Below are 144,179 nucleotides of genomic sequence, written 5' to 3'. Positions count from 1 at the left end.
TGACTTCTATGCAAAGCCAACCCTACTGTTAATACTGAATCATATATGACTCCATAAGCCCAATGGATACCTATTAGTTGTGTTTCCACCATTTCATTTTTTTATTTGTTTCACAAGAATTAGCCATATTGATCATAATCAAAAACCTTTAATCCTTTGAGAGAGCCCTCTCAGGTTGGGGAGGCTAAACCTCAGCCTAAAGTAGGTTTGAAACAGTTACTTGAAGTCTTCCTAGTCTGCAGCCTTCTAGGGCCTGATTTTGAGATAACATTTTGGTGCATCTGCCGAGAGTCTGAAGATTATTCATTCCCGAAATCAAGAGACTGAACTTCTGAAGGTAGCAGGAGCTCAGAAGATTTTTCGAGGCTGCAATCTACCTTGGTGACTCCATATATTTTCAAAGTTTAAAAGGTGGCTTGGAGAGGGAGATATACATGGAGCAATCCTGACCTAGATCCACCTACTCATGTGGACAATCCAAACACCATTTCAAGGAGCAGACAAAGATTTACTGAAACACCGGGTACTCCATCTTTTTCAAAATCTTTGCTCTCTGAATTTTCAAGAAGTCCTGAGGACAAAATTGTTGATGATAAGATTCATGAGGTGTTGTTGAGGTCCGAAAACGAAGAAGAACTTATTGGAATTATTTTAGATTTACAAAAAAGAGGTATTGATACTTCGTCCTTAGTGTCACAAAAAGATAAGGAGGAATTTTGGGAGGTTCTTACTTCTGAATTGTTGTTAGAAGAGGAAGATTTAAATAAACACAAAGAGCTTGATCCTTTTGAAGTCTTACTCAAATCTAAAACTGGTCTACCCCTTCCAAATTGGAGTACATTTATCAGTGGTTTGCAAAGTCCACATAGTCATTTTTGTATCAGCACTTTATCCTCTGCCTCTGCTAGTCCTAGTAGCTCTCAGACACTAGGAAATCCACCTCATATCAGTTATAGTTCCTCTGTGCCTACAGTACCTGTCATCACTACTCCTCCATTAATTATGGTCGTACCTGCTAGGTATGCTCCACTAGCCCTCCCTATTGTTTTACATGACCTTCCCAGCAAATATGCTGCTAGAATTCCAACATGGGGTGGGAACGAAGATATCACAGCATAAGAACATGTAGACAGATTCAATGATTTTGTTGACAGAGAGGAAGTTGATGATAAGGATTTGAAGCTAAGATTGTTTGCACAAACCTTCATTGGAGAGGTTAGGAAATGGTTTAAGGCTCTTGCAGCTGGAAGCATTTATAGTTGGGCATAGTTTGAAGATAGTTTTCTAAGGAAATGGGGAAATAGAACTAACCTTGTCCAAGCTCTTACTGAATACAACAATCTTAGAAGAGCTCCTGATGAAACCATCCAAAACTTCTCCAAGAGGTTTAATAAAATATACAATTCCATCCCAGTTCATTTGAAACCTCCTGGGGCCTTTGCACAACTGAGGTATGTCGAAGCATTTGATTCTGACTTTTCTCTGTTACTCAGAGAAAGGGATTCTGCTACTCTTGCTGACATGCAAAACGATGCAATTAAAGTGGAAGTAAACATGATTGCTGCTAAGAAATCAAAGATGGCAAAAGCTAAACTGAAAGAAGAAGAGAAACCTTCCACTTCAGCTCCAGAAGATAAGTTTGAATCAATGATGAAGACCATGGAAAAACCGATGGAATTGGTTGGCTCTTGGGAATACCTCGTTCCTCTAGCGCAGCAGGAACCTAAATTTAGGAATACTCAGTTCAGAAGACCTCAAAATCAGCAAAGGCCAAGAGAAAATAGAAATCAATAGCCAGATCTTCCAGTAAGACCTCCTTTCCAGCAAAATTTGGTGGATGAAGAAGATGAACCTGAAATTCCAGAGGAGTCCATCCATTGTCTTGATGAATAAGTGTCAGGGATTTTCTCGACTAAGGAAGAACATGATGAGTCCAGTATGACCAAACCAGGAGAAGAGCCTTCAGACTATTTAAAGGGCTATCAGCATGCTATCTTTGAGATGCAAAAGCAGTACAATCTCAGGAATAGAAACGTGCCCATTACAACAAGCAAAGCACATCCCAAGAAGGATGTCTGAAATTTTGTTGAAGATAAGAAGGGAAACTCAAAGGTTGTTGAAGGTAAAGATGATTCTCCACCTGGAAAAAAGGATATTCAAGCTCCATCCCCTACTAAAGAAATTGAGAAGACTGTTTTTGTTTTTAACCTTGAGAATGAGATTGCAAAAATCAAGATATCAGTCCCCTTTAGTGAAATCCTCAAGGTAGACAAATACAGAAGTAAGATTGTTGAAATGCTCAATTCACAACCAGGAGTAGTTGATATCTTAAATGTACAAGAAGATAATCCTATTATTTACTTGGGTCCAAGACTTGAAGATGAATAGAATGAAGAGTTTCCCCCTTTCTACATAAGCATTAGCATTCATGATATGACTTTACATAATGCTATGTTAGATTCAGGGGCATATCATAATATTATGCCCAAGGTGATCATGGAAATATTGGGATTAGAGGTAACTAGACCATATAAGGATTTATTTTCCTTTGATTCAAAAAGAGTTTAATGCATTGGTTTGATTAAATATGTTGTTGTGGGTCTCACACAAATTCCAGCGAAAACAATTGTCATGGACATTGTTGTGGCTGACATTCCACCTAAGTTTGGGATGATTCTTTCAAGATCATGGGCAGCAAAAATCAAGGGCACAATGCAAATGGACCTTACCTAAGCTACTATCCCTGGTTTTGGTGAGAAAAGGAGGCTGTATCGGGAGACCAGAATGGCTTATATGGTAAGCAGCAAAGATAAACCTCAAAACTTTCCCATTTATTTATTTGACACTGGTCTCAGATCAGCCATCCTTTTCAATGAGTCAGCTGGAGAAGAATCAGAGGATAAGCTTTCAGGAAACCAGTGCCAAGGAGATCAGCAAGAAGATGAAAATGAGACAATAGGTTGGTGGTCATTATATTTTGATGGATCAGCAGGAAGAGAGGGGGCAGGAGCTGGGATTTGGATCACAAGTCCTGATAAAGAAAGTAATTTTCTCTCCTACAAACTAAATTTTGATTGCACTAACAATATGGCCGAGTATGAATCTCTGATTTTGGGCTTAGAAGCTTTGTTAAAGTTGAAGGCTAGAAACATTGTTTTTTGTGGAGATTCTGAATTGATAATAAAACAAGTGGAAGGTGCTTATCAAACCAAGGATGTAAGGATGAGGGCATATAGAAACTTAGTGATGGATATGTTGGAAAAGTTTCAGGCTCATACTTTTAGTATCAAAACCAGAGACCAAAACTCTATTGCAGATTCTCTTGCTGTCTCTGCCAATCTTTTTATTATTACTATGCACTCTTCTGAAAAGTATTAGGTGGAGGTTCGTCACTGACCAGTTATACTAGATAACATCACTAATTGGCAGGTCTTTGAGGATGATCAGCAGGTAAAGAATTTCATTGAGTTAAAGGAAGAATTTGTGAGAACTCAAATGGATCAGCAAACATGTTTGTGGAATCAAAGGAAAAGTTTGAAGTCTTACAATTAAAAAACAATTTAATTCCAAAAGCTCTCATTCCCCTCGAGAAATTGTTCAATCAAAACGATGTATTCAAAGCACCAAAATTAGGAGATTCAATTGTACCTAAGATGGTCAAGATTTCGAAATTTCTTCCAGCTGATATGAAGACTAAATATGTTGAGATGATGAAAAGGTTCATTGATGTTTTTGCATGGAGCTATGCTGACTTGAAACAATATGATTCCTCAGTTATACATCATACCATTCCTATTAAGGAGAATGAAAAACCTTTCAAGCAAAGTTAAGAAGAATTAATCCTCTTCTTATGCCATTGATTGAAAAGGAAGTGAAAAAACTTCTTGATGCTAAGATTATTGTTCCAATCAAATTCTCAAATTGACTTGCTAATTTGGTCCCAGTTAGGAAAAAGAATGGAGAGATCAGGATTTGTATAGACTTCAGAAATCTGAATAAAGCTTCATTGAAAGATAATTATCCTCTTCCCAAGATGGATCTGATTCTGCAAAACATTGTTGGTTCACAAAGGATGTCTATGCTTGATGGTTTCTCAGGGTACAATCAGATTCTTGTTCATCCAGATGATCAAGAGAAAACAGCCTTCACAATGCCATGGGGAATATTCATGTACGCCAAGATGCCTTTTGGTAACATGAATGCAGGAGCCACTTTCCAGGGAGCAATGGATATTGCTTTTGCTGAAGAAAAGGATAAATCAGTGGTGGTTTATCTTGATGACATCACAGTTTTTTCAAAGAGAGAAGAAGATCATTTGAAGCACCTTGAAAGAGTTTTGTTGAAATGTAGAAGGTTTGGTATTTCTCTTAATCCAACCAAAAGTATTTTTTCTTTAACCTCTGGCAAACTTCTTGGTCATATCATTTCTGAAGAAGGAATTAGGATTGATCCTAATAGAGTTAGTGCAATTCAAAAGTTAGATCTACCAAGAAGTAGGAAAGAGATTCAATCCTTCCTTGGAAAAGTTAACTTTGTTAGACGATTCATTCCTAACTTTGCTGAAGTTGTCAAGAGTATAACAAAGATGTTGAAAAAGGGAGTGGACTTTAAGTGGACAGCTGAAGCAAAGAAATCTTTTGAGGAGATCAAGAAGGCACTCACACAAGCACCAGTACTTATCAGCCCAGATTTTACCAAGGAATTCCTTATTTTTACATTTGCTTCTGAGGATACAATTGCTGGAGTTCTGCTGCAAAAGGGAAGTCAAGGTACTGAACAACCTATTTCTTTCTTTAGCAAGACATTAGCAAATGCTAAACTGAAGTATAATATCCTAGAGAAGCAAGCTTATGCCTTGGTGAAAGCAATAAAGGATTTCAGAATCTATGTTTTGCATTCTCACATTGTTGCCTATGTTCCAAACGTTGTTATAAAGGATATTCTAACACAGGCTGATCCGGATGGAAAAAGGGGCAAGTGGATAGAAAAATTGTTAGAGTATGACATTGAGATTAAACCCACGAAGTTGGTAAAGGGTCAAGGCTTAGCCAAGCTACTAACACAATCAAATTTGGACTATATTGATATTAACTTGAGTACAGAGATCTCAGAAATTTCTGAAAATGAAGAGGAGTTGGTCCACATAAATGAAAAATTATTGGTTTCAGAATGGTGCAAGGACGTAGCATTTGTTTTGTAGCATAATAAAGCCCCTGCTAATCTTTCAAAATCCAAAGCCCAATTTTTCAAGCTGAAATATTTAAAATACTTTGTGTATGACCAAAATTTCTTTTGGAAAGATGCAAAACGGATATTATTAAATTGTCTCCTTGAAGAAGAAGCTAATAAAGTAATTGATGAATTCCATAAGGGAGATTGTGGAGGACATCACTATTGGAAATCTACTGCAAACAAGATCTTGAGGGCTGGATATTTTTGGCCAACTATGTTTAGAGATATATATAAAAAGGTAGCTACATGTCATGAATGTCAAGTGTTTGAAGGAAAGAGGAAGCTTGTTCCATTGCCTTTGGTTCCTATATATGTTGAAGCGCCCTTCCAACAATGGGGATTGGATTTTATAGGGGAAATTCATCCTCCTTCATCAGGTCAGCATCGATGGATTCTCACAGCCACTGATTACTTTACCAAATGGATAGAAGCGGTCCCAACAAGGCAAGCAAATGATTCAGTGATTATCTCTTTCTTAGAAAATAATATATTATCAAGATTTGGTTGCCCAATGAATATAACTAACAATGCTCAAGATTTTAAGTCCAAGAAGATGATTAGTTTTTGCCATCAGTATCACCTTTCTCTTGGACACTCTACTGCTTGTTATCCGCAAGGAAATGGCCTTGCCGAATCATCAAACAAAAGCCTTGTGAGGATCATCAAGAAGCTGCTGCAGGAAAATAAGAAAGCTTGGAATTTGAAATTGAAATATGCTTTGTCGGCAGTTCGGATTTGTACAAATAGATCCATTGGAACATCGCCATATGAGTTAGTATACGGTGTTGAAGCCATATTTCCAACATCTCTTGGAGTACCTGTAATGAAGTTGATTCAAGGATTAGAGGAGGAACCAAATGTTGTACAAAGAAGGGTCAATCAGCTGATAGCCTTATAGGAGAAAAGAAATGAGGTGTATGACAGTCATCAACAAATTCAGAACAGAATCAAGAGAACAGTTGATAAGAAGATCAAAGAAGTTACTTTTCAGATCCATGACAGAGTGTTGAAATGGGAAGCTAGAATTGAAGAAAAAGGTAAGCACGGTAAATTCGAAAATTTGTGGAAAGGCCCATATCAAATTTCTGCTTTTCATGGAAACAACACTTACATTTTGCAAGAAATTGATGGAAAACCATATGCTGGAGGACTTGTCAATGGTAGGTTCCTAAAGCATTATTATTGATCAAAATCCTACCAGTTTCTCACAACATTGTATATACCCATTTTATCAGTTTTTTTTTTTGTTGCAAATAATGACAAGCTGAACAGAAAGCTTAAGCCCGAGGTGAAGGCCCAAGAAGATGGAAAAAGATGCTCATCAAGCAAATCTATGTTTGTCATAAAATGGATAAAGCACTGGACCTGCGAGTTCTTAGTGTACTACAGGAGCACACTATCCCAAGTGGAGCCACTGTTATCACTTAAGAATTCTAATGCCCAAATTTCTCACATTAGTTTGATGGTAAAGGTCGGTGCTAGTCTAAGTTTGATTTTTGTTTGCCTTAGAGTCTGAGTCTTAGGAGTCTTGATGGTATACTTAAATAAAGATCAATTATGCATTCTCACTCATCACCGGTCTCATAACCATGTGTCAGCTTTGTTCAAAGGTCACTATGTGCCACAAAGCTCTTTAGGTGATTGCATAGTGCATAAATCATTTTGAAGTGTTTTCGCAGCGCATAAATCCTTTTTAGCAGTTTCGTAGTGCAACATGTTTTAGGTGATTTCGTAGCGGATAATTCAGATTTTACACTGGCTGCGCTACGAAATCGGAGATTTGTGCAATCCATAGGAAATCTTTCCTAATTGTCAAATCTGTCAAGTTCAGTTATGGTTGCATCATTCACTGTCAGCTTATACACTCCACATATAATGTCCAACCGCTTATCTCCATCATTACAGCTGTTAGGTACCTTGGTACGCTCGGATTGCAAGTTCCAAGAAAAGCCAGGTATTCATAGTCTTAATTATGATTGTATTCGTTGCATGAGGGACAAGTCTACAAGTTTTCAATTTGAATGCATTGTTATCAAGCGAGGTAGTTATCAAGCGAGGCAGAGATTGAAGTTTGAGTAGCACTAGTATTTCAAACCTTCATTACGCTAAAGTCTCATGGAGGGATCGGCAGAAAGAAAAGACCACAGATCAGGCAGATGTTTGAGAAACGAACCTGAAGGTGTAGACATTATCTTGAAAAACAAAGAAGTTGAGCATGCATTCAAGCAGGTTGGATGTTGGAATTTTTGTGAGAAACTCTAGGGAGGTCATGCACAAATCACCAAGGAATTTGCTTCGAATTTCACAGGGCTGAATTCAAAGGTTGGGATGCTCGAATTGCAAGTCTCACCAGAGGTAATATCCACAGTTACTGAGATTCCAAGGGGACAAGAAACTTGGTTTAAGAATTTCAAATTTGATATGACCCCCTGCAAAGAGTTTCTGAAGCCGGAGTACATTGACTCAGATTTAAACAAGTCTGTGCCTAGAAATTATGTCAAGGACTCATATGCCAATTTGCTTACCTATATACAGAGGTACCTTACCTGTGAAGGGAGATATAATAAGGTGTATTCATATCATTTCAATCTTCTGCTACATTTTACAGGAAAGATATCCCTTGATTTACCTTTTTACTTATTTCGTAGCTTAAGAAAAATGTGTGATAAGGTGCAACTAAGGAAAGAAGCTTGTGAGACCTCATTGTTTCACCACAGTTTAATTAAGTTGATCATTTTGCATGAACTCCAGAGAGTAGGAAGGGACTGGCCCACATTCATATCCATGTCTGGTTTCAAGAACGAGACCGGTCTCAGTCCTCAAGTTGCAAAAGATCTTCCAACAACAACTGGTCATCAAGCAGAAACAAGATCCAGGAGGTTTGCAAAGTTGAAGGCTAGGAAACAAGTAAGGGAATGCACCAAGCCACTGACTATCCAGGATACACCCCAGCAGTCCCTTAAAGAGAAAACTTAGGTCAAAGAAGGTGCACATGAATCAAACACAGGTGGAGGAGTCCAAAGAAGAAGGACTAGGAGCCAGGTAGCTAAAGAAAAAGGCAAGTCAATGATTATTGAGGAAAGCCCTGTTTCAAAGGGAGACTTGAATGACTTACTGCAAGCCATTGATATTGAAGAATCTCCCCTAGTTCAAGCAGATTTGATAGAGTCAGGAAAAGACAAGGCTAAGAGAGTCAAAGCCTCGAAAAAACTCAAGTTTGATGATTAGGCTAATCAAATTGTTTTTAAGCCAAGAAGACCCATAACGAGGAATTTTAAACAAATACAGGAGGTACTGCCAAGAGCAAATGAAACAGGGGAGGTAACACAGCCTCATGAAAGAAAATATAAAGGCAAAGCAATTACCCTTCAAGAAGAAGATAGTGGGGAAGAGTTGAAAAGGAGGTTGGAATTGGCAAACTTTGAAATTATTAGACTGAAGAAAGCCTCCAAGAAATTTGCAATCAAGGAGGCTTATTTTAACCAAATGCAAGCTCGGTGGGAGGATAAAACATTTCAAATACCCGAGGTGGTTGATTGTAATGTTCAATTCCGTAGCTGGACTGTCCCTACAATAAAGGAAGCACAATTCATCAGAAAGGTCAATGCAAACCTGAGAGCTGGGATCAAAGTCATGAAGAAACAAATTGAAGACTTAAAGATACAGTTATGCCAGCAGAAAGAATCCCCTTAAGGGATTCACACATCAAGTAAGGTTATGTTTCAAATTTTGATGGTTTTCCTTGTTATAATCTTTCTTGAAGAATCATACATTTCCACTCAGTTTTGAAAATCTTTGGAGCAATTAAAAAGGATGTTTAAATATCAAGAGGCTCAAAATAGAAAAAAATTTGGGTTGAAACTGTGTTTTTGGAATTACACAGCAGTTTCGTAGCGCACTATGAAACTGCTGAAGATGATGACTAATGCACAGCAGTTTCATAGCGTGCTACGAAATTGCTGAAGCTACATAATTTAAACTCATTCAACTGATTTTGAGAGACCGAGGGAAAATTTTTGAAAAAGGAATATCTTCAAAGGATCATCTAAAGGTATCAACTTTCAACAAGGTCAAGACAGGTGGAGGAAACATATATTCGAATCCAACTCTAAACTTTTTGTTATAAAGTGATCACATTTACTACAGTCCATGATATGTTAGACAGCTTGGAGGAGCTTTTGTCTTCACACATGGAAAAGGTTGACAGCACATCAAGAATGTGGCATTCTGATATATTTTGTATAATCAAAGATGAAGGGCATGGTTCATTGGATGCGAATATCTTTGAGGAAAACCAGAGGCAGATAAACAGGGGCAGTTTCCTACTTTTCAGTGGCAATGGAGAATATGTGACATTGAGGACCAGTATGGAGCTTTGAACATCCACCACAGCCAAACTAAAAAAGACCACTTGTCAAAGAACGAGAATGATTGTAATTAAGGCTATTATTAGCATGATATGGAGTTAGACTCCTATTTGCCTTAGATCTCTAAAAAGTCTAGTTAGCAGTTTGTTACATTTAATAGGTAGTTAAAATTTGAATAGGTGTCATAAGAAGTAGAATTCGAGTTCCCCTCATGTTGGAGGAGGAATCTCAGCTTTGTAAAAGAATTCTATATATAGGAGAAAGAGCAATGTACCAGGGGTTGGAAATTTATGGAAAAAAGCTCTGATATTTGGCTTATGTAAAGACTCTGTTTTTTGGTAATACAGTACTGGCTTATGCTTCTCAAGAATCATAAAGAGTTCAATGTAATGAGTTTCTTTTGTTGTCTTTTCATGTTATCTACAGTTTTATGAGTATGTGATTACTTAGAAATTATTAACAAGTGCTCTAATTTCCTTCATATACTCGTAAACTACCTTCTATATGTTTGGTATGTTGAAATCTGAATGCCTTGACTTCTATGTAAAGCCAACCCTACTGTTAATACTGAATCATATATGGCTCCATAAGCCCAATGGATACTTGTTAGTTGTGTTTCCACCATTTCATTTTTTTATTTGTTTCACAAGAATTATCCATCTTGATCATAATCAAAAACCTTTAATCCTTTGAGATAGCCCTCTCAGGTTGGGGAGGCTAAACCTCAGCCTAAAGTAGGTTTGAAACAGTTACTTGAAGTCTTCCTAGTCTGCAGCCTTCCAGAGCTTGATTTTGAGATAACAGACCCTAATGGTGTTATTGCTACTGAAGAAATTATCAAGAAGAAAAACTTGGACTTTGCAGCTTTGAGGAAACGGCTCAAGCTGCTAGCTACAGAAGATCCAATGACCAAGGACATTGTAGAAGATGAAGCTCAGGGAATAGGCATGATGAAACTAATTATTGACCAAAACATATAGATTAGGCAGATGGAAGCAGAGTTGGAAAAGTTGATAAAGGAGAAGGAAGATAGCTTGAAGATGGCCATTATTCCCTTGGATGTTGTACCTCTTTCTCAACTACCAGCCACGGGAACAACTACTGCACCTACTACTTCTACTCAAACTCCTAGTGCTGAACAGGTCACACATACATTGTAAAATATGTCTTTGCAATCAAAGGAAATTGAGACCTTACATGGAAAACTCAAAGATTTGGAAGCCCAAAAGGCCAAAGTTGAAGCTGATCGGGCTGTCGAACTGGACAAATCTCAGAGACTTTTGGAAAAGTTGCCACAGGTAGAGAGAGACACATCTATTGGCCAGACCTTGGCTCAAGCCAAGGAAACAATTTGGATGAACATACTTGACTCAATGAATGAGATTTGGCCTTCTATTCAAATTATATTTGAATAGAAAGAGTTAATAGAGAAGGCCAATGAGACCATTGTGCAAGGAAGGGAAAAGCTAGGAGAAATGCCAACTCAATCTGCCAATATTATCACGTTCTTAAATTCAAAATCCAGATATGAGTTGGAGGAAGTGGGTGTCAGTGACAGAACTGTCACCGTTATGGAAGTCAAGAAAGTATTGACTAAGAGAAATTTTATTCACCAGTTGGAGGAAAGGTGTAAAACCTTAGAGTTGCAGGTGAACAGATTTACAAACATGATTGAAGCCTTATGTAGAAGGGACTTCCTGGTATCTATGTCATCAATGACGAGCTGATCACTGAGGAGGACTACATCCAGAATATGAAAGAGGTAGCCAAAAGCAACATCAAGTTCATTGAAATCAAAGGGAGTATGGCAGCAAAGGCTTTTCTGGAGGCCATGTCAAATGACTTCCATGTGCAGAATGAGGTAAAACACATTTTTACCGTGAAACCAACTTTTGCTAGGTATACGGAGGTAGATGAAATCTACTATAGGGTGACAAAGTTAACATTGCCAGATGAAAAGAGATGGGAAGAGTTACTTGATTTACTGGACTAAGCAGTAACTCAGGAGTAGTAAAATATTTTGCCTTCACAGCAGCCAATGCAAGATTCAGTTCAACATCGCATTCTCTTTAGGATGACTTGGAAACGAAAACCACCCAAACAGGACCACCACTTTCCTCAATAGCCTATGTGGCCTATTCTTTTGCTAAGATTAGATTATATTAGTTTGTAATTAGGCTCGTAATACACTGTCGGTTTGACAACGATTTTGTAAAGCATTATTGTGATTTTTATCATAAATACTTCACTGTTTGAAGTATTAGTGTTGATTTCTGAATGTAATTTTTGCTGCATATTGTAATTTTGAAGTACTAAAGCATCAATAATACAGGGAATTTTTACAAGATTCATGTGGTGTCTTGAATGGTGATGTGTTTCTTGTATTTATCTGTTTAAACATTGTTATTTCTTTCCTCAGTTTTTCTAAATCTGAATAAATCAACAAAAACTGTAATAGATATGATTCGTTATCTAGGGCACCATATTTTGGTTGTTGTTAATTTTAATGGTTTCCACTGAAGTCAAATCTAGGAATTCTTAATTGCTCCTAGATTTCTACTAAACCTTACACTTTTGCTATTCCACAATTCATTTAAATTATGAAAAGATCCATTTACTGCAACCTAGCTTGCCCTGTGAAAATTCCTTTAAAAATTGATGAACAAAATCTCGCTTTAATGTAATGACTCCATAGCCCAATGGAATTATAGCACTCAAATCAACCAAACCAATCAAATAAACACAAACAAGTACAATCATAGCTAGCCTAAAACTTACACTCAAAAAAAGATAAATTAAATAGAGAGATCCCTCTTGGAAGCTGGCAAGGCTAGATCCCATCTTCCAAAGTGGTGTTGATGTTGTCCAATGTGTTTACTCCCTCAACCTAAAAAATACAGAACGACAACATAGTGGCAACCATATTGGGGAAGAATATATTTTAATCCAAAACATTATTATTCCCTGGCTTTAAATCAATATTTCAATAAGCAACTGTTGTATCATTATGAAATACATGATCTAAGGTTGTTATTTTGTATATATTTATTGTATCATTGATTTTGATTTTAATTTTTTGTGTGATGATTTTTCATAGCCCTATCTCCCAAAAGGATTTATACTAGATCTCACCCTGATCCCAAACCTGCTGAAATTATAGATAACTTTGAGAAACTAGTGAGAAAGAAAAGCTTTACCGAGAGTCAAGGTAGTAATAGTGCTCTATCTAGATTCAATTCTCTCCCTGAGAATATTCCTTTGTCAAGGTCTAATTCTCTCCCAGAGAAATTTGAAACTTTACAAGAGATAGAATTTGATTTTCCCTTCCAGCAAAGTTTGTTTAGATCAAAGTATGAGGCTTTTTTAGATCAAACTATCATAGATAAATCCATACTACAACCATATATGCCCCAAGCCCAACTCCTTGAAATAGATCCTGATTTTGAATCTTTGCAACAATTTGACAAACTTCAAAGTCTAGTTTCAGTGTTGGACCAAGCTATTGAAGAAGCCTTTGTTCAGCAGTATGTTGAATTTTCTGCTTTAACAACCGCAGTAGCCTCTTTGTCTAGTCCATCCTCCCAGTAAATTCATCTACAACCTCCCAATCCTACTCATTCCATAGTATCAACCTCCTCACCTTTGGTTTCCCAAACTGTTGTGCCTACTATCCCTATAGTTATCAAAACTACACCTACATTAGGTCCATCTTCAAGTCAATCTTCCAGAATAGTTATGGCAGGGAGGTATGCACCTTTGGTGTTTCCAGCCAAACTAAATGCTATGCCTGGAGATTATCAATAAAAAATTGTGACCTTTGATAACATTGGTTCTTATACCGCTCAACAGCATATGAATGATGTGTTTGACCTCCAAGAAGTAGATGAAGTTGATGTTAAAATGTGATTGTTTGCCCAAATTTTAGGAGGTGATGTCAAGAAATGGTTTAGGGGTTTACCTACATTAAGTATAGCCAACCTTGATTCTTTCCATAAAACTTTCTTAGCTAGATGGGAGATTAAGAAGAATCCAATTCAACTCCTAAATGAATATAAAATACTGAAAATAAAACCAAATGAAAGTGTGGAAGAATATTGTGAACAATTTAATATCATTTACAAAGCCATTCCACAAGACATCATGCCCTCCCTTGGTCTAGCTCTGATTTATTTTCTAGATGGTTTCGATGTAGGTATGGAATATCAACTTAAAGAGAGAGACTCGACAACTTTGGAAGAAATGCAAGAAAATGCCATTAAATTTGAAGCTAACATCTTGGCCAAAAAAGCCAAACTGAAGTCTGAACACAGAGTTACCATAAAAGAACCTTCTACTTCTGTTATTGATCATAAGATTGATAACTTAGTTAGAGTAGTGAATCAAATGATGCAAAGAGTAAACATTAATGACCAAAATCAACCCAGAGAAAACCAAAATGTCCCTCAGACTAGAAACCAAAACTTTAGAAGGAATGTTCCCCAAATTAAACAAAGAGAACAAAAGGGTTGAGACCAGTGGGTTCATCCTCCTTTTCAGGAAAATTACACAGATGATGAGGGGAATATTATGGAAGATTTGGATGATAATCAAATAAATTTGCTGGGGATAAATGATGATGAAACAATTTTCCTCACTCAAGAGGAGCAGGAACGTTTTCTCATAGCCCGACTGAATTGGATTCTGAAGAGTCGGATGAATACAAACAAGGGTTTGCAAATGCGATCATGGAAGTCCATAGGTAGTAAAACCTTAGAAACAAAAAGAATATATACACTCCCAATGCCAAAATCTTAGAACAAACTACTAAGAAGTCATCTGAAAATGAACATAGGAAAACCACAAATAGTCTTCCTAAGAAAACTGTGGATAATTATGGTAAGAAAAAGGTAGAAATCCCTGTCAAAAATGTTGCTAACAATGTTTCTAAAACTACTCAAATAAATGTCCCAACCACCAGTCAACAAAAAGAGCCTATCACAAAACAAATTACAGAGCAAGCTGAACTTCCTAACTTAAGTAAGAATCAAACATCTTTCAATATTGAGAATGAACTGGAAAAATTAAAAATCCCTATTCCTCTCACAGATTTAATGAACAAAAACATGTACAGACCACAAGTAATGAAAGCCTTAAACATTGGAGAAAGCAATGACTCTGTAAATTTGAATTATGACATCCTGAACTCTTATTTGGGCCAGAAGTTGAAGGAAAACCACAAGAAGGAGGAGTCCATCCATTCTATATTAGTTTGAATATTCATGATAAAATTCTCCATAATGTTATTCTAGATTCAGGTGCATCCCATAATTTAATGCCTAAAGCCGTGATGGATAAATTAGGACTTGACATTACTATACCCTACAAAGACTTATACTCCTTTGATTCTAGCAAAGTTTGAGGCCTAGGTCTTATCAAAGGCCTATGTGTTACTTTAGCCCAAATCCATGCTAAAAGTATAGTGATGGATATAGTGGTTGAAAACATTCCCCCTAAGTATAGCATGCTTTTGTCATGCTCATGGGGAGAAAAATTACAAGGAACCCTACAAATGGACATGAACTTTGCTACCATAGCAGTTTTTGGGCAGCAAAGGAGATTGTATAGGGAAACTTTAATGAAATTTATGGCGAGAACTCAAGACAGACCTCAAAATTATCCACTTTATTCTATTAATTCGGATTTAGATTCATTTATTCTTTGCAATGATGGGGCTATCGACAACCAGGTAATCACTGATGAGAATGAGGTTTCTAAAACAGACCTAACCCAAACTCAAATAACACAAATCAAAACTCCTCCTAACCTCTTTGGAACATGGGTTTTGAAGGCTCTTGCAGCAAGGATGGTGCTGGAGCAGGAATTTGGGTGGTTAAAACAGGAAATAATCATTCTAAGGGTCGACACACATATAGGCTTAATTTTCAATGCACTAATAGCATAGTAGAGTATGAAGCCCTCATTCTAGGTTTGCAATTGTTAAAAAGGTTAGGTGCTAAGATAATTTCTATTCAAGGGGATGCCGAATTAATTTTTAAACATATTAAAGGAGAATATTCGGCCAAACATCCTAGGATGAGAGCATACATAAACATTGTGCTAGACTTCCTAGAAAGTTTCCTTGAATATGACCTTTCTGCAATTCCTAGAAAACAAAACATCATTCCAAATAATCTGGCTTTTTCAGCTAGCTCTTGCAAAATGCCTTATCCAATTCAAGAATATGTACTGGAGGTGAAACACAGAACAACTGTACCTGATAACGTAAGATATTGGCAGGTATTTGGAAATGGTAAGCAAATTGAGAGTTTCCTACAATCCAAATATGAATTTCAAGATGATAGTATTGATTTGGAATCTAAAGAAGATAGTCAAATTGTTGAACATTCTGATCCAAAAAGGCAACTAGATAATTTAGATGTAAATACTCCCTTAGATAAAGTTGTAAATAAACCAAAATTTCTTGAAATTGACCCAGAAAAAGAAGAGTTTGAAACACTCCATCTTAAAGATAATATTTTTCCTATGGTTCTAGCTCCATTAGAAGAACTATTTGATTTCAATGATGTGGCTAAAAAGCCTAAGATTGAGCCCTCAGGAACAATAGTTGAAGATTGTAATTTAGGTACTGAAAAAGACCCAAAGATCATAAAACTATCTAAATCAATCCCAGTAGCTGAAAAAATAAATAAATAAATAAATAAACATATGACACTGAAATCATACAAGATAAAATTCCAACTAAGGAAGATTAGAAACATATGAAGACGTTAAAACATATGACACTGAAATCATAGAAGATAAAATTCCAACTAAGGAAGATTAGAAACCTTTTAAACAAAAACTTCGTAGAATAAATCTGGTTTTGATGCCTTTAATTGAGAAAGAAATCAAAAGGATGTGTGATTCCAAAATCATAGTTTCTCTTAGGTACTCTAAGTGGGTTTCCAACATTGTACCAACTAGGAAGAAAACAGGTGAAATAATATTGTGTATTGATTTCAGAAACCTTAACAAAGTTTCCCTAAAAGACAACTATCCCTTACCTAAAATGGATCATATTTTGCAAAAGGTAGTTGGATCTTCTAGGATTTCCTTATTAGATCGATTATCAAGTTATAATCAGGTCTTAGTTCATCCAGAGGATTAGGAAAAAATGACCTTTACTACTCCTTGGGGTTGTTGGGTTGTGTTATATTCTTTCCACGTAGTTAACATGGGGTTTTAGGGGCACAAGTAACCCTACTTTATGGGGTCTGGGGCAGCGCCCCGAAAAATTTTGGTTTTGGACCGTATGTTAGGTTGGGTGGACCCACCTATGGTTTTTTGCATGATTTTCGCACAAGTTTTTTGGACGCGATGGTTTTTGGTCCATGGTATTGGATGCTTCGGCATGTATAAATATGTATTATAACATTGAAAGGAACATAATGAAAAATCACACTGGTAGTCCCAGTTTTGGGATCCAGGGGAAATCTCTGTGTATATGTGTTTTATGTGTTCTGCTCTCGCATTATTTATTTTCTGTGTTTTAGAATTCATATGTAGGTAATTTCTGTACGGGGTTAAAACCTACATCTGGTATCAGAGCAGATTTGGCTTCAAGGGGACGCCTTTGTTACTGAGGGGTTTCGCTCGGGCCTTTGGTAGATCCTGTTCAGTTGGAGATCTGCGAGATCAATTCTAGTGGTGAAAGAAGATGGCGTGTAGTGGAAAGATAGAGATTGAGAAATTTAATGATCAGAGTTTTGAGATGTGGAAACTCAAGATGGAGGATCTGTTGGTGGATAAAAATCAGTGGATCATGGTAGATCCGGGTACTAAACCAACGGGAGTGTCCGATGAAGAATGGAAGAAGTTGGATCGGAAGGCAAAGAGCACAATACGATTGTGTGTCTCAGATTCATTATAGTTAAATGTATCAGGGGAAGCTACGGTGAAGGCTTTGTGGGACAAGTTAGGGACTTTGTACCAATCTAAGTCTCTGGTGAATAAAATGTTCCTGTGGAAAAAGTTGTATAACCAGAGGATGAAATATGTAGACTCGGTGACAGAGCATCTGAATGCTTTTAATACTGTGGTACGTCAGTTAGCATCTGTTGATATTAACATTTCAGATGAAGATAAGTGCATTAGTTTGTTTTGTTCTCTACCAGATTCGTGGGATAGTCTAGTTATTGCAATAGGTAGCAATGCAACTGCCTTGCAGTTTGATGAAATAGTCTTAGCCTTGCTAATGGAGGAGATGAGACAGAAAAATATGGAGAGCCAAAATGGTGATGCCTTGTTTGTACGAGGACGGTCCCAGAAAAGAAACAAAAATAAGTCATCGAGTGAGAGATATAAATCTAGAGGGAGATCTAAATCTCCAGGAAAATCTGTAAAGGTGGTGTGCTGGAAATGCGGAAAGGAAGGCCACTTCAAAAGGAACTGTAAATCTAAAGCTCCTGACAAAGGAAAGGGATCTAATGAAGCTCCTTCTGCAGAGGCGCAAAACACCTCAGATGAAGGTGGGGATGTGTACTTGGCTTCTTCAAGTACACATGTAGATCATGATGCATGGTTGATTGACTCAGGTGCATCCTTTCACTTCACTCCCCATAAAGAGTGGTTCTACGAGTATGAGAAATATGATGGTGGTGATGTCTTCTTGGGGGATGACAGGAAGGCTAGAATCATTGGTCATGGAAAAGTAAAGTTGAAGTTGCAAGGTGGAAGGGTTAGAACGCTTCCAGGTGTTCTACATATTCCTGCATTAGCCAAAAATCTTATTTATGTAAGCAAGTTGGATGATGCAGGTGTAAAAACAATGTTCGAGAAGGATACCTGCAAAATGGTTCGGGGAGCACTAGAATTGATGCAAGGACTTCGGATTGGAACTTTGTATAAGCTGCAAGGTACCATTGTTATTGATGGGTGCAATAGTTCTATGGTTCCTAAAAGTGGAGCAGAAAATCTAGTGGTCTCTGGAGAGAATACCGTGTTGTGGCATCAAAGGCTTGGACATATTGGAGAGAAGTGCCTTCGAATACTTCATGGTAAAGTTATGGTAGAAGGTATGAGTAATAGCTCTCTGGATTTTGATTTCTGTGAAAATTGGGTATATGGGAAACAGAATCGGGTGAGTTTCCCCTCTGGTGGTAAGAGGGCGAAACATATATTAGAGCTTGTGCATAGTGATGTGTTTGGACCTGCGAAGGTTCCATCACTGGGTAAGTCTATGTATTATGTATCATTTATAGATGACTTCTCAAGGAATACATGGATATATTTCCTTAAGAAGAAATCTGAAGTCTTCGACAGGTTTAAAGAATTTAAGGCTCTAGTGGAAAACGAGACAGAGAAGAAGATAAAGGTGCTGAGGACAGATAATGCTGGAGAGTTTTGCAGTAAGGAATTTGAAGAATTCTACAAGAAGTGTGGTATAGCATGGCAGAAGACTACTCCATATACACCTCAGAAAAATGGAGTTGCAGAAAGAATGAACAAAACGTTGATGGAAAGGGCAAGAAGCATGCTCAGTGCTGCCAGGTTAGGACAAGGATTCTGGGCAAAGGCAGTGGATACTGCATGTTACCAGGTCAATAGGTCACCTTCATCAGCGTTGGAGGATAAGACTCCACAAGACGTATGGACTGGTAAGAAACCCTCTCTTTCACATCTGAGGGTATTTGGATGTGATGCATATGTACATGTTCCAAAGGAGAAACGAACCAAGTTGGATAGTAAATCTGAAAAGTGCATCTTTATTGGGTATAAGGATGGTTTAAATGGTTATAAGCTTTGGAACCCAGTCACACAGAAGGTTGTGTACAGCCGAGATGTGGTGTTCAGAGAGGTAAAAGATGTTATTAAACATGAAATCCAACCAAAGGAACTTGAGAAGATAAAGTTTGAGCTAAAGGAGGAAGAATCAGACTTTACAGCAGAGGAGGAATCAGAAGATGAAGAGCCGCAAACTCTGGCTATGAGAAGATCAGTTCGAGAAAGAAGGCAGCCAGAAAGGTATATTCCATCTTCTTTTTGTTCAAATTTTTCTTTGTCTGTTACTAATGATGATCCGAGAACTATGAAGGAAGCAGTGGATTCAGAGGATGGAAAACTCTGGAAAGAGGCCATGGTTGATGAAATGGCATCTTTGCACAAAAATAAGGCTTGGGATCTAGTCGAGTTTTCGGCTAGAAGGAAACCCATTGGTAGCAAATGGGTGTTCAAAAAGAAGACAAATGCAAAAGGAAAAGTGGAGAAATACAAAGCTCGGTTGGTAGCAAAAGGTTATTCCCAGGTGCCGGGAATTGATTTTGGTGATATTTTTTCTCCTGTTGCCAAGGTAACTTCTATTAGATTACTTTTATCTGTTGCTGCTACTTTTTATTTTGAGGTAGAATAGATGGATGTGAAGACAACATTTCTTCACGGGGATATGGAAGAGGACATCTACATGAAGCAACCTGAAGGCTTTGCGGTGAAGGGTAAGAAAGAATTGGTATGTAAGTTAAAGAAGTCTCTATATGGGTTAAAACACTCACCAAGGATGTGGTATCAGAAATTCGATACATTTATACAAGGACTTGGCTTCACCAGAAGCAAAGCAGATCACTGTGTGTCTTTTAAATTAATTGGTGACCGTGTTATTTATCTAGTCTTGCATGTGGATGATATGTTGTTGGTTGGAAATGACAAAGAAGTTATCCAGGATTTGAAGACCCAATTGTCCTCCAAATTCGACATGAAAGATATTGGTGCTGCAAACTATATTTTGGGCATGGAAATTAAAAGAGATTGGGCAAAGAGGAAGCTCTGGTTAAACCAGAGGAAGTATATCGAGACAATATTGTAGAGGTTTAATATGCAGGATAGTAAACCGGTGAATGTTCCTATTCTTGTAGGTGTGAGGTTATCTGCTAAACAGTGTCCCAAGACACAAGAAGAGGAATAGGACATGTCCCATGTTCCATATGCAAGTGTAGTCGGTAGCCTGATGTATGCAATGGTCTATACTAGACCAGATAATGCACATGCAGTGGGAGTATTGAGCAGGTTTATGTCAAAACTAGGGAAGGAGCACTGGACAGTAGTGAAGCGGGTTTTCAGGTATTTGTGTGGCACTAGTGATTATGGTTTGTGCTACCAAGGAAGACCAGGATTGGACAAAGTGTTGAATATTCATGGCTTTGTTGATGTGGACTGGGATGGAGATTTGGATCAGAGAAGATCTACAAGTGGGTATGTGTTTAACCTATTTGGAGGTGCAGTCAGTTGGATGAGTAAGAAACAATCTGTAGTGGCACTGTCAACTACAGAGGCAGAATACATGGCAGCCACTCATGCAAGCAAGGAAGTAGTTTAGTTGCAGAGATTGTGTTCAAGTATGGGGTTAGTACAGGAAGCTATAAGGATAAACTGTGACAGCCAAAGTGCAATTTTCTTGGCAAAGAACCCCGCATATCATTCAAAGACAAAGCACATTGATGTTCAGTATCACTTGTGAGGGATATGATAGAAGACAGAAAGGTGTTGCTTGTAAAGGTGGACACTTTGAAGAATACTACAGATTCATTGACAAAATCTGTGAGCTCTGAGAAGTTCTCTTGGTGTAGAGAGACAATGGGCATTTTAGGGTTGGAAAAATGACTAAGCTCTCTTGTGGCCCCCTATGGAAAGAAAACAACAAGTGGGAGAATGTTGGGTTGTGTTATATTCTTTCCACGTAGTTAACAGGGGGTTTGAGGGGCACAAGTAATCCTACTTTATGGGGTACGGGGCAACGCCCCGGAAAATTTTGGTTTTGGACCCTATGTTAGGTTGGGCGGACCCACCTATGGTTTTGTGCATGATTTTCGCACATGTTTTTTGGACGCAATGATTTTTGGTCCATGGTATTGGATGCGATGGTTTTCGGTCCATGGTATTGGATGCTTCGGCATGTATAAATATGTATTATAACATTGAAAGGAACATAATGAAAAATCAAGCTGGTAGTCTCGGTTTTGGGATCCAGGGGGAAATCTCTGTGTATATGTGTTTTATGTCTTCTGCTCTCGCATTATTTATTTTCTGTGTTTTAGAATTCATATGCAGGTAATTTCTGTATGGGGTTAAAACCTACAGGGATACCTTCATGTATGTGAAGATTCCTTTGGATTAATGAATGTTGGAGCCACATTTCAGAGAGAAATGGATATTTTTTTTGTTGATGAAATTGGTAGATTTATTGTGATCTATCTAGATGACATAATTGTATATTCTAAATCTGATGAAGAACATCTCATGCACCTTTGGGGAGTTTTTGAAAAGTTTAGAAAGTTTGGGATCTCATTAAATCCTAAGAAAACATTGTTTGGTCTTGAAGAAGGAAAACTTCTTGGTCACATTATATCTAAGGAAGGTATTAGAATTGATCCTAAAAGGATTGAAGCTATTCTAAAAATAAATCATCCAAGAAATATTAAAGAGATTCAGTCATTTATTGGGAGAATAAACTTCATGAGAAGATTTATCCCTAACCCTGCAGAACTTCTTAGAAATATCACAAACATGCTAAAATGAGACTCTGAAATCAAGTGGAACATCAAAGGTAGGCAATCGTTTGACTAGGTTAAACAAGCCTTAACAAAAGCACCAATCCTTATTAGTCCTGATTTTACTAAATATTTTATAATTTTTTCCTTTTCTTCTGAACATACTATTGCAGTTGTCCTTTTGCAGAAAAACACTGATGGATATGAACAACCCATTGCTTTCTTTAGCAAAGCTTTAAGGGATGTTGCACTCAAGTACAACATAATGGAAAAACAGGCTTTTGCACTGATAAAAGCAATTAAATATTTTAGAGTATATATTCTTCATTCCCATATAATTTCTTATGTACCTAATGTTGTTGTTAAAGATATTTTGACACAGAATGGACCAGATGGAAAAAGAGGCAAATGGATTGCCATCATTCTAGAATATGACATGGAAATCAAGCCAACCAAGCTCATCAAAGGACAAGGATTAGCCAAATTGATGGCTGAATCTAATTTTAATGCTTTAGATATTAACTTTGTAGATGAATTGGATGATCAAGAGGAACAGGTGACTCCACAACTAGATGAGGCTTTCATGACCTCACCCTGGTATGCAGACCTTATTTATGTTTTATTTAATTTAAATGCTCCTCCTGGTCTAACAAAAACAAAGGCTAGATTTCTGAAACTAAAAGCAGTTAGATTTTGCATCTTAGAAAATGTTTTATATTGGAAAGATGCTAGTGGTCTTCTACTAAAGTGTCTTTTGAGTGATGATGCAGAAAGAATAATGCAGGAATTCCATGAAGGTGACTGTGGTGGCCATCTCTATTGGAAAACCACTGCTAATAAGATCCTTAGAGTTGGTTTTTACTAGCCTACACTTTTTCCATATGTCCATAAAAAGGTAACCTCTTGTCACAAGTGTCAAATCTTTGAGGGAAAAAGAAAACTTTTTCCTTTACCTTTGAAGCCCATATCTGTTGAAAGCCCTTTCCAACAGTGGGGATTGGATTTCATTAGAGAAATCCATCCTCCATCCTCTACTCAACATAAATGGATCCTTACTGCTACTGACTACTTTGCCAAATGGCTTGAGGCCATTCCTTCTAGACTAGCCACAAATGCTGTGATTACCAAATTCTTAGAAACCAACATCCTGTCTAGATTTGGATGCCCAATAAAACTTATTACAAACAATGTTGCAACCTTTTGGTCTAATAAAATGATAGATTTCTGAAATAAATACCATATTACTTTGGGTCATTCAACTACTTATTACCCACAAGGTAATGGGTTGGCTAAATATTCAAACAAAAGTCTGGGGAATATTATCAAGAAATTATTAGCAAATAACAAGAAGTCATGGCACAACAAGCTTATAAATTCACTTTGGGATGAAAGGCTCACTCCAAAGAAATCATTTGGCATGTCACCATACCAATTGTTTTATGGAATGGATTTTGTTTTTCCATCCTCTTTGGGAGTCCCAGTCATGAAGTTAATTCAGGAATTGCAGGTCGAGCCCAATGATATTCAAAGGAGGATTGATCAAAATATCCAGTTGCAACAATCCAGAGAAGAAGTTTATAACAAGGCTCAAGTCATTCATGAGAATATTAAAAAAAAAATTGACAGAAGGACAAAGGTAGATGATTTCACCATTGGTGACAAAGTTTTAAAGTGGGATTAAAGAAGAGAGGATAAAGGGAAGCATGGAAAGTTTGATAACCTATGGATGGGTCCTTATGTCATTTATGCTTTCAGAGGAAATAATGCATTCTTTATCAGAAATTTAGATGGCATAGAATTACCTGGTGGACCTATCAATGGCAGGATGCTCAAACATTATTTTTCTGAGCACTAGAGATTTTCTTACCATTTATCATTGTATATATCATTGTCTTTATTTTGTGGATTGGGTAACCTATTAGCAAAAGTTGAAACCCTCAGAGAAGGCCCTGAACTTCTATTGATGAGTTACCATAAAATAATGTAACAAAGAAATCAGAGGTGGATATTGCTGAAATAACAACTCAAGGCTATTGATCATATGTTCTTTGCACCTCAAAGGGAGAGTGCCATTCCCATCTGGAGCCATTGTTACGTTCCTATAATTTATAGGATCTAAAGGTAATTGGATGATGTATCTCAGGGACCTTATTTTGTAAATAAGTGTTATCTTCCAATGATTTCCAAATAAAAAAGAAAAATAGAATAAAAAGATTAAAAGAGGGTATAAAGAAGAAGAATGAAGAGAAAAGATAAAAATATTGAAAAAAGAGAAAAGATTAAACTGCACCAAAAGAAAGAAAATAAAAAAGAGAATAATATTGAAAGTGTTGCAAGTCTAAAGGCCACTACTCATACATGGTTTTTGGTTCATTTATGTGAAATAAAGTTGTGTGCAGCTTGCCCAAAATTCCACAATCACTTGCTTTACTTTAGGCATACTGCTTAATCATGATTAGACTTCTTTAAATTTCTGTAAATTAGATGGAGAATAAAGGTTTATCCAATATTTTAAACTGGGTAAATCATTAGTTAGGTAGAAAATGACATTGACCCAACTGTTTAATCTAGGTCAATAGGAGAAATAAGGGATATGTCAGATAGTTTTTCTTTCTACATAAAACAAAATGAAAATGGGTTTGCTAGTCTAAATGCACCCTAGAGATTAAAATAAAAAATGCTAGTCTAGCTAAGGGTAGGTAGATTAGATGGTTTTCTTAAACATCAACACGCATAAATTTTATCCTACGTTTGAGGATAGGGAAAAAGGGCAGAAGTGCAAGCTATGCATTATGTATTTTGAAATGTTTATTATTTCCCCTTTATCCTAATTTTAAAGGATAATTATATGTGCGGGGATAAAGTATTTCATTTCCTTATTTTTCCCCTTTATCCTAAGTTTGAAAAGAAAATAATACAAGTGCAAGCGGACAAATCATTTTGTCGTTTGTGGTTAAACCTCCCTCGCCTTCGACACCTTGGGATCCGGTCCCCTGCTCCATCTACGTCCATTGTCCTTTTTAGTCCCCCCTTTGCATTCTCCTTTTACCGCGGGGGGCGGGAGGGGGGGGTCTAAAAGGCGGTTTCTTCTATCGGGCCCTACTCCCTACGTGGCGCGTCATGGTGATTTCACACCCCCCTATTGATACGGCTTACTGCCCATCACCCCCTCTAGAAACTGCCTATCCTACATCCATTCCCGCCTCGCCTCCACCACTCCTCCTCCACCACTCTCTGCTTGCCACCTGTCTGAACCGTTGCTCTAATTAAATTCCTTCCCGCTTAATACTCGTTTCTCATTTAATTTTCCGGGGTAACCATTCAGTAACGACCCCACGCCATTTCCAATGGGACATTGCCTCTACATTTAAATAAATCCCAAGCCCGTTATGCTCAATATTTACTTCTTATTGCTTATGGTATTCATTATTTCCTGCAGCGACCTCCGCTAGAGCTTCTTTGCCACTAGCATCCCGACAGTCGCTGACCTCCCTATTCTTTTTCACCTGACAAACTATCTTTTCTGAACCTGGTAAGCCTCCTTTGTCTATTCATTTTGTTCATAAATTGCCACAGCCATGCCTCCTAAGGCTGAGACCCAGGACCGAGCCATTAACCTGTTAATTCCACCTTCTGTAGACCTGGATCACACACCATTGGCAGAAAGGGATTACTAGATAACCGAAACACTCTGTGAATGTGATTTCATTGAGTTATAATGTTGGTTAGAGGATAAACACACTGATAAAACTAATGAGATAGGACTCTGGGAGTTAAAACTCCCCCACTATATCTTTCCTTTGACATTACAAGCCCCATAATTCACTAGAAGATGCCAAGCTTCCTATGTCCCTGCCCAAAGAGCTATAATTGCACCTACAGGTGAAATCCTTTTCACCATCACCTCCAAATCTATTGACCAAATGATGCTGGCCCCTTTTGTGGAAAATGTTGCCCCTTTCTCCCTAGAAGCCCTCACCCAGCTTTATCAAAAGCTGGATTTTCCCACCAGAGATAGGATTTTTGAGATTTTCCTTCCAGAGAATGCCCAATTTTCCCAAAAGAATCCTCCTTATCCTTCTTCCATTTTCCCTGATCAGGCCAAGTAAACTATTTCTATCCTTTCTCAGATTCTAGGCTACCATTCTTATCAGTGGCTGGATGAGCCTATTTTAGGATTCCTTTCAACATTTTCCACAGACAACAAGCCCTCTACTATTTTCAATTTCAGTCAATTCTTGGCTGACAATATCCATAAGCAGTGTTAGCCTCACTCTCTTAAAAATCAATAATAAATCCAATTATTAAATTAAATAAATAAAATCATGAGAATTCCTCAAACTAATGAGTCTAATTTAAATGAGATGTTCTCTCCAACTACCTCTCCTAAATTAGTGTGTAAGTTGAGAAATTGTCTCAACCAAGTGAGTCTAAGATAGACACACTATCTTAAGACAACTTACTCATATATTTAAATGTATTATTACATTTTTTGAATAATGTTAATTACATGAGCATGAGAGACCACATGATGGCTCTCTACCTTTTCCGCCAGTTTAAATTTTATGTGTTAATTTGTTGTGCACATGGTTATATGGCTTTGTGATTCTTCTTCATGTGGTATCAGAGCCTTTTTCCTGTGACACACCTCCACCAGCAAATAAGTCTATTTCGCTAGTATCTATCAATTCTGGCATCTCAACAGAAACAGGCTTCGATGTGTTTTTGTCATTCAGCTTTTCTGTCACTATGGTGTTGTCATTAACTGTTGTGCTACCTCCAAGAAGACCCAATACACGGTTTTCCTTCTCTCTTAATGATGTTTGGGGTGCTTCAGTGCAATTAACAATTGCATCTTTATTTTCATGGAAAAATGCCCCCACTGTTTCAAAGAGTGTATTTTCTCTTTTCCTTAAGACTGATTCAAGGATGCACATAGCTTACCTGCCATACATGTGACTAGATTTTCACGTTAAGAGCTTGAATCAAAGAGGTAGAATCCAATTTTGAGGCCATTGCGAGGAATTTTTGAATAGTTTCACGGCTGGGTTGAAGGCGCACTCTGCCAGCTACTGTTATAGTGTCTAAAAGTCTCTCTTCTCTACCATTTCCTCTTGTTTGATTGGACCCAGAACTGTTATTGCTTACATTAGAAGTAAGAACCGTATAATCTTGATTTCATGGTAACTCTCGATGTTCAGAAGCTGAAAATTGTGGCTCTGCCCATGGTTCCTCCCTTTGATGCCTGGTAAAAGTATCTCTTTCTAATGTAAGAGATTTTCTTAGGCTAGGTCCTTTGTAACTTCCAGCTGAATTGTTTTGTCCATCTAAATAACCACTTGATTGTCCACCAATCATGCTCAGGCCTTGTTTAATAGATGCACTTCCAAATCCAACAACTTCACTGAGAAAAGACTTTTTGTCATGCAATGGCATTTCAAAATTAGTATTGCCAAACCCTTTTATTCTTTTGTTGATATCCTCTGCAGTTGTTTGCTTCTCATCTAAAGCAAATATAGTTGTAACTACTTCATGGGCAGTATCACGGACTGCTTTATTGAAAGAATTGCCTCTAAGGGCATCTGGTTCACCTCTGTAATGAAATAGTTGGCGTATAGCTCATGAGTGTCGCTGCATTTCTCTTTTGAATTCTACTCCAGCTTTTGCTACCAAGTACTTAATTAATCTCAAAGCCTTTTGCTTGACTCGTGGGCTTTTATGATCCAGGCATTTAAAGATAAATTTAGACATTTCCCTCGCGATTCCAATGGGGCTGGATCGAATCGTGTCGCATACTCTTGCACTCAATTGCAGGGGATGTACTGCGTTTGAACTAACTTAAACAGAAGCAACCAGTTTCAGGAGAGAAAAACGTATCAGATCTTAGAGATGGCAGCATCAACTTCAAAAATGGCTACTACAAATCAATAGAATATTGGACCTTTTCACTACTTCTGCGTGGGTTCTTGTTGAGCCACCTTAAAGCCTTGAGCACCAATGTATAGCCAGTGTGGAGAAGGATCTGATGCATTGAAAACACATTCAGTGTGAAACGACTTGCGTTGGAGGACTTGCCCATGGAAGACCTCCTTGTGTTGCTAAATTAAATGGTGTGTAAATCAAATGATGTTTACATGGATAAAAGTAAAGTTTACAGGATTCCAACTAAAAAGGATTGATGCACTTCCTTCAAGGTATTCTTAAAGTGATACTTAATGCACATTTTTTAAAGACATAAGTTTTTGAAAATATATTTTATTACTTTTCATAAAAGTAATAAAATATCTTATATTTCTTGGTGACTTGTAAAAGTGCTTTTGGAAATTTCTATTTCAAACATAAAAGGCTATATTTTTTTTTGTATTTGGAGTGATAAGGTGAAAGTATTTTGAAATTTGGAGCGATAAGGTGTGACTAATAAATATTTGGAGTGATAAGGTTGTAACTTGTGGTTTAAAAGGTTCCTTTTATTTATGAAGACAAGTTTCTTCAAGGGGCTATGAGCTTGGCATTCTCATTGTTGGAGAAATTTCATTCATGATGTTGAGAAGGTGAAGGTTGATGTACTCCCATATTTAAATAAAAACATATCTTTTTGTGGTGATCATGTCCTAGATCCGCCCGAAATTGAATAAGGGGATCTTCGGTACACCGTGTGCAATGAATATGCTTGCATGATTTGAGTTGAATTTGTAAAACACTCTCTTTATTATGCTTAAACCAAACAACTACATGCACATAAGAAAGTTTACATATACAAGTCATCGGTCAAGCTCCTGAAATCAAAGCTCCCATAATCAATTAAGTTCATAAGGACAAAGCATCACATCATCGACTTGATAAAAGTAATATTCTGCAACAACATTTCACAACAGCTAATTCACACCATCAAGTTAAGGATGCTACAAAATCAAGCACTTCAAGCCTAATGACATCAACATCATCAACACTTTTTGTATCACTTGCAGATAAACTTTTTTTTGAATTGTACGGGTGCATTTTCAGTTGTAACCGACACCCTCATTTGATTTGTTACAGTGCATACATTCAGTCAAGTCAGTTGTCATTTGAAAATTTATCATTTGGGTGCATTTTTGACAGTGTTCGACACCCATCATTTTTTTAGCACGTTCAGTGCATCACTAAGTGAAATAATCACACAAGAGTTCAAGACAACAAGTATTTCAAGTAAGTACAATCAAGCAAGTGAGCGTGTTCATAACAACAACCAAGCAAGTGAGCGTGTCAAAATCAAATCTACAACAAACGAGCTAGTATGAAGTTGATTGAAGCATTCACAAAGTGTCAGTAATCAACCAATAAAGTTCAACCAAGCCATCTAGCAAGCAATCATCATCAAACGAGTTCTGAAAATCCAACAAGTATTGAAAGCAAGCAAGTGTGCTTTCAACCAATCAATTGTTAAAACAAGTTCAAGCGAGCGTGAAACAATCAACCAAACAACAAGCGAGCCTGCGTAAAGTTCATTAAAGCATTCATAATGTTTCATTCAAGCAAAGCGATCATCATCAATCGAGTGTACAATCAACAGTTCAAGCAAGTGTTTAAAAGCATCAGCAATCAACAACCAGTACAAGCGAGTGTGTCATTTCAGTGATCGACTCAAGTGAGAAATTTTTTCAAGTACGTCTTCTATGACAAGTGAGCCTAACTTCAAAGTAATCAAGGAAACATGGCGAGACACATTCAGTTCTCCCAAATTATTAACAATTTCATGTTATCATCAGCAAGTGACATGGTGCACATCAGCAAAACCACTCTTGCTGACACTCAAGTGCATATTCAACATGCACATGAAATGATTGAGTTCCTTCAACTGGAGTCGCAACTACAGAGAAATGAGTTGCAAGAGAAGCGTGTTGCTTCCAAGTCTTTGACCAATCCAGAGACAGCTGATCATTCGACTTCATTCATCCAACCAACTTCAAGTGTTGAAGTTGTTCCAATTCAACTTTCTTCCAAACCCATCATCAAGCCATGGGAAGAAATTCAAAGTAATCGAAATCGACGCGGCTTAGAATATGTCAAAGATGACACCAAATTGCATATTCTAGATTATTTAAGGCCCATTAAGTTTGTCAGTGCAGGATTTCTTGCACAAATCACATCGACTAGTTCTATGAAAGTTACAGAAAAACAGACATGCACGCAAACTGAAGTTGTCATCTAACCAAAATGCCTTCATTGTCAAAGAACCGGTCATCTAGAAGATCAATGTTTTGATCTCCATCCTTGTAGCCATTGTGGCAAGTCAAAACATACATCAGAGAAATGTTGCAAACAAGACCAACCTGCCAGATTAAAGATCAATTATGCATGGATTGATCCTTGGAAATGGTCGTCAACTGTAAAATGATTGTATAAGTTTTACAACAGAATTCAATCTCAACCCTTGCAACCAACAATCAATTGAAGATGATACTCTAATGCACCTGAAAGCGGGAGTACACCAGTGAAACACTCCTACACCTATAGGGAGGAGTTTAGATATATTTTGGAGAAGATTGCCTCTCCTTTCAGCTGACAAAGGGGGGAAATGTCAATGAAATTGACAAGTGGTTTCCAGACTAAAAGTCTCGAAAACATCAGCGAAGCAGCCAGTGGGCATCTCCATCAGCCAGTGGGCGACCATCATCAGCAAATACGCCAGCGGGTGTTCATCAAATTGTGTCAGTGGACACCAGATGTTGTTTTCAAGCAAAGGATAGTTGGATCCTTTTGCAGCTTGGCACGTGATGGAGTTGTCAAGTGACATTCAAAGATGAATCAAACATGCAATTGATTCATGTTCTCTTCAGATTTGAGTTTTTTCAGCATCCAGCTTTGGCAGTTTTTCAGGAAAATGTTTTTTGAGGATCAACTTGAGAACTTGGAAGATGGTTCCTTGTTCGTTTTGGATTTATCATTGAGGGGGGGAATGTTAGCCTCACTCTCTTAAAAATCAATAATAAATCCAATTATTAAATTAAATAAATAAAATCATGAGAATTCCTCAAACTAAGGAGTCTAGTTTGGATGAGATATTCTCTCCAACTACCTCTCCTAAATTAGTGTGTAAGTTGAGAAATTGCCTCAACCAAGTGAGTCTAATATAGACACACTATCTTAAGACCACTTACTCATGTATTTAAATGTATTATTAAATTTTTTGAATAATGTGAATTACATGAGCATGAGAGACCACATGATGGCTCTCTGCCTTTTCCGCCAGTTTAATTTTTATGTGTTAATTTGTTGTGCATATGGTTATATGTCTTTGTGATTCTTCTTCAAGCAATTCATCAAGTTTCCCACAAAGCAGGTGTTTAGTTACACCTCTGTTTTAATTTACATTTTCATCTACTATCAAGCATAAAATTTCAGTTTTGCATTGCAGAATTTGGATGATGCAGGGGAACAACAACCAGTGATCTTTTGGACCTCACTAGTCATGAAAGAACAACAGGGATTCAACTACAAGAAATTTATAGAATACTTTGTTCATCCAGCTATGAACATTCTCTATAGTACAATGAAGCCCAAGATCAGTGAGGAGATCAAACAAATACTACATCTATCAAACCAAGAAAAGACTGTAGATTGGTACCTGTACCAAAACTACACAGAGATTAGAGTCTATGGATGTGAATTGGCCCCCTACAAGCTCCCCAAGTACCTCCCAATGAGGATCTTTGCACTAGAATATATCAGGAAAATGTTGAACTCGGATGAGATCCACTTTGTAGTAGCAAAGAAGAAGGCACAATTCAGGATTAAAACACAGGTGGGCCCATTTGTGTGCAACACAAGAACTGTAGGGGAGGAGGCAGATAAGATACTGAAGGAAATGAAGTTCAACTTGAGCTTCACATGGTCTTATGACCCCTGTGGCATCATTTCAAAACTCAGAGTGGACAATAAGAATACTCCTTACATCCATACTTCTAGGTCAGACATAGAACAATATGCCAATCAATTGGAATTGGCAAACAATATCCTGCAGGAAGCTAAAGAGAAGATTGTGTCCACTTCCAGTTTGCAGACTCCTGTTCCTCAGGAAAAATCTAGCAAAAGGCAGAGGGAGGAAGGGTCATCATCTACAATAGGGAGTGAAGCTAGAGAATTTAGAATCTGTTACAGAAAGAGGCCCAAGGTGACTCACAAATGAGAGGTAGACAAAGAGATTGAAGAATAGGTAGTTATCATCATCACAGATTATCCACCAGCAACCACTAATTTCACTACATCTCCTTCTAAACCTTCATCTTCATGGGATCCTAAGGAGACCGAGCTAGAAACACACACTGTCTAGATAGAAAAAGAGAAGACAATGTTTGATAGGTATAGGGAAATAAAGCTCATAAATGAAATATTGAAGAACAGCACCGAAAATCAATTTTGGAAGCAGAATTCCAGTTCACAAAGTAGACTTTTGTCAGTGTTTGATACTGAACATGGTAGAATGCAGATGGAATTTCTTGAGGCCCAGACTTCACAGCCAAAATCAATAGTTGACTACAATAGCACCACCTTTGAGTTTAGTACAAAGGAAATACATCCCATTGATCAAATGGAGATGCATAAACAAACTGGTGAGATGATATCGTCCACTCTCATTAGTAAGATCATGTCTTTACCCAAATTGCAAGTTTCTTTTGCAAATGTACAGTCACAGTTGAAGATGGAGAAGGTCTCCTCCTTGGCCAAAGACAATAGGATCAAGTCTTTGGAAGACTTGGTGATCAAGATAGGGTATGACCCTAAGGATGTTATTGTTGCTGAAGAAATTATTAAGAAGAAAAACTTGGACATTGCAACTTTGAGGAAACAGATCAAGCTGCCAACTACAAAAGATCCAATGAACAAGGACATTGGATAAGGTGAAGCTCAGAGAGCAGACATGTTGAAACTAATTATTGACCAAAACATACAGATCAGGCAGATGGAAGCAGAGTTGGAAAATTTGATAAAGGAGAAGGAAGACAGCTTGAAGATGGCCATTGTTCCCTTGGATGTTGTACCTCTTTCTCAACTGCCATCCACAGGAACAACTACTGCACCTACTCAAACTCCTAGTGCTGAACAGGTCACACACACATTGCAAAATATGTCTTTGCAATCAAAGGAAATTGAGACCTTACAGGGACTACTCAAAGCTTTGGAAGCCCAAAGGACAAAGTTGAAGCTGCTCAGGCCGCCGAATTGGAAAAATCTCAGAGACTTTTGGAAAAGTTGCGCCAGGTAGAGAGAGACACATCTATTGTCCAGGCCTTAGCAAGTTAGCTCAAGCCAAGCAAAAAATTTAGATGAACATACTTAACTCAATGAATGAGATTTGGCCTTCTATTAAAATTATATTTGAACAAAAAGAGTTAATAGAGAAGGCCACTAAGACCATTGTACAAGGAAGGGAAAAGCTAGGAGAAATGCCAACTGAAGATGCCAATATTATCAGGTTCTTAAATTCAAAGTCCAGATATGAGATGGAGGAAGTAGGAGTCAGTGATAGAACTGCCACCATTCTGGAAGTCAAGAAAGTCTTGACTAAGAAAAATCTCATTCAACAGTTGGAGGAAAGGTGTGAAACCTTGGAGCTACATATGAACATATTTACAAACAGGATTGAAGACTTAATGCAAAAGGGACTGCCCAGTATCTATGTCATCAATGGCAAGTTGATCACTCAGGAGGACTACATCCAGAAGATGAAAGAGGTAGCCAAAAGCAGCATCAAGTTCAGTGGAATCAAAGGGAGTATGACAACAAAGGCTTTTTTGGAGACCATGTCAAATGACTTCCATGTGCAGAATGAGGTAAAACACATTTTTACCGTGAAACCAACTTTTTCTAAGTATATAGAGGTAGATGAAATCTACTGCAGGGTGACAAAGTTAATAGTGCTAGATGAAAAGAGATGGGAAGAGTTACTTGATTTATTGGACTAAGCAGTAACTCAAGAGTAGTAAAATATTTTTCCAGCACAACAGCCAGTGCAAGATTCAGTTCAGCATCACATTCTGTTTTGGAGGACTCAGCAACAGAAACCACCCAAACAAGGCCACCACTTTCCTCAATAGCCTACGTGGCCTATTATTTTGCCAAGATTAGATGATATTAGTTTGTAATTAGGCTAATAATACACTGTTGGTTTGACAACGATTTTGTAAAGCATTATTGTAATTTTTATTATAAATACTTCACTGTTTGAAGTATTAGTGTTGATTTCTAAATGTAATTTCTGCTACATATTGTAATTTTGAAGTACTGGAGCATCAATAATACAGGGACCTTTTACAAGATTCATGTGGTATCTTGGATGGTGATTTGTTTCTTGTCTTTATCTATTTAAACATTGTTATTTCTTTCCTCTGTTTTTCTAAATCTGAATAAATCAATAGAAACTATGATAAATGGGATTCGTTATCTAGAGCGCCCTATTTTGGCTATTGTTAATTTTAATGTTTTCCACTGAAGTCAAATCTAGGAATTCTTAATTTCTCCTAGATTTCTACTTAACCTTACACTTTTGTTATTCCACAATTCATTTAAATTCTGAACAGACCCATTTACTGCAACCTAGCTTGCCATGTGAGAACTCCATTAAAAATTGATGAACAAAATCCAATTTTAATGTATAGACTCCATAGCGCAATGGAGTTATAACACTCAAATCAACCAAACCAATCAAACAAAACAAACAAGTACAATCATAGCTAGCCTAAAACTTACATTAAAACAAAGCTAAATTAAATAGAGAGATCCCTCTCTGAAGCTGGCAGGGCTAGATCCCAACTTCCAAAGTGGTTTTGATGTTGTCCAATGTGTTTACTCCCTCAACATCAAAAATACAGAATGACAACACAACCCAAAACTATTGTCAGGCTTTAGAGTGTTTTTCCAACCAAGGCTTCCAGGACTAGTGTTAGTGTAAAGATTTCAGGAAGATGTACCAAAAATAATTCACTTAAGTCATTGGTGACAAGCGACCCTAACAACAATATATTTCTATTTACGCTTTAGATCTATAATAATAAAACGAGAAAACCTTGAAGCAAAAAGATTGTGTGTGATCCAAAATAGAAAAAAACAAGAAATATTTTATGTAATAACCCAATAGAATAAGACTTGTATATCAATAATATTTTATTAAAACACCTGGTGAAGGAGATCTACAACATGGGTCTGCAAATTCCCCTCTGTGGGATGGGTCCTTTGAGGTCCTTGTACTTTAGTGATCTATTCTCTCTCTCAATGTGTGAAAAACCTGATGGTCCTCAATATTGCAGCAAGGATGTTGCAACTCCTAGGGCTACCAACTTTACTTTCTCAACCCAGGGTTTCATAAAAACTTGGAGATGACAATTTTATATTCACAACAGATGCAACAGTCTATTCATGTCACTTTTCAACTGGGGCAATGGACCACTAGGGTTTCAAACCAGTCTTCTATTGACTAGAAGGAATCTGACTACTAATAGTGAATGTAAAGCTAGCTCCAATATAGGAAAGTAAATGCTTGTCTACTGAGGAAATGAAAGTTATTGAAGGGAAAATGCTATGAAATTCCATGAAATCATCTAGCTAGGAAATGACATAAACTAATTGCAAAAAGAGAACTAATATAACCTTGTATTTTATCATCTAATTATTTGGACTAACTGGACATGGAAAGTTATTCTATCACTCTATGATTTATATATGCATGCACTAACTATCTCATGTTGAAATTGTAGAAAAAGAGTCTCTTAATTTCTAAATTAGGAATGTAAATTCTTGGTTATGTTATCCGATCTTTGTAGGGGATAAAGGCATGGGAGAGCTAGTCTCGGCTGGCATTAATATGCATGGAATTCAAGAGGAGGGCCTACCCTGTGCTCAAGCTATCATTTCTTCTCAAAATGGGCTAAAACAGGCCGCTACAGGAACTGCTACGGGATGTCCTGGTTTACTATAGGATGTCTTGGTTTTCTACAAGAAGTTAGTTGAAGGCCATAGGAAGGTAGGGAATGTGAAATGAAGTTCTAGAAAGATGTCTGATGGTGAAATAGGGTGTATGGAAGGTGCACATTACCCAAATCTCATCCCAACACTTCAGGAAGGTGGGATTTTCCCAAGGTGGTTGTCCACGGTGGATACCAAATAGATATTTGGATTAGGGGTTAGTAGGCCTTGGAAGAAGGTGGAGAAGACTTAGATGAGGCTAGTCGGATGAGTGCCTCCTTGCATATCAACAATCCCTGCAACAAAACACGTTCCTCTCTTCATTTATGCATAACTTCATATAAATAGGGAAAATATGAGTTGAATTTGAGAAACTAATTTATTGATGGCTAGTGACTAGATCTATGAAATGAAATGCCTTCTTAAACTACAGAAAACTCAAGAAACAAAATGGTAAATGCAGGTGCTTCCAAGAAATCATAAACAATGACCTATTCAGCAATGAACCCTAAGCTATGCAATGATCAAAAGATAAACCTGTTTTTGAGGTTGTGAGAGTGGGGCCCTCAAACCATGATCCCATGAGGGAGATGAGGAAGAGGCCACTGTCACAGGATTTTCTTAAGTATTCTTTCTCACTACTGTACCATTGATCTACTTCTTCAACTAATGAAAACAAGACTAAACACTCATTCAAATACTTGTTAAATTAATCAAAGCCTAAATAACTTAAGCAGTTAACTATGATTTTAATCTAAGACTACATGTACTAAAGGAGGAACCTCTACTGCTAGGGTTGGGCCCTAACCCAAGAGCTTTAGCCCTTTGAGTCAACTCAGTGCTAGATCAAGGTAAACCTTCTTATTATCATCAAAATTTCAAATAAAACATGAAACTAATAGTCACAATGTTTTAGCTCTAAATTGCCTCTTGGCTACAACAAAAAGTCGAATCCTACTGAGGCCCTTGACCTTCTGTTGTGCCCTACAACAACCCCCCATTTCATATCATGTTTATTTACAAAATCATCATATGAAATGGGTCCCTTTAGAAGTTAGTTGGTATCAATACTTCATTATTTGAAAAAGGTCCGCAAACCAAATGAAGACATTATATAAAACCTTTTAAAAACCCATTTTTGGTCAAATAAAACAATCTTTTATCATTGCGATAAAGCGATCGCAAGATCGCATATCGCAATGGCATAGAAAACACAAATAAGTGGCACATTGGTCTCCGCCGATGCGATATCGCTATCGGCTATCGGCAATACTCTATGCACATTTTAAAGCGCCCCATGCCATTAGCCCCGATGCGATGCGCAATCGGCGATCGGCTATCGGCGGTAATCTTTACACAGTCTTAAAACACCCCAACCCTTTCACCCTGATGCGATGGAATATCGCAATCGGCAATCGGCAGTATCCCATGCACAATAATAAGGCGCCCAGGTCATACCCCCGATGCGATGCGATATCGCAATCGGCAATCGGCGATACACTATTTATGCACATTGTTATGCCCATTCACCCCGATGCGATGCGATTTCACTATCGGCGATTGGGATTTCAAAATTGTCAACATAAGGATTTAAGTGTTCCCGACGCCCGATTACGATATAGTGCGGATTTCAAAAAAGTCGTTAAATGGAGGGATATTATGATTCATTCATATTTAAAGCTTGATCTTTTAAGCAATCATTCACCTGCGCTCAACCGCCAAAACATCCACAGCACGCTTAAACAGGTCATTCGGCCGATTAATGATATAATGAGCATTTAAGGGGTGGCAGGTTTTAAACGGCCATTTAATGTAATTGTAAGATCTTCCCATCGATTGTATCCACAGCCATTTTTAAGAGTTAATCTCTCAGCACGCTTTGATCAATATATCTTTCCCATATTGGATTTTCATTAGCATATCTCTGTGTTACGATTATTTTCGCCGCTGTGCAGAATTCATCCATAGAAGAAAGCTCAAGCAAGATGGGGAAGAAATCCAAGAAGACCACAGGCGCTTCCGCTACACCAGTTGCAGGACAAGCTGTTGTGGACAAAAAGAAGGGCTTGATATCTGATACTACATGTACGGGTCTCGTCAGAGTTACTTGGAAAGGCACCTACAACCTGATTGAAGCTGAAGAACCAGCAAGGACAATAGTAGAAGCTACTGTGGATTCAACTCGGAAGTCTGAGAGTACTCTCAAGGATTTAGCCGACTCTTTCCTTCACAGGATAGCGGCCAGGGAGCAAATTCTCCCATACACAGACGTAGTGCGGTGGGCGATTGAAGAAATCCCAATCTTGGATAGAACTTTCAGCACTAGAGACGGAAGAATTTTCGGATCGTTCAGGGCGGATGATCTAAGGCAAATGTATCATTTGCCCGAGCCAGAGAAGATATATAATAAGGCGTCCCTGGAGAAATTCGCAAACGAAGACGAAGTTGAATCTGAACCCATCCAGGATTGGAGACAAAATCCGGCCAAGCACAAACACGAATCTTCCGGTAAGTACTCGGTTGATTCTCTGGCTTCTCCTTATTGCTATGCTGGAATAATGATGTGTAGATTATGGGGATTGCATGACTCTGCTAATTTTACCATAGAAATGGTTCCTCTAATGGAAGCAGCATGCAACAGTATAATTATGGATTGGGCCACCATCCTTTCTGAAAAATTAGCACAAGCTGTGCTTGAGTTTAGAAGCAAGACCCGTATTTCTGAAAGGGTAATTCCCCCATTTTACTATAGTGCCTATATTCGAGATACCCTCTGTTTTAACTCTGAATTCCCCGTACTCGGCTGGAGGTGGATTGCACAAGACCCCACGCCTATTCATATATATCATCAGAAATTGTGGAAATCTTCTTATAAACATCATCTATACCAAGTCTGTAATGGCTTTATGTTGCCTATTTATTATTCCATTTTTGATAGACCTGCTCCCAAGATTTCCTATCAAGCCGAAATTGATTTAACTGGAATAGGTAGATGGTTTGGAGAGGAGAGATTTACCTACATAAGAGTTTTCAGTAGTCAAGCCAGACCGCACGTCCTCCCTTTGTACATACCGGATAAATTGCTAGCGAGGGAAATTTCTTACCAAATCATTGCAGAGAGTGTTACACAAACGCTCAAGAAAAATAAGAAGCAAGGCTGGCCCTCTTTTCCTTTGAAGTGTGGTGTATATCCCCTGCATGACCTCAAACATGCAGAAAAGGAAGCCACAAAAATTCAATCCTTGACTCTGGCGACTCTCCCAAATAGGCATTTCGATCCAAATAAAGTTGCCTATAATGCACTGGAACAGGCCAAACTGACAAGATTTGATCATAAGGAAGATATATTTGACGACCTGTTCTCTTCAGCTGAGTCAATAAATCAGGTTAAATCATTCGCAAAAGAAAAATATAATGATGAAGGGTTGACTGAATTTAATAAACTTATAGAACAGAGGTTGCAAACTCTGCCTCTAGATTTACTAGCAACAACCCCAGCGACATCATCAAGCGAGCCTGGTCGGCAACAGTCAAAGGAACCTCCGGTTATAACAAAGGATCATAAGAAGGAACAGGAGGAAAGGCAGAGAAAAGAAAAAGAGGAACAACAAATGAAAGAGCAGGAGGAAAGACAAAAGAAAGAACAAGAAGAGCAACAGAAGAAAGAACAGGAAGAAGTGCGGAAGGAGTCCCAAGCCGAAAAGCAAAGACAAACCACCATTGATGTCAATATAGATACTCGTATTGACCCTAAATTGCTCAAGGAATGGAAGAAATTTGACTCTATCATCAGTGGGTTGGAATGTTCCAAGGATACAAACACTTCCAAGATAAACGATACACAGGACATCACTTCACCTCAGGTTCTAATTGGAACCAGCGGCCCACCCATTTCTAAGGATGTTGAGGTAATACCAAAAGACCCCTCCGACCAAATCATTCTCCAGGTAGAAGATATTCCTCCCCTGGATGTTTTCTACAGCCCGAGGCATAAAGAAGTGGTAAAACGACAAAGGAAAAGAAGGAAGATTGATCAACCTTCCCTTTTCCCAGAGCAAACTGTTACGGGCAGCGTGGTTTGGAAGGAGGAATTCGACCCCTCTGATGACCTGACAAAACTGTCACAGTATGCAGGAGCCTATTCGGCAGCAACAATCGATAAGGCATCGGAGGTAAGTCTTCTACTGAAAACCAAGGATCAAGAAATTTTCGCATTACAGGAAGAATTGGCTGAGACAAAGCAGAAGGCAGAGCAGGCAGAGCAGCAATTGTTGACACAACAGCAAGTGAACAGTCAACTAACTCAACAATTGCAGGCAGAAAAGCAAAGGATCGACCAAAGCGCGATCCAGAAATAGAAGGAATTATCGGAGGCATTGGCATAATTGAAGGCAGCGAACGAGAAAATGGTGAAGACAAAAGATGAGAAAATCGCTCAATTGTCATCACAGCTCAAAAAAATAAAGGGCACTCCACAAGTGGATGAATTCAGAGCAGAAGCATTACAAATAAACACTGCATTAATATCCCAAATTAAGCTCCTGTGTCAACAAATCGCTCAGGTAGAGCCACTGTGAGTTAACGACATCCATAAATCAGCAGGTAGAGAAGGCCAGAAATGAATTAGATCAAGCCGAAGAGATCATAACTGCATTTCTTGACTGGCAAGATTCTGATCAAGGGAGAGCAGAAAATTTGCCCAGGATCTCAGAAACACATAAAGATATACTCTTCACAGAATGGCAGTCTCAGATGATGAAAGCAGAGAGGGCGGCTTCAAGATGTAAATCAACGTCCAGCAATCTAGTTGAACTAGTTAACAACACTCTCTACTTATCAAATATGATTTCCCAATGTACACCAGGAAAGTTGACAACAACAAACACATTGGAGCAATCATGTTATCCCTGATTTAGAGGAAAAGGGGAGATTAATCGCCGAGATTAACAGTTTAACCTTCGAGGCATATTGGCTCTTCCTGATTAAGCCGCATACACAGAGAGCCGCCCTTAAGTGCCTAACAGATGCGATCGGGTATATAATTCCCAATATTCAGGATGCCACCTATGCCGACCAGCTCAGTTCGCGCCTCAACAAACCTCCTGAAGTAGAGCCAATGCTTGCGATAAGTCAGCTCATATTTAAAGGCAAGCAGCCTACTTGATGAATCATGCCGCCGATTGCCAGATCGCTGAGGAAAATAAGATCAAGAATTATTGATACCAATTTAGTAGGATTTCAGTTTAATAGATATTTAGATTAATTTAGTATTTATAGACCCTTTCATTGTTTTGGAAAGGGTCATAAAGTTTTGTACCAGACCTAAAAGACTAAAGTTTGCACTATTGTGCTTCAGTCAATATTCTTTTATGAAACTAGACCAGTTGTTCTTAATTCGACAAGGAAGCTTTTTATGCAATTGTGCACTATTGTCTTTGTTGCGAATATTTCTGCGTTGAAGGAAGAATTACAAGTAGCAATTGATATTGGGAATGTCGAGCAGCTCATATGGTATTTCTATCTATGTCTAAATTCATTCCTTTCATATGAATTGTTATGTGATTATTCTTGCTATTATTGATTATATGCATGCACTGTAACAACAGATCTACATTTATTCCACTATTGGATGTTTTATGATGTGCCTTTCTTTTAATCATGTATATGTCAATGATATAAATGATAAGTGTGGTAATATCGCTTCAATCGCTTTGCTTAACTATTTAAGCATAGTAATCATAAATGAAATAATGTCCATGTCTGTTAAATGGAGTCATCTATATGCCTGTTTATAGACACGGATCATCAAGCGCTGCACTTTAAAGCTCAATAAGTTCCCGGGATAGATCATAGTCTATGTATTCTTGTTAGTAGTTTTAGTTATTCGCTCACCGTTAGCTTAGTTTATAAATCATCCATTCATCCCGTTTATCCATTTTCGGGAAACTGGTCCTATTATCCCCAGTCGGAGCCACTATTCCAAACGGAAAAGGAGTTGTACTAAGGTCCGGACCGGGTGGTTATCCCCGATGTTGTTGCAGCGATATTTGAGGCATCAACATTTTTGGCGCTAGAAGGAGGGCCTGACTGTGAATGGCAAACAAACCCAAATCTGCAAGCCATTCTAAGAGTAATTCTCCCTCCGAATCCCCTCCAACTTCTCATTTGCATGCTGGTTCTCCAGTATCTAAACAAGAAGAAGAGGAATCAACTACCACTGCTCAAACCCATCATACTACAGAACAATTAAGTCTTGAATCACCTGAAGTCCAGTCTCTTATCCACAAACTTCAGAGCTTCTCGATTTCACCACAGAAATCTGAGGTATCACAAAGCAGTGCGACTTCGCAGTTCAATTTATCTCATCCTCTCACCAGACTTCAGAGCGAAAAACTTGGTAATGAACCCACTGAGTTCACTTTACCCAAAAGGAAAAAGGCGAAGAAAAATACTAAAGGATATGATAGTGAAGAGCTTTCATCCACATCCTCCATTTCAAATTCCCATCTGCAAAGTCAACCATCCACTCCCCCATTACATATTGTTGTTCACCAGGGATTAGAAGCTTCAACATCCCAGCCTGCTCACTCCTCAACATTATTTCCTTTCCAGACATCTGGAATTCCAGCGGTAGTATCAACCACTACTGCTATTGTAATGGCAAATCCATGGACCAGACCTGGTGTAGTCAATATGCCTGCACCATTGCATCCATTACCAGATTATCCTGAAAAATGGCTACCCAAGTCTAATCCAGATGATGGAACCCAGGCTGAGGAACACATTAATAATTTCATGTTAGCAGTCAACTTGAAAGGAGTAACAGAACAAGATGTTGTTGTTAGACTTTTCCCTTACACCTTGCAAGGATCAGCAGGATCCTGGTATTTCTCTTTACCCTCTGGTTCCATCACTAGTTGGAACACTTGCCAAGAGCAGTTTCTTACCAAATATGGAGATGATAGGTCTTTGGCTACCCTAATAAATGATCTCTCCAAACTGAGAATAGAGCATAGGGAACCAATTAAGGAATTTAATGCCCACTTCAATAAGCTCCTGAATAAAATCCCTACAGCCTCCAAACCAAGTGAACAAATTCGAAGTGAATGGTATATCACCGCCCTACCTGCCAATATAGCCATTTTTGTAGACAGGGCAGGGAAACCTACCTTAGCTGAAAACATGAGAGAAGCACTTGCTGTGGAAAAACGCATCAATGATCTAGAGAAGAAAGCTGCTCTGGAAGACATAAAAGCCAAAAAAGTCTCTTTCAAAGATGACTCAAGAAAGAAAACCCCAAAAGACCCATACGACATGGAGGGTTTACAAAAAGTCCTAAAAACTTTATCAAATGAAATGGTTGAAATAAAGAAACATGTATCTGAGACATCAACCAAAAGGCCCTTTAGAACTTTTAAGAAAAATGAATCAAAGCCACCAAATGTCATATCTAATGCTGATTCAGAACAAGAAGAAGAGGAAGAGGAATCGATTTCACAAACTAGCGATGAAGAAGAAGTAGTGGAATATCATGGAATGTGGGATTTTATACTCCCCAACTACGATACCGACAATGAAGAAGAAGCATTCCCGGTCACTACTAGAAGTAAAAGTACTTCTGAACCTGTTCAAGTAACATCAAAGAAAAGGAGTGCTGGTGCTACTACAACCAAAGAAAAAACACCTGCAAAGAAATCACCTGTAGTAGTTCCCCAAAACCAGCCTTCAACTTCTAATACTCTTTCAACATCTAAAACATTAGTGGTATCCGATTCAATGGAGTATAACATTGTTGATGATATGAAGAAAATTAAAGCAAACATTACCATGTTTGAACTTAGTAAATTAAAACATCAGCATAAATTACTTCTTAAAGAATTGAATGTTGTTCCCTCTACACCACTTCCCAGTGCAAAAGCTGTTAATGATTCAGGCCAACCTCCTCCAGGTATGGTTGAAGCTACCGATTCAGTTCTGATTGGAGATAGATCAAATTCTCATACTCCACCCTTCCTTTTAACCTATGAGATTTACAACAGAAACTTGCACAACTGTTTAATTGACTCAGGGGCATCATCTAACATAATGCCAGCTTCAGTTTGTTCTAAACTGAACATTGAACCCCAGAAGTCTGCTATTCATATTGTACAGTTGGACAGGACCAAAGTACAGGTTTTAGGAGAAATTAATTCTGTAACAATTAGGTTATCTGCAGATCCAAGAATAGTGCAGAGGATTGATATCCTAATAGTTGATATACCTGAATTTTACGATTTAATTTTGAGTATGGATTGGTCTGAGAAATTGCATGGGTATATTTCCACTGATTGGTCACATATGTGGCTTCCCTACAAGGGCAAGCCAAATCAAATAAGGATCAATCGAGAGAAACATATGACCCACACAGTTACAGAATTTGAGCAAGAAAACCAACCCGTAGCGTTCAACAACAACATTTTGGGGAATTATTCATCAGAGTCATTCTTTGGCAACTTCATTGCCCAACCATACCCTTTCTCAGTCAATCATTTTACATCTCAGATTGAGAATTTTTCACAAACAGATAGGTCTAGATGTTTCAATGATACTGAGAAAACTGTAAATACAATTGTTAATACTTCTTTATTTTGGTCATTATATTTCGATGGGTCCAAGTCTAGCGAGGGCTCAGGAGCAGGATGTATTTTGGTTAGCCCACAAGGAGAAAAGACAATGTTATCATGTAGGCTAGAATTTGAATGTACTAACAATACAGCCGAATATGAAGCCTTAGTCCAAGGATTATATAAAGCAATCGGTCTTAAAGTGCAATATCTAAAAGTATTCGGCGATTCTGAAATTATTGTTAAACAGGTGAGAAATGCAATCCATTGTCTTTCAAATCACCTCAAGCATTATCAATCGCTAGTACAAGAACTTACCTCGCACTTTTCCGCATTCAACATTTCCTCCATTCCCAGGTCTCAAAACTTGGCAGCCGATCTCCTAGCTAATGTAGCTTCCAAGCTCCTACCTTCTGAAGACTACAGACCAGATAGATTTTCTGTAGAATTGCTTTTTAGGCCTTCAGTGCCTGACAATGTCACTAATTGGAGAGTATTCAACCATGATGAGGATATTTTACAATTCTTAACTTCTGAGAGGTCCTATGATAATCAAACATTGAGGAAGATGAGCATGACTCCCAAATGAGAGAAATACCTCAGGAAAATGCAATTCCTAAACCTGTGGTAAAGATGGAAGATCTTTATGATATTAAAGACAGGTTTAAACCTGTAACTAATGCAAAGCTCCAAAGCTCTACCCTAAGGTTTGAAATGATAAATCTAGGTACTGAACAAGCTCCTCAAAATATTAATTTAGGATTAGGACTTTCCTTGGAAGAGAAGGAGGCATTCATTAGACTGTTAAGGAAAAATAAACACGTCTTTGCCTGGAAATACGATGATTTGAAGACATATGATACATCTATTATCCAGCATACCATTCCAATGCTTCCCGATCAGAAACCGATTCAGCAGAAGTTAAGAAAAATACATCCAAACTTAGAGAGCCAGATAAAATCAGAACTTAACAAACTCTTGAAAGCCAAGATTATTTTTCCTGTCCGACACTCAAACTGGGTCTCTAATATGGTGCCAGTCAGAAAGAAAAATGGCGACATTCGAATTTGTATTGATTTCAGAAATTTGAACAAGGCAAGCTTGAAAGACAATTTCCCATTACCTACTATGGAGAAAATACTTCAATCAGTAGCAAGCTCTAAATTGATGTCCTTTCTAGATGGTTTCTCTGGATATAACCAAGTCCTGGTTCATCCTAATGACCAGCTTAAAACTACATTCAGAACAAAATGGGGAACATATGCGTATCAGAAAATGCCTTTCGGACTTATAAATGGAGGAGCAACATTTCAAAGAGCTATGGATACAGCTTTTAGAGGGTTGATTAATAGAACAGTAGTCATCTATCTAGACGATATTACTGTATTCTCTAAAGAGAGGTCTAATCATTTGCATTACCTAAGTCAAATCTTTCAACGCTGCAAAAGATATGGTATTTCTCTTAACCCTAAAAAGTCTTTCTTTGCTCTTGATCAAGGAAAGCTCTTGGGTTTTATTATCTAAATATGGCATTTATATTGATCCTGATCGGATCAAAGAAATCTCTAAAATTCCTTTCCCACACAATAAAAAATCGATGCAGTCATTTTTAGGCCAGATCAATTTTGTTAAAAGATTTGTTCCAGATTTTTCTCAAATTATTTTGCCACTTCAAACAATGATTAAGAAAAATTCAGTCTTTAAGTGGTGATCAGCAGAAAAAGAAGCTTTTGACCTAATCAAGCAATCAATAATCAATGCCCCAGCCTTAAATACTCCAAATTTTTCTAATCATTTTACATTGTATACCATCGCATCCAACTTGTCTTATGTTGCAGTACTCACGCAACTAAATGATCACAATTTGGAAGCACCCATTTCATTTTTTAGCTCAAATCTTCAGGGTGCTGAATTGAATTACTCCGATGTAGAAAAACAAGCCTTTGTTGTATTTAAAGCAGTCAAGCATTATAGACCCTTCCTTTTGAAAACCCATACAAAAGTTATAGTTCCTTTCCCTGCAGTTAGGCAACTATTAATCCAAAAAGAACTGGGTGAAAAAAGGGCAAATTGGGTCACAGCGCTTCAAGAATATGACTTAGAAATTAGGCCAGCAAAGATTGTTAGGGGCCAAGGTTTTTGCAGGATATTGGCAGGAGCATCCAACATTCCAGAATCAAGCGATACAGATCAAACTGAAGAAATCAATCAGATAAGTGTTACTGATTCTGAATCTCAATATGCAGATTTAATCTTTTATTTAAAGAATGGTTATGCACCTCCAAACTTGTCTTACAAGAACAAAAGGGCCATTAGGTTAAAAGCAAAGAATTTCACAATTATTGATGACGTGCTTTTTAAGCAGAATTATGATTCTATTTTGTTAAGATGCCTTGAGAAACCTGAAGCACAAAAGGTTTTGCAGGAGTTACATGATGGACCAGCAGGAGGACATTTTGGAGCTGACACAACAGCTCACAAAATTATTCATGCTGGATATTATTGGCCCACTCTGTTTAAAGATGCCCACGAGTATGTAAGGAAATGCCTCAATTGTCAAACTTCTAGTGGAAGACAACGCAAATCAGCTTTCCCTCTGCAACCAGTCAACATTGAACAACCATTTGAGCAATGGGGATTGGACATCATTGGGGAGATTACTCCACCTTCTTCCAAACAGCATAAGTATATCCTTACTGCTACCGATTATTTTACTAAGTGGGTTGAGGCAATCCCTTTGAAGACAACAAATTCTGAAGCAATCATTGAATTCATAGATCAATTCATCATTACCAGGTTTGGTGTCCCAAATGCTCTTGTTTTTGATAATGCATCTTATTTCTCAGGCAATGCTATGTTTGATTTCGCTATTAAAAGAGGATTTAAATTGAAATATTCTGCTAATTACTATCCCTAGGGCAATGGTTTAGCGGAATCTACTAATAAAAATCTGATCAAAATCATTAAGCGAACTATCGAACAGAATCATAAAAACTGGCATAAATCCTTAATGTTTGCATTATGGGCTGATAGGATAACACAGAAAGCTTCTATAGGATCTTCCCCATTCAACCTTGTGTATGGAAAAGAAGCAATACTACCCACAAATCTTGTTCTTCCTTCTTTAGCCCTAGTGCAGTTTATTGAGGAAAGTCCTTCCTCTTCTATTCAGCTTAGACATGATCAAATTATAAAACTTGAAGAGGAAAGAGAAAAAACCAGGGTTACTCATGCCAAACATCATCAAATCATCAAAGCAGCTTTTGATTCAGTCTCATCCGGTTCAAAACAATTCCAAGTCGGTGATTTAGTTCTGAAATGGGACAAAGCCCATGAAGACAAGGGTAAACACACCAAGTTCCAGAAGATGTGGCTTGGACCATTTCAGATCTGTGAAAAGATAGGCCATTCGACCTTTATATTGCAAGATTTATCAGGTTCGAGAGATTCTCTCCCTGTTAATGGCCTTATCTTGAAAAAATTCTTTAATTGAGGAGGTAGCCCCTTCTCCTTTTATTTTAATAGGATTTTATAGTTTGTAGGATCATTAGGAAATAAAGTTGTAAGGTATCTTCCATTGACCTTTTGCTCTGTTTGAAAAGTTATCCCACAGAAGTAGTATGAATATTTGCTTTTAAATAATAGAAGTCTTAACCAAAAAGGGATAATTTCTAGGAAATTAGGTATCATTGTATTTTGAAACCACAGTTCAAGTTTTGTGAACTCCTCTCAAAGTTTAGAAGTATTGTAAATCATTTTCTGTTTTCAAATTGGTCTCAAAAAGTTATCAATATCAAGATAGAAGCTAATCCAATTTCAGTATCTTTAACTCTTACCCTGTCATCCATTTACTCTTAAGGAGAAGATTGTTCATCCCATTCACTAAAGTTTATGATTACTCGGAGTGTAATTCTGAAATATCTGGTATTAAAGATAAGAGGTCTTATTACAAGCCTGCTTACCATGTTCATGGGGAAATAGTTTAACCGATTACCAATACTGCATACCAAAACAGGGTAATGGCTTGAAATTATAAGACAAGGGGTCTCATCACGAGCCAGCTTGTTCGGTTAGATTACTACCAATGAATGGCATTGTCAATAGCTAGCCACCAAACCATGACAATGGATTTTTATCTTATCAATAACATAAAAAGGAAATGGAATACAAAATATGAAAACATGTTTTGAATTCATTTTGTTAATCACACTCTTAATTGAATGGAACAATGGACAATAGCATGGTTAAAAGGTATCCCTGTCGATACTATAAACGTTTGCTGGCAACAGAGGCTCTACCTATGACAGATGAGTTTACTATAAAAGCTGATTTGGAAAGGTTTTCTGTTTTATCATTATAAACCAATAAAGGCCTATTTAAAACTTAGAATGTATTTATTTTCTTAAAAAAGAAAGGAAGTTAGCAAAATAGTTTCATTTTACTCGGAATGCATATATACCTAGTTATATTAGAATTTTCCCCTTTGATTAGAACTCTATTGTGAAAAAAGTTTAAGTATTTCTATGCTTTCCAAAGATAACTGGTTCTTCCAGCAAATCGCCAATTGTTGTGCCCTACAACAACCCCCCATTTCATATCATGTTTATTTACAAAATCATCATATGAAATGGGTCCCTTTAGAAGTTAGTTGGTATCAATACTTCATTATTTGAAAAAGGTCCGCAAACCAAATGAAGACATTATATAAAACCTTTTAAAAACCCATTTTTGGTCAAATAAAACAATATTTTATCATTGCGATAAAGCGATCGCAAGATCGCATATCGCAATGGCATAGAAAACACAAATAAGTGGCACATTGGTCTCCGCCGATGCGATATCGCTATCGGCTATCGGCAATACTCTATGCACATTTTAAAGCACCCCGTGCCATTAGCCCCGACGTGATGCGCAATCGGCGATCGACTATAGGCGGTAATCTTTACACAGTCTTAAAACACCCCAACCCTTTCACCCCGATGCGATGGAATATCGCAATCGGCAATCGACAGTATCTCATGCACAATAATAAGGCGCCCAAGTCATATCCCCGATGCGATGCAATATCACAATTGGCAATCGGCGATACACTATTTATGCACATTGTTATGCCCATTCACCCCGATGCGATGCGATTTCACTATCGGCGATCGGGATTTCAAAATTGTCAACATAAGGATTTAAGTGTTCCCGACGCCCGATTACGATATAGCGCGGATTTCAAAAAAGTCGTTAAATGGAGGGATATTATGATTCATTCATATTTAAAGCTTGATCTTTTAAGCAATCATTCACCTGCGCTCAACCGCCAAAACATCCACAACACGCTTAAACAGGTCATTCGGCCGATTAATGATATAATGAGCATTTAAGGGGTGGCAGGGTTTAAACGGCCATTTAATGTAATTGTAAGATCTTCCCATCGATTGTATCCGCATCCATTTTTAAGAGTTAATCTCTCAGCACGCTTTGATCAATATATCTTTCCCATATTGGATTTTCATTAGCATATCTCTGTGTTACGATTATTTTCACCGCTGTGCAGAATTCATCCATAGAATAAAGCTCAAGCAAGATGGGAAAGAAATCCAAGAAGACCACAGGCGCTTCCGCTACACCAGTTGCAGGACAAGCTGTCGTGGACAAAAAGAAGGGCTTGATATCTGATACTACATGTACGGGTCTCGTCAGAGTTACTTGGCAAGGCACCTACAACCTGATTGAAGCTGAAGAACCAGCAAGGACAATAGTAGAAGCTACTGTGGATTCAACTCGGAAGTCTGAGAGTACTCACAAGGATTTAGCCAACTCATTCCTTCACAGGATAGCGGCCAGGGAGCAAATTCTCCCATACACAGATGTAGTGCAGTGGGCGATTGAAGAAATCCCAATCTTGGATAGAACTTCCAACACTAGAGACAGAAGAATTTTCGGATCGTTCAGGGTGGATGATCTAAGGCAAATGTATCATTTGCCCGAGCCAAAGAAGATATATAATAAGGCGTTCCTGGAGAAATTCGCAAAGGAAGATGAAGTTGAATCCGAACCCATCCAGGATTGGAGACAAAATCCGGCCAAGCACAAACACGAATCTTCCGGTAAGTACTCGGTTGATTCTCTGGCTTCTCCTTATTGCTATGCTAGAATAATGATGTGTAGATTATGGGGATTGCATGACTCTGCTAATTTTACCATAGAAATGGTTCCTCTAATGGAAGCAGCATGCAACAGTATAATTATGGATTGGGCCACCATCCTTTCTGACAAATTAGCACAAGCTGTGCTTGAGTTTAGAAGCAAAACCCGTATTTCTGAAAGGGTAATTCCCCCATTTTACTATAGTGCCTATATTCTAGATACCCTCTGTTTTAACTCTGAATTCCCCGAACTTGGCTGGAGGTGGACTGCACAAGACCCCATGCCTATTCATATATATCATCAGAAATTGTGGAAATCTTCTTATAAACATCATCTATACCAAGTCTGTAATGGCTTTATGTTGCCTATTTATTATTCCATTTTTGATAGACCTGCTCCCAAGATTTCCTATCAAGCCGGAATTGATTTAACTGGAATAGGTAGATGGTTTGGAGAGGAGAGATTTACCTACATAAGAGTTTTCGGTAGTCAAGCCAGACCGCATGTCCTCCCTTTGTACATACCGGATAAATTGCTAGCGAGGGAAATTTCTTACCAAATCATTGCAGAGAGTGTTACACAAACGCTCAAGAAAAATAAGAAGCAAGGCTGGCCCTCTTTTCCTTTGAAGTGTGGTGTATATACCCTGCATGACCTCAAACATGTAGAAAAGGAAGCCACAAAAATTCAATCCTTGACTCTAGCGACTCTCCCAAATAGGCATTTCGATCCAAATAAAGTTGCCTATAATGCACTGGAACAGGCCAAACTGACAAGATTTGATCATAAGGAAGATATATTTGACGACCTGTTCTCTTCAGCTGAGTCAATAAATCAGGTTAAATCATTCGCCAAAGCAAAATATAATGATGAAGGGTTGACTGAATTTAATAAACTTAGAGAACAGAGGTTGCAAACTCTGCCTCTAGATTTACTAGCAACAACCCCAGCAACATCATCAAGCGAGCCTGGTCAGCAACAGTCAAAGGAACCTCCGGTTATAACAAAGGATCATAAGAAGGAACAGGAGGAAAGGCAGAGAAAAGAAAAAGAGGAACAGCAAATGAAAGAGCAGGAGGAAAGACAAAAGAAAGAACAAGAAGAGCGACAGAAGAAAGAACAGGAAGAAGTGCGGAAGGAGCCCCAAGCCGAAAAGCAAAGACAAACCACCATTGATGTCAATATAGATACTCGTATTGACCCTAAATTGCTCCAGGAATGGAAGCAATTTGACTCTATCATCAGTGGGTTGGAATGTTCCAAGGATACAGACACTTCCAAGACAAACGATACACAGGACATCACTTCACCTCAGGTTCTAAGTGGAACCAGTGGCCCACCCATTTCTAAGGATGTTGAGGTAATACCAAAAGACCCCTCCGACCAAATCATTCTCCAGGTAGAAGATATTCCTCCCCTGGATGTTTTCTACAGCCCGAGGCATAAAGAAGTGGTAAAACGACAAAGGAAAAGAAGGAAGATTGATCAACCTTCCCTTTTCCCATAGAAAACTGTTACGGGCAGCATGGTTTGGAAGGAGGAATTCGACCCCTCTGATGACCTGACAAAACTGTCACAGTATGCGGGAGCCTATTCGGCAGCAACAATCGATAAGGCATCGGAGGTAAGTCTTCTACTGAAAACCAAGGATCAATAAATTTTCGCATTACAGGCAGAATTGGCTGAGACAAAGCAGAAGGCAGAGCAGGCAGAGCAGCAATTGTTGACACAACAGCAAGTGAACAGTCAACTAACTCAACAATTGCAGGCAGAAAAGCAAAGGATCGACCAAAGCGCGATCCAGAAACATAAGGAATTATCGGAGGCATTGGCACAATTGAAGGCAGCGAACGAGCAAATGGTGAAGACAAAAGATGAGCAAATCGCTCAATTGTCATCACAGCTCGAAAAAATAAAGGGCGCTCCACAAGTGGATGAATTTAGAGCAGAAGCATTACAAATAAACACTGCATTAATATCCCAAATTAAGCTCTTGTGTCAAAAAATCGCTCAGGCAGAGCCACTGTGTGAGTTAACGACATCCATAAATCAGCAGGTAGAGAAGGCCAGAAATGAATTAGATCAAGCCGAAGAGATCATAACTGCATTTCTTGACTGGCAAGATTCTGATCAAGGGAGAGCAGCAAATTTGCCCAGGATCTCAGAAACACATAAAGATATACTCTTCACAGAATGGCAGTCTCAGATGATGAAAGCAGAGAGGGCGGCTTCAAGATGTAAATCAACGTCCAGCAATCTAGTTGAACTAGTTAACAACACTCTCTACTTATCAAATATGATTTCCCAATGTACACCAGGAAAGTTGACAACAACAAACACATTGGAGCAATCATGTTATCCTGATTTAGAGGAAAAGGGGAGATTAATCGCCGGGATTAACAGTTTAACCTTCGAGGCATATTGGCTCTTCCTGATTAAGTCGCATACACAGAGAGCCGCCCTTAAGTGCCTAACAGATGTGATCAGGTATATAATTCCCGATATTCAGGATGCCACCTATGCCGCCCAGCTCAGTTCGCGCCTCAACAAACCTCCTGAAGTAAATGCTTGCGATAAGTCATCTCAGATTTAAAGGCAAGCAACCTACTTGATGAATCATGCCGCCGATTGCCAGATCGCTGAGGAAAATAAGATCAAGATTTATTGATACCGATTTAGTAGGATTTCAGTTTAATAGATATTTAGATTAATTTAGTATTTATAGACCCTTTCATTGTTTTGGAAAGGGTCGTAAAGTTTTGTACCAGACTTAAAAGGCTGAAGTTTGCACTATTGTGCTTCAGTCAATATTCTTTTATGAAACTGGACCAGTTGTTCTTAATTCGACAAGGAAGCTTTTTATGCAATTGTGCACTATTGTCTTTGTTGCGAATATTTCTGCGTTGAAGGAAGAATTAAAAGTAGCGATTGATATTGGGAATGTCGAGTAGCTCATATGGTATTTCTATCTATGTCTGAATTCATTCCTTTCATATGAATTGTTATGTGATTATTATTGCTATTATTGATTATATGCATGCGCTGTAACAGCAGATCTACATTTATTCCACTATTGGATGTTTTATGATGTGCCTTTCTTTTAATCATGTATATGTCAATGATATAAATGATAAGTGTGGTAATATCGCTTCAATCGCTTTGCTTAACTATTTAAGCATAGTAATCATAAATGAAATAATGTCCATGTCTGTTAAATGGAGTCATCTATATGCCTGTTTATAGACACGGATCATCAAGCGCTGCACTTTAAAGCTCAATAAGTTCCCGGGATAGATCATAGTCTATGTATTCTTGTTAGTAGTTTTAGTTATTCGCTCACCATTAGCTTAGTTTATAAATCATCCATTCATCCCGTTTATCCATTTTTGGGAAACTGGTCCCATTATCCCCAGTCGGAGCCACTATTCCAAACGGAAAAGGAGCTGTACTAAGGTCCGGACCAGGTGGTTATACCCGATGTTGTTGCAGTGATATTCGAGGCATCAACACCTTCTTAGTTATACAAACTGAAGCTACCAAAAAATTCCTAAAAATTAGGGAGACTTGGCTCCCAAACTCGAGAATGACTTGTCTTCACCGTCACTGGCTTGACTTCCAATGAACCTGGTTGGATTGGATGCTTGTAAGTCCAAGATGATGAGATCTGGTGGAGGAATATTGAAATGATTTGAGGAGTTAATGAGGGAGATAAATATCCTAAAATCCCTCTTTCTTGTCCACTTCTAGTTCCTGCACTTAAATTAGCCCAAAATTTCTCCAATTCTTGCAATTAATGCATATTAGGCCACATGACATAACATGTCACCTTTACCCTTCTCACTAAGAAAAATATAATAAAATATGTAAGTGAATATGAGAAAAGTTGATTTTAATAAGTTGGAGAGTGGCATTAAGACCCATATAGTTTACCTATTGATGAGCCTCATCATAACCCCCCTACTGAAGATGTTGCTCATCCTGTGAGCAAATTATTCTATGTCCATATATTTCATAGCTCTTGTGGCCTCTCGACATCCCAGGTCTCTGTTGATGGAGCTTCCTCTTTAGGAGAGAACCCTACATGTTTCTCTATTTCTTCCCACTACTTTATTTCTTCCTCTTCCTTCCTACCTTCTGTTAGACCCAACAGCAAGGGTAGACTGAGTTTCAACCCAATTCAATTGATTTTTAGTCTATGCATGACATTCTTATACAGTGGGGTTCTTTCCAGTGCATTCCTCAACCTCTCAGGGGAATGGTACTCTTTGATCCTTAGACTGTGTGGTAGGTTGCTCCATCTCATCTAGCGTGCTTGCTAGATTTCATTTCCCAGTAGCCTCAAGATGTCTTAAAAGTGGGTGATGATCTGTTCTTGTGTAGCTAGGTATCTTGGTGCAATTTGGTTATCATTGGAGATGATGTTGTGGTTTCTAATGATAACCATTGAATTTATCTGTTATGCTATAATGTAAAGGGGCTCCCCTTCCTCTTTTTCCAATATTCTCTTCACCTCCTTAGCCATTGCCTCCTCATGATTCATCCATGATGCAAGGACCATTAGTTGTAAATCCCCCAACTTTGTATTAGGGTCCCACACATTCAAATATGTTAAGGCCAATTTGTGTAGGTAAAATTAAGATATCTTGGCCTTATATTCGAGGGTGCTCTTGTCACATAGTTCAATGAACTGTCTATAGTCTTGGAAAGGCATAGTCCCCTATTGTTTTAGCGTATTGATCTGAAATTGTAGCCATTGATTGTTGAGATATAGTTCATATCATCTCAATGGCATCCTACACTAAAGTGCCTCCATGGAGAGGCTTTCCATGGTGGCCAATTGGCTCTCTTTTTCCTACAACTGCCTCCTTAGCCATATGTTTTTTCCTTGTAGTTGGGATCTTATAATTTTTTCCCTATCTCTCATCTCACTCAACTCCCTGCCCATCTCTAGGAGTTTCTCTTCCATATGGCCCACATCTTTTACCTTCTTTGACTTGGAAATTTGCATCCAACAATGTGTCCTTCCTCTCTCTTTCTCAAGCTCAAAGAAGAGAGGGATTGAAAATTTCTGTGGTATTACTCTTCCTCCCTCAATGGAGTTGTAGTAAGAGCTTAGAATTGGCTGTGGGATAGGATTTTGCAGCTCTTGGAATTCCCCTTCAGTTGTTCTTGGAGAAGTTTCCCCTCCTGCACTGGTGGTGTTGCTTCCTATCCTTCCCTTTGCCCATGATGTCCTTCTTGTAGCATTTTATGTGTTTCCTGTAGGACTGATAGAGTTTCCTGTAGAAGGATTTTTCCTCTCTGTAATGGTGTCATGCCTTCTCTTGCTTTGTTGATGTTTACCTGGTGACAAGATTCCTAACATAGGTGATGGGAGCCTTTGGGGTAGCTTGTTTTGATGTGGCCTCTTCAATTTAATTCCTAAGCAAACTAGCTCTTCCTGCTTTTTTGGTGACTCCTCAATTATGATGTGAGTCCTTGTGGGTTTTGTGGTATCCCCTACTTGATCTTGGTGCTTCTTCTTGTTTTGAAATATGCCTTTTTCTTTTCCCTTTTGACTTGATGGGTGTGCTTAGGGAAGTCAAGGTGGAAACTTCATCCCTCTCAATGGGCTTAGGGGTCAACCTTGGAGATTTCTCCCCTCTTTGGTATGTTCCTTAGTGCTTGCCTCTTCGTTCTGCCCTTCCTCTTCACCTTTCTCTTCTTCTCCTTCTTTTCCTTATTCCTCCTCTATTTTATTTTCTTCTGCCTCTTCTTCTTTTTATTCTTCTTCTTCTTCTTCTACCTCTTCTGACTCCTCCTCACTACTAGAGGTTAGGTCCCTATAATATTCAAGGGATTGGATTTCAATTACAGCCTCTTTGTTCATGTCTCTAAATTTAGACCATAGGATATGAATTCTTAATTGGCTCAAGGAATCCTCTAGTATTAGCTTAATGAGCCCATGATGTGTCAATTGCTGATGTCTCCCTTCTTGTACCTTTTGGCTCATGTCTATCATTGACTGCAACATGAAATAAGGCACACTGAGCCTTTGGTTTATGGGTATATCCTCTCCAAATATCAACTAATGGTGGAGTCTAAATTGGTAGCCATAGACTACACTGAGCCTCCCTTCACAAGAAATGTATTTGAGAATGTGATATCTCACCTCATTCCAGGATAGGGAAGGTTCTCCCTTCTTACCCCATTTTTGTATTCAATTATCTCTTCATCATCTAGGAAAAAGGTTTTCTTAGCAAAATTTCTACTATATTTATCCTCCTTTATCCATTGCACCCCTTCAGGAAGGGTGGTGACTCTACTAATCACCTCAGGGTTGATTGTAATTGACATCCCCCTCACCACAGTAGTAGCACTGGTTCTAGCCTAAGGGTTGAGTGCCATGGAAAATTCCAGAGCTATATCATCATCATACCCTCTGAGAAACTCAAAGAATCCCAACCAGTGATGCCTCCTAAATATATCTACCATAGGGGGATGAAGGTGGATCCTGGATGTGTCTATGGGTTCCCTTCTGTTGAACCCTGCTCCCATTTCTCTTCTCTGGTTAGCTGACTATAGGAGGTTTTGTAGGCTAGCCTTAGTGTGAGTTAAGGTGACTGAGAGTTTAGAATTTTTGGTGGATGACTGCAATTTTTACCCTTTCTTATCTCCACACAATTTTCTTTAAACTTCACAAAATTCTATCTAAACCCCAGGCCCACTATAATTACTAGAACATTTTAGACTTGTCATTTTTTCTTCCCTAGCTATCAAGTCAAAAACACAAGAGAGATGGGCCACCTACCTTTCACTGTGATGCTCTGCATGATGAGAATTGCTAACCAACTGGACCTCCCTAAGTGAAATTCCTGTAGCTCCCTCAGTTTCATGTAGTTTCTTGTAGTTCTTGTAGCATTGTTTCCTGTAGGATGGACAAAACAAGGTTTTCTTTCATGATGGCTCTCCAAGGTAGTCGCGGTCTCTCTGATCTTGAAATGAACAATTGGTGCATAAAAGTTTGTAATTTTTGCTATTTATGGTCGATTTCTTGGAGCGTTGTGTTGGATGGCAGTGGTATGGGATTTATTCATTGGGACCACCAGTGATCATGCAATCTCCCCTCATAATTATCACACACTCTCCAACGTGGCATGTTGACTAGGACTTTGGTTTTTGTCTTTGAGCTGAGGGTGGCCAAGTTAACTGGCCACCTCCAGCTTATAAAAAATAACTTTTTCACATTCCTACACTTTTATCATATTGTTACTTGGGGAAGAGTTTGGATGAGGTGCCATACCTGTGCCTGCCTTTACTGGTCGATGCATGCTGGAGGATGACCTTGCATTGCTTCTTGTTCAGGTAAGTGCTCTCCTTTGGTCACTTTTTTGTTGATTTGTTCTTGTAAGTCTAGATTCAGATATTCCACAGCCTTCATTTTTATGTTGATTTCTTCTTGATGATGTAGTTGTTTGCTTGTTGTTTCCTGTATTCATGTGCTTGCTATCCTTGTTGTTACTGCTGAGCTCTGGACAAGAATAAAAAGTGATGTTGGAGCTCCCTATTTTCATGGGTGGTGAAGGAGAATGCATCTTATTCCTACTGCATTCATAACATAGTCTGTTATAGGAGATTCGATAGGTGCTATTGGAAAACCTATAGCTCCTATAAGAAACCCTGTAGTTTCCTTTCCTTCATTATTATTACTTTTTTTCACTTAGAGGGAGGCTGGGTGGTGGTGTAAGAGTTGAGAAATGGTGGTGAAGTAGATGGAGTGATGGATAGGTGAGGCTAATGATGACGTGTCCTCTAGATTCTACTTTATTATTTTTTTTGTATTTTCTTTTACATTTTCATGTGTTTTCTTGTTTTGATGGACACAGGGGTAGGTATGGACATGAGTTGATGTTGGGTGAGAGATTGTGAGGTGTAAGGTCCCTTTTTTTATCCTAAAATAGGCCTGCATGATTATTTTCCAATCAGGATCAATTTCTTGTAGTATTTCAGGACATCATGTAGTACTATAGGATCTTCCTGGAGCAGCTATAGGACATCTTGTAGAAAGCTAGAAAACTGCTCAAAAAACGGTTTTTGATGCCTGAAAGTAGAAATGGATGATGGGGACATGGTAGGCATGCATGATATGAAGTGGATGGAGGAAGAATTGAGGTGATGCTTGGCTTGCTATCCCTGGTGTTATAGACATTTTTGGGCACTGCAACCCCAAGCATAATTGTCCATAAACTAAGGGCTCCTAAGTCCCTAAAGGTGTTGTTCCAACCCCTAAAAGAACAAGGTCAACTGATTACAGCATCTCCCAGAAGTTCTCCATGAAAAACTACTTAGAACTGGTCAAAACTGGACCATTTCACCTGCTCCATAGGCAAAATGTGTTGCATCCCACCTAAATACACATAGTAGGTGCATTGCATTTCAAAAATCCCTTCTATGGGGTGCGATGGGCGAGAAGGGACAAATGGCAGGGTCAATCCGCAAGGTGGAGAAGCATGGAATCTTACAGAAACTTCTCCTGTGACACTTACCTCTCTAAATTCGACAAGGGATGAGTAAGAGATCATCAATCTCCAAGTGGAATCAAGAACTATTAGAGGGAAGACACTAATCAAATCTCAAGCTGACTCACCTCCCTTGCAGACATCTATATATGGATCCCTCATCCCAGAGATCCAGAGGCTGGAATTTTGCATCTTGTAAGGAAGTGTTGTTGGTTTCTTGAGATAACATCATAGTGTTGGGTGATCTAAGTTTTTCATGAGGTGAAGAAGGGCTTACTTGCTGAGAGGATGATGCTGGGTCAAAACAATTGGTTGTAATTCTCTTAGCTCTTTCTTGATTATCAATAAAACTATTCAAGTTTTCCTCCATACACTTCTGTGATTGATGTTTTATGCATTTGTGTCATTAATATACATCTGATCCTGTATTTCTTATGATAATAGATCTATGTTCTTGTATAGTGTTATGCTGCTTTGATTCTACAGGTACTCTGTGAAGCTGGGTACGAAAGCAAGTAGCAAAGGACTATCAGAAGAGAGAGGAATTGAGCAAGGAACCAAGCGCAAGACAGAGGTTGGTCTCCTTTATTCTTCTCTCATCTATCTTTCATAAAGGAAAACGAAAGTAGTTTTAGTTTGTTTATTTCTAAGGTATCTAACAGCCTTAGTGGGATTAGCAGTTCTGCATAGACACTATTCCCGATAACAAAATGGCGACTCCGCTGGGGAGCGAGCAGATTGTTTGTTCATCTACATTTGTTTACTTTATAAACTTACAGACGGAGCATGAAGTCAAGCCAACTAGCCTTCGAACTGCATTTGATATGCAAGTGCAAAGTAAATCAACGCTGCTTCAGTCAATCTCCGAGTTTTGTTTATGAATTAAACAATTGATTTACAAGCTCTCTAATTTCCCTTGTGGTGGCTCTAGTAACCTCCTTAGATCTACCCCTGTGATTGATTTACTGATTACCACTTTCTTGGCCTAAATCCCTGAACTGAACTGCAAATTGTGACCCAGAATCCAATCAAAGTCTCGTCCCTGGTCCAGCGCACTGTCTATTCTGTGAACTTCAAATGCAGTGCACTTCCCGAGTGTAGTAGGTGCGTTGCATTTTAGTTTCACTGTGTAACAGGTGCGCTGATCAGACAAGGCCTTGTTCCTAAATTTTGGTTTTTGTGTTCACTCTTTTCAGACCTATTCATGAGTTTTGCTGCCTATAGTTAGTACACCTCTGTTTGAAACCCCTTTCCTTGTTGTTATTCCGCCTCCATTATGCAAAGAACTGTAAATGTTTTTATGTATTTTTTGAGTCATTTTCAATTCTCCTTTACAAAGAAGTAGCGTAATTGTACTGTCGTTTCTTGATTTGAAAGTGTCGCAAGTGTCGTTTTCAATCATAGAAGAGAATCTAATTGTTCTTGATAGTGGATTACCCTGTTACTATTGTATTTGATCTGAATTAGTATTTTTTCTAGTGTCGAAAGCAAGTTTTCAATTCCAAATCGCAAAGTGTTGTCATTGTCCTCATTTTGTTTTGAAAAGAAACTTGTTAGTAATTGTCGCTTTGAAAAATAATTCAGATTTGCGCATTATCTTTCTTTTTTCATTTACACATTAAGAAGGCTGAAAACAAATACATGCACGTGCATTTGCATTTAGACTGTTTGTTGGTTTGATTTAGGACAGTGCATATAGTGTGTGCTCTTTGCTCTTTGTTGAAAGAACGCCATCTCTCTTTCCTTAGTAGCTAGGATTTTCATTTGCAAAAAGAAGACTAAACGATTGTTTATCATCTTAGATTACATTTTAGGAATTGTACATCTACATCACGCGGTGAACCTGAAAGGCAAATTTCTTAAGCAAGATCAACTATAAAATAAATTTAATGAATCTAAAAATGCTTTGGAACCTAATGCACAACATTTAGAAGTCTAAGCCAGAGATGTATTCCAGCGTCGTAAAGCCTGGTAACTGTTGTTTTCACTGTTGGTTGGGTGATTTCTCCACTTTGAGACAATAAGTGCTAGTACGGACTTGTGCTCCCACGTACCGTCGAGTATATTTTGGGAGACCACAATAGGCTTTATCCTTTATCCATAGGAAGCCGTGTCTGCCGCAATATCGATCGCAATGCGTTGAACACAGCATTCGGGAAGATTGACTGCCGTACCGTAAAAAGTATTCTGCAGTTTTGCGATTGGTTTGGTAATCCCTCTGTCTAGATTTCCAGAGCAGTCCCTTTCATTCCTTTTCAGACTCCTTAACGGAAAAGGTCTATCTGAGCACTTGTCACTTCAGGCTCATTAAAAATCGAAGGCGACTAGAGTCATCTTTTGTTTGTTCTCGACTCTTAAAAATTGAAAAAACAAGTTGTGTCAAAGCGTCTAAAAATTTATTTTAAACGGAATAATTATCACCTTTCCTACATTGGTCTTAAGTTGAGGAAAATGGAGTCCACCAACCAAGGAGTTCCCCTTGGACGAAATCCTAGTCCCTTCTCCTCTTGGGGAGATGTTCGTGCACCCCATATGGCCACATTGTCACTTCCATGATTGACAATTGGCTTGCCCGTATGGCTCTTGTCAACCTCCGTCATTCAGAACACCGCGATTCCTGAACAATCGAGTTAGCAACTAAATGATTCCAGAGTTACCCCCCAACCCTCTACTTCGTCCAATTCTTCCTCTCCTCCTTCCTCTTCGCTTGATGAAGCTGGTAAAGCCAAAAATCATGTACCTGAGAAGAAGAAGGAAAAGAAGAAGAAAGAGAAGAAGAATAAGGAGCCAAAGGTGAAAAGGGGCAACCAACCGTCGTTTAACGAAAATCCACACACTGCACCGACCAGGCTTAAATATCCATGTGTCATTTGCAAAGGAGACCACTTCCATCGAGATTGTCCTTGCATCCCTCGGATCTTAAGGGACTGGTCTCCTCGTTTTCACAACCCGGTGTTGTCAACCTCTGATGATCATGTTGAAAATACACCGTCAACTAGTGAAAGTGAAGCCCCTAGAAAAAAAGGAAAATGTAAATTTCCTTGTAAATTGTGTGAAGGTGATCATGCTGTTCACCGTTGTCCCTTCTTAGATGAGGCTAAAAGAGTTTTGGACGACCGTCCGGTTTCATCGTTACGGCTCCCTCCTGGATATAAGAAACTCTTGCCGAGTCCGTCACTAGTTGAAAATCTGGCTGACATGCCCTTGTGGTCGGCCGAAGCGTCTATCATTGAAGATAAACCATCTGAATCCATACCAGACGAAAGTCAAAAGGTCGAGGCGGCAGTTGACCCGGTCATGCCTTCAGAAGATCAATCTTCAGATGATACAGTCACCGAAGAGAACAAGAACGACACCGTTCAAATTCTCTTCGTAAACACAGGCTCCGATGAACATGGGCGCAGTCTATCCATTCCTTTACCGCAGGAAGGAAGTTCATCAAATTCATACCCAGCCGTCTATTCGGTCCCACCTCCAAGCGACCTGGTTGTTTCCTTTGACCGGAATCTACTAGGCAGACCCCTTTTACCGGCTAGTATACCATTCTGAATCATCGCTCAAGTATATAGAATGGTCATGGCCAATACCATCATAGATGAAGGGGCTATTGTGAGTATCCTTTCCTCAACTTCTTGGAAAGCGCTTGGTTCGCCATCGCTTTTTCCTGAAATGAGAAATCTAACAGGCTTTGACAAACGAACCAGTCGACCATTAGGGATCCTTCCCGATGTGCCCATAACATTGAGAGGGAAAACCATTCACATGAACGTAATGGTAGTCCAAGGACCCCTGGATTATAATCTACTCCTTCGACGAGACTATATTTATTGCATGGGATCCATTGTCTCCTCACTCTTTAGAGTAATTTGTTTTCCGCACGAAGGAAGAGTGGTCAAGCTCGTAGACCAGCTTTCATTCCCCGGTTCACGCATAGCAAATAGTCATATACCATCCCTGAATGGTCTTTTCACGCAAGGAATGTCTCATCAATCCCCAGTCCGTCCTCCTGATGAGCGCGAGTAATTCGGAGGGCATGATTGAAACCCAGGGGGCATGCACCCTAGCCTGTTTCGAAAGGAAAACTTCAGGTATAGGGTAGGTTTCCGCGAAGGATATATGACTAGTCTAACACACCTGTCCATTTTGGAAAATGGGATTAGACTGGAATAAGATTCCCTCGTCAAAGTTATGTGAGTGGAGGCATCTGCGCCACTCGCCTTTGTTTGTGGCACAGATAGAACAATCTTTGGTAACCCGAAAGAGGTAGGCCTTTCCCAATAAAGAAATGTTTTGTCTGCAAATTGAGGGGTAACCTGAAAAAGTAGGCCTTTCCTGATAAAACAATTTTTTGTCTGCAAATTGAGGGGTAACCTCGAAACTCTATTTCACTATACCTGGGGGCATGCAAAACTTTTGGCATGCAAGCGAAGTGTGACCATTTATTTTTTAAATTTGTAGGTCCTCTAACCCTTTAAACTTGTAGGATTGGTCGTTTCCTAACTTGCATAAAGAAAGGATGTGGGGAAAAGCTTTGAAATAATGTCGTTTTTATATATGAGACATCCTTATTATGCGACTGGATTAATCGAGCAGTTTTATCGCAGAATTTAAGCTCGTTAAAAGATAAACATAAGCCATGAGCAAGTGTTTCCCCCAGCATTTAAGCTCATTAAAAAATGAACCAATTTCCGGTAAATAACCATCGTGAATGTAGTACTTCAAACTTTGAAGCCTTGGTCGTGTTCTCATCATCACCTCCACTCTGTATTGGCCGATCATTTACCTCCACTTGATTTTTTACCCCTTTTGAGGAACAGCTACGAAGAGTGATCCTGTTAGCCATCCTTGTAACACTGCCGTGATTGGAAAATTCCAAACCTTACCTAGAATCAACTGCTACCCAAACCTATCACTCGTTCCTCAAAAAACGAGTCTCCTTTAAGCTCTTTTCAATTGACTCGTAAAATATGAAAAGATTGCCGAGCTATTGGCCTCTCCAGCTTGTTAAAGCGACCAGAAGTGTTATCCCTCCTTTAGATTTTAATCTTTTTGGACCTGAGGGATTATTACACAAAAAGATTGAGTGCTTATCTTGTTCAGCTCGTTAAAATTACCGAAAATTCATCCCTTTTGTATTATTTTATACTTTTTCGGACCTAAGGGATTAGATGACGAAAAAGGATTTTGGAGTTTCCTTTACGTTCCTTTTCATACTCTCTAAAATTGAAAAGGACCGAGTTATCTTTGTCGTTAAACTCGTTAAAACCTAATAGCGACAAACTTGTCCATAACAGACAAGAACGAGTTTCACTATCGCTAGGCTCGTTAAAACAGAGCGATGGGTTTTCCCAAAGGGAAAATTATAGAACAAGTATATGTTATCCTCCTCAAGCTTGGCAAAAATAAAGAGGTACTGGTCAGCAATGACTCGAGAAAAATTGGGAAGAAAACTTGAAAAAACTTTGTTGGTAGTAAGTCACTCTTGAACATGACACTTTCACGCCGCATCCAAGTCGGGTTGGGTTGTTCCATTCACTGGTCACATCACCATGGTTCCATCACACCATCCACATTTGGGGTTAACGCTACCAATCCATCATGTCAGTTTCGCCGATATGTTCAAGAGAAGTCACTCAGAGAATTCACCTGTGTCTCACCCACTATAATACATTTTCGCTCCATTCTTTCATGACCGCCACCCTGAACCATATATCACCAGATCGTTTTCACCTCCATTAAAATCATTTGCTCCGTTCCGTGTCATTGATGTGGGATTCATTAAGGCCCTCCTATGACGGATCGCTTCTTGTCGACATCAGCTCATTATCCAAGAAGTCGATCTAGGAACAACCCTTTCAGTACTTTGAAGCTTGCATGCCTCAATGGCAAGTTTCTCACTTCCGGCAACAGGTTTACATCAATGGCCTTCGACCAAAAGATTTTACGTGGTGTTCAACACCAAATCCCTTATTCACACCACGTGAATTGTACTACAGTACCTTGAGGATCATTATCATTATCGGTGATTCCTCTCGCGCCTGTTAACAACTTACATCATTGGTTGGTAATCAGGCGATGTCTTTCCATGTTCGACTCCAGAACATCTCTCACATGGATCGAATTGTACTTTGAGTGAAGATCGAACGAGATTGAAGACCCCGAATCTAGTTTCATCCATCCAAACTACGATATGTATTCAGGAAAATAAAGACATCAAATGTACATCATTTCTGCATAGATAATCATCCAATCTAAGGGATGATGGCTCTACCAGAATCATCAGTCTACACTCAGACGATTGTCTGTCCTATGTACATGAAAATGAATTTGTAAAGTTGAGCATGGGAATGCCCGCCTCAACTAGATCATGAAAATATTATGAAGATAATGTATTGTATTGTATCTTATTACAGGTCTCCTTCCAGCTTGAAAGAACTTCGGATCCTCATGATAAAGCATTTCACCCGACATCAAAAGATTAACGACCTCATGCTTTAGGGGGCAACTGTTATAGACATTTTTGGGCACTGCAACTCCAAGCATAAATGTCCATAAACCAAGGGCTCCTAAGTCCCTAAAGGTATTGTTCCAACCCCTAAAAGAACAAGGTCAACTGATTATAGCATCTCCCAGAAGTTCTCCATGAAAAGCTACTCAGAACTGGTCAAAACTGGACCATTTCACCTGCTCCATAGGCAAAGTGCGTTGCATCCCACCTAAATACACACAGTAGGTGCGTTGCATTTCAAAAAGCCCTTCTATGGGGTGCGATGGGTGAGAAGGGACAAATGGCAGGGTTAATCTGCAAGGTGGAGAAGCATGGAATCTTCCAGAAACTTCTCCTGTGACACTTGCCTCTCTGAATTCAACCAGGGATGAGTAAGAGATCATCAATATCCAAGTGGAATCAAGAACTATCAGAGGGAAGACACTAATCAAATCTCAAGCTGACTCACCTCCCTTGCAGACATCTATATATGGATCCCTCATCCCAGAGATCCAAAGGCTGAAATTTTGCATCTTGTAAGGAAGTGTTGTTGGTTTCTTGAGACAACATCATAGTGTTGGGTGATCTAAGTTTTTCATGAGGTGAAGAAGGGCTTACTTGCTGAGAGTTTGATGCTGGGTCAGAACAATTGGTTGTAATTCTCTTGGCTCTTTCTTGATTATTAATAAAACTATCTAAATTTTCCTCCATACACTTCTGTGATTGATGTTTTATGCATTTGTGTGGTTAATATACATCTGATCATGTATTGCTTATGATAATAGATCTATGTTCTCGTATAGTGTTATGCTGCTTTGATTCTACAGGTACTCTGTGAAGCTAGGTATGAAAGCAAGTAGCAAAGGACTATCAGAAGAGGGAGGAATCGAGCAAGGAACCAAGCGCAAGACAGAGGTTGGTCTCTTTTATTCTTCTCTCATATATCTTTCATAAAGGAAAACGAATGTAGTTTTAGTTTGTTTGTTTCTAAGGTAGCTACCAGCCTTAGTGGGATTAGCAGTTCTACATAGACACTATTCGCGATAACACCTAGAACTCTGAGTCCTTTTTTGTCTTTAAAAACTTGCAAAATCACATAATTTTATTAGTGGGTAGGTTTGAGGTCCCTATCATGGCATCTTTGTTTTTTGTTTTTTGTTTTTTTTTGGAAGACCCACAGGTCGCCCCAAAGGATGTTTTCAACCTATATTCTTGCCCTAGGTTCCTCAAGGAAGGTTTTCAGCCAAGGATTTTATTTATTTATTATTTTCCCTTTTTTCATTCCAGGGCTGCCTCAAGGAGGTTTTCAACCCAATAGTTGGCCCCAGGCACCTCATAGAGGTTTTCACCTAGGTCCCTTATTGTTTTTTCGTTTTTCTTTTTCAAAAATAAAAATAGTTTTCAAGAATTTGGTGAGTTAGAAGTTGAGACACTTTCAATCAAATTCACTTCCTTACTAATAGTACTAATGAACTCCTTCCTTGACAAAGTCCTTTTATAGGCTTTCAATCTATATCCATTGACAAGAAAGGGGATACCTTCTTCATCAATGGCTCTGATTTTCACAGCCCCATTGTCATGGTATTTTTATATCAAATATGGGCTCAGACACTTGGTCATTGATTTTCCTTTGAAGTCCTTGAACCTAGAGTCATATAGCAAGGCCCAATATCCTTCTTGAAAAACTTTGTCCTTGATTTTTTTGTCATGCCAAACCTTTCTTTGTACTCGAATAACTTCAGTGTGTAGGAGGGCCTGCATCCTAAATTCATCCAAACCATTGAGCTAGAGCAGCCTCTCCTGCTGTGCCTTTGTAACATCCAAATCCAACTATGCTGCCATTCTCAAAGTGTTGTACTCAAACTCAATGGACAACAAAGCCTTCTTTCCATAGGCCAAGTCATAAGGGGTGAAGTCAGTGGTTGTCTTCCAGGTTTTATTATAGGCCCAAGTGGCCTCCACTAGTCTGTCAGCCCAATATTTTATGTTGTTGCTCACAACCTTAGTGAGGATGCTTTCCAGTGCTCTATTAGTAACCTCTACTTTCCCATTGGCTCGAGGATGATAAGCAATTGACTTCTTGTGTTTGATCTTATGTTGCCTCAACAAATTCTCAATCAAGTGTGATGTGAATTGAGCTCCATGATTAATGACTAGCTCTCTAGGGTACCCAAAATTATAAAATACATTCTCCCTTAAGAACTCAACCACTTTTTCTTTTGTTTCTACCTTGACCGCCCTGGTCTCAACCCACTTTATCAAATCATCAGTGCATACAATTAGGTACCTTTTCTGCCTTGATGGTGGAATAATAGGCCCAATGAAATGCATGCCCCACCTGTCAAATGTCTCTAGAGTCACCTGAGGTTGAAAAGGAATTTCATCCTTGGGATTAGGTTTACCCATTCTCTGGAATTTATCACATCGAATGTTGTATCTTCTTGCATCTTGGTGGAGAGCGGGCCAGTAGTAGCTAGCTTGCAATACCTTGAAGGTTGTCCTCTTCGCTGTAAAGTGACCTCCACAAGGCCCATCATTACAAGCCAGAAGGATGCCAAAGACTTCCCCTGGCACATATCCTCAAAATTTGATCTAGGCCTAGCTTGAAGAGGTTGATCCCAATCCAAGTGAATGTGGCATTCTTTCTAACAATTTTTCTTTTTTCCTTGGAGGACAGATTTGGAGGGAACTGTGCATCCACTAGGTAGTTGGCTATTTCAGCAAACCATGGAGAGAGAATTGAAATAGAAAATAAATGCCCATCTGGCAGCTTCTCATCAACCATTCCATCCTTACCTGTAGGCAAAGCAATTATAGACAAAATATATACAATTACATTTTCTCTACCAGGCTTATCAGTGATAGTTAGGTCATACTGTTGTAATAAAACAAACCATCTAACAATTCTGGAATTCACATCAGGTTTTTTCATCAAATATTTGATAGGAACATGGTCAGTATGTACAAACATCTGTTAACCAGTGATGAAGTGTCTAAATTTGTTCAGGGAATGGATAACAACTAGGAGCTCTTTTTCAGTCACAATATAGTTCAATTTAGTCTTGGACAAATTTTTTTTAATGAAGTAAATGGAATAAGGAAACTTGTCATCTATCTAGCCTAGAGCTTCTCCTATAACTTTTTCATAGGCGTTAGCATGGATGTGGAAAGGAAGGGCCCAATTTGGGCCTCCAAGTATGGGTGCAGTAGTCAACTTGTCTTTTAAGGTTTCTAGGGCCTCTTGGCAGATTTCTGACCAGCAAAACTCAAAGTCCTTGTCCAGTAGTCCATATAATAGTGAGGCTACTTTGCTGAAGTCCTTTATGAATCTCCTATAGTATCTAGCTATGTCTAAGAAACTTTTGACATCCCTCTCCTTCTGAGGAGTAGGGACCCTTTTTATGATAAAATTTTTATTTGGGTCCACTTGTAGTCCTTCCTGGGATATTGAGTGACCTAGAAAAATCCCTGCATTCATCAAGAACTCACACTTCTCAAGACTAAGGGATAGGGTCATTTCAATGCACTTATTCAATACTTTCCCCAAGTTAGAGAGAGCCTCCAGGAAATCACACCCATAGGGAGTGAAATCATCCATATAGATTTTTACACAGTCATGGAATAGCTCTGCAAATATGCTCAGAACTATCCTTTGAAAAGTGGTAGGGGCATTACATAATCCAAAAGGAAGGACCCTATAAGAAAAGGTACCTCAAGGACAAGTGAAAGTGGTTTTATCTTGGTCCTCTGGGCTGATCTGGATTTGATTGTAACCACTGAATCCATTAAGGAAAGAGAAGAACATCTTCAATGAAAGACCATCCAAGATTTGATCAATGGAAGGTAAATGGAAATGGTATTTTTTAGTGGCTTTGTTTAACTCTCTGTGGTCCACACGAATCCTCCATTTTCCATTATTCTTTGGGACCATAACTAGAGGAGACACTCACTCATTATCTGAGATGGGGTAAATGAATCCTGCATCAAACAACTTCTTCAATTCTTCTTTAACTATGTCTTTGACGGCTGGATTCACTCTCCTCTGAGGTTGTCGCACTGGCTTGCAACCTTCCTTGATGTAAATGTGGTGAGTACACACTGAAGCGTGCACTCCCTTCATTTCATTATAACTCTAGGCAAAGACATCTAGGTGCTCTCTTAGCATGTCACATAACTCCTTTTCCTGATGTGCGGAGAGAAAGGGGTTGATTTTCAATGTTTTAGCTAGACTAAATTCTATCATCTTGACATGAGTAGGACTTGAGCCAGCTAGGCAAAAATTATTCCAAGGGTTATCTTTAGATTTCTTTACTAACTCATCAAGAGACATGGTGTTGGGGGGTTGATTCTGGAGGATTTGATCAATCAAGTCGTCTTCGTCAGGTTTCCCCCCTCCTATAATAGCATCTAGGGTACATAATGTGTAAGATGTGGCATGGTATACTTCATCTTGATCCTCTTACAACCATAAGGGTAAGTCATGCTCTAGAGATGGTTGAGCAGGAGGGTACAAGACCAATTGTTTGGAAAAATGCCCATTTTTAATGGTCATATTCCCAAACCTGAAACTTATGTAAGCATTAGCAATGGCTAGCCATGGCCTTCCAAGGATGAGAGGATAAAAATTGAATTTGGTATTAGGTTGGAGAACTAAGAACTCAATAGGGTATTCCCAGAATCAATGGAGACCATCACATCCTCAACAACTCCCTCAGGAGCTACTGTGGATCTGTCTGCAAGCTGCAAGACTGTTGTGGTCTTCCTTAATGATTCTTGGAGATTCAGTTTAAGCATGGTCTCCTTAGTCATCACATTTATGAAAGCCCCAAGATTAATCAAGGTATGGGGGACAATGATGCCATCAATGTGCACATCTACCACAGGACTTCCAAGGTCTAGATACTTCGGGAAAATCACTCTCCCCAACATTAAGTCAGACAACTTTCCAATGACATTAATGGTAGGGGTGTCTTTCTTTCTCCTCCCAGGATGTTTGAAGCATTTCTCCTTGATTAAATTTTTGTAGATGGGAAAATCCTTGATAGCTTGGAGGAGTGGGATTTTAACACACAAGTTTTTCAATTCACCCAGAAGTTCAATCTCTTCTAGGGTGTGCTGGCTAGGATGGATTAGTCTCTCAGGAAAAGGAGGTGGATTGGATTGAGGAACACTCTCTTACTTTTCCTCTTCAAGCTCCTCAGGTGGAGATGGAGGTTGGTTATCTAGAAGCACTCTTCTAGACTCAAGGTTGATTTCTTGAATTTCCACAGCATAGGTAGGGTAGGATTTCTCTCCACTATAGACCTATTATTCCTTGTTGTTGTTCGGGTTCAGACTTGTTTGAGCAGGCATATGAGGTTTCTTAGGTGGAGCGGGGTGAAGGAGCTGTGGTTGAGATGGAGGTGGAGGCAGTAAAGCTGGAGATTGGTTGAATGGGGGTCTCCACCCCTGTTATGGGGTATTCCACTGAGGTTGTGGGGGAGCATATGGTTGAAATGATTGATTAGCAGGTTGGGAATGGTATTGAGATGCATAAGACCAGGGAGAAGGTGTGGACTATGAAGGATGAGCAGGAGGACACCAAGGGTGAATGGATGCATTCTGATTTGGGTTGTAATATGAATAGGACACCCCTTACATGCCCTTCTAGTATGGTTGATGTCCTTGAGGCCTCCTTTGGTTGATATAGAAGAGTTTCTTAGTCACACCTTTAGTTCCATGATACACTACTTTCAATCCAGGCAAAGAAGGGCACTTGTCTGTGGAGTGGGCTTCCTCACAAGATGAACAGACTTCTATAAGATTCAATGGACATTCATTTATAGGGTGCCTCCTAGTGCATCTAGGGCAAAAGACAACTAAGGCTCTTTATGCTCCTGCTTCCTCTTGATCTGCATGGTGTCCATTTCTAGAGCAAGGGTATGCAACATTTCACTCTTAAAGTCCACCAAAATGTTCCCAATTTCACTTTTGATGGATGTATTGGACGAGGATGAATTGGCCAAAGCTTAAATAGCCCTACCCTTATTTCTGGCTTCCCTAGAATGATTTCTGAAAACTGTCTTGATATCATCATAAGATAGATGATAGATGCCCCCTCTAGACAACACTTTTAGGGTTTCTAGGATATATTACCTAATCCCTATGAGAAGGACTAACTTGAGTGATTCAGGATCGAGGGTGCATTTGGTCCTTTTGTAGTTGAGTTGGAAACTTTCCTCATAGTCTTCCAAGGATTCATCATGCCCCAAGTTCATTCTTAATATTTCGTCTTTGGTATCCTTGGACCTACAGTAGTCCCTATACTTGTCAGTGAAGGATTTCTGTATCTGAGCCCAGGTAGTGATGTTGTCCCTAGGTAAACCCATGAACCAGTGCAAGGATGCATCCTTAAGGGTGGATGGGAACAATTTCAAATTCTGGTTATCAGAGGTATAATCACAAGTTCTGCAGATGAAAAAAAACTCAAACAAGAAGGTATCACAGTCTTCTGAGGTTAAGCCATGGAAGTGAGGAAGGGCAAAGGGGCTTATGTTTTTCATCCTATCATCTACATTAGTATATCTAATGGGAAAATCACCTTCATTTCTATTTTCAGCCATGTTGTAAATGTGTGGAAGGGTTTCTTCTTCTTCTTCCCCAATAGGTTCTTCAAATATCCCTAATTGTTCACCTGATGGGTCCTCTAACTCCCCTGCAGTCAAACAGGGAAGCTGACAACCACCAAAGAAGAGGGAAGGTTAGATGTATGATGATGTGAGAGTATTTGACAAAAAAATTCCTAAATTGTCTCTATTCCTACAAGGCATGAAAGATTTTTTTAAGAATTACTTGCAAAATAGTAAGAAAGCAGAAATTGCAACTATCTATTGAATGCAAAATAGAAAGAAAGCAACAATTGAAACTATTTACTGAATGTCAAATAGAAATGAAAGCATAAATTACATGTACCTAGAAACCTCCCTGGCAACAGCGCCAAAAAGTGATGAGACTTAGTATTGTAGCAAGGATGTTGCAACTCCTAAGGCTACCAAATTTACTTTATCAACCCAGGGTTTCGTACAAAATTGGAGGCGACAGTGCTATATGCACATCGGATGCAACAATCTACTCATGTCACTTTTCAACTGGGGCGATGGAACACTAGGGTTTCAAACCAACCTTCTATCTACTAGAAGGAGCCTGACTACTAATAGTGAATGTAAAGTTAGCTCCAACATAGGAAATTAAATGCTTGTCTACTGAGGAAATAAAAGTTACTGAAGGGAAAATGCTATGAAATGCCATGAAATCATCTAGCTAGGAAATGACATAAACTACTTGCAAAAGAGAACTAATTTAACCTTTCATTTTATCATCTAGTTATTTGGACTAAGTGGACATGGAAATTTATTCTATCACTCTATGATTTATATATGCATGCACTAACTATCTCATGTTGAAATTGTAGAAAAAGAGTCTTTTAATTTCTAAATTAGAAATGTAAATGCTTGGTTATGCTATCCGATCTTTGCAGGGGAGAGAGGCATGGGAGAGTTGGTCTCATATGGAATTAAGAGGCTTGACTTTTTATGCTAGAACCTTGCCATTTTGTAAATACTTTTATTATAGGAATTTTAATTAAAGTATTATGGCTTTAGTTTCATGACAGAAATTGTTTTTCATGTATCTCTTTCCCTGTTATTCCATAATTTGTTTTTGCATATGTTCAAGGTAACATAGGAGTTAGGGCAAGGATAGGTTTGAGTATCAAAATCCCTGACAGCTCGCTACAAAGTTATCATCTACACTGAGATTAGCTAATTGAACACTCTATTTAAATTAGCTCCTCTGCATCATTTAATTGTTGCCTTCTATCATCTCTTGAATGTGTATAAGTTTGGATGTATGCATCTACTATATTTGTTGATGAAGTATTCAGTATGAATACTTAATTATGTGATTTCTCTTATATTCCTCCACCAAACTCCTTAAGCTATGTTTTCTGTCGGAATTAGACGTTGGCATCTTGATGAAGTTTCAACAAGATAGGACTTTATTTCTAAGCAGAGATTGGATAATCATCAACAACCACCTAGAAAAAATAATAGATCTGGCCATTGTGATTCAAAGGTTGTTGTCCAGTGACAGTAAACAACGTTATAAAAGGCTCGTGACACTTGAGGGATCCCCCTCTAGTTTGAGGGCCATCCTAAACCTAAAGTTTGGTTGAGTTGGTTTCTTAGTGCAGTTTCATAGCTAAGTTTGCCTTCGAGAAAATGTACAAAACCCTATCGGTAGCTATGAAGATAAATACATAAAGTGGACCACAATGCATCAGGGAAGGGACCAAGATGTGCCAGAGTTCACAAATGTTTTCCATACCCTTCGCACGAAGTTGGGTATCAAGGATTTTGAGCGACATTTGGTACTCAAGCCGCAGCTATCTACACAAGTACATATAGGACAAGATGGAGTTCATGAACATCTCCTTGCTTGGCATTGCCTATCGATATGTTTTCAAGATCAAGCAAAAATTTAAAAAAAAAAGAGGCTAGACTTTGGATTTGTGAATATGAAGAAAGGGAAAGGCACCCCCAAACAGCAAAACAAAGGATAAAACCAAGGCGGGGTGACCCAGCACAATCCACTGAAGCCGCAAGAAAAGAACAACACTACGAAGACAAAGAATGACACAAGGAAATGGTGTGAGTTCCATAAGATCCCTACTCACAACAAAAGTGGGTGTTGAGCTAAGAAGTCACCAGTGATCGAGCTGAAGGCTTCCGAATCATATGCATGTTCTGAATCTGGGTGAGAAATTGAAAAGGGGAATGAAAAAGGGAAGCATATTATCGATCCAAAGCCTAGTGCCACCATTTTCACCACGAAGATCCAGAAGGATGAGCACGAAGATCTAGAGGAGTGTTGGCTTGTTGGGGCCTGACCCAGGTTCAGAGATGATTTAGCCAAACAAATCTCGATACTACTGGCCCTTTCGGCAACAGTACATGGAGCACGAACTGAGGTCTCACCCGAAGTAGTATGGGAGGGTGGTAGAACCAGGTTTCCGCACCCTAGGGATGTCTGATGGGTTCAAGTAGTCCGCGGCTTGACCCTCTGCGCACATCGCTACGCGCACTTATCAGTACCTCGCAGCCTGTGATGATGTCTTTACACAACCCTACTCGGGGGCTGAACAATGTTATTACCCAATTCCTTACTAGTAGCCTGATATTAGTTGATTAAATTAGCTTATTTGTACACTTTCAGTTATACTTAACAATATTCACAATTCATACAAGTGCATGCAATAAATAAAAAATATAATTACAAATGATATCAAACATGAAATAACTCAGTACAAATGCACATAATTGGTAACAAAACCTTTCTTTATTAATATTTTCCCCGGTTACATACTCGACTCCACCCTGCACACTCAGCTATAAGGGTCCGCGCACTCAGTTGCGGACTCTACTAGGCCTCTGCGCACTCAGCTGCAGAGCCTCTTCCTACTACTATGACCCAAGATACACTTAGACACTTGCTCTGTACTTCTATCTCATACTTCACTCTAACTTCCTAACTTCTAACTATCTTTTACACTTAGAGCTTTGCTCTATTTATACAATCTCATGGTCTGCGGACCATGGGTAGGCCGACATTACATTCAAACTTAGGGCCGACAACCCTATGACTCTAACATATATTTCGCACCCGCAATTCATGAAGATTTACAATAATATCACTCAAAACTTGGGCTTTGAGCCCAAAAACATGAAGTGGGGGATTCCATGCCCAATAGGCCCCCAACACAAACATCGTGACTCACCCTCGAGTCACTTTGTCGGTGCGGCAATCTTGGTGGGGAGTCCCTCCAACTGTTCTCGTACGATGCTGATGTCTGTAGCGCACTAAGCTACTACTTGCTAAACTTGCTACATCCTCTGTTTTGAGACCTCTATGGTCAGCGCGCTTTCCTGCATCTATACGTGCATCCCCTGAATGTGCATAAGCTTTCCTTCAATATTTGTCGTGATTGTAAAGGCCTCGTCAATCCATGGTTAAATGCGTGCTTTGAGAACTACTTCCTTATGGCGCGCCGCGTCCACCTGCTCCTTTAATTCCTTGGCTTGCTGCATCCTTGCAAGTTGCTAAGTGAGGACTACCGTCTACGAAGTCCCTCTGACGTTGTCGTATCACTACTAGAGTTCTCACACCTCTATCTCCAGGCGGTGGATGTTGGGATCCTCCTGCAACGTTGTGAGGACCCCAAGTGCTTGTTCCAACATGTCAGTACAGTCATGCACTGCTCCTCCAATTTCTGCCAACCCTGCTATAATAGCACTAGTGTGTTGTTCTCTAACCTTTGGGGGAGTGGAAGGTTGTGCCTTCAACCAAAGCTCAGCGATCTAAAGATTCAGCTCCAGCTGAACCTTTGTCGTCTCTTCTCTGGCCTCGTGAACTCCAGTTGCCAAACTTTGGATCCGCACTTCTACCAGTAGATTTGCAGCTATGGCCAGCTCCGGGACACGTCGGCAAGTGTCATCTACCGTATTCACCAACTGTTGATTCTGCGACACCAATTTTTCACGCTGCAAGATGAGCTATTCTACGTTTATTTTCTACTTGCTAAGAACCCGGATCGCGCGACTCTCCCTGGCTCGCAGCTCTGCCATTATCCCTTCCTATAACTGATACAATGTTTCCTAGGGAAGGGCAACTAGATTAAGGCCAAGGCCTTTCATCATGCTAACTGACAACCGATCCATTACGTTTGACGACACTAGTGCTCCCCCTGGAAACACTATTGTGTTTGCCATCCTTGCGCGCAACATCTTCTCTGTTGCTGAAGTGCTTGCTGCGACGTGGGTTGATAGGGTACCTTCTTGAGGGGGTTTCCCCTATAACTCCTGCATCTGTGCTCTGAGGGCCCCTAACATATTCTGTTGCTCCTGCATAAAATCTTGAAGCGCTTCACTGGTGACATCGCGGACCGTTTCGCCAATGTCATGGAGATCACCTTCGATTAAGGTGATTGGGTCAATGGCCAACTTTGAGGCCTTGACCTTCTTCTTTGGGCCTGATCTCTCCACAATGTGCAGGTTCTTTAACTGTGTGGGCGCAACCCCTGGGTCTGCACTCCCTTCTACTATTTTTGTTTCCTCTGCCTCCTTCCCTGAGGACGTTGCTTGGCCCTTATCTACCTGTGTTGTTGCTGCCTCTGCTGCTTGCACTGCTACTGCTGCTTTTGCAGCCTTATTCTGCTCTGCAGCTGTCTGTGCCGCTTCTCACACTACCTTTACCTCAGCTGCTGCTTTTTCGTTCTATGTTTTCTCTGCTAATTGAGTGACACACAGCTTAGCATCATCCTTTTTCTTCTGGGCTTCCACCTCCTCCAGTTCTACCAGGTCTGGAGCATGCCATTAGGGAGGCCATGTCTCCAAGACAGTAAAAGTCGTGTCATCAATGGCTACAAATGATAGCTTCATCCACTTCTCACTGGATCCTTTCACACCCTGATATAGATGTTGTGCATATCAGCTTTGAAGTCTGCAAAACTCTGCAGACTATTGTGCACCGTAGGGGATAGGCGCGGCCTCCTATTGATCCACATCCGAATGCTCACCTCCATGAGCACCCAGAAAATTTTGATGTCGTGAATCTATTTCGCGTCCTTGGTGGCCCAGAGCAAAGCATACTTAGCAGCCTCTCGTAACTCTTTGTCAATGTTGGGGAACTTACTGTCCTCTGGTAGTTCTCCCGCTACTAGCAATATGGATAATAACAACCACGCGTAGTGGAAGGTCTTACCCTACTCCTGGGCTTCGCGATAGTTTATCAAAAATTCCTCGCAAAGGAATTCGGCCCAGTTGAACTGGACCCCCTCTGTGCAATGCTCGGCTAGGGCAACCATCAGCGCCAGTACCTCATCGTGCGACACTTATTCATCACTTTGTCGGCCAGGAGTTGGGTTGCTACACACACCCCTTTATCCTTGATGCTGGAGATAACGTAGTACCTCTTCTTCTTCTCCTGCTTATATTTCGCCTTCATGGCTTCTGCAAGAGCCAAATTGCTACCTTTTCCGGCTATTGTCCCAGGGTCCTTTCCTTTACAAGGAAGCTGAGAAATCCAGTGAATAAGGTCTGTCATGATGGGAATAGGATCCTCCAGCCATAGATTCCCATCATGCACCAGGCAGAGCAGCTACTTGATAACGAAAATGGTGATGGGTGTGTGGTGGAAATGTGGTATCCATAACAAGTGCAACAACCTGACCTTTTCCACACCATGCAGCCATTTCCACAGCTCTAACATGATCACTGCTCCCTCGATGTTTTGCTTCATTAAGTTCCCGGTCTCTATGTGTGGGAACTTCTCACTCTTAGCAAGGTCCCAGTCTTCAAATTTCATGGTTGGTACGTGGCCTAGGTGCGTGCCCTCAAATACAATGCTGTTGGGGAGGAGCGGGTATGGAGTGAGCTTTTCATTTCATCCAGGTTCTTCGGCACTTTGGTTTTCCCTTTTTGTGGAGGGACATATGCTGGCAGTTTTGTTGCAGAGCGCAACGGTTGGATATCCCCCTCCACTTCTTCTTCTTATGCCATGGCGATCAAGGCCTGTAAGTCTTCTTCTTCCTCATCTATTTCTATTGTGTCTTCTTTCCCATTTTCTTCCATGGATAGTTTGTTGTGTCATAGATTCCTCAGGGACATGTGTACTAGACCCATTGCCTATTTATCCTTCTTGGGTCGTAGTGTTCGCAATGATTTAGGAATTTCTGTCACCACCTCGGTGCCTTCTGGAATGTCCTCCACCATTTGGGTCTACACGGCCTCGCCTGTGGGTACCTCTTCAATTACTAACACATCCTTAGTGGTTGTCATCATCTCTAGGTTGTATTATGTCTCTCATGAACTTAGGGGCTTAATTATCGCTCGACTCTTAATGCTCTGTGCTCTGCTCAAGCGCTCAATTCTCAAATGACCAAGTGTTGTTTGTTGGCTAGCCTTTTGAGTTTTATAGCGCCTTTTGAATTCGAATTCGCCTGTTCCCCCCAATTTCAGGCAATTAATGCTTTCTTGGCAGTAGATTTTCCCAAATGTTACCCATAACTCACGTCTTGATTACCTGTCGCCCGCTCCATTTGGCCTCAAATCAAACATCCTGTTAGTTTCAGTCTTTCCAGCCTTCCTCCAGTGATCAAATATGCTCTTACAAAGTGATTTTGAAGTGTCAAGGTCAAATTTTGTCATTTCAGTGAGTCTTCAAGCAAAATTTGGTCACTAGGCATTAGGTCTAGGGTTTGGTCTCACTCTTTTCAAAGTTGCCCAAATGCCAATATATGTCACTATTCAGCTGAGTCTATCATCATTCATAGGGTTTTCATTGTCATGTCAGTGTCTAATGAGTCATTTTACACCTTGTTCATGCTTCAGTTGCGCCTAGGCAAGGTCATTTCTCTCTCCTAGGGTTTTGAAAGTTAATTTCTCTTGGACGGCCAAATCATTAGCAAAACTTGTATCCAGATGTTCATACACCTTCCCCTATCATTAATGTACCTTATTAAACACTTCCCATCACTGAGATTCCCCAAATTCCATGTTTTCCCACAAACCCTAGTTTCTAGCTACAACCTGGCAATTTTCTAGGTTGGGCCTGTGTTTTGCCATTTTGGACCCCTTCCCCTCACTCAATCTCTGAGATTCCACTTTCTCCTGCTTCCTAACATCCCTCCCTACTTCCCAAAATTTCCCCAAGAATTTACAAGCCCCTTATCCCCTTCATTTCGCTTCATTTCGACAAAATTCCTTGTTTCACACATCGGGATAAGTTTCACTCAAAAGATGTTTCAGAGAAATCAAAGATGAATTTTGGAAACCTGAGAGAGGTTTTTGTCCACAAAATTCCAAATAAGAAAAACCTCCTTCACTTTTTGCACAGGTGTCATGGTTTTAGAGAAATGTCAAAAAATACAATCGCCAGATCCAAGGAGGTTGGCTAAGGCACTAAAACGACAGAAAAAGGCCCGATCCCCTCCACATCTTGGCTAAGGCTTCCTTGAAGGAGCATGGTGCTAAATGACTTACCTTCTGCACAAATTTCAAAAAAAATTGAGCATTTTTGGTCATTTGTGAATTTTTTGGGCAAAAAACAGGTTTTCTTCCCCAACGCGTAGCGCGCCACGTGCTACCCTGAAGATGGGCAACTCTTTTTCATGAAAAATCAGAATTTTTGGATTTTTCATGCAAAAATACACTTTCTCAGCAATTTCCAAGAGATTTCATCAAGTTTTGAGCCTCCAGAAGGTCAAAAAACAAGCAAAAAACGACTTTCTGCCACTTTTTTGACACACAGGAAGCAGTCTTGGGAGGTTGCAATTTTGGAGGGGAAAATGGTCCCCAAATTGCGAAATTCAACTTGGGTTGGAAAGTAGACATCTAGACCTTTCCAACAAGCCCACTTTTGCCTCATTTGGACTCCTGGAAGTGCCTCAAAAGCAGGCCCAAAGGCGCGCTATGCGTTGAGAATCAGGGCGCTACGCATCAGGCTATTTTTCCAGAAATGCACCTATAGCTCAGCAAAACGCAGTTTTGACTAGGTTTGACTTTTTGGAGTGGGTTTTGATCCTCCTTGATGTAAATGATGTAATTTATGATACTTTGACACTTATTTATCTCTTCTAGAAGATTCATTCATGAAATAGGTAGAAATTTAATGAATGAATTGGTTTCCTAGCTTATAGAGGCAAGTTGTTTTCACTGCCTAGATTTTAGTGCTCAGTTTGGAATTGGTTGAAACAACTCCTAGGATAGTGAGCTCGACCCCTAGAGGCAAGGAAAGATGTTAGATTGCCTATATTATGTACTTTCTTGGTCATTTTCATGGTTGGACTCTTGAGGGATAAGCTTCTATTGTATTACTCATTGTATCTCTGCAATTTTTGGCAAAGGAAGACCAGGGTTTTGCAGTCCTTTTTGGGATTCCTGTGGTTACATGTATTGATGGTGCGTTTCTCTTTGTACTTGTAAGTTTGTTATGTGAATCATCTTCTTACTTTTCCTTCTACAAATTAGGCAAATGAAGTGTTAAGGTAGAATTCATGGTTGCTATGCTCTACCTTTAAGTTTGCTTAATATCAATGTTTTCATCTGTTTAAGGAGAATTCAAGGTGTTTACTTGCTCTCCTTAGCTCCTCACCAGTCATTCTTGCCCATATTACTCTTTCAAAGGCATCAATACAGTCTCCTACCTTGCCCCAAAGAACCCCCTACAAAAACTGTGTCCAATCCCCGCACCCAAAATTTCCTTTCCCCAACTTTCCACCGAAACCCTAAAAATTGCAAATCAAACCTTTTTATCAATTTACTAGCCTAAAATTAGTGTTCTTTATTGGTTATCTCTGCCCGTTGAAGATTTTTGCCGAGATAGACCGGAGAGAGCCCTCTCCTGCCCCATAGGGCTAGCTACGAGGCTAAGTGGTTTGATGTTGCCTTGGAGTTTGCCTTTCTCAACTTGAGGTGAAATTTCAAGCGCTAACATATTGGCGACCATACTGGGGAGAACAAACTTGTCTGTGGATTGATGTGTTTGTTTCATAAGTCTTAGACGGAGCCTAAAGTTATGCCAGGTAGCCTTCGAAACGCTTTTGCTTTGCATAAGCGGAAGTAGATAAATGTTGCTTCAGTCCATCTCCATGAGCTTGTGAATACAGTGCTTCATTTGCATTTTACCCCAGTACATGTATCGAGTTCAGATCTGATTGTTGATAGTGGACAACGATCAGACACTGACAAGGCTGAAATCATTCACCTGGCGACTCTTTTCACTGAAGAATCCAGCAACCTGTGCTTCATGGTGACTTCACTGCAGAGAGATCAGTAGCTTTGAGCTTTTCAAGATGGATCGGATTGCAAGAAGATACGCTCCCCCGAGCCGAGATCACATCCCTGGTTTTCCAAATAAAATTCCGAAGGTAGATTGGTCAAGGAATTTGCCTACATTTAAAGATGATGGTAAGAAGGATGCTGCTTTACATCTAGTTAGATTTCATATGCATATTCGCAAGTTGAAGGTGGATTTTCCTGAAGATTGCTTGATGAAGATATTCTTGGCCACTCTGGAAGGTGTGGCTCAATCCTGGTATGAAAATTTGCCGCAGGCCTATATTTACTGTTTAAAGGATTTTCATGCCTTGTTTATTGAAAGATATCAAGCATCTTATCCATCATTAAATTTAGTTCATGACTGTTGCAAACATGCTTCAACTTTTATTGAAAGCCTTGAGAAATATTATGAAGATGATAATTTTATGGACGTTGAGATTATGGAGGCTCTGTATGAGAATCCATTTCATCAGTATAAAGAAAACTTAGAGAATTCCCATCAAGATGATCAGGACATTTTGCAGCAGAATCAAGATCAGCAGGTTGAAGATAATATGGCTGAAAATGATGAAAGGGAGAATGACATTTTAGATCTGCCCATAGAAGACAGCAACATGCAAGTAAGCCCAATGCTGATTGTAGATTGTGATAATGTCCAGTCAGCTACTCCAGGTTCTGTTGAAATCATTTGGAATGTAGAAGACACAGTAATTCATACTGTTAGTCCATCATTAGAACACAGCCTTCATGAAGAAGCAATCCAGTCAGTTCATGAACAGCAAGGTGAGATCTTTGTGCAAGTAAATGATGAATCTCCTTTCAATAACTCAGTAATAAATGATAGTTTGAGTGCTATATCATATGAAGATAATTATTGTTTAAGCAGAAGAGAACAAAAGGCATTGTCTCCTTTGTCTGAAGAGGAGATAGATCAGCTTTTGAAAGGTCTTGTTACAGCCCAAGCTACAGTAGATTTGCAATGCACACATAGTCAGGAAAGTGTTGGGGAAACTTCTTCCTCTGTTGAAGAAGATGACTGTCTTGTAGATCAACAAATAGATAATGTTTTCCTTCACAAAGATGATAATCTGACTGTCATATCATTTGAAGATGACCTACCATATTGTCAAACTACAGAAGATCAGAGCATACAGGATTACCTTTCAGATTCTTCATATGTTTCATGTGCTGAAATGTTTTTTCCAAGAAGAGATCTTCTCATCCATTTGTTCGGAGTTTTTTGAAGCTTATGAGCATACTTTTACTGAAGCACATGATGAAGGCAGATCAGAATTTGAAACAAAGGACACCTTGTTCTTTTAGCAGGAGGTGGCAGTGGCAAATCTTCATGTTTTTTACGATCCTCTAGCAAGTTTGTTGCAGCCAGCAGTGAAAGTGTTTATTACAGTGTTTTGTTGCAGCCATGGTCAACTATGTTTTTGGATGCCCAGTGATAGGTTTGTATTGTTGACCAGAAGATCTAATCAGGAGAATCAATCAAGAAGGCATCTGCTTGATTGGTTGCATTGGCATTTTGATATAGTTTGATGTATATTGTCTTGTAAGAAACACAGGTGGTTGTCATCATGATTTCAAATCTCGATGGACTGCTGCCCTTCAATAAGCTTTGTAAGTTCTTGTTTTCGTTAAGTCAGTAATGAGTCATTTGTGAGTCAGTTTTCAATTATGTTAGTTTCATAATTGTGTCGGCTTGAGTCAAGTTTCAGTCAATAAATGAGTCAAAGTCTTGTATTGTTTGTCAAATAATGACTCCATCGCCCAATGGATGAAGGCACCGTCTAGCTCTTACAGAGATCTGCGGTTCTTGGCACCTCCAAGGAGCTACCATCACCATTGGAGCCAATGTTAGTGTCAGTCTTTCCAGCCTTCCTCCAGTGATCAAATATGCTCTTACAAAGTGATTTTGAAGTGTAAAGGTCAAATTTTGTCATTTCAGTGAGTCTTCAAGCAAAATTTGGTCACTAGGCATTAGGTCTAGGGTTTGGTCTCACTCTTTTCAAATTTGCCCAAATGCCAATCTATGTCACTATTCAGCTGAGTCTATCATCATTCATAGGGTTTTCATTTTCATGTCAGTGTCTAATGTGTCATTTTAAACCTTGTTCATGCTTCAGTTGCGCCTAGGCAAGGTCATTTCTCTCTCTTAGGGTTCTGAAAGTTAATTTCTCTTGGACAGCCAAATCATTAGAAAAACTTGTATCCAGATGTTCATACACATTCCCCTATCATTAATGTACCTTATTAAACACTTCCCATCACTGAGATTCCCCAAATCCTACGTTTTCCCACAAACCCTAGTTTCTAGCTACAACCTGGCAATTTTCTAGGTTGGGCCTGTGTTTTGCCCTTTTGGACCCCTTCCCCTCACTCAATCTCTGAGATTCCACTTTATCCTGCTTCCTAACATCCCTCCCTACTTCCCAAAATTTCCCCAAGAATTTACAAGCCCCTTATCCCCTTCATTTCGCTTCATTTCGACAAAATTCCTTGTTTCACACATCGGGATAAGTTTCACTCAAAAGATGTTTTAGAGAAATCAAAGATGAATTTTGGAAAAGTGAGAGAGGTTTTTGTCCACAACATGCCAAAGAAGAAAAACGTCCTTCACTTTTTGCACAGGTGTCATGGTTTTAGAGAAATGTCAAAAAATACAATCGTCAGATCCAAGGAGGTTGGCCAAGGCACTAAAACGACAGAAAAAGGCCCGATCCCCTCCACATCTTGGCTGAGGCTTCCTTGAAGGAGCATGGTGCTAAATGACTTACCTTCTACACAAATTTCAAAAACATTTGAGCATTTTTGGTCATTTGTGAATTTTTTGGGCAAAAAACAGGTTTTCTTCCCCAACGCGTAGCACGCCGCGCGCTACCCTGAAGATGGGCAACTCCTTTTCATGAAAACTCAGCATTTTTGGATTTTTCATGCAAAAATACACTTTCTCAGCAATTTCCAAGAGATTTCATCAAGTTTTGAGCCTCCAGAAGGTCAAAAAACAAGCAAAAAATGACTTTCTGCCACTTTTTTGACACACAGGAAGCAGTCTTGGGAGGTTGCAATTTTGGAGGGGCAAATGGTCACCAAATTGAGAAATTCCACTTGGGTTGGAAAGTAGACATCCAGACCTTTCCAACAAGCCCATTTTTGCCTCATTTGGACTCCAGTAAGTGCCTCAAAATTAGGCCCAAATGCACGCTACGCGTTGAGAATCAGGGCGCTACGCATCAGGCTATTTTTCCAGAAATGCACCTACAGCTCAACAAAACGTAGTTTTGACTAGGTTTGACTTTTTGGAGTGGGTTTTGATCCTCCTTGATGTAAATGATGTAATTTATGATACTTTGACACTTATTTATCTCTTCTAGAAGATTCATTCATGAAATAGGCAAAAATTTAATGAATGAATTGGTTTCCTAGCTTATAGAGGCAAGTTGTTTTGACTGCCCAGATTTTAGTGCTCAGTTTGGAATTCGTTGAAACAGCTCCTAGGATAGTGAGCTCGACCCCTAGAGGCAAGGAAATATGTTAGATTGCCTATATTATGTACTTTCTTGGTCATTTTCATGGTTGGACTCTTGAGGGATAAGCTTCTATTGTATTACTCATTGTATCTCTGCAATTTTTGGCAAAGGAAGACTAGGGTTTTTCAGTTCTTTTTGGGATTCCTGTGCTTACATGTATTGATGGTGTGTTTCTCTTTGTACTTGTAAGTTTGTTATGTGAATCATCTTCTTACTTTTCCTTCTGCAAATTGGGCAAATGAAGTGTTAAGGTAGAATTCATGGTTGCTATGCTCTGCCTTTAAGTTTGCTTAATATCAATGTTTTCATCTGTTTAAGGAGAATTAAAGGTGTTTACTTGCCCTCCTTAGCTCCTCACCAGTCATTCTTGCCCATCTGACTCTTTCAAAGGCATCAATACAGTCTCCTACCTTGCCCCAAAGAACCCCCTGCAAAAACTGTGTCCAATCCCCGCACCCAAAATTGCCTTTCCCCAACTTTCCACCGAAACCCTAAAAATCGCAAATCAAACCTTTTTATCAGTTTACTAGCCTAAAATTAGTGTTATTTATTGGTTATCTCTACCCGTTGAATATTTTTGCCGAGATAGACCAGAGAGAGCCCTCTCCTGTCCCGTAGGGCTAGCTACGAGGCTAAGTGGTTTGATGTTGCCTTGGAGTGGCCTTTCTCAGCCTGAGGTGAAATTTCAAGCGCTAACACATCCCATCATGAATAGTGACACCAGCAGTCACTTCCCAGCCAACCCGCGTGGCAGTGCAGCCCTCCTTGTGTGGTCACGAACCTTGTGACGTTCTGATTCTGCACGCGTCTCCCATATCGCGCAGCTTCCAGGAAGAATATTTTATAGTCCTGTGCTCCCTTTCAACTGCCTGGAGTGCTAAGACTATTCTTCCTATGGTTAGTCAGGTGGTTGCACCACTCGTGCAGGGCTCCATCCCGTCCTCCACCATGGTTCGTGGATAATCCTCATCTTTCATTGTGGTGATTGGCATCGGGAACTCTACTATTTGCAGTGTGCTACCCTGCTCACTACGTTTGGCGATATGTGATCCAAGCCAAGGCAGCAGGCTAACCAATTCATGATGATAACTTTCCAATTTGTCAGTACAACTATATGCACCTTACCTCACCATGCTCGGTTTTTCGACAAGAATTGCTTCCTTTATTTAATTTTCCAACTTCTCGACCTCTACGTCCATTAAAGCACTTTTCTCCCTTAGTCGTACCCAGTATTTTTCAAGTTTGAGAAGTCTAAAGTTTCCCCGTCGGATTTCTTCCTCAAGTCTTATATGTTCTATTTCGCGTAGTTGTGTGATTTCTTCATTTTGGTCTTCATGGACCATCATATCTATGGGTGTTGTTACGCGCGGACTCGGCTTCGCATGCTCCACAGGGATTTCAGCCCCTACTTCATACTTCATCTTTGGAAGTGCTCTCACGGTCAGAGTTTTGAACATGGTCCTATAAGCCCACACAACCACTGGTAAGCGCAGGTCCCAATCGGTGCGTCTCACATGGTGGACCCTGTTCAACACTTCACACACTTTGTTGAAGGCTTCCCTGTGTATGATTTTTGGAGCCCTAGGTCTTATCATACTTTGTCATTCGTGCACTTGCCCTGCCTGCTTCTTCTTGTTGTTCTTGTTTCCTATCATGATAGCGATGTGCATTCATGCAGGCTGCGTACCATACGCCTATACCCATCTGGAAAGATGGGCATGCAAGTTGTTTCATACATCATGCCCAAATTCCATCTGCATCGGAGGCTTCCCAAATCATAATTGCATCATCTTTCTGCATTTGTGCCAATCCCCGAAACTCTGCTGGTGCATACCCCACCACCTTGTGGGCGTAGCGCGCAGTGCCCATTTCAAAGCATCGAACTGTTGTTGTTCTAGCACTGCGCTTTCAAATTTGTTCAAGAATTCATCCACTACTGTCAACCCATCATACATAGGCAGATCCCTTACCTCTATTGTCATGTAGTGCAAATATCTTACCATCATGTTGCAATTGAGCGTGATTACCTCGTGTAACCAGTTCTGTAATCGTTCTATTTCCTCATCTAAATATGATGTGCAGGAGATTTCACGCTCCCACAAAATCTGGCCATCCGCTATAGGATTCACCCAATCATGTTCTGAGTGTTTATCTTGTAGATATATTCTAGCTCATCGTCGCGCACTAGCTCTATGTAGCGCGCTCCTTCCGCAGGGTCTAAAGGCACCACTACGCATAGTGACTTTTTCTCAAAAATCATTTTGCGCTTCTTTAGATTTATCATTCCGTTCATATCAGTGGCCCAATCTATTCCTAGTAGCGCAGGATAGTGATTGTTGTCATCGATAATCTCTATCACCTCGAAATTTGCAAGCGCATCCGCACCTTCGATGTCTATTGTTATCCCTTGCAATCTTCCCATCGATAGTATCTTCTGCTGGTCTGCCATTCACAATTGAGTAGGGGACCATTGGAACGCGGACCTGCCCATGCGTTCCCATGTCTGCTTTGGCAGCACAGTCATGTCCGATCCTAGATTCAGAATTACTTGATCGATTTCATACTCCCCGATTTGCGTAGTCAACCGCATTTCCCTACCTGTTCACGATGTATGTTTCCTGAGCTTCCGGACTACACAAGGTTCTCCTGACCCAGTGCACCTAGTGATAAGTTCTTACAGTCCTTTCACAGCCTTGTTGTCACGCAGCAATTTCATACATGTCTCTAGAAAGGTAGTGATCGTTGAAGGATCCATCTCCGGCTCTAGTTGATCCTTATTGCCTGAAGTGGAGGCCTCCGTGAAGCTCTTCTTAGCTTCCATGAATGTCTCCTTCGTGCGCTCTAAATCAAATTCAGGTTCCTTTGTAGGAGCCTTGCGAACCCACACACTTTCTTCAGGTTGCTTACCTTTGTCATCTCCTGTCGTGATACCGCTTCGGAGCACTTTGTTTACACTTGGGTCCTCTTCACATTGCTCAGACCTCATCATTTGCAAATTCTGAGTCGGGGGAGGCTAAAGTATCCCTTTATCGTGCAGCCTCGCAATCAGTGTAGGGCAGTCCTCTGTCTCATGATCAAATTGAGTACAATATAAACATGATGCTATCATCGGATTTGTAAAGTCGGAGGCATAATTCCCTTTCCCTCCGCAATTGTAACAAATCAGTTGTCCGCGACCCCTTCCTTGTCCCATTCCACCTCGACCTCATTCGCGTCCCTGAAATATAGCACGCGCCATTTCCACATTTGGGTCGAGGGCTCACGTGTCGGTTTGCACTCTATAGGCAGGATTCCAATCCATCATCTGTTCATAACTTCTGCAGGTGCACTCATCATGTCCTACCGACCTGTAGAAATTAAAAAACAATTACTGGGACATCTGCATATACTTCTGTAATAGATGACAATTATTTGTAGCATGTTTTCCTCCTATCTGACAAATCACACACCATAATCCAGGCGATGCGCTCGGTCCCGCTTGTGCCTCTGGTCTTAATGGCATCCGCCCTCCGCCCGCCAAGTACTTCACGAAGACTGGACAATGGTCCTTGTCATGCCCCTAGCCTTTGCATTTTATGCACCATACCTCCTCGCGCGCCTCTGGACAAGTTGTCCTGTCCTGTTTCAAACTCTACATTTCCAGACACAAAGTTTGTAATTGCGCGTGGATTTGTTAGACTCCCAGGCTAGGATCTTGTATTGGGGTCTCGTGTAGTCTCATTGCAATCTCCAAAGCTTCAGCCTGGGTGGATAACTTCTACTGCGATAGTGTCATCCTTAGATGCGGTGTTAGTGACGCTACAAACCATGCACGGTGTTGCCCATCTGTCAAGGTCATGTTGGCTTCATGAATCATACTCTTTAGTATCTGATCTAGATCCCATGGGGTCTTTCCTAGAAGCATTTCGATCTCCTTAAACCCGATAATCAATTGTGTCTTTGAATTTGGTCTGCTAAATTCCCTATTCAACGCAGCCTGGATATCTGTGATCCCCGCGTTTGTATGGTCATTAGAATGCTTAATGTACCATGTTAGTGCGCGATCCTGCAACACGCTTACCAATGTTTCCTTATTTATATTGTCATCCACAATTCCTTGTGCTTCCCATATGGCCCTTACCACAAACTAAAATTGGTCTGGATCTTCATTCCCTACTCCTCCTAATACCGGAAATTTTATCGTGCTTGCCATACTAAATTGTGGTGGTGGTGGAGGTGGCGTGGGAGGTGATGATGGTGAAACAGGTGGTGGTGTAGGTGGGGGTGGTATGCGTGGAATTCACTACCTTATCAAACTGATCGTGCTCCTCGAAGAAACTTTCGCGAGCTCTTCCTCACTTTCCCGCCAAGGTGAAATCAAGGGGTTATTTTCTATCTCTGCGCTACCTTCGTTTCTATATATCCTTCCACTTCGTGTAGCCCCAAACATCAATTTATTCACATAACCCACTTTTCACACAATAGCATCTTAATCCAAGTGTTCAAATATTTAATGTACTTACCTCGCGGTCCTTTGAGGAAGCGTCATTCCGCCTCACTGTAGCTGACTGTCGTGTCTACCGTGAACTCGATGATAAATCCTCCTATAATTTGATCGAGCCAATGGTCCACAGTGTGCATGATCTTATCTTCCAATGCTTCTAGTCTGCGCACTAATTCTGGAGTCCACACAATTGGTTTGTCGAGCCTACACCTTCCCTGACTATCTGCTAGCTTCACAATCCACTCATACAACTCAGAGGGGAAGGATGCAAAGAAAATTTCATGGATTTCCATATATAAGTAGCATTCTAACCACTGTTCCTTTGATACTCACGGATTCCTATTTTCCTGTGCCATGAACTCGTGAATCTTTATATCCAACCACCTTGCAATTTATTTCTTTGTTGGATTCCAGTGACACGACATCAAACATCCCTTATGCAGATCCTGATCCCAACAACAGAACCATTTGTTGGCTTGTTGGGGCTTGACCCAGGTTCAGAGATGATTTAGCCAAACAAATCCCGGTAGTACTGGCCCTTTCGGCAATAGTCCGTAGAGTGCAGACTAAGGTCTCACCCGAAGTAATATGGGAGGGTGCTAGAACCAGGTTTCCGCACCCTAGGGATGTCTAATGGGTTCAAGTAGTCTGCAGCTTGACCCTGCGCGTACGTCGCTACGTGCACTTATCAATACCTCGCAGCCTATGGTGTTGTCTTTGTGCAGCCCTACTCGAGGGCCAAACAGTGTTATTACCCAAGTCCTTACTAGTAGCCCAATATTAGTTGATTAACTTAGCTTATTTGTACACTTTCAGTTATACTTAACAATATTCACAATTCATAAAAGTGCACGCAGTAAATAAACAATATAATTGCAAATGAGATCAAACATGAAATAAATCAGTACAGATGCATAGAATTGGTAACAAAACCTTTCTTTATTAATCTTTTCTCCGGTTACAAACTCAACTCCGTCTTATGCACTCAGCTGCAGGGGTCCGTGCACTCAGCTGCAGACTCTACTAGGCCTCTGCGCACTCAGCTGCAGAGCCTCTTCCTACTACTACGACCCAAGATACACTTAGACACTTGCTCTGTACTTCTATCTCATACTTCACTCTAACTTCCTAACTTCTAACTATCTTTTTCACTTAGAGCTTCGCTCTATTTATACTATCCCAGGCCGACATTACATTCAAACTTAGGGCGGACAACCCTATGACTCTAATATACATTTCACGCCCACAATTCCTGGAGCTTTACAGTAATATCACTCAAAACTTGGGCTTTGAGCCCCAAAACATGTTATGTGGGGATTCCATTCCCAACAAGGAGGCAGAGCGACTCTTACACTGACAGAAGTGGGTGAAGGTTCTCCGTTGTAGTTCATTATCAACAGCGGGAGCCAAAAGAACCTCATTTCAGCAAAAGTCATGAAGCGGTTGGGCCTACTGACCATACCACACCTGTAGTCATACACCATCGGGTGGCTTCACTAAGGGCAAGATCTCCACGTCATCCAATAGTGTTGCCTTCCCTACAACATCAAGCGCTTCACAGATGAGGTATTATGTGATGTTTCTCCTATTGAATGTTGTGATGTTTTATTAGGCCAACCATACTTGTGGAAGCGACATGCTGCGTATGATTCTAGGCCTCACACTGTTATTATTACTTTGGGAAATAAGTTGTACATGATACCATAGTTAGCACTACCTACCGTCGTTTCTTTGATCACTGCGAAGCAATGCAGTAAGATCATTCCCAGACTGGGAAATTTTTTTTCCTTATGATTTTCCCTTAGGGCAAGAAGAAGATTGTGGCCACAGCCTCCAGACAAGGCTCCTCTAAATGGTAGCATCAGATGGATAAGTTTTTCGAGGAGTACAGGGACATCGTCACCTCACCAACAGGGGTACCTATACACTATTAGGTCAAGCACTCCATCGATCTGACCTTGAGCACGCCTCTACCTAATGGGGCGACCTATCGACACTCTGTTTTGGAGAACAATGAAATCAAGAGCCAGATTCAGGAGTTGTTGTAGAAAGGGCACATCAGGCCATGTTCATCACCTTGTGGGAGCCCTCTCTTGCAAGCATCTGTACACACTACAAACTCCTTGTCCAGATCCGCAATCTTTAGCATTGGTGCATGTGTCAACAACTGCTTAAGCTACTTAAAACTAGCCTCACATTCTTCTGTCCATTCGAACTTCTTACCTTTATGCTGCAATGATATGATAGGATATGCAATGCATGAGAAGTTCTTGAAGAACCTCCTATAGTAACTTGCCAATCCCACAAATGATCTCACCTCATCCACATTCTTAGGAGTTTCCACTCCATGATGGCCCTTATCTTTTCTGGATCCACGGTTATGTCGTCCTTGGAGACAACATGCCCCAAATAATGCACCTTAGTCTGAAAGAATCTGCACTTGCTAAGTTTAGCATAAAATTGATGCTCTATTAGCAATCTCAACACTGCAGCTAAATGTTCGGCATGTTCTTCCTCATTCTTAGAATATACTAGTATGTTTTCAATGAATACAATAAAAAACTTGTCCAGGTAAGGACACAACACACTATTCATCAAGCACATAAATGTAGCTGGAGCATTAGTAAAATTGAATGGAACAACAATAAACTCATAATTCCCATACCTGGTCCTTAATGCAAGCTTGAAGATATCTTCTTCCTTGATGTGTACCTGATGGTATCCCGATCTCAAGTCGATCTTAGAAAACATTGCTACTCCCTTCAGTTGATCAAACAAATCATCAATCCTCAGAAAAGCGTACCTGTTCTTTATCATTACTTGTTCAACTACCTATAGTCAATGCATAATCTGAGAGTATCATCTTTCTTCTTCACGAAAAACACTGGTGCACCCCAAGGCGATACACTTGGCCTAATGTATCCCTTGTCCAACATTTCCTTTAGCTGCAACTTTAACTCAACCAACTTAGGTGTGCTCATCCTGTAAGGTTATTTTGATGTTGGAGCTGCCCCTGGCACCAACTCAATAGAAAAATCCACCTCCCTGTGAGGTGGAAAATTTGTAATGCCTCAGGAAATACATCCTGAAACTTTTGCAAAAATGGGTACCTTCTCAACACATCGGCATCTTCAACCTCCTTACCCTTGTCACTAGAAACGTGTACTACAAACATCACATAACCTTTTCTGCAACTACACTTAGCCTGCATTGGGGTAACCATCCTCACTGATGTAGGCTTCTTCTTCCCCTGCAAAGTCCTCTTTTTCCCCACTATCATCCACTTTGGTCTTGTGAAGGTACAACCAATCCATACCCAAAATCATACTATATGAACCCAATGGAAGTACATTCAAATTTGTTGTTGTAGGCATGCCATTTAACTCAAATTCACAATATTTTACCCAATGGATAACTCTCTTCTTCGTACCTATAGCCAACTGTACCAACCAAGATTCTGCATGCACTTCTTTTCTCAAACCACACTTATCCACTAAGTCGGGATTAATATAACTATAGTCAGATCCAAGATCAATCAAAATAGAAACAACTTGATCACAAACCTTACCATCCATCTCAATGATCGATGTCTGATGATTTGTCTGCCTGTTGTCCACAACTGCATAGATCCGAGGAATGCTATGACCAACATCACCAACTGTATGTGCCTCCTGATCACTATAGATCTGAGGTCTACCACCACTCTGCTATTGCGAGCAATCCCTCTTATGATGATCCTTACCACATATCCAACAATGCAATGGTTCCCTACCACCACCTCTAGCCTACTGCTCTGCACGTCCCTCCTCAGCGGTATTGAATATCTTGTAAGGAGTTGTATTTTCTTTCTCACTTGCATCTTGAGGTCTTCCTCTCTTTGGTGGCCATTTTCCTTTAGCTTTCTCGTTTCTTTTCAAGTCATGCTTAGGTTCAATTTTGCGCTTTGACTACTCATAGAAATGCTTCAACTTTCGAATGGTCTCCTCCAATGATCTAGGCTCATCGAACTCAATCTGATCTCTGTATGCAACTGGTAGTCCACTGATGAATTTCTGAAACTTGGCCTTCTCTTCCTTGAGGTAAGGCACATATCTCAAAAACTCCAAAAGCCTGCTAGTATACTCATCATCTATCATAGAACCCATTTGTAACTCATAAAACTCCTTAGCTTTGTCATCATAGTACCTCTCAGACAAGTACTTCTTGTTGAAGAGCCTTTCAAATGCATGCCAAGTTAAATATTCCTCATGTATACCTTTGACATTCTTCACATCTTCCCACCAAATATCCACTTTACCCTTGATACTGAACGTGGCTATCTTTTCTTTCATGTTTTCTGAATAATCATGCAATTGAAAGAATTTCTTCATACCAAGAAACCATTCCTCTTCATCCTGTGAGTTCTTCATCTCTCCATCAAAGTTAGGTGGATTTTCCTTCTTAAATTGATCATGAAAGTATCCCCTATCACTCCTCCTGTAAGGATGATGACAATGACGATAATGATGCATGTCAGAACCAAAACTAGAATAGTACCTGTGTCAAACACCTCTCTTATCCGGAGTGTCTAGCAACCTGCCATCTCTGATCGTGTCAGATCTAACCAACATGTGTCTACTAGGAGACCTACTATGATATGCCCCATTAGTTATGTCCTCATGTCCATGGTTGATTAAAATTGGTCTGTGTCATTGCAAATCTAACAAACTCTAAAGTAGTATCGCATTCACCTCTACTTGTTTCTCTTGTGTCTACATGATTTTTTCATTGTCTTCTTTGCAACTCCTTATTTCTTCCTTCAGGATTCTCAATGTGTCTGCCAAGTCAAAAGAGTTCCCCACACCACTTTTCCCATCTAATGCATAGGGACATTCTATGTAGTCTACCACCTTGTTATCCATCTGATCACTTTCCTGCAAGGCATACTATGTCAGTGTTGATGGTGTTGGACCCACCAACATTTCATGGGATCTCCCCAATAAGAAGTCCCAACTAGACCTCAAACTGTTTGGTGGAGGAGTTCCAGAAGTGGGGTAGTATGGTATCACCTTGACTGCGGTTGCGTGCAGAGGTGAGTAGATGTCCTTGTTGGTAGCAAGGGTGTGACATGTACATGAATTCAAGGAAAGTGTATGAAAGGCACTAACACATGGAACGAGGGGATGAGTTCGCCCCTTAGAAACATGTGATAGCACACAGCTTGAAAGGGAACACATGAGTAGAAATACATCACAAGCTGGAAAGCAAGTTAGCCGATGATCCAAAGTGATGGTTATACCAACAACACATTTTGATAAGATTCATACAAACATATACAGAAAAGTCCATACATACATGCATAAATAACAGCTACATATATCATTAGAGTAACCAAGATAGTTGAACTACAATAACAACATATTCATGAAACGTGTTGGCTCTGTTATATTAAGAAAGTGAAATATCCAATCATACATACAACCATGACCAACCACTAGTCCTGACAACAGAATGTTATAGTCATTGTCGCCTGCTCCTCCAAAGAGATATACTAGCTCTACACTGTAGAGAAGCCAAGGCTCATTACAATACACTCCAAGATTTCTCTAAGTTACACCTATAGGAAGCTTGGCTCCCAAAAGCTTGTAGAATGAGCTATGAGGTTCTATAAATAACAAAGGGTGGGGTGACCCTTGACATTCCCCTTTGTGACTCTTCACCTACCCTCATGACTCTTTAACTACTACATGATTGTTACATTCTACTATCGACACTTGGTATTTCATTGTTACAACATGTTCCATTACAATTTGCACATGTACCCATGTGAGACAAAATAGGCTTGATCTCCATGCAATATATTACTAAAACTCGGAAACCTCTGGGAAGACCAACTCTTCGACATCCTTGTGATGATCAACGGTGGCGAACTGATGCCAATATTGGTAGTCTGTTATGGTGTCCGTGTGCTCAATTGTGACATCCTACTAAAAGCAAACTCTTGCCTCCGCTGCATCTAGGTACACTGATTTGGCACCTCTTTCCAACTCATCTAATAACATGCACATCATAGTCTTGAGTGCAGCCAGACCAGAAACATACTAATGCATAGTGTTTGCGCTGATCTCCAAGTCTGCGCTAGTGGCTACATGCATCAAATAATCAAAGTACATGTCCAGCTCCAGTTAGAATTGGTTCTTTGACTTTTCCTCGGTGAGTGTGCCAATAGATGGGATAGCATGCATGTGCATAATGACGTCCATGCTCCTGAGCACCCGTGCATGTAAAGCTTGCAAACTGGTGAGCTGCGGGAGTTCCTCATAGTTCTGGATCTGACTCCGGATGCATGCCTTCAACTCTACCGCCTTTGGCTTCATCATATTTGGAAAATGCAATGGGGCTCCTTTGTACCTCAATGTCCATGTTTGCATGCGATTTACAGTAGTGTGTAGATTTGACAGGATGTGTGCTCTCCTAGCACAGCGCTACTACCAACCGTTGAGATGGACAACTGACTTATGCACGGTGATGAATCTTGAGTACAACGTCCACATGACTGCCTCGAGAGATGATACTTCATCTAGTATTGTTCTCCTCAACTCTGCTCTAGCGGATATTGTAACATATTCTCCTCCCTACTTGGCCGCTTGTAACTCCTTAGCCATATGCTCGTTCTTCGATATCAAGAATCAAACACGTGAGCTGGTGGCTTTGGCATATGCTCTAGTAGAATCATCCAATATTGTTGGATGCTTGCGTACATTGGATACGATCACTCGTTCTTCAAACTATGTAGGGGATATGTGACATCCGGAGTGGGCACTCTGCAAGACTGCACAATTCTGTGTTATGACTCGTCAAAGGATATGTTGTGCATCTCCACCTCTGGCTTGTCTTCAATGATCTCTATGTCTCCTTGATCGCTTGGGACTTGCTCTGCTTCTGGACCTGGTGAAACCGGTGGGATTACCTCTTGGTTCTGAGGCATGAGGTCAATATCTTGATTTGAATCTAGCTGAACCATATCCGTGTCCATCTGTTCTAGCATATGTTCAATCTCTTGAGCTAAGTCCTACTCCTGCGAATTCTCACCCTGTCTGCTCTATGCCAGCTACACGGATGAGTCTATAACCTGTATGGGTGTAGTTTCATCAATCTGTGCATGCTGCACCTCCTGCTATACATGTTCCTGTTGTGCTTCCTTCTTTCTTTTGTGCAGCTCCTGTTCTTCCCTGAGTTGCCGCTTCAACTCCTACAACTCCTTTTTGTTTCCTCCATCCTCTGTTTCTCTCTTTTCCTTTGCGTGATCCTCCTATTGCATTGTCGCCTCTTAGCCTCAATCTCCAAAGATGCTTTAAATACAAGTGGATATGCTTTGAACTTGCAACTTTTTTGTGCCTCTACGATGTCAAAAACCTTTCCCTTGCCTTTGTCATGCACAGGTATGCTACCCTCTACTGCTGATGATGATGATGCTCTCTGCGAGGTTGCTTCCCTATGCTTTGATAACCACTCTACAACTATGGCGACAGGTTCATTGAGCCTGGAGGAGTGATAACAATATTTCCATGGGTCTTCCTCAGGCCAATGACACTCACCGTGGATCCAAGGATATTTCACTCTCGTATAGTGGTCCTTCACAAAGCAATGCGGGTCATATGGATTGAAAGTTCCGGTGCTAAAGGTGAGTCTTTTGAATTCCTCTGTCTCAGCCTCAACATGCTTGATATTATGTATCTCATACAACCCAATTCGCAAAGAGTGGGCCAAGGTCCCGTCGTCTTCTTGTGCAGTCTCATTGATAACCCTATCGAGATGTGATATGACACCTCTTGCATGACGAGCTTGTCCATGGAACACTTAGGTAAAACATGCAGAGCCTTCTTCGTGATGTACATCCGTATGAAGGTGCCAATCGATGAGGAATACCAATCTTCTATGTCAATCAATGCCTCCATCATTACCTGCGACATGCAAGGTGGATCCTGCTCAATTATCAATTTTTACACCGGGGTGACAAAGTGGTATGACAAGTGTATGATAAATCCATGGAAGCTGCATTTGGAGAACAATCTGCAATAAGTGTGCATAGAGGTTTCTGAAGGTGTCCATGCCCAACCCAAGCCTGGGAACTGTTGACAGGCATAGACTACATCCATTATGTAAGTGGACATGGATATCTTCACTTGCTGACCCTTGGGCAGATGTTGGGCTTCTGCCACCTGTTCCTTCAACCTGAGAGCCAACATGTTGGACCAGTTGCAAGGTATTCCTTCACTCACCAGTTGATACAACATGATCACCCAACTCTACGGGAAGGTTTTTGTGCTCTCTTGGCCGTATAAGAAACATCAAAAGATGACCAAGAACTAATATGCCTTATGTAGTATCTTCGTCTTGTAAACCTAGTTGGGTGTTGTTTTGAACTTGATTGGCTCTTTCACCCATCTCTTCAAGATATCTCTTGAGTTTGCACTGTTGTTGGGTCTGCTGAAGGGTTTCTCCATTGTGATCATCGATTGTGGCAAGTGATACATCTCCTAAAAGTCCTTCACCCTGAAGGTAGAAATTTGTGTTCTACTGGCACTGCTTAACACCATTGTCTCGGGATCAATATGCAAGACAATCAAGTGAAACATGTCCGCGCATGGAAATGAAGGATACCTGCATGCAATCTGGTACAAGCCAGACTTGTGAATGTTGACATAGACCCTGCGGTCTTCTAGATTTTCCTCAAATGTTCCTAAGAATATATCATTGATGTACAATTTTTGAGCTAAAGCCTAGTGTTGGGATGCATTGCACAATTTTCAGAGGGAAGGCTGTCTGTCTGGGTTGCGTACTTTTGGAGCCCAGCAGGAAACACAGATAGATTGCACAATTTCTGGAGGGAAGGTTGGTTCCCCTCCAGAATTGCACAATTTCCTAGGTGAGCATCACAATCAGAAAATGGTTAAGTCCTAAAGTGTCAGCCTGCGGATGGGAGACAAACAAGTTGAACAGCATATGCTGACAGGCCACTGAAACTCAACTGAAGCATTTGTACTTGGACAGTGCAAGACATGCTGCTGAGGATGGTTGGTAGGGAGGCTCCAAAACGAAGCTAAGGAAAAAATTTGGAGGGTGGTTGTAGCGCTACAACAGTCAGCTAAACCAAATCACAATAAACCAACTTACCTCAGCATAATTTAGGGAGGATACCTTGTCTGCAAGATCATCAAATCAGTGTGATACATGTATAACATAATCATAACAACATATATACATATATCAAATAAGTGTATCAACACATAAACATAATTCTAGCTAGGGTCTAGTCATCAATGCAAGGCCATATCAACAATGCATGTTATGACCTCATGCATGAAAATGACCATTGCTCCATTGCACACATTGCCACATGCAACTATCAACATGCATAAGAAATTCCTAATCAACTACACATATGTATGAACGCATGTAGTCAAGCATAAGTGATCAATTCTTATAACCAACCTACAATACTGATACATGTAATCAAAACATTCAAGAATGCACTTAACATTTAGGGATGTATTCAAGCTGCATATAATCAACATGTAAGTGACATATAACCATATGCAACCAGTCATATACTTCTGACGATTCATCCCACAAAATCACATCAAGTTCCTCATGACAACCTTACTACAATCATGATCAACATGATGCAATGCAACAAGCACATGGAATGCAAGTGTAAGAGACACACATGCAACTGGCATGCATGCATGATCAAGCAACTTCACCCCAAGGAGAGTGCAATCACACTTTGATACCAAACTGTAACACCCCATCCTCCTAGGTCCCACCCAAGCAATAGGTCAGCTGAGGTAAACATGTGATGAGAGAGGCTACTATAAGGGATTCAACTTCCTTGGTGACCTTAAGGACATGGAACCGATGGAACATATCAAACAAACCCATCCACATCAGCAACAACATACTCAGGAGACATGTTAGCCACTCAAACCTCCTGTCCCTAAGTCCCACTGATGATTTAAGAATTTTAACCCCTGGTTGCTCTCATGTTATAGGCAAGACAACAACCAGAATCCAAAGTCACTCTCACAGGCCTATGTGCCAGCGTCCCTGGACTTTTTCCAGCAGACCTGTGCTAGCGTCCCCAATATTTGAGCCACTTTTCTAGCCCAGAATCTCAGCCTCTGCCCAAAACTTTTTATAACCTTTAGAATCCATCAAAGACATGATGACAATATAAACAAATCAAAAATCAACCTTAGGACTAGGCATGAGCATCCCCAAACGAGACTAACATTCTATCAAACACTTGGCATCAATGCAACCTATAGGTATAGGATACAAGACAGAGCATAAATGACTGAAATAACTTACGAAACACAATTAGAAGGATCACTTCCTTCTCCATTGAACTATTATATCATCAATTTGGTCTTGCATCCATCCATTTAAAAATTACAAGTAAATACATGAAATAACCATGACATGAACCAATCATTTAACCATGATTATAACTAGCATAAAACCATATAAATATCAGAGATATGACTACCATTCAATCCACATATAAACTAGTGAAAAAGTAAGAGAACTTAGCTTTTATTAATCATAGGCAAATCCGACCAAGTTTAGGACTTCCATGTACCACCCAACCGTAGACATAGCTGAAGCAAATATATATTTCAGCCAGTTACCCCTGTGCCATATTCCAAGCATGAATGTGGGATCTCATAGAACAATCAATCCAAGAACAAACAAGGGAATCCAGAGGTTAAACCACCTCCACCCTCACCAAACCATGATCACACCAAAACTGGTGCTCCAATCACAACCAAACTGAACTTGGAATGCCATCCGAAATCCATCACTATCCTTGAGGAATTTTCCATCTCCTTGTCTCTCAGGATTTACCGCAATCCAATCTCGGATCACTATGCCCTAAACCGAGACCAATTTCTCAGACTTTACCGTAATCCAAACCCGGATCACTAGGCCCTAAACTGAGACTCCTCCCTCAGGCTTTACCTCGTATCCCAAAAAACCAGTCAAGGGATTCCTAGGCCTTTGGGAATGAAACTTGAGACCACCTCCACCCCGGATTTCGAAATCCATTTGGCAAACCAAAGCTCAAAACCAAGATAAATATCCCAACATACCATGACATCCGGAAAAAGGCAAGGCCAGGCTAAAAACCACTGTCATAACTGGGAAAAACCATACCACTGACAACAAGTGAACCATTGATCCTTGTTTCCTTCCTTTCCCTTTTCTTGCTTTTCCTTCCTTGATCCACAACTAGAGTGCTCCAAGAAAACTCTAAGTGACCAAGAGTGAGAGAGAGAGAGAGAATAATGAGGGAGCTCCAAACTTGAACTAACAAAAGGTTACCAACTGATACTCAGAAGCCTTTTTATGAATGAGGCCTCTATTTTCTTCATTTTCCATTATTCTCCTCCATTTTCCTCCTCACATGCAACCTGTGACCTTTCACCTTACTTTTCTCCTAATTTCCTTTATTTTCATAAATAAATGTGCCAAAATTCCTTTTTGACTTTTAATTCCTTTGCCTTAGCCTTTTCCTTAGCCTTTTCCTTAGCCTTAGCCTTTGCCAATTTTCCTTAGCCAAAACATATCCAGTGATGCCCACTAGGATATCTTTACCCAACATTCAGCTTGGAATAAGTGTCCCTTACCTATGGTCTTATTTTTCTTTTATTAACTTTTATTACATGAACTTTTCACCAAGGTTGTTACAATATTCATCTTTAAAAGAAGCTTCTAACACTTATCTTTGGTGTGACCATCTATATTACAATGGTTATAATAGTTGTTTGGATCCTTGCACTGATGTGTAGTGGTTGTTGTCTCCTTGTCTTTTCCTTTCCACATTCTCTTCTCCTCCTTGGAATAATTTTGTTGGTCTTTATGCTTGGAATCATTTGGTTTTCCTTTTTTCTATCCCATATTCTCTAGATACTTTGCTTGCACACATGACTCATAATTTTTTCTAGGTTTAATGAGCATCACTTGCCTTCTTAAATGACTATCTAGGGCTCCTAGATACTTGAGTATTGCATCCAAGTTATTGGGAGACATGCCCAACATAATGGCCATTTTTATAAACTCGATGGTGTGACATAGGCTTGCTCACTATGTCCTTACCTCTACCAAAAGTAATTCTAATATATCAATTGGTCTTGTTCATGCTCAATAGGGTAGAATTAGGACTTAATGATGGTTTTAAACACCTTCCACTTTGTTTTTGAAGGATTACCCTCTAGCGTAAGCATCTTCATGCAACTTTCCCACTAGGTTTGAGCATGGCTCTTTAACTTCAGTTAGGTAAATGAAATATTTTGCGCTTCCTATATGTTATGGAAATTGAAGTAAAACTTTTATTATCATAACCATTGATTCAACTTAACAACATCAATCTCACTTTGGTAGGGCTTGATATCCACTTCCACTTCCATGTTTATAAATACATAATGGGAAGAAGAGATAACACTAGAACTCGGTCTCTCTTTCTTTGGTCATTTATTTGAATTACTTGTTTAGATCTTCATTATCTCTAGATTTCTCATCCAATCCAAATTCTAAGTTGGCGCTACTAGACTCCATGAAATGTCCAAACTTGTTCTCTGCATCTATAGTGAGGGTGGCCATGTTATGGGAGATGTTAGTAACTTATACTTCCAACTTTGAAAATATTTCTTCTAGCTCATCTTGTGGATTGTTACTATACCCATCCACCATGGCTAGGATCTTCAAACTTTACACCAATTCCTAATCTCACAACTTCCCATAAAAAACTCAAAGAATGCTTCTTTGGTACTATTATTATCTATAAGCTATTGTGGATATTCCACTAGAATAGTTTGTCACATTAAGCCTTACATGTTTCTACAATCTATTATTCTGTAACATTTTACTTGAGATTTGGGTTTGATGTTATTGGATTAATGCATGGAAATAATGAAATAATTGAAAATAAAATGAAATAAGGAAGCTCAAAAAATAGCACACCATCCACACTATTCATTGTGATTTTCTTCTTAGTCATTAAATGAAAATACAAAGAATGGTTGTTATAATATATTCTACTTCCTATCTTATGTTTCAATATCCCACTCCTAGATTCTCTGCTTAACTACGGAAAATATAGAGTACGATAAGAATGGCACCCTTGCGTATCCTAGTGGACAAGTAATTAACATAGTGTGATAATCAGTAAGGGTTAGGTTTAAGGTTTTGACATGCCCCAACCCACAATTAGTATTGGATTTTGGACCCTCTATAATTTTCTTGAATGTCTATAGGTGACTATCTCCAAACGTGTGAGTAATGTGAGTTAAAGTTGCATCCACTTGGTATCATGAATGTCAATAGGATAGGTCAACTTGCGAGAGGCATAAATTTTGCATATAGACTTTGATTAAGGTTATTTTTATCCCATTGGAAAGATTTGAATGTGTAAACAATCTTGAGAGGTTACAAACATTTTCCATGTATTTTTGACCCCAAAAGAGGTCGTTTAAGGCCTTAGATGAGCTTGGGAAGGTTGTGGATGCCGAATCGTGAAAGTGGGACCTACACTTAAAATGGGCTTACAAGTTAATAAATTCAATTTTTTATCATGTGAAAATCGTACACTCATCTGTATGCACTAGAATACACTCAAAGTCAATGATCAACACATATAGAGGTCACATTTTTAGCTGAAAGCACCATTAAGCCAAAAAATTAAAAGATTTCCTAAGATTCAAGTTAAAAATTTGAACCGTTCGGGTGCACAAATTATTGAAAATTAACAACCGCACGGCTATTTCTTTGATAACCGCATGCTTGCAAAAAAGTCCAGTCAGCACCTCGGGTCAGTAACTTGCTTGAAGAACACTCTAACTCTTGATATGATGGGCTAACAAATTTGAGTCTTGAGCCCCAAGAAGCCTTAAAGGCAAGGAGATGGTAGCTCTCATCTCATTTATGAGGAAAACAACCAAATTGGTGAGCCAAAGGAGGGAAGGAGTGTCCAAAAATTCTATAAATACAAGTTCATGGAGATCCAAAAACAAGAAGAAGAAGTGCATTGTTATGCTGTCGAAATTTCTCCCTAGCAATAAAGCATACCATTGAGAAGATAATTTCACCATTCATAGTGTCTTTTATGCTTATTTTAGAGAGAAGAGATTGCAAAGAGATTGAGAAAGGGAAATCCTTGTTGAGATTTTTTTAGCATGTCGATAGGATAGGTCAACTTGCGAGAGGCATAAAATTTGCATATAAACTTTGATTATGGTTATTTTTATCCCATTGGAAAGCTTTAATGTGTAAACAATGTTGAGAAGTTGCAATCATTTTCCGCAAATTTTTTACCCCAAAAAAGGTATTTTAAGGCCTTAGACGAGCTTGGGAAGGTTGTGGATGCCAAATCACCAAAGTGGGACCTACACTTAAAATGGGCTTTACAAGCTAATAAATTCAATGTTCCACCCAAAAAGTAGCAAAACAAATGAAAAATTATATAATGATCCAATCTAAATCACAATATTAGTTAGGGGCATGATTTGGTATGTATTAGCAATCAACAAAAATATCATAATCAATGTAGGTGAAACACTCATGTGCATATATGATGCATCTTGAGAAGTGTCAAATTCACACACACAAGCAACACCCACACATATTTGTTGTAGGTGTGTTGCTTATGTATGTGAAAAATATCTATCTATGAGTACACCTCTCATGTGTAACTATGCCATATTTTAAGTGTAAGAATGTGTTATCTCTTAAGTGTGTGAGTGCATTATTTATGTGCATAAGTGTATCACTTACGTGGATGTGAGTGACAAATCAACACTTCAGTGATCTTCTATGTGTGCATAAGTGTGTCTCTTATGTTTTGGCGAGCGCAACACTTATGTGTGTGAGTGCATCACTAATATATGTGTGAGCAACGCACAAACACATAAGAAACATGCTTCCACCTAACACACAAACACATCCACATAATAATCACGCTCACCCATAAGCCACATACCCACATAAGTGACATACTCACACATGAACATCACATTGACACACATAAGGGATGTACTCACACATGAACAATGAACTCATGAAACATATTTACACTTAAGTGATGCACTCATAAAAGAAATGCCTTCACACATAAGTGACACATTCACACACCCACAAAGCAACGCATTTACAGACCTGCAGAAGAGACATAGAAACACCTGACCCCCCCACAAACACCCACATATGCAAGTACACTCATGTACATAATAGACACAATCACTAAGAAGAGATGTGTAGTGCTATTGTCATTTATTCATTAAGAACATGATAGGAGGTTGATGCCTTTATTCATTACAAATATTGTAGAATTGAAAAAGATAGAAGATGGATAGACTAGAAGCTACAATGGCAATAGTCAGATGCATTGAGTTGGAAAAAAGATAATCAACATTAAGATCATAACATTTACATAAAACTTAGATTTAGGAGTAAAATAGCACACTAAAAGGCATGTTATGAAGAGAAACATGAGATGAAAAAGAGAAACTAATAGACACAAATTGGATGCTTGCAAAAGAGACACAAGTGACATGTAAAATAGATACCAAAGTGGAGGAAATAGGGACACAAAGTAGACACAAAGTGGACACAAGTGGGACATAAAATGGATTTCTAACGAAAGACGACGTGAAGTAGACACAAAGTGGATGCAATCTAAATGGAAAGAAAAAAATTATGATGCAAAATTGGTTACAAGATGATGCCAAAATAGATGCAATAGAGATAAAAAAAAAATTGTAAAAGGGATTAAAAAATGATGATATATAGAAACATAAAATAAGATTAAGAAACAAGGTGCATTTTGTGTAAACTATGATAGTGAAAACATTGTTTTATAATAGTGAATTAAACCTTGTAGATGACATTTTTAGACAATATACTATCACGAGTTTATGATTCACATATTTTTAATTAAAAGTAAAAATTACATATAAAATGTTTGGAAAAAAATAATGAAATATATATATGAAATTAAATTCCAACTTATAAAATAATATTGATTAACCTATCCTCGTAAGTTATTAACCGATCCTCCTAAGTCATTAGCCTATGTCATTAATCAATCCTCCTGTTTCTCCCTTCCCTCTTCTCTCTCCCCAATCTCTACCTTTCCATTAATTGAATCTACACACCCCCCCCCTTCCTCATCCTTTTCTCGTTCCTTGATCTTAATTTTTCTGCTTGCTCTTTCCTTTGGCTTGTTTGATTTCTCCACCTCTATCTCTCTTTTCTTTGTAATATCTCATTAATACAATTGTATTTTCATTATTTTATCCATTATAACTAGAGTATAGAGTATTTATTTTTTAGTAATCTTAATTGCATAATTTACTATTAGAAAGACTCATTATTCTTCTAATCAAATTTATTTCTAATTAATAACCATAAAGTATTATTATTATTAATAATATCTTATTAATTGTGTCCAAATAATTAATCATTATTATATTCCTTTTCCTCTATTGGATGAATATGTTGTCAAAGATCAAAATGTTTATGCTCACCGAAATAATTTTAGGTCAAAATCTCTTAATAATATATATTTTTCCCCTATTTATTAAATCTATTTAATGTTCACATTAACATCAAATTATTTCTTCTTTATAAGCACCCCAACACTCTTTTATGATATAATATGCTTTGGTTGAATCCCTAATGATGAGTGGTGACACCACTCGAGCAACTCTAAACTTACATCCAAAACCCACATTAAACATGATTATGGGCTATTAAAAAAATACATTTTAAAATATTGCTTTAAATTAATTTATTTAAAAATAAGTTTAATTATATTTAATATTAATTAATATTTTAATAAAATTAATTTTAAAATTTAATATTTTAATAAAATTAAATGTTAAATATATTAATATTTTTATATTTAAAAATATATAGAATTTAAATACGCTTAAATATATTAAAATTTTGTTTTGTTTTTATAAAACTTGTAATTTTTAAATTAATAAAAAATAAAACTTATTCATTAAAATGGAGTTTAACCAACTAAACATGAAGATGATGTTTCACACATATTTAGCATAAAAAGGTTCAAACATAATTTCTATGTACAACTCATTGAAAGCAACAATTTATTGAAAAGAATTGGCAACTCAGTCCAAGGACGTTTTGAAAGGGACTGACAATTTTTCTGACTCATAGTTTTAAGTGTAAAACACGTTTTATTGAAAGAGAGTTGTGAGCAAAGTCAAGGCACCGTTAAAGATATGGTCGGGTACTTTTGTGGGGATGTATTTATCTCAGCATATTCTTAAATTTTGTTGTTTTGTTTTGTGTTTAATTTTTATTGTGGTTGAAATAAATTATAATTATATATTTCTAACCGCAGAATTATACATATTTTTTTAATTATATTAATTTTCGTCATGTTATTTGAATTGAATTTAGTTTAGAGGGGATTTTATTCATTGATGGTAGGAAGATTTATCGTTTCGTAGTGAGGATAATCAGTGTTGATTTATGCTTAGTGATTCATCATTATTATTCAAAGAAAATAACTGCATTTTTTATATAATAATAAGTATTTTGTTATATGATTATGAATTTCTTTAAAATATTTTATATAGATCTTTAAGCAAAACATAAATGAATTTTAGTTTTCTCCAGGGAAGTTAATCATTGTTATCTTATATATTTTCTTTTAATATTTAATATTTTGTAAAACTTATGTTAGTTTAAGTATTAATAATAGTTTTATAATTATTTTGAAATATTAGATAAATATATTATTTAATAAGTTAAAAAAATAAAGGTATATGGGATATTGAAATGATGATGAATACATGTGTTGTTAAGGAATTCCTTGTGAAAAGGTAATTGGTTGAAATTGCCATATGGATTAGCCACAGAGCTTCACTAGGGGAGCAATATCATACGATGTGCATTCATATTGGGGGATTTATATTAATGGAAAAATGACATAATATATTGGGGGATATGTAGGGGGTAAAGGGTTTTTATATTGGCAAGTATAAAAAATGGAACTCAAAGTTAATGAAAAAATATAAAGGGGTGTAATTTTTTTTAATGAAAAGATGGATACCTACAATATCTAGTGAAATTAGGGGATTCTTAAATTGGGAGGGTGTATTGGGTTCGTATTGGTAGGGGGTTAAATAATGTGATTTTTATAGGTATTTTCCAATATATAGTCAAAATAGGGGTATTCTTTAATATGTCATGAACACATGTGATATGTTAGAGGTTCATTCAGTGAAGCCTCCGTGGGATTAGCCAATAAAACATTAAAAAAATGGGGAGATAAATTTTAATCCATTTATAAACATATATAACTATTTTAAATATGTATTTTTTTAACTTTAATTAATAAAAATATTTTTATTTTGAACATTTAATAATGATGATAATGATTAACATCTAGTAAAATTGAATATGGTCTATTGGACCTTAATAAGATAAGATTTTACTCATAATTCATTAGCTTTTTATTCTTATACTAAAAAACCAAGAGAAGTGCTCCAAGATCATGATAATTTTGTTAATTTAAAAGTTTAAGAAGGTCACTAATGTAACAAATATTTTGAAATTTAAATTTAATGTGAGTTAGAAAAACTAAGAGAAAGTGTTTTTCATCTTCAAATCTCTTAGTTTCACAAAGATGACATACTCTTTCTTCCCATGATGTTTTGGCAATTGACCAACACCAAGTATCACTATGGATTCATGAGAATTTGTTCTTCTTTTAGCAATGTGTTTTTTCTTCTTTACATTAGTTAAGGTAGAGAGATGTTTTCTTTTTTGAGATTTATGTTGATCACCTCCTTATAATATAGTAGTTTCCTTTTCCGCACAGAATTAATCAAATGATTCACCTTCAGCTAGAGGATGTAGTGTTGCGGTGGGATGCACAGAATGAGGAAAAGGGCAAGCATGGTAAGTTTAACAATTTATGGAAAGGACCATATACGATCTCATCTTATCGGGGACAGAATGCATTTTTGTTGAAGGAAATGGATGGTCACGATTGTTCAGGAGGGCCAGTGAATGGTAGGCTCTTGAAGCACTACTACTTTTGAGGTTTTTCCCTGAAGTTATTTCACCTTCATTGTATATACCAGTTTTATTTTCATTGCAAGTTTTCAAGTACACTGTCATCTGAGTTTGGGGCCCAAAGTGAAGGCTATAAAGTTTGAATGATTAATATCAACTTGGGTTGATTTGGTTTTTAGTCAAGTTTAGAGTCAGTTTGGTTGTGAGTCAGTTTTCAATTTGTATCAAGTCATTATTTCACTTTTTTGTTTTGACCGTATTGCCCAATGGATGAGGCACTTGGTCTACGGTGTTCTTGACACCTCCAAGGAGCTGACATCCCCAATAAGGCCAATGTTAGTGTCAGTATCAACATACTTCCATCAGGGATCAAATTCGCTCTTTGCATTGTCATTTCAGGGGTCCCATACTAAAATTTTCACGTCATTTCATTAGGTCATGTCAAGTTGATCCACTGATGGTTGTCTTCTCTTAAAAAATCTAAATTTTTCCCTCATAGAGTATACTTGCTGACCCTTCTTCAAGTTATCTTCAGTTATAGTTTCATGGTCAATTTGCAATCATGTTCCATTAGGTCATAGGGCATGTTTCATTAGGTCTTAGGGTTTCATTTCCAAGGTCAAGATCCCTGATTTTAAAAGTGTAAATAAAGGTCAGCAAGGGTATCGGCATGATGAATAAGTCAAGCATGATGGCTTGTAGGTCATAGCCACTGAAAAATTATCTTTTAACCTAATGTAATTTTCACCTCAAAAACATGTTTTTGAGGTGAAAAACAGAGTATTTTGAGTTTATTTGTATTTCTTATGTAATTTTAAGTCACTATATGTAATAAATGTTCCCAGCTGCACCAGAGCATCTCTCCTTGCTGCATGACAAAGAAACACTACAAAAATCAGTTCAAGATGAGAATTTATCCACCTGCAAAGACACAAAGAAGAAAAGGGCATTAAAACAGAGTTTTCAAGAAGGACAAGAAACATTAGAAAGTGGGTTTTTCAAATGAAAAATCAAAATCTACTCCTATTTAAGCTCTCACATTTCATTTTCAAATTCATTATCCTCATTTGCCAAGCAAGGAGTCAAAAAAGTGAGAAGAAGAGGCAAGCTTGAGTGAGTTTTGGGTGAAAGAAGCTGAGCGCTGCGCTTCTGGAGCTGTGGAGCCATGGCGTGTTGAAAATGCAACAAGATGATGGAGCTTAGTGAAAAGAAGTCACCTTCACTAAGTAGGCCCACAGGCTATTTTTGGCGCAAAGTCTATTTTTAGACATATGGATCATGGTCTATGAGTTGCAGGATGCTATTTATGGATGATTGGTCATGTTGGTAAAAATAAATGGACTTCTATTTTTAGACATATGGGCGGAGTCTATTTTTAGACTGCCAGTCTAAAAATAGAACAATCGAATATTATTAGCTCTTAATAATATTTGGACTATAAACATTATCTTATCCTCTTGCAGCACTTCAGTTCGAGCTACGGATGTGGCACATGCAACTGCCAGAAGGAAATACGCTTTTCCTATGGGTTAGTTGAGCTATTGCATGATGGACTTCAGTTAGAACTCAAGTGATTGAGTTTGGTGGAGTTGATTGAGGAGTTGATGGAGTTGTGTTCAGTTTGACTTAGTTGAACTAGTTGTATTTAGTCTAACTGCCAAATACACTAGTGATGAGTGATGTGAATTAATTATTAATTAATTCACTAATTATTAACTCATAAATCAACTAAAGAATACATCAGTTAACTCAATGCATGGACAGTTTAGTGGAGACAAGTGTTAGAGGTGGGTGAAAGGGTGAGTCTACTATCAGTTGTGACTATAGTTGTGCATGAGATTTGCACAATCATTGATTGAGATTGCCAATGAGGATTGCACAGTACAAGAAAAAAGGAATTCGAACTTGGATCATTCCTATTCTCAACTTGGATTGCGCAGTAGAGGCAGGCAAACAGTGGAGGAGATTTGAACCCATGACTTGTTCAGATCTGAGCTAGTTTGTGTGTAGTAGGTGGAGATAGTACTGAGTACTTGTGAGGAGTATTGTACTATGTATTGTTACATGTTCTCTATCATTATAATATACATATAGTTGGGGGTTTTCAGCTGTATGCTTTCCCCATTACATACTGTGTTGATATGTGTGATTGTTGTTTCAATGTGCGCATGCGATTGTTTTTTATTCCAGAAATTGATGATCAATGTAGAGGAGGTTATGTATTATGCATGCATTCCGCAAATAGTGTATAATCAGGATAATCTCTATGAATAAGTGTTATATTATTCAAAATTTCTACATGGTATCGGAGCAGAGTTGATCATCAGATCTATTATTCAGAAAGTGATTACATTTTATTTCTTCACGCAGAGTCTGTAATCGGGCCAGGTAGCTTCTGGATTCATCCTTCTTTTGGAAGGTGAGATATCCGGTAAATGCCCATACAGTCAATCTCTGTACGAGAAATAATTTGTTCTCACGAATTTTAGATCAGAAGTGGTTGAGTTTTGAGCTGGTGGAATTCGAATTTGCAGCAGTGTTTTCTTGGTGTCGAAGTTGAAATGTCTTTCAACGGATTGCGATTGGAGTATGCTCTTGAAGGCAGCTCGAATTATATTGCATGGAAAGACAGGCTGGAGGTGGTGTTAAATGGCAATGGGTTGAAGGAGTTCATAGATGCTGAGGTCCCAAACCCTACTGATGCTGCTCACGTTGAGGCTTGGGAAAAGAAGACATCAAAGTGTTAAAGGACTCTGTTGGAGGGCGTGAAGGATCACATTGTATCCAGCCTGCATGGAAAGGATTCTCCATACTTGATGTGGAAAGTGTTGACAGATTTATTCCAAAGCAAGAGCGACCAGAGGAATTTGGCGCTCAAGGATAAACTCAGAAACATTAAGTGTGAGAAAGGAGACAGTATGCCCAAGTATCTCACGAAGTTCACCCAATGCCAGGATGAGCTGGGAAGTGTGGGGGTGACTGTCGATGATGAGGACTTGGTGAGCTTGGATCTCCTTGGTCTTCCGAAGAGTTGGCATTCCTATCAGGACTCTGTCAATGGTCGGGAGAAATTTCCAGGATGGGAGAGAATTTGGTCGGATCTTGTGCAAGAGGAGATCAGGCGGAATAACAGGGACGAATCTTTATCAAAGGCATCTGATGAAGAAAATTGCGCTTTGGATGCCAAAGCAAAGAAGGGGAAGAACAAGAAAGCTTCTCATTCCGGTGCGAAAGGCAAGAAGCAGGACATGTCCAAAGTGAAGTGCTTTCACTGTCACCAGCACAGACATTATGCCACAAATTGCCCGCAGAAGAAGAAAAATAAGCAAGCTGCTGGATTTGCAGCGAGAGAGGCCTTAACCTCGCAGTTTGAGCTGGATTTTTCATTGATCACATGCTTGGTATCAAGTGTGATGGGATCGGTATGGTTCTTGGACAGTGGTGCGTCTTTTCATGTGACAAGAGATCGAGATTTGTTTTCTGATTTGGATGAGAAAGATCTTGGAGTGCACATCGATATGGGCGATGATGGTAGATACAGTGTGACTGGTATCAGTACCATTTTCTTTGAGAGGGAGTTTGGTAAACCCTTCGTATTGAAGGAAGTGATGCATGTTCCAGGATTGAAGACGAATCTTATCTCTGTGGCAATGTTAGAAGACAAGGGATATGATGTTGTCTTCAGTGAGGGAAAGGATTTCCTGCGCAGTAAGACAACTGGAGAAACCCGGAAGATAGGGGTTCGAGTCAAGAAACTTTATCAATTGCATGTAGATGGCTGCGTAGCAATGGCATGCAAGGCAGAAGGAGTGGTGAGCCGGGATAATGGTGAACTGTGGCAACGGAGATTGGGCCACCTTCACCATGGAGCTTTGAAGACACTGCAGCAGATTTCTACTGGGCTTCCTAAAGGCACTCTTGCGCAGTCAGATTAGTGCAAGGGGTGTACTTTGGGAAAATTTGTGAAAGCCACCTTTCACGAGAAGGATAGTCGCACCACGACGATCCTTAGGAGAATTCACACAGACATGTGTGGACCTTTCTCAGTAGCTTCGACAGCAAATCACAAGTACTATGTGATCTTTGTTGATGATTTCTCTCGAAAGTGTTGGATCTTCTTCATGCAGAAGAAGAGCGAGACATACTTAAAGTTCTGTGAGTTCAAAGCACTGGTCAAGAAGGAATCGAGGAAGAAGGTGAAGGCTCTTAGGAGCGAAAATGGTGGTGAATTCATCTCTGGCGAGTTCAAGGACTTCTGCAGCGCAGAAGGGATTCGAAGAGAGCTCATAGCTCCCCATAACCCACAGCAGAACAAGGTTGCTGAGCAGAAGAACAGAACGATCGTGGGTGTTGCACGGGCGATGTTGCATGATCAGGGCCTACCCCTTCACTTGTGGGCGGAGGCATGCAATACTGCAGTATATGTGTAGAACCATTTTCCTCACAAGATACTTGGCATGAGTACACCCGAGGAGGCTTATTCTGGTAAGAGGCCTGATATTTCCCATTTGAGGATTTTTGGTTCTCTTGTTTACATGCATGTGAAGAAGGATGCCAGGAAGAAGCTGGAGCCAACCGCAGAGGTTGGGATATTTTTGGGTACATTGATATGCCCCACAACTATCGTTTGTATTTGCCAGATAGTCGCAAGACTGTTGTGCGACGGGATATCAAATTTTAGGAGGAGAAAGCCATGAAGTGTTTGCTTGAGAGGGAGCCACACTTGCATGCATATGATGAGCTATTAGTTCCTAAGGATGAGCTTCAGGACGTGGATCAGCCACAAGATGAAGTTCATGGAGTGGAAGAGACCACTCATGCAGTGCCAACCATCAAAGGGCGAAAGCGTACTACAGAAGCTGAGCGACTGGCTCAAGATGCAGAGAAGGTTGTAGGACCACCTAAAGTGCATCGCAAATAGAGACAGTCACCTGATCGGTACACTGGATACATGGCTCTTGTGAGCAAATTTGTCGTGACTGAGCCATCCTCTTTCGAGGAAGCTGTGGAGGATCCCGCATGGGTAGATTCCATGGTGGAAGAGTATGATTCGATTGTCAGAAACAATGCATGGGAGATTGTCCCAAGACCGAAAGGGAAATCAGTGGAGGGTAAGTTGCTAATCATTGTACTTTATGTAGATGATTTGATTTTGATGGGAGATGAGCTGTTGATACTTTCATGCAAGGAGGATCTTGCTAGAGAGATTGAGATGAAGGACTTGGGCCTCCTTCATTATTTCCTGGGATTGGAAATTTGGCAGCGCAGTGATGGACTATTTGTTTCTCAGGGTAAGTATGCCTGGGAGATACTGGAGAAGTTCAACATGCATGGCTGCAAGCCTGTTGATACTCCTCTTCCTGGAGGTTGGAGGAAGGAGGATGCTACTTCAGCGGAGGTAGTGGATGCCACTGTTTATCGACAGTTAGTGGGGTCGCTCATGTATCTAGTCAATACACGACCCGATATATGCTATGCTGTTAACTAGCTTTCACAAGCTATGGTTAAGCCAACCAAGCTCTTCTGGAAGGCAGGCAAGCATGTATTGCGTTATCTCATAGGCACATCGGGATATGGATTGTGGTACAGACAGGAGGATGAGGTGAAGCTATGTGGATTCACGGATGCAGATTGGGCAGGGAGCCCAATGGACAGAAAGAGCACATCTGGAGGGATCTTTAGTATCGGGTCGACAACAATTTCTTGGTACAGTAGGAAGAAGAGATCCATGGCACTCAGTTCAGCAGAGGCCAAGTATATGGCAGCAAGTTTGGCTGCATGCGAGGCTATATGGATGGGGAAGATCCTGGTCGGGTTGTTTGGGTCACACTTGGAGCCTGCTGTGATTTATTGTGATAACCAGAGTTGCATTAAAATCTTGGCTAATCCAGTATTTCATGATAGATCCAAGCACATCGACATCAGGTACCATCATATCAGAGATTATGTGTAGCGGAGAATCATGTTACTTTCATACATTCCCACGGAGGATCAGGATGTTGATATCTTGACGAAGGCGCTCACCAGAAGAAAATTAGAATACCACAGAGGCAGGATAGGGGTTGCAGATAATCCATATCTTGTTGAGAGGGAGTGTTGAAAATGCAACAAGATGATGGAGCTTAGTGAAAAGAAGTCGCCTTCACTAAGTAGGCCCGTAGGCTATTTTTGGCGCAAAGTCTATTTTTAGACATATGGATCATGGTCTATGAGTTGCAGGATGCTATTTATGGATGAATGGTCATGTTGGTAAAAATAGATGGACTTCTATTTTTAGACATATGGGTGGAGTTTATTTTTAGACTGCCAGTCTAAAAATAGAACAGTCAAATATTATTAGCTCTTAATAATATTTGGACTATAAACATTATCTTATCCTCTTGCAGCACTTCAGTTCGAGCTACGGATGTGGCACATGCAACTTCCAGAAGGAAATACGCTTTTCCTATGGGTTAGTTGAGCTATTGCATGATGGACTTCAGTTAGAACTCAAGTGATTGAGTTTGGTGGAGTTGATTGAGGAGTTGATGGAGTTGTGTTCAGTTTGACTTAGTTGAACTAGTTGTATTTAGTCTAACTGCCAAATACACTAGTGATGAGTGATGTGAATTAATTATTAATTAATTCACTAATTATTAACTCATAAATCAACTAAAGAATACATCAATTAACTCAGTGCATGGACAATTCAGTGGAGACAAGTGTTAGAGGTGGGTGAAAGGGTGAGTCTACTATCAGTTGTGACTATAGCTGTGCATGAGATTTGCACAATCATTGATTGAGATTGCCAATGAGGATTGCGCAGTACAAGAAAAAAGGAATTTGAACTTGGATCATTCCTATTCTCAACTTGGATTGCGCAGTAGAAGCAGGCAAACAATGGAGGAGATTTGAACCCATGACTTGTTCAGATCTGAGCTAGTTTGTGTGTAGCAGGTGGAGATAGTACTGAGTACTTGTGAGGAGTATTGCACTATGTATTGTTACATGTTCTCTATCATTATAATATACAGATAGTTGGGGCTTTTGAGCTGTATGCTTTCCCCATTACATACTGTGTTGATATGTGTGATTAATGTTTCAATGTGCGCATGCGATTGTTTTTGATTCCGCAAATTGATGATCAACGTAGAGGAGGTTATGTATTATGCATGCATTCTGCAAATAGTGTATAATCAGGATAATCTCTGTGAATAAGTGTTATATTATTCAAAATTTCTACATGGCGCTGTGCTTTGGCAAAGTGTCACTGCGCTTCTGAGTAAGGTAGGTTGGCGCTGCATTTTTGGAGACCGGCGCTGCACTTTGAGCCTGGTGCTACGCTTCTGGCATAATTTCACATTGTAAATTTACATTAGCACTGCGCTTCTGTGCAGTGGCACTGCGCTTTGTGCAAGAGAGCTAAAAAACCCTCAAAATCTCAAGGAAACTCCAAATTGATCTCTCCTTCCATCTTTGCAAGTAAGTTGACATCCCTCACTTCAGTTTTGGTTTGCAAATCAAATCTATAAGCATCATTTTCCATGTTTAATATGAAACCCTAAAATCTCCCTAATGATGCCTAAAACCCTAAATCCTCACTGTTCATCCTATCACCTATCCCTACAACTCTAAATTCCCCTATCTGTATTCCCCCATCACCCTATCCCTTTTTCCCTTTACCCCTATTCCATATCATTCCCATTCCCTTTATCCCTCTTCCCCAAGAGAAAATTCTCAAGCAAACAAGCCCTCCCCCTCATTTCCTACTCCTCCATTCATTTCCTAGTCACAAGCTCATCTCCCATCCCCTCATTCCTAAAAACACTTTCACTCATTCCCTTCATACACCTCAACCTTGCAAACATGGACCAAGAAGACCGAGACTATGAGGAGGAGAACACAGGCAGTGACACTTCAGCAGATAGAGCCAGGAAACCGAGAAAACCACACAAGGGAGGCAGGATTATTAGAGAAGAGCCATCAAACCTTAGGGAATTGCAGGCCTCTTAGTTGGCTGTCACATGTTTCAGATACCTTGGCTGCTATGAGTTCTGTGAGCAGGTAGAGAGAGTTCAGCATCACCCTGAGCTCACTAGACTTTTTGTAGCCCATCTTCAGGACAACAGGGTGACTCTTGCTGGGGTAACATTCACCATCTCACCTTCCATCATTTCAGATGCCACCAAGATTCCTAATGTAGGGGAGAAGTGGTTCAAGGGCCAGGACCTGGATGAGCACTATTATGAGCCTTATATCAAACCCCAGCACAAAAATGAGGTGAAGAGACTTTTTCCTTTCAGATTTCTTGAAAACAAGTATGTCCCCATGATGAAAATCATCATGAAGTATTTCACTTGTGAGGGCAGGTTCTCCAGGTTGTACACCTATCACATCAGGCTCCTCATGCATTTTACCAGGGTGAGGATGTTAAACCTCCCTTACTTCTTGTTCAGGAATATTGAGAAGATGGCTCATATTGTCCAAAGAAAGCCATACCCTCAGCAGATGAGCAGTCTTTATCATTACTCCCTGATCAAGATCATTGTGCTTCATCATCTCAGTCTCCTCAACATCTCTTGGGAGACCTTTATTTCTCATGACATTTTCAGGGGTCCTCAAATTCCTCCACCAATGTCTCAAGAAGCAGGAGGACCTTCTAGCCAAGTGAAAATAGATGAGGAGGCCAAGGAGACAAGAACTACTGAGGTGCCTGTTTACATGACATATCAGAGGGGCACAAGGAGACTATTTGCAACCGATAGGCAAGTGTTTTCTCCACGAGATGTGGAAGGGGCCTTGCCTTCTTCATCATCCCATAGGCAAATTCTAGCTCCACAGGATGTGGAAGGGGCTTTGCCTTCTTCATCGACACAAAAGGTACAAGTGCAGCAGTTGCACAAAGGGAAGGAAAGGATGTCAGAGTAGAGTCTTGATGATGAGGAGGAAAGGGACTTTGACTTTACTGAGCATGATGAGCCGGAGCAGCAGTATACCCATCATGGAGTTGAAATCATTGACTTAGAGGCTCAGGACAAAGAAACCATCAAAGACATCATCATACAAGAGAGGGAAGCTCAAGTACAAGCTTTGGCGGACAATTTGGAGAGGGCCAAATATGTCATCACATATTTGGAGCAAGAAAACAAGCAATTGAGTGACAAACAAGTCCTCATGGAGTTGGAAATGCTCAAGATGAAACGACAAAGTGGCAAAGAGGCACAAGTCACTTTGACTCCTATTGAGAAAGAGATTGAAGACGATAGGGAGACTTGGCTTGAGAGGGTCAACTTGCACCTTGAGAAGCTGCTACAGAAGGCCAATAGAGACAATCAGATGATCAGACACATGGCCTATCATTACCGAACCTGAAACAAGATTTGCAATATGAGGGTCAAGAAAATGAAAACTAGGCTAAGGTGGGCCTTGAAAGGCAAAAAGGAGGAGAATAGGCTTAGGATGCTTGCTGAAGCTTCCTTGGCTCATCAAAGCACTTGATGATGGTGGTTCTCACCAATTTTGGGAAAATTTGGAGCAAATTTTGTCATTTGCAAATTTTGGAATTTATTACACAAAAAACTGCTTAAAAGCGTAGCACCACTGGCGCTGCGCTTTTCCTAGGGGCACCCAATGAAGAAATGGTTTTCATTTTTGGATTCATTGTGATGAGGGCATGCACCCTAGCAAGTTTCAAAGTTTTTGGGGCAGAACTGGTCCACCAAAAGGTCAAACAATACCCTAAAAATGACCTCTCTACCACTTTTTGGACACACAGAAGCAACCTTGGGAGAATCAAGTTTTGAGGGGACAGATGAACTTAAAATGAAGATATTCTAGGTTTTTTGGAAAGTAGACTTGAAGACTTTTCCAATGAGCTATCATGGGCTCAATTTGGATGTCGGGAAGGCCTCCAAAAGGGACCTGAAAGTGGCGTTGTGCTTTGGGCAGTTTTGCTCAAGATGGCCATTTTTCCAGTTTTTTCACTGTGATCATGGATTCTCTCTCATGGATGATGATTCACCATTGTAAATGATGACATTGCATGTAATTATGATAGATAAATAGTAATATAGGGTAGATTCATTGCCTTAGAAGTTAGTTTGAGCTCAAATGAATCAGTTTTTCACTTTTAGAGGCAAGTTGTTGAGTTGCCTATATTCCTGTTTCTTGTTCAGTATTAGTTAGATTAGCTCCTCATATTAGGGATTCGACCCCTAAGTATGGGAGGAGGTTGAAATCATGTCTATATCTTCTTCTTCTCTCTCATTGTAAAGGGTTGGACTCAGTTGGATTCTCAGACCTTGATTATACACCTTTTGTAAGCAGTTTGGCAGGAGATTAATAGGAATTATAGCTATTTTTATGGGATCCATGTGGAATGAGTTTTAGTATAGTTTCTTCTTATGTGATCATATTTTAATGTGTTTTATGTATTCCATGCATCATTTCATTGCTTCTAGTTGAGTGTTTTCAAGTTGATAGGTAGAATTCATTATATCAGTGCTCTACCTTGGGAAACCATTCATCATTTCATGTTTTCTGCAGTCTAGGAAGGATCCATGGTTTTCACATGCCCTTCTTAGCTTCTCACCAGTCTAAAACATTGACGCAACGGAAACAGTGGTTCAATATAAACCCACAGTTGGAGCTGTAAAACCCAACAATCACCCCGCTTTGCACCCTTTTCCAAAAAATATAGGCCTTTTACCTATCGGAGCCAAAACTGCCTTTGAAAACCCTTAAACAATGTGTTTTCCCTTTCGGAAATGCATTACCATTAAAAAATACCAAAACAATGCTTTTTCCCACTTTTTAAACAAATATATATGTTATGCCGCATATCCAGATCTGGCTGATCGGACGGCTCAGGTTGAATCGCAGTATCGGTGATTGGAGGTCCCAATGGTCACAACTATCGGCGCTATCCCTTGGTGGAGATCCAATGCGATATCACTAATCGCTATCAGTGATTACAGTAACCCGCTTAACTCTCTGCCACTCCACTTCATACATGCCGATGCGATGTATGTTTCGGCAATCGCATATCGCAAAGGCTTGGGGACAAGCCTTTTACATGCCCCAATCCGACTGCACGATGCGATCTATTGTTAGACCCGATAGGACCCAAAACTCCCGTGCATAAAATTTCAAGTCTGCTTCCTTGAATCTGCTAAGTATTTAGCGTGATTTCTTTGTGTAAATGGCATTCGGTGATACGACAAATAAATACACTGGGGTGATTCTATGTGGGTTCCACGGACCTAATATTGTTAAAACTTCCCTCCTATAATAATTTAAAGTCTGGATTCTCTATCCAACTGTGTTTTGCACTCGATACTTAGTGTATTTTGAGTTTTTCACTCACAGAACCAAACCAATGGAATGAACTCACCAATCGAACATTTAACATAATATTTCTATGATATAATATGAAAAGCACAGGCCAGCATCAATATCATCCAATTATAGAGAGAAAAATAAGAATTTGAGGCCTCCACGGGTTGTTTATATTAATATGCACGCAACACTGATTTATTCACATAAACACACAACAAAGTCTCGGCCTTAAGCAAGATTACACAGATAAAGACCTCTGTCTCAGAAAATGCAAATCCACTCACTATCTCTATGCTCTCCTCTCTCTCTCTCATTACATTTTCCTTCCTTTTATCCATCGATAAACACTCTAACCATATCTAACAACAAAATCTCTATTTTTGATAGATCTAACAACAAATATCTAACTCCTAACTCTATGCTAACAATCTCTATCTCTGAATCTAAAATAAGACAATCTCTAACTTATTACAATAATGAATTATAACTATTTTCTTGAGAGTTCCAACCCTCTCAGTAAAATTGGCTTTTTACCAATCAGGTCAATGAATTTCAACTTGTTTAGCCACAACATGTGAACAAACTTTCACATTGTTGGCTAAGTCCAGATGCTCCTACATCAGACTCCCAAGGAAGAAAAGAATCCTCCTTCAAACTTTCAGGACTTACTCCATATTTCTGTAGTTCTTCTGCTTTCAACCAGCTAGCATCCTCCATTGGTTGTCCTCTCCATTTGACTAAATACTAGAAATAAGTCTGTCCTCTGGTTCTTTTGGATACTCTCTTCTCCAAAACAGCTTCCACTTCCTTCTTAGCTGTCTTTGGCATTTGTTCTTCCCAATTCATAGTTTGAACTTCATCCCCTATAGCTTCCTCCTGCAACTTTGTCTCTGCCTCTCTGTATGGATACAAATCTGCAACATTAAAAATGGGGGATATTCCAATCCCTTCTGGCAACTCAATCTCATATGCATTGGCTGAAAATTTTCTTACAATTTTGCAAGGTCCTATCTTTTTCATTTTCAATTTGTTGTAAGTTTTAGTAGGAAATCTCTCTTTCCTCAAATGCACCATCACTAAGTCTCCCACTTGGAATTCTTTCTCTCTTCTTTTCAGATCTACCCTCTGTTTATATTTGTTGCTGCTTTCCTGCAATTTTCCTTTGACTTCTTCCTGTAATCTCTGCATCTGTTCTGAAAATTCTTCAGCTTTTTCACTTCTGGTTTCCTACTTTCCCAAATTCCTGAGCTCATACACACCTCTTGGATGCATTCCAAAGACAATCTGAAATGGACTCATTCCAGTGCTTTAGTTTGGAGTATCATTGTAAGCAAACTCAGCTTGAGCTAGTGCTAAATCCCACTGTTTCAGATTTTGATATACTAAAATTCTTAATATATTTCCCAAGCTCCTGATCACTACTTCAGTTTGTCCATCTGTTTGAGGATGGTATGTTGAACTAAAACTGAGGTTATCTCCCAGTTTCTTCCAAAGAGTCCTCTAGAAATGCCCTACAAACTTGGTATCTCGATCAGATACAATACTTACAGGTAACCCATGCAATCTTACAATCTCTGAAAATAATAAATTAGCTATGTGTGTTGCATCACTAGTTTTCCTACATGCAATGAAATGTGCCATTTTAGAGAATCTATCTACTACAACATAAATGGAATCATTCCCTCTCTAGGTTTTTGGTAGCCCCAGAACGAAATCCATGCTAACTACATCCCACGATCAGTCTGCTATGGGCAATGGCTGATACAGCCCTGAATTCTGACTCCTTCCTTTGGCATGCTGACATATCCTTCATTTCTCAACAAACTTCTCAACATTAGTTTGAATTTTTTTCCAATAATAAAAAGCTTTCACCTGGGCGAAGGTTTTATATTGTCCAAAATGACCAAATAATCCTCCACTATGTTTCTCCTTTATGATGTTTTCCCTCATGGAACATTTGGGAATACACAACTTGTTGCTTTTAAATAATAGACCTCCTTGAATGAGGTAGTCCAACCACTGATTTCTGTTATGGCTCATTGGATTTTGAACTGTTGTATAGATATCTCTGAAATCTTCATCATCCTTGTACATTTCAATCATTTCCTCAAATTCTACAACACCCACTTTGAATTATTGCAAAATAAAACTTACCCTGCTCAATGCATCTGCTACTTTATTTGACTTACCACTCATGCTTTATTACAAAAGTAAAACTTTGCAGAAATTCTACCCACTTGGCATGTTTCTGATTCAGCTTTAGCTGGTTATTGATAAATTGTAAAGCATGATTGTCTGAATATAATATGAATTATTTTGGCAACAAATAATGTTTCTTCTTTGCATCATTTAGTTTCTCACTAAAAGATGTTATTGATCTTTGCTCTTGACTCAGAACTGTGCCAACTGCAACTCCACTAGAATTTGTTTCTACTTGAAATACTTTCTCAAAATCTGGCAAAGCTAAAATAGGATTCTCTGTGATTTTCTTCTTCAGCAAGTTAAAACTTTAGTTTGTTGCTTCTACCCACTGAAATTGCTGATTGATCTCCTTGATTGTCTCAAGGATTGGTGCACAAATTTGACTAAAACCTTTAATAAACTTTCTGTAAAAACTTGCAAGTCCATGGAAGCTTCTTACCTCAAATATGATTCTGGGAGTAGGCCAGTTCCAAATTGCTTGGGCCTTCTCTGGATCCATCTTCAAGCCTTCTTTAGAAACTACAAATCCTAAGTAAACCAACTCCTCCTTCATGAAACTACACTTATTTAAATTTATTAGTAGTTTCTCTTTCTGCAGAGTTCTTAGGACCAACTTAAGATGCTCTAAATGCTCCTCTTTACTTTTACTAAAAACAGAATATCATCAAGGTACACAATAAAAAATTTACCTGCATACTCCTTCAAGACTTCATTCATTAACCTCATGAACGTACTGGGTGCATTAGTGAGCCCAAAAGGCATCACTAACCACTCATACAACCCACTATTTGTTTTGAATGCAGTTTTCCATTCATCACCTTCCCGAATCCTTATTTGATGATATCCACTCTTCAAATCTATTTTAGTAAAGTATCTAGATCCACTCAAACAGTCCATTAAATCATCCATGCATGGAAAAGGAAATCTGTACCTGATTGTGATCTTGTTGATAGCTCTAGAATCTGTGCACATGCGCCATTCTCCTCCTTTCTTTGGACTGAGTACTATTGGTATAGCACATGGGCTAAGACTTTCTCTGATCAACCCCTTATCCATCAACTCCTGCACTTGCCTTCCAACTTCTGCGTTCTCTTGAGGAGTTAGTCTATATGCTGCTTTATTTGGCAAGCTTGCTCCTGGTATTAAGTCAATGTGATGACTAATACTCCTAATCGGTGGTAATGCATTCGGAAACTCATCCACAATAATATCAGCAAAATCATCTAACAGTATTCGAACTTCTTCAGTCAAATCATTCAAGTTTGTGGAAGTCAAAATTACCTTTGGTCTTCCCACAACAACAAAATGCAACTCCTCATTCTTCACTACTTCCTACAACAGCTCCTTTCCACTTATCAGCATAATACTACTTCCAGGTGTTCCTTTGTCAACGTCGTTCTTCATTGGCAGCAATGTGTGTTTAGTTCCATATTTCTCCAAAGTATAAGTGTTTCTTCTTCCATCATGAATAGCTTTCCGATCAAATTGCCACAGTCTTCCTAGCAATACATGGCATACATCCATGGGCACTGCATTGTTAGAAAATTATATATTACGGAGCAATGGAACACATAAAATATTGCAGAAATATAAACACAGAAAACACATAAAACAAGAGAGACATAGATATACGTGGTTCACCCAGTTTGGGCTACGTCCACCCCGAACATCCAGTGCTTCCTTTCTATTATCCAGCAAAATGAAGAGACACAACCTACAACAGATCCACTGTAATATCCTCTGTTTTCTCTCACAGTCTCGCCTCTCTATTTCTCGCTCACATAATACACATCTATATCTCAACCTCAAATACAATGCCCTCATACAAAGAGAGGGGTTGCCTTCTAGGGCAAAAAACCCTAAACTAAACATAAGTTCTACCGTCAGATCATCCACCTAATGAACAACCCAGATTGATTAGAAATTACTATACTTTTACAAGGCAATTTTACATCTATTTTTAGCTTCGAGGGCGCTACCCCCGAACCCCCGCCGAGGGACTGTTGGCCTCTGCACCCCCCTGCGTGGAGGGATGTACAAAATTCCCGGGGTATATATTCGGCTGAAACAAAGACCTTTGAACAATCATTCTCCACACACAATGTACATCACATAATATCACATCTTTATACGTACCAATTTGTATCTCCACCTTGCATTGTTAAGTCACAATAATCTGATGTCCGTTCTGCAACCATGACATTTTATAAGGAGTAGGGTGCATGATCTTTGCTAGTCCAAGCTTGTCCACCATCTCTGTAGAAACAATATTGTCAGTGCTTCCACTATCAATTATCACTTTGCAACACTTACCTTTTGACTTACAGGTAGTTCTGAACAAATTCTTCCTCTATGCTGGTTCTCCAATGTCCAGCTCTGCCCCAAGCAAAGTCCTTCTCAATAATAGTGATTCACCTTCTTTATGGGGCTCTTCCTTTTCCACAAGTCGAGGTGGTTCTGGCTTTGCCTCAGCCACATTCGCATTTCTCTGACTTGCTGGTTTATTATGAGGAAAATTCGATGACATATGTCCCCATTCTCCACATGTATAACATCGAACATCTCTTCATCGACCTCTTCCTCTGGGCACATATCTTCCTCTGTTAGATTCCCCCCTCTATGGTGGTCTACTACTTGAGCTCCCTGCTTCATGCTGATGTTGTTGTCCCCTTGGTCTGGTAGTTCCCCTACCTCTTGCTGAGCTTTTTCCTCTATTCCTCTGATTCTGTTTCCTCAAGATATTTTCTTCTGCCTTCAAACTTGCTTGATAGGCTTCCTCAATAGTTTTCAGACTTAACAAGCTAATCTCATCTTGTATGTCATACCTTAAGCCATTTATATATCTAGCTACCTTTTCCACATCATCCTCTACATGCCCTGCTCTAATATTCAATCTATAAAATTCTTCTGTATATTCTTTAACAGACATTCCTTTTTGCCTTAAATTTTGCAATTGCTTAAAAAGATTCAAATGATAGTCTTTAGGAAAAAACTTGGCTTTCATTTTACTTACCATTTTATCCCATAGCTTGATCTTGGACTTCCCTTTCCTCGTTCTTGATGTCTGTACCTCGTCCCACCAGATGGCTGCGTGACCCTTCAATCTGGTAACTACAAACTTCACTCTCTTCCCCTCATCAATCTCTTCATAGTCAAAGTACTGGTCTAAGGATCTGATCCAATCTATTAACTCTTCTGCGTTCAGACTCCCTTCATACATAGGGATTTCCGCCTTAGGTTTTCCTCCTACTTTCACTAACATCTTAAGGACCTTGGCAGTTTCATCATTTTCATCTACTATCTCCTCTGCAGGAGATTCTTCTGAAGAACTTTCATCTCCTTCATCAAGTGCTCTTCTCTGGGCAATCTCAATTGACTCCATCTGTGTACACAGACTCCGTACCTCTTCCAGTAGAATTGCATTTGGGTTAGGTCTTCCTCGACCAATGCCTCTCCTTGGTGGCATTTTTGCTATAAATAACCCTTTCTTCTACTTTGATACCAAAAATGACATAGAGGAAAAAGTGGTTCAATATAAACCCACAGTTGGATCTGTAAAACCCAACAATCACCCCGCTTTACACCCTTTTCCACAAAATATAGGCCTTTTACCTATCGCAGCCAAAACTGCCTTTGGAAACCCTTAAACAATGTGTTTTCCCTTTCGGAAATGAATTACCATTAAAAAATACCAAAACAACGCTTTTTCCCACTTTTTAAACAAATATATATGTTATGCCGCATATCCAGATCTGGCTGATCGGACGGCTCAGGTTGAATCGCAATATCGGTGATTGGAGGTCCCAATGGTCACAACTATCGGTGTTATCCCTTGGTGGAGATCCAATGCGATATCACTAATCGCTATCGGTGATTACAATAACCCGCTTAACTCTCTGCCGCTCCACTTCATACATGCCGATGCGATATATGTGTCGGCAATCGCATATCGCAAAGGCTTGGGGACAAGCCTTTGACATGCCCCAATCCGACTGCGCGATGCGATCTATTGTCGGACCCGATAGGACCCAAAACTCCCGTGCATAAAATTTCAAGTCCGCTTCCTTGAATCCACTAAGTGTTTAGCGTGATTTCTCTGTGTAAATGACATTCAGTGATACGACAAATAAATACACTAGGGTGATGCTATGTGGCTTCCACAGACCCGATAGCGTTAAAACTTCCCTCCTATAATAATTTAAAGTCCAGATTCTCTATCTGACTATGTTTTGTGCCCGATACTTAGTGTGTTTTGGGTTTTCCACTCACAGAACCAAACCAATGGAATGAACTCACCAATCGAACCTTTAACACAATATTTCTATGATAAAATATGAAAAACACAGGCCAACATCAATATCATCCAATTACAGAGAGAAAAATAAGCATTTGAGGCCTCCATGGGCTGTTTATATTAATATGCACGCAACACTGATTTATTCACAATAAACACATAACAGAGTCTCAGCCTTAGGCTAGATTACACAGATAAAGACCTCTATCTCAAAAAATGCAAATCCACTCACTATCTCTCTACTCTCCTCTCTCTCGCTCATTACATTTTCCTTCCTTTTATCCATCAATAAACACTCTAACCATATCTAACAATAAAATATCTATTTTTGATATATCTAACAACAAATCTCTAACTCCTAGCTCTATGCTAACAATCTCTATATCTATATCTAAAATAAGACAGTCTCTAACTTATTACAATAATGAATTATAACTAATTTCTTAAGAGATCGAACCCTCTCAGTAAAACTGGCTTTTTACCAATCAGGTCAATGCATTTCAACTTGTTTAGCCACAACATGTGAACAAACTTTTACATTGTTGGCTAAGTCTAGATGCTCCTGCATTAAACATCTCATCACATCAAGCCCTTGAGTGCTAAAGCCTATGCCTACCTTGCCCCATTGAACACCCTGCAATTCTGACCTAATTCCCTAGACCTAAACTGCCCAGCTCCTCCTGATCCAGGAAAACCCCTACAAAATCCAATCAAAACCTTTGTGCTACTATACCTAGCCTAAAATCCTTTACTTGATCCAGTCATCTTGGTTGAGATTCTTATGGAGAGAGCCCTCTCCTGGCCTAGTAGGGCTAGCTACTTGGCTAAGCATGGTTTGTGGTTACCCTGGTATTGCCTTCCTTCAACCTGAGGTTCAATCCAGGTGATAACAACATCCACATAATAATCATGCTCACCCATAAGCCACATACCCACATAAGTGACACACTCACACATAATCAACATACTCACATATAAGCATCACATTCACACACATAAGGGATGTACTCACACATGAACAATGAACTCATGGAACATATTTACACTTAAGTGATGCACTCATAAAAGAAATTCCTTCACACATAAGTGACACATTCACACACCCATAAAGCAACACATTTACATACCTGCATAAGAGACATAGAAACACCTAACCCCCCCACAAACACCCACATATGCAAGCACACTCATGTACATAATAGACACAATCACTAAGAAGAGATGTGTAGTGCTATTGTCATTTATTCATTAAGAACATGATAGGAGGTTGATGCCTTTATTCATTACAAATATTGTAGAATTGAAAAAGATAGAAGATGGATAGGCTAAAAGCTACAATGGCAAGAGTCAGATGCATTGAGTTGGAAAAAAGATAATCAACATTAGGATCATAACATTTACATAAAACTTAGATTTAGGAGTAAAATAGCTCACTAAAAGGCATGTTATGAAGAGAAACATGAGATGAAAAAGAGAAACTAATAGACACAAATTGGATGCTTACAAAAGAGACACAAGTGACATGTAAAATAGATGCCAAAGTGGAGGAAAGAGGGACGCAAAGTAGACATAAAGTGGACACAAGTGGGACATAAAATAGATGTCGAACAAAAGACGACGTGAAGTAGACACAAAGTGGATGCAATCTAAATGGAAAGAAAAAAATTATGATGCCAAAATAGATGCAATAGAGATAAAAAAAAAATTGTAAAAGGGATTAAAAAAAGATGACATATAGAAACATAAAATAAGACTAAGAAACAAGGTGCATTTTGTGTAAACTATGATAGTGAAAACGTTGTTTTATAATAGTGAATTAAACCTTGTAGATGACATTTTTAGACAATAGACTATCACGAGTTTATGATTCGTATATTTTTAATTAAAAGAAAAAATTACATATAAAATGTTTGGAAAAAAAATAATGAAATATATATGAAATTAAATTCCAACTTATAAAATAATATTGATTAACCTATCCTCGTAAGTTATTAACCGATCCTCCTAAGTCATTAGCCTAAGTCATTAATCAATCCTCCTTCGGGGGATCCTCCTATTTCTCCCTTCCCTCTTCTCTCCCCCCGATCTCTACCTTTCCATTAATTGAATCTACGCACCCCCCTTCCTCATCCTTTCCTCGTTCCTTGATCTTAATTTTTATGCTTACTCTTTCCTTTGGCTTGTTTGATTTCTCCACCTCTATCTTTCTTTTCTTTGTAATATCTCATTAATACAATTGTATTTTCATTATTTTATCCATTATAGCTAGAGTATTTATGTTTTAGTAATATTAACTGTATTATTTTATATTAGAAATATTTATCATTCTTCTAATTAAATTTATTTCTAATTAATAACCATAAATTATTATTATTATTAATATTATCTTATTAATTGTGTCCAAATAATTAATCATTATTATATTCCTCTTCCTCTATTGGATGAATATGTTGTCAAAGATCAAAATTTTTATGCTCACCTAAATAATTTTAGGTCAAAATTTCTTAATAATATATATATATATATATATATATATATATATATATATATATATATATATTTCCCTATTTATTAAATCTATTTAACGTCACATTAACGTCAAATTATTTCTTATTTATAAGCACCCCAACACTCTTTTATGATATAATATGCTTTAGTTGAATCCCTAATGATGGGTGGTGACACCACTCTGAACAACTCTAAACTTACACCCAACATATATCCAAAACCCACATTAAACATGATTATGGGCTACAAAAAAATTACATTTTTAAATATTGCTTTAAATTAATTTATTTAAAAATAATTTTAATTATGTTTAATATTAATTAATATTTTAATAAAATTAATTTTAAAATTTAAAATTTTAGTAAAATTAAATGTTAAATATATTAATATTTTATATTTAAAAAATATATAATTTAAATACGTTTAAATATATTAAAATTTTGTTTTTTTTTATAAAACTTGTAATTTTTAAATTAATAAAAAATAGACCAAAGTTTGGTCTCAGTGGATGTTAACCACCACCACCATCATCATCATATTAATATTTTTATATTTAAAAAATATATAATTTAAATATGCTTAAATATATTAAAATTTTGTTTTTTTTAATAAAACTTTTTAAATTAATAAAAAATAAAACTTATTCATTAAAATAGAGTTTAACCAACTAAACATGAAAATGATGTATGTTTCTCACATATTTAGCATAAACAGGTTCAAACATAATTTCTATGTACAGCTCACTGAAAGCAACAATTTATTGAAAAGAATTGGCAATGCCTTTCTTCACTCGTATCCAAGTTTTCGGTCCAAGGACGTTTCGTTGAAAGGGATTGACAATTTTTCTGCTCATATAAATAGTTTTAAATGTAAAACACGTTTTATTGAAAGAGAGTTGTGAGCAAAGTCAAGGCACCGTTAAAGATATAATCGGGTACTTTTGTGGGGATGGATATTTCTAAGCATATTCTTTTCTAAGCAAATTTTGTTGTTTTGTTTTGTGTTTAATTTTTATTGTGGTTGAAATAAATTATAATTATATATGTTTGAATGGAGGATTATATATATATATTTTTATTATATTAGTTTTCGTTATGTTATTTGAATTGAATTTAGTTTAGAGAGGATTTCATTTATTTATAGTCGGAAGATTTATCGTAACTTAGTTGTCAAACCAAACCAGTGGTGTAAACAATCAATACTGGCTTATGTAGAGTGATTCATCACTATTATTCAAAGAAAATAAAAATAAGTTAAATACTGCATTTTTTATATAATAATTCTTATGCGATTATAAATTTCCTTAAAATATTTTATATAGATTTTTAAGCAAAATATAATGAATTTTAGTTTTCCCAGTGGAAGTTAATCATTGTTATCTTACATATCTTATTTTAATATTTAATATTTTTTAAAAATTATGTTAGTTTAAGTATTAATTAATAGTTTTATAATTATTTTGAAATATTAGATAAATATATTATTTAATAAGTTTAAAAAAATAGAGGTATATGGGATATTGAAATGATGATGAATACATGTGTTGTTAAGGAATTCCTTGTGAAAAGGTAATTGGTTGAAATCGCCATCTGGATTAGCCACGGAGCTTCACTAGGAGAGCAATATCATACCACGTGCATTCATATTGGGGGATTTATATTAGGGGAAAATGACATAATATATTGGGGGATATGTAGGGGTAAAGGGTTTTTATATTGGTAGGTATAAAAAATGGAGCTCAAAGTTAATGAAAAAATATAAAGGGGTGTAAATTTTTTTAATGAAAAGATGGATACCTATAATATCTAGTGAAATTAGGGGTTTTTTAAATTGGGAAGGTGTATAGGGTTCGTATTGGTAGGGGGTTAAATAATGTGATTTTTATAGGTATTTTCCAATATGTAGTCAAAATAGGGGTATTGTTTAATATGCCATGAACACGTGTGATATGTTAGAGGTTCATTTAGGGAAGCCCCCATGGGATTAGCCAATAAAACATTAAATAATGGGGAGATAAATTTTAATCCATTTATAAACATATATAACTATCTTAAATGTGTATTTTTTTAACTTTAATTAATAAAAATATTTTTATTTTGAACATTTAATAATGATGATAATGATTAACATCTACTAAAATTGAATATGGTCTATTGGACCTTAAGAAGATAAGAGCTTACTCATAATTCATTAGATTTTTATTCTTATACTAAAAAAACAAGAGAAGTGCTCCAAGATCATGATAATTTTGTTAAGTTAAAAGTATAAGAAGGTCACTAGTGTAACAAATATTTTGAAATTTAAATTTAATGTGAGTTGGAAAAACTAAGAGAAAATGTTTTTCATCTTCAAATCTCTTAGTTTCACAAGCATGACATACTCTTTCTTCCCATGGTGTTTTGGCAATTGGCCAACACCAAGTATCACTATGGATTCATGAGAATCTGTTCTTATTTTAGCAATGTTGTTTTTTCTTCTTTACATTAGTTAAGGTAGAGAGATATTTATTTTTATTTTTGAGATTTAGGTTGATCACCTCCTTATAATATAGTAGTTTCCTTTTCCCCTTTAACTCTTTATCACTCCTTAAATTTTGGTATATAATATTTCTAATATTATCCTTATTTTACAAAATGATCTCATACCTTTTGTCGCAATGGTCTAACCCATATTGGGTATCCTTATGCCATCCCCACTTGAGCTTAAGACAATTTTAGCTACATTTACAAGCAATTTTAGGAAGTCTCTTGTCTCGCAGGTTGTTTAACCTCTTCTTATACATAAGATGTCTTGTTATAGTCATGCTTTCAATGGGGAAATACTTCCTTCAATGAGGAGTATAAGATAGGGTGTATTTCCTTTAACCTTGAGATTGTTAGTTATAAATTGTTTTTCATATATTCTATCTTCCTTCACGATTCTATGGAAACACTACACCCTCAAGCCTCCTACCCAAATAAAATAAAAAGGGTGGCGGGAGTTTGAAAGAGGACTTTCTTTTAATCCCATATCTAAAGATCAATTTACTTACAATTTTTTTCAAGTCCATGATAAGTTTTCAAACCTCCAATTATCCTTTTCTCAATGCTACAATTCCAGTTGAGCTTGTGATGGATATTGATTCCAAGATATTTCTATAAAGGAACTTCATATAGGTTGTTGTTAGATATGAAAGTATCATATGTGATCTTTCTGGATTTAATTATCATGACTTTTGTTTTGTTAGAATTGGCATACCTATCTTGGAACATAAACCTTGGAGGATTTTTAGTTGTTTTCCAAGATTGGAAAGACTCCACACCAAAAGAACAATATCATTAGCATAAAGAAGAAGAGTGATGACTATACCAGTGACACTGGAGCCAACACACCCTGTTGCTTCCAAACACTCTTCTAACTTATCAATGTATATGCCAAAAAGGGAAGGGAACAAGTGAATGACCATTGCTTAACTTAGATATTGTAGTTTATTTCTTCCAACCAAATCTCAAGAGTTCTAAACTTAGAAATAATGTTCTCATTAAACCTTGTCACAACAACCCTCAACTTAAGAAGAACCTTTATTTCTTCCAACCTCTTCCAAATTTTGTCAAAATATTTTCAAAGTGGATGCTTTTGTGAGAAGAGTAATTTTGTTTTGGAATTTCTGGATTACTCACATCAAAAAATTTATGACTGATGTTTTGAGATACGAAATTTGATCAAGCCCTGCAGGATAAATAGGTAAGAGACGTCTCTCCTCCATTTCTGACCCCGCATCTCTCACCTATTTATCTTTGAGGCTGAGCACACTTAGTGGTTTGAAATGTCGACCATAAAAATTTTGATGTGAGTAATCCAAAAGTGCCAGAACAAAAATGTCAAAATATTTGTTTTAATCAATGAAACAATAAAATAAATTAATTTTATTAGTGCAACACTCCTTTACAATAATCTCGAAAGTAATAAGGTAGTTCATAATTAACTAATATCATTTAAATTTAATTTTTAACCATTTTATCATTAGCTTTATTATCATAATTTAAAAATTATATTACCAACATTCTATTTCTTAATGAATAAAAAAATTAATTAATTAATTATCATTAAGCATATAGGAATAAAAAGTATATGATTAAAGTTAGTTGTCTTCTCAACTTCCAATGGAAAAGAAAACCTAAACTTTTATTATTCAACTTTTCAACAAAGTTAATATTTCACCAAAATAAGATGAGTCTATTTTTTTAATATGTTTTATTAATCATTATTATTTAACTTGTAATATGTTTTATTAATCTTTATTATTTAACTGGTTAAAAAAGTAAAAATTATTTTTATATGTTTTATTATTTTATTTTTTCCTATATTGCCAAGTTACAATTGAGAATTCGAACTTTGAACTTTGAACCTTAAATGTCTTAGTTCCCTTCGACTCACATTATTTAGATCACCCATTGAATTGCCACTTGAGACTTACTCATAACAATTTTTAAGTATAATGATATTAATAATTAAATTGGGTCTCCTCATGGGATGATGCGGTGGTTGTGCACTGGAATGTTATCTCCTCCAGACAGTTTCAAATCCCACCTGGGGATCCGGGCTACATTGAACTTGAACTTGTGGCTTATGGATTGTTGCATATATCTAGGGAAATTGTTAATTCCCCATCGACCATTGAAATAATAAAAACTCAATGAAAACAACAAAATTTATAACATTTTAATTACAATAATATTAATATTTAAATTAATTTTAAAATAATGAATTATATAATAATATTAATAATTAAATAACTCAAAAAAATTATTTACATAATATATGTTGAAATAAAAATAGAAATATTTAATATGAAATTGAATTAATAAATATATAAAAAAATTCAATTAAAATAAAATTTTATCTTAATTCATTTCATTTATTCATTTTTTTAATAAAAAAATTATTAAATTAAATATATATATATATATATAATCATAATCATAACATAGTTGAAAATATAAAATAAATATATATAACAAATTATTTATTCAATCCCAAATATTAATCTATATAACCTTCACAAAAGCAGAAAAACAATTAATAACTAATTCCTCTATAAAATAAAGATAAATTTATGTATTATTTATTTCTCTCTAAGAACTTACACATATTTATATAAAAAAATTATGAATATCTAAAAAAAATTATGAATATAGATATTCATGGTTTTTCTTATTTAAAATATATTTTTAATATATAAGATTTAATTATATGACAAACTCCAAAAACACTAGAGTTATAGAGATTTCACAACTAAAAACATTATTTAAATTTTGAAATATACAATTCTACAAACAATATGAAACTAAAATATAAGTGTCTAAGCGCTTGTGTGCCGTTTAAATATATGTGTAAGCGCTTGTGTTCAGTTTAAATATACTTAAACATATGTGTAAGCGCTTGTGTGCAGTTTTAAAATATGTGTGTGCAGTTTAAAATATGTGTGAGCACTTGTGTGCAGTTTAGTGATCTTTGTGTGTAGTGTGCAATTTAGTTGGAAATCATAGTGATATGAAGTATTTTATAAATTAATTAAAATGTTTAAGGTTCACATATTTTAAAATAATCTGGTTTAAAGAGAAAAAGATAAATCTTATAATAATAAAAATTGAAATTAGTTCAAGACTAGAATTGACTAATTTAATGTCAACCACACAAACAACTTTAGATTTTTCCAAATCATTCTTAGTCAAATTTAATGCTCCAGGATTTGGAATTGAAACAGTGTTAGATTTCTCCCAACCATTCCTAATCGAATTTAATGCTTTAGGATTTAGAATTGAAACAAGATTAATGCAGGACAATCATACTCTAGCTTCCAAAACAACAAGCTTAATAAATAAAAAAGCTTGAAGTCTATTTACCAAAAGGAGATGCTTGTCATCATACATGCATTAACGAAATGACAATCATAAACCTCAACGGGTGTGTATGTAAGCCTCGTAATGGTCTCGCCATCATGAGATTGCCAATCGGATTGAATATCCGGTAGTCTTTCTGGAAAACATGGACCTTACAAGGACAAAGACGAACATGATATCAAGTTTCAAATTGTTGAATACTCTGCGCCACAACTTCCCCATCACAAGCTTCAGCGGAAGAAAAAATAAAAAGGAACAGTGCATTCATTTTTCCAATTTGGGGTGGCGGGGTTTAACAGGCAGAGTTGGAATTTGCAGAATTCGAAGGTTAAACAATTGGGTTTCAGAATTTGCAGAATTCAGAAGTTAAACAATTGCGTTTCATAATTGGGTTCCATAAGATCTCATTAACACTTCGTAATATTACAGAATCTTTTTGTGCCAGAGATCTTCGATCCCATTATTGCCGCTTTATATTCTTAAATGCAACTGATGATAGTTTGAAGCTGCAGGCATATTCTTGACTACATCTTTATTTATAGAGTAATTGATATTGATATGAGCATGTATATTGATTCTGAACATGCCCAGATAATATTATTGATTCAACTTATCATGTCTATCGATTCTGAGCATATACCCAGATAGCATATTTGATTCAAACCTGGCATGTTTATTGATTCTGTACATACCCATATCATCCTTTTCATGCAAACGTGGTATGTTTGTTGATTGATTCCGAACATACCAGATTGAAACTTGCCATATATATTGATTCTTTGTGTATTGAATTGATTTTTGGATTGAAATATTGCTTTATAGAAAACCCAATGGGTGCTTTTATCAAATTTTGTTGTTACGTATTAGACTCTGAACCTTACATAATTGTCACTTTGGATTCAGAAGCAATGGAGAATCCATCTGCTGCTCCTTTTAGAGGAATTCTAAGAGACGTTAGAGGAAGGCTGCCCTGTTACAAACAAGATTGGGTCCAAGGACTCAATACAGGAATCAGGTCAAATTATGAGTTTTTTCGATTTAGCTTTTCCAAACGTTTGTATATGTCATGATCTTGGTGGATCATAAGCCTGCAGGGCTTTTAGCATTGTTGGTATATTACCCATAAAAGAAAGATTAGCCAGGCATCTCGGAACTTTGTTTTCTTCATGTTATAGATCTCAAGTTTTCTCTGTAATATTGAGTGTTTTGGCTTCTGTATTCATTTTCATTCATGGTAGAATTTTGGCGCCAACCACCTACATCTTCTTTGCTTCGGCTCTTCCTGTTATAGCATTTGGGGAGCAGCTTGATAGAGCCACGGGTAATTCTTAGTTTTCTTTATTAGCTTCAGTGTCAATGTTAAATCTAATTTCTTCTCTGATAAATATATCTAAACGTTCTGCTACGCCTATGGTATTGTTAGATGGGACCTTAACTGCTATTCAAACACTGGTCTCTACTGCTATTTGTGGAATCCTACACGCTATTTTTGGTGGACAGCCCCTGCTAATTCTTGGAGTTGCAGAACCCACTGTCCTCATGTATACATACATGTATAATTTTGCAAAAGGCAGAGATGATTTGGGACATAAGCTGTTTCTTGCATGGGCAGGATGGTAAGCACGAATACTTACAATAACAAAAAGACCAATATCTGCATAGATTTTTTGCTTATTCCAATCGGATTCAAAGATTAAGATATGGAAAAGCATAATATTTATTTGACTGTTTGCTTGGAGGAGCTTTTGGTATTGTGTTTCATGTATTTTGTATTTTCAGAGATACATATCTTGTATTTGTATTCCCATTTTCTGCAAGGTATAGAGCTATATAGAGATGTATAAATGGTATGTTCTCTGTTTTTATGGCATCCGGGGGATCCAGTTTGGGACTTCAACAAAAGTGATGGAAGATTGGTGTGCAGGGCTTGTGTGTGGACGGCGTTGCTTCTATGCCTTCTAGCTATTTTCGGTGCCGGTTCAATCATCAACAGGTTTACAAGAGTGGCTGGAGAGCTCTTTGGCATCTTGATTGCTGTCTTGTTCGCGAAGGAGGCTATCAAGGCATGTGCACTTACCATCCCTGTATCTGGGTGCCAAGTTTTCACTATTTTGCTGAAATTCCATATTAAAAGAATCCCGTTGAAGTTGTGTTTTCAGGGTTTGGTAGACGAATTTCGTATACCTGAAAATGAGAACCCCAATGTCGATCAGTTCAAATTTCCATGGCGTTTTGCAAATGGGTTATTTGGGATTGTTTTATCTTTTGGTCTACTGCTCACAGCCCTAAAAAGCAGATTGGCTCGATCATGGCGATATGGCACAGGTAGAGTTTCTTTCTTTCTTACTGGCAATTAGAATCTATGATAATGATATAATTTCTGGTTTATATTATTCTAATGCATAACTTTGTCAACAGGTTGGTTGAGAAGTTTCTGTGCAGACTACGGAGTACCCGTGATGATTGTGGTGTGGACAGCAATCTCATACAGTGCATATGATAGTGTACCCGCTGGAATTCCTAGAAGGCTTTCTAGTCCTAATGCCTGGGCTCCTAGTGCTTCATCCAACTGGGCAGTAATTAAGGTGATTGGAAGCCCCTTTATTCTTAGGATGATTGTGTACCTTCTTGTTTTTTTATTTATATAACCAAGTATTCAATTATGGTCTCTTTAAGTGTTGACATTAAACTGGCAATTTTGGCAGGATATGCATAAAGTTCCACCCCTCTACATTCTAGGTGCATTTATCCCTGCAATTATGATAACAGGACTGTATTTTTTCGATCACAGCGTGGCAGCTCAAATGGCTCAACAGAAAGAATTCAATTTGAGAAATCCTTCGGCTTACCACTACGACTTACTTTTATTGGGGATTATGGTGTGTGTTCTGGTCTGTCTCTAGGATTAAATTTTGTTTTCCATTTGATATTTGCATCTATACTGATGTTTAAATTGAATTTTCTACAATTTTTTATGGGTTCGATTCCCTTAATTCAGGTCTTTATATGTGGATTACTTGGAATTCCTCCGTCTAATGGGGTATTACCGCAATCCCCAATGCATACAAAGAGCCTTGCAACTCTGAAGAGACAGGTTGGTAATGTACTTATTAAGCACTAATAATAGGAAGTCTCCCCCCTTCGATTTACATTGTATAATAGGAAGTCTAATCACAATATTTCATTTGTGTCCTGCAAATGTTTCACATTTTGCATCCTTCACATAGTAACGTTTTACATGGGGTTATTCCACCTTTTTACTCGGTGGATCCAGCTTAGAAAAATAAAAAACTTTAGACACTCCTTACTGATTTATGAATACAAGCTGATCTTCACCCAGTTTATTGCGTACTTGCAGTCCCTTTAAAATCATATGTGATTGTTGCTTACTTATTAGAATGGTCATGAAGACATATGTTCTTCCTTTGAACAGTAAATAGAACCTGATCTAGATACTTTGGATGCAGATAGTGCGGAAAGAATTGGTAGAGAGTGCTAAGAAATACATGCAGAAATAGGCTAGTGTGTCAGAGATTTATGACAATATTCAACAAGTGTTTACAAAAATGGAGATGAATAATATCCATCACCTTCCAAACCCGGTATGTTTAAAAGAGCTTGACATTTTTCCAAAAAAAAATTCTTCTAGGGTCTTTATCTAAATAATTTGTTATCCCTATCTTTACTAGTCAGGGATATTTCATTCAGCAAATTAATATTTCCTTATATTTTAGGGCACCTATAATTCGAAGGAATCGTTCCAAATAAGTATATTATATTAAAAACAGAGTTTTCGAAGAATGGTGCAATTTAAATACAAATATGTTGCTTTTAATATGTATGGACATGTAATTCTTGATACTCAATTACATGTATCTCTCAATTCTCCTCTTTTCAGTCAATCTTATTTCTTCAGCAATTAGCAATTTCTTCTTCAGACAACCTGGTATTGGTTTCATATAGGCAGGGATAGTCCTGGACCTTAAGGCTTACATCACCCTTGTACCTTTTCATATTAATTGGAATGGAGGTACTGAAGAGTTTATGCCAATTGAAATGGAGTCTTATATGTTGTTTGATTGGCATTACAGGCACTGAAGCAGCTGAATGAGTTAGAACAATTTAAGTCTATAGACTTGAGGAGCCTGGACACCGATATGAATGGAAATGCTTTCGACCCTGAAAAACATGTTGATGGTTTGCTTCCAGTCAGAGTTAAAGAGCAGAGGCTGAGCAATTTAGTCCAATCCTTGCTTGTTGGTATCTGTGTGGCTGTGATGCCTGTTATCAAAAAGGTCCCTACATCTGTATTATGGGGCTACTTTGCTTACATGGCAATAGAGAGTTTACCAGGGAATCAGTTCTGGGAGAGGTTTCTTTTTTTCTTTATTACACCATCAAGGAGATATAAGTGAGTCCCTAACTTCTCTGCGAGGTCTTTTGAATAATCTAAAGATTGAGTATTGGATAGTCTTCTTCTTGGAAGGTTAACTAAATTCTGATGAGGGCTTGAAACTTTCTAAATGGCAATTATATATGCAGGGTGCTTGAGGATGTGCATGCATCATTTGTTGAAACCGTACCGTTCAAGACCATTGCAAAATTTACACTGTTTCAGCTTCTTTACCTACTGGTATGCTTTGGCATAACATGGATACCTATAGCAGGAATACTTTTCCCTGCCCCATTCTTTTTGTTAATACCCATCAGACAGCGTATTCTTCCAAAGCTATTTGAACCCGAGCATCTAAGTGAACTAGATGCAGCTGAGTATGAGGAGAGTGAAGCCCTTCCTCATCAGCCACGTAGCTCCATATTGGTGGTATGTACCTTATGAAGCATATTTCCGAGAGCAATGCATCAGAATATTAAACTACTTGGGTTTTTTTATTTATCTTGGTGGATATTTTCTGTAGAGTTCAAGTCAATAATTCAGTTCTAGGATTTTCAATGCTTATGTCTTGACATTCCCCTTCTGTAAATACAGGAGCCTGAGGCAAATGTGATAGACAGAATGGAAGAGATTGAGGAAGATGTTGATGATGCTGAAATTTTGGATGAAATAACTACTAGAAGTCGTGGCGAATTGAAGCACCGTCCTGTAAAATTCATACTTATTATTGAACATCTTTGGAAAAAGTCTGATTTGTGTTTTATTTTGATAAAAAACGCAAAGTCATTCTTTTGGAAATTGTCTTAATAAGTATTTCTCATAACATTGCATAGGCTGAAGGGAAACTTTCCAATTTGAACATTTTGGGACAGGAAATTTGAGTTTCAAATTTCAAGAAAGGGCATTTCTTTCCAGTGTAAATAGATCTCTGATGTAATTCCACTCATAAGAATGGGCACTTTCATAAATCTCTGATTTAACCTCACTCATAAGAATGGGCACTTCTCAGGTAAACAGAGCTATGTGATAGATGGGATGAATTTGGCTGATGAATTGCTCATATATGTCTTCTTATTGCAGGTTCACGTTGAGGATCGGAATCAAGTGGTCTAGGTCTGAAGGGAAATTTTATTTTTACATGTAAGGGCAACACCATTGAAGGGCCTTTTCAAGTTATACTACTGAATGCACACTGCATATGTAGAATTGTTGCGCTTGGATAGTGTTACTGACATAAGCACATTCTTGCACTCAGATATTCTGAAATAAAGCAAGGTGAACCAATATATGTCATTAGATTTTTCTGCCATAAAATGGGACCATTCTTCAAATTCTTCTCTTAGAAGGATCAGGAAACCCAGGAGGAGGAGCTCAAATTGCTAAACCCAGTTATGTACAGGCATGAAATGATAGGACAAGGTTGGTCTCTGGTCAATACATCGACTGCCAAAGTCTGTGCCTCAGCCTGTTTGAGTTTTAGGAAATATTGAAATGAGGGTGAACGATATATGAGCTTTTTGACTTTCAATTGTGCATGAATTACTTTAATATGAGCTTTTTGACTTTCAATTGTGCATGAATTACTTTAATATGAGCTTTTTGACTTTGAATTGTGCATGAATTACTTTAGCTGGTTTTTATAATAAGGATGGAATATTACATATCAGATGTTGTTTTTTACAATTATATTAATAAATGTTGTTCATAAATATGGATAGCTTTATATTAAACACATATATCAATAATATGAGTATAAACATAAAAAAATCATATTAATAATAATTAATATTATATTATTACTACTATAATAATAATAAATTATATTAATAATCATTTAATAAATAATAATGAAGTAATTATGAAATAAATATTTAATAAAAATCAAACAATAATTTAAATGTGGCTGATAGGAAATTTAACTTTAAACACTCAACCAGAACATAATTATTAAACGCTAGCCACTTCCAAAACACACCGAGACCGATGACAAAAGTTGAATCAATTCAAATCAACAAGATAATGATCATGAACATTCACGCTTTCCAACCAATCTCTTCTTGCATTGTCTTGCATTTTTGCATAACGTTGAAAAGAAAAAAGCAGTAAAATCTACCAACCATCTATTGATTTCACTCTTGATATAGCTGTAAATGTCAAAGGAATAATATTAAACCCATGGGATAAATATTATAAATCTAAGGTATATAAATCTTAAGATAAATAATATAAACCCTAAAATAAACATGCTTGACCATGATTTACCATCATTGATTTTCATACTGAGACGATGTTTGTCACAATGTGATGTTGGACCATGGTTAACCATGGTTGATTTTCATATTGAGACAATCTTTGGCACATTGTGATATTGGATTATCGTTGACCATGGATGAACATGATTGTAAATCCAAGTGATTTATATTAAACCTTAGGATCAATATTATAAACCCTATGAATAATATTATACCCTAGGAATATGAAACAAATACATCTAAGGGATTGATATTATAAACCGAAGGGAATAATAAACCCAAGGGATTAATTCTAGAACCCAAAGGTATTATAAACCCAAAGGAATAATAAACCCAAGGGATTAATTCTAGAACCCAAAGGTATTATAAACCCAAGGGAATAGTATTATAAATGCAATGTATATTAACCCTAAAGGGATTGATATTATAAACCCAAGGGAATAATTAACCCAAGGGATTCAAAACTCAACAGATTTATAATATAAACCTAAGGGAATAATATTAAACCCAAGAGATTAATATTATAAATGCAAGGTATATAAACAATGAAGGGATTGATATTTAAACTCAAGGGATTAATACTAAAAACCTGAGGGATTAAAAAACCAATGGATTTATAATACAAACATAAGGAAATAATATTAAACCCAAGGGATTAATATTATAAACACAAGGTATATAAACCCTAAGATCAATATTTTTTTTTCTCGGCAAATGCTAATTCTATTAACTGTAAAACAAAGTAAAAATACAAGGGGGCGAAGCCTCGGGAATCATCCTCCGAGAGCACTCAGAACAACATAAACTATCCCTTGTGAGGGAAGAACCATATACATAAGCAAGAGAGCAGATATAGCCACCAGGAATTAACCAAGGAAACATGAAGAGGAGGTGAAAACCGTCTGTCTAGAGCATATGACTAGAGCACGAGACCATTACATTGCTCAAAATTCCAGAGACCATTACAATGCTCAAAATTCCAGAAGAGTTTTACATTACTAAGCAACATAGAGAAAATTAAGTCCGCCTGTCTGAAGATTTCCGACCCGAGCTGCGTCCAAAACCGCTTGAGCTTGATCATGTTAGTCATCCGGAAAACCAAAAAGGGAAGGGCCCAGATGGCCTCAAAATGCAGCGTCCTCATGCTGAGGTTCCTCCACCACCGGACAGGCGTTATCCTTCCATGCATCCTCATGTCCAACATCTTCATTGCCTAGGTGCCTCATCAGGGGACGCGTGTCACTATCCATCTCTTCCTGAATCCTCGAGACAACAGTTTCCGGAGGCTGAGAGGCACTGGGAGCCTCGTTCCTTTCAAGTCTCTCCCCCTGATCTTTCACCAGACTTTCCCCTGCAGTAATCTGTCTGTTGCTTTGACTGCTGGCTCCTTTGAAAGCTTCCTGAGAAGGCTCAGACATCAGGCACACCCAAATTGTGTTGGGTGTGGAGCCTGATTATCTTCTATATTCAAAGGTATCACCACATTGGACCCCAGTTCGAAATGGGGGTGGCAACGCCGCCCGTAAAATATTCGCTGCAGGGGGGGTCCAGGGGGGGCGGCTGCGACCTTTGGGATCCCCCCCTTGGCGGGGGGTTTCGGGGGCAGCGCCCCCGAAGCTAAAAACAACTGTAAAATTTCCTTGTAAAAGTATAGTAATTTCTAATCAATCTGGGCCGTTCATTAGGCGGATGATCTGACGGTAGAACTTATGTTTAGTTTAGGGTTTTTTTCCCTAGAAGGCAACACCTCTCTTTGTATGAGGGCATTGTATTTGAGGCTGTGTGATAGATGTGTATTCTGTGAGCGGGAAATAGAGAGGTGAGACTGTGAGAGAAAACATATGATATTACAGCGGATCTGCTGTAGGTTGTGTCTCTTCATTTTTTGCTGAATAATAGAAAGGAAGGACTGGCTGTTTGGGGTGGACGTAGCCCAAACTGGGTGAACCACGTATATCTGTGTCTCTCTTGTTTTATGCGCTTTCTGTGTTTATATTTCTGTAATATTTTATGTGTTCCATTGCTCCATAATATATAATTTTCTAACAAATTGGAGGCGGAGCTTCTTCTTCAGAGAAGAGAATGGTGATATTGGCAGTGATTACAGGTCTATTCAAATTGCTCTGAAAAGTGAAATGAGTTGTTTGGAACCCATGATACGGAATTGGATTGTGAGCAGGATCCACAGAGCTGGAAGCCGGCTGTTTTCCATGCCCTCCCCGACTTCCCCCAGAACGACTCCTCTTGCTGTGGCACACCATGATGAGGAGAGTCCGCAGAGGCCGAGACTGGAGGGTGATGAAACAATCCGGAAAACCGAAAGCAGAACCCAGAGAGAGGTTACATAACATAGAAACCAACTTAAGACATGGACGACAGGACTGTAAATGCAGGGAGAGCGACGCAGGAAAAGTAGCAGGGGAAGTTGAAAGCTTGCCAAAGTTTCCAGAGACCAGACCGCTATCTAAACGCCACACTTTCCCAAGCCAGAGGTGAACAAGAAACGGAATACACAAAGAAAACTCACCGTTGTTTGCAGAGAACAGCCAGCCCCCGAAACCCACT

At 38.6% G+C, this 144,179-nt stretch overlaps 2 pseudogenes across 1 annotated transcript; one reads left to right on the top strand and one right to left on the bottom strand.

Moving 5' to 3' along the window:
- Positions 1-26,730: 26,730 nt before the first annotated feature.
- On the bottom strand, positions 26,731-125,667 carry LOC149211067 (protein MODIFIED TRANSPORT TO THE VACUOLE 1-like; annotated as a pseudogene).
- Positions 125,668-135,061: 9,394 nt separating this feature from the next.
- On the top strand, positions 135,062-140,937 carry LOC149211066 (putative boron transporter 2; annotated as a pseudogene). The gene is made up of 14 exons (XR_016252982.1): positions 135,062-135,481; positions 135,873-135,984; positions 136,208-136,290; positions 136,393-136,585; positions 136,894-137,032; positions 137,129-137,294; positions 137,388-137,554; positions 137,675-137,848; positions 137,968-138,063; positions 138,437-138,571; positions 139,061-139,380; positions 139,512-139,791; positions 139,957-140,070; positions 140,443-140,937. The product of XR_016252982.1 is annotated as a putative boron transporter 2 (transcript).
- Positions 140,938-144,179: the final 3,242 nt, after the last annotated feature.

Source organism: Pinus tabuliformis, chromosome 1_2 (assembly GCF_031772625.1).
Source record: "Pinus tabuliformis cultivar Carrire ecotype Pingquan chromosome 1_2, CPIR1, whole genome shotgun sequence".
In the NCBI taxonomy this organism is placed as follows: Eukaryota; Viridiplantae; Streptophyta; class Pinopsida; order Pinales; family Pinaceae; genus Pinus; species Pinus tabuliformis.
This window is presented reverse-complemented; position numbering and strand designations above follow the sequence as displayed.